Source organism: Lagopus leucura, unplaced genomic scaffold (assembly GCF_019238085.1).
Source record: "Lagopus leucura isolate 7727_CA_CO unplaced genomic scaffold, USGS_WTPT01 Super-Scaffold_73, whole genome shotgun sequence".
Lineage (NCBI taxonomy): Eukaryota > Metazoa > Chordata > Aves > Galliformes > Phasianidae > Lagopus > Lagopus leucura.
Genome location: NW_024962252.1, coordinates 65,785,754 through 65,904,215, shown reverse-complemented (window position 1 = coordinate 65,904,215; position 118,462 = coordinate 65,785,754). Strand labels below are relative to the sequence as shown.

The 118,462-nt window shown below is 39.9% G+C and overlaps 2 protein-coding genes across 5 annotated transcripts; both read left to right on the top strand.

Annotated features, from left to right (window-relative positions):
• The first annotated feature begins 23,773 nt into the window (after positions 1-23,773).
• On the top strand, positions 23,774-101,439 carry LYST (lysosomal trafficking regulator). Of its 2 annotated transcripts, XM_042880456.1 has the most exons (53): positions 23,774-23,830; positions 39,366-39,450; positions 40,667-40,865; positions 42,893-42,983; positions 45,700-47,779; positions 49,115-50,135; positions 51,691-51,852; positions 52,483-52,636; positions 53,794-54,020; positions 54,377-54,443; positions 55,149-55,258; positions 56,283-56,697; positions 57,859-58,003; positions 58,733-58,906; positions 60,557-60,717; positions 62,049-62,239; positions 63,726-63,971; positions 65,004-65,177; positions 66,154-66,303; positions 66,891-67,028; positions 67,772-67,970; positions 69,397-69,528; positions 70,925-71,549; positions 72,052-72,229; positions 73,041-73,210; positions 74,814-75,044; positions 75,967-76,133; positions 76,596-76,748; positions 78,147-78,338; positions 78,966-79,144; positions 80,257-80,463; positions 81,645-81,821; positions 82,305-82,381; positions 82,580-82,768; positions 83,430-83,575; positions 83,657-83,753; positions 84,498-84,559; positions 84,957-85,012; positions 85,952-86,104; positions 86,447-86,691; positions 87,390-87,456; positions 88,476-88,632; positions 89,030-89,170; positions 89,559-89,776; positions 91,059-91,289; positions 91,817-92,006; positions 92,837-92,973; positions 93,739-93,837; positions 95,994-96,133; positions 96,417-96,514; positions 97,633-97,789; positions 97,979-98,050; positions 99,366-101,439. In XM_042880456.1, the coding sequence occupies exons 3-53, from the start codon at positions 40,674-40,676 to the stop codon at positions 99,502-99,504; spliced, it is 11,379 nt and encodes a 3,792-aa protein (XP_042736390.1). In that variant the 5' UTR covers positions 23,774-23,830; positions 39,366-39,450; positions 40,667-40,673; the 3' UTR covers positions 99,505-101,439. The 2 variants fall into 2 exon arrangements, with proteins under 2 accessions (XP_042736390.1, XP_042736400.1); XM_042880466.1 differs by lacking the exons at positions 23,774-23,830; positions 39,366-39,450 and having other exon boundaries at positions 40,779-40,865; positions 42,893-42,979.
• Positions 101,440-104,430: 2,991 nt separating this feature from the next.
• Positions 104,431-116,153, top strand: GNG4 (G protein subunit gamma 4). Of its 3 annotated transcripts, none has more exons than XM_042892124.1 (3): positions 104,431-104,470; positions 110,213-110,317; positions 115,904-116,153. In XM_042892124.1, the coding sequence occupies exons 2-3, from the start codon at positions 110,222-110,224 to the stop codon at positions 116,030-116,032; spliced, it is 225 nt and encodes a 74-aa protein (XP_042748058.1). In that variant the 5' UTR covers positions 104,431-104,470; positions 110,213-110,221; the 3' UTR covers positions 116,033-116,153. The 3 variants fall into 3 exon arrangements, with proteins under 3 accessions (XP_042748058.1, XP_042748066.1, XP_042748048.1); XM_042892132.1 differs by lacking the exon at positions 104,431-104,470 and adding an exon at positions 104,587-104,621; XM_042892114.1 differs by lacking the exon at positions 104,431-104,470 and adding an exon at positions 104,745-104,787.
• The last annotated feature ends 2,309 nt before the right edge of the window (positions 116,154-118,462 follow it).

The window sequence follows — 118,462 nt, the reverse complement described above, 5'->3', positions numbered from 1 at the left end:
TGAGATGTGCCTGCATGTGTGTATTGACTTTGGTTGGAAAAGTTGCCAACATTTTCATCCCCTTGAAATCAATATTGTATCTCACCTTGTCTGCAGTGGGAACAGTGGCCAAAAATGCAAATCCCATCCAAAAATTATAAGAGAAACAAAGAATTGCAGCATGCAGTAAAACCTGACATGGCTGTGATTCAGAAAAGCACTCAGTGCCCTCCAGGGAAGTAAATCACATAAAAGCAAGGGACATTCTCAGTGTTTCAAACCCTCTCAGGAAGACCAATCACCATTTTAATGGTGTAGGATTATGTATTCTATACCATCATGGAATTTTTCCACCTTTGAGATTTTTTTTTTAATCACATACACACGCATACAAAAAAAAGCTACCTCTTTCTTTTCACATATGCCTTTGTCTCCACAGCTGATCACTGAGCCCCCCTCCCCCCCTCAGAAAGCAACAGCTGTTGTGAATGTCTAATCAGATTGCCCAGCTAATTGGTAATTTTAAATGGACTAGTGTGCTTTTTCTCCCTCTCTGCCTTGTGATTTCAGTGTCAGTGACTTACTGAAGTCCTAATGAGGAAAGATGTTACATAAATTTGGGATAAGAAGGGTGTTTATTTTCCCAGCAGAGCTCACAATTAACGTATGCCGTGCATAGAGGCATAGCTTCATTTAACTCATCTCGGTCTGCCCACTCTTTACTGAAATGAATAAATCTTGCTTCTCATTCAGTGTATCCTGTTGTGTTAAATGTGCCATAGCGATTTAAAACTGGTGGATTCTGTAGGCGTACAGAGTTGTTACCAGTCTTTGCGTGCTCAAGAGACATTCCTCCACACACTACCATTAGTTTGAAGCAACACATAAAATGGTCTCACTTGCCCTTTCAAAAGTGTTTTCCAAGCCATTTCCTTGCAAATAAGCCATTGAAAATGTAATTTTCCCTTGTTTCTTGTTGTTGTTTTTTTTTCTGTAGGGCACTGTTTTATTCATGGTGTGGTCACATCTAATAGGGGAATAACTGCCATCTGTAAGGGTTGTTTATAAATAGCCAGGAATCACTGCATTTTAAAACCATTTCTCAGGATAACTTCATGACGTTAATTTTGAAATGATTCATGACATTAATTTTGAAATGATTTTTTTTTCAAAGATTTTTCCCTTTGTTTGTTTGTTAAGAATGAGATTTTAAAAAGAAGAGCATTAAATTAAAAAGGCAGTTTTTAAGTGGAGGTTGACATCTCCAAGCTTTCCTCTGATCACCTCTGCCAGTCAGTGCTGGCATGTAGGAAAACAGATTCCAGAGGAAAAGGACTTGCATATTTTGAAAGCACAATCAAATGTTTAAGAAGGTTGAAACGTGTGAACCTAATGCGTTCAAGACTTAGCAGCTTTTAACAAATATATGTTTGTGGTTTTTACTTTTAGAAAATGGACAACATCATCAGCTATCTTTCTTGTGGAAAAGTCCTACTGTATTGCGTGTAATGCCAGCAGACCTTAGAATACAGAGGATGATTTAGCTCACAACTACTGGGGGGGATGAAGAGTGTTTAAGCTTCTCTGTATAAATAGTAGGGCCCTGTGAGCCATGAATCAGTCTCCCTGTAGAAAATAATGACATTTGCTTAAAAAACTCAGTGTTTCTGTAAATACTAAAAATTCCTTTATCTTTTAGCTTTCTGGTTTTTGAGACTTTAGGGCTTTCATTTTCCATGCTTTGATCTGTGACTCTGAGGATATGAGTAATTCTTAAAGGGAAGTGAATTTTCTTCATTGACCACATGAATGCAAGAGCTGAGCTTTTATGAAAGATAATTCAATATTATGAAATTAATGATGAACCCACCTGAACTGGCTTAACTGAGAGGACAGCTTTAGAGCATGCAAGGCACTCGAATGGATGGAGCAAAGGGAAGATGAATGATTCCAAGCTCTGGAGTCACACCACAACATTCACGTACTGCACTCAGAGTTCATCTTAATTGTTTCTTTTTCTCACAGACACAAAGCAAATGCTTTCCTAAATGCACCTTTTCAAGCATAATTTGTTTGGGTACACTGATAGGTTCACCCTATATAAATAAGCTAAATTTCTGTCTGTCTGATAATTTCTATCCACTTACTGTCCTCAAGACTTCTTTTTGTTGTCTTTTAGATAAAGATTTGGTACTCCTGTGTCCCTCACTTTATCATTAAATTACACTTGCTGGAAATGTGCTCTTGGTTTAGTAATGCTTAGTACAAAGGTACAGGCCCTTCTGACCTACATGCAGAGGTCAGAGTTGTGGTTCAGAGAGGGAAAGAGCTTTGTTTCCTTTTGTAAGAAATGTCCCCACTGTTGGCATTGCAAATGTTGGAACGGTTCCTCTGTGACTCAGTAGTTGAGACCTGCCAGTCTGTTAGCGAAGTTCTTCAGAATGGACTTTGGTTAATCTTTATTCAAATTTAACTTTCTCTTGGAAATTCTAGCTGTTTGTTTTCTGTTGCTGCTACGTTTGTGGTTAGTGTCTTAAGATCTACATCACAATAACAGGAAAATGAAGAATGACATTAGTATGGATTTTCGTTTGGCATCAGCTGGCTGTATCATAACTCCAGCAGCAGCTGAAACAGCCAGATATGTATGTATGTGTGTGGTTCCTCAACCATATCGGTTTTTGCACAATAAATCCATTAGCGCTGATTGCTTCCCTTTCTCTAAATGGCCTTGCTTTTTCAGTTCATTTTGCTACATCTAAATGTAATTCAACAAATGACCTTCAGTGAAAACCGAAAAGGAAGGGCATGAGTGTATTATATAATTTAATGCATTAGTCAGAAACTAGCAGATGAACTTGTTAAGGGTGAGTCATGACTTTATAGCCTGCATCATCTCGATGTAAAAAGGATCTCTGTAGTTTTTTTTGCCTCCAACCTTATTTATTCTGTCCTGCTCTGTATGCCACATACCTTCTCTGTGCATGGCTAGGAAGGCACACTGTATGGAAGAGGCACCTGCTTTCACTCTGGGTACAGCATGCATTTTTAATTATACCTGCTCATTTTCCTACCTTTGAAACCTCACATTTTTGTTGTTTTTCTTTCTGAGCAAATTGTAAACATGGCTCCAGCACAGGTTGTGCTTAAAGTCTACAGGGACATGCTTGATGCTTTATGGTAGGTTGCACCATGCTGCCTCGTGCTCTGCAAAGCTCAGGCCTGGCTGCCAGGGCAGGAAGCAAGCATGACACCTCATCTCAGGGCAGGTTGCCCACGTGCTGCGAATGCTCTCTCAAAGGGATAATTTCAGTTTCCAAATTATTCGTTGTTTTATGGTGGTGTCTTATCTTGGGCTTGATGTGGAGCCCACAGTGTAAAATCTGAGCTGCTCTCACAGCAGTTCACGCGCTGCCTTGTTGTGCAGCAGCTGAAGCCAGCTGGGGGAAGGCATGATTTTCCCCATGCCCCAGACTACTTTGTGCATTTTTTGAAGTGCTTGTGCACTTCTCAGCACCCAAAGTTGCACACTGTTCCTAAGCAGTTGCAACACCTCGCTGCCTCCGGAAGCAGAGGCCTTCCTTCCTCCTCACAGCCCTCTCAGTGCCCCCGCTACCTGCTGCCCTGTTCCCAGCCCCCTCCTGTTCAGCTGGAACTTTCTGGTGCCAGCGCAGCCCCATGGCTTGCCAGCACAGGGTCAAAAGTAGCAATAGGCTCCTTCTCAGGAAAGAGGTTGTCAGTTTCTTCTCAAGATTGCAGCCTTTATGCTGTCTCTTCAAATATCCCCTAAAGCAAGAGGCAAAGCAGCTGCTTAATAGAGTAGATCCAACAGACCCTTCAAGGTCAGATCTGTGAGTCAAGCTCTTTATTACCAGGGCCACGCCAAGGAGTCTGTTTTTTAAGGCACTTAACCCTCCAAGCGAGCAGTGCTATCAGAAATAATTGCAGTGATGCAGTTCCCTTTTCAAAACATCAGCATTTGTTAGCTCAATGAAGACAGTTGGCAGTGCCCTTTGATTAGAGGGCCTGGGCAAAATCCAAACCATGTCTAAGGGCATGTTTTGCTATTCCCAGTCATGTCCTGTTGCTTTCCCTCTGTGTCTCTCTCCTCTCTATGCTTCTTCTTACACATCTTTGTCTCCTATGCCCTGTCCTTTAAAACTTTAAGTTCCAAAATCACTCCTCAGCTCCTGGACCTTTCTGTTATCTCCACCACAGTGCTCTTCTCTCAGGAAAAGCCCAACCATTTCGCACCAGACTTCCCTGGGTATGTTTGCTCACATTTTAATTTCTGTAGCTGAGGGCAGTTGTTGACTGTTGACCCACCTCCCCCCTCACCAGCAGCACATGGGGCACAAGAGAAGAAGAAATGTAGATCAGAAAAGCAACACCCAAAGCCCCTCATTCCTCAAAGATCTTTTACTGTTACCAAAGGACTGCCAAAGGACCCCTGAAATTTTGTATACAGCGGTAAGTTAAATATTTCTAATTCATGTGTGCTAATAGAAAAACATTTTCATAGTCTGCAACCGATCACTTGCATGCTGGAAGTGTGCAGATCTGGCTTACCAAAATGAAGGATGTCACCTGTTGTGCCTAAATGCTCTTCATAGTCTTTGTGAGGGCTTTGTGAAAAAGATGGTCCTGTTCACAGCCAAGTCAGTAATAAGACTAGGAGAATTATTAATGATGTATCTCACTGAGAGAACATTTGGAGTACTTAGTAAAGTGATGCATGATACCCCCTGTGTACACAGACAGGTCCCAGACAGCAGTGGGCAGCATGCAGGGCCCCCTAGCATCATCCTAGTGATATGGGCAGGGGAGCATTGCTTGGGGAGATTTCTTCCTTCGGTGTCACTTAAGTATTTAATTCCTTCCAGTTTCGGCACATTTGATTTCTTTCTTTTCTGCCCATATCTGTTGTGACACCAACAGCATGTGCCAGAGAGTCCTTGATTCTGGGACATCTGGGTCCACATGTGGCTGTGTTGAGCAGAAACTTATGTTATGCAAACAGTAAATCCTATTGACTACAGGCAAAGAAGAGAACTGGTTTGCTCTGGGATGTGGCCTTATGGCATGTAGTCATTATTTCCATTTCAGCCCCACCTCTGAAGTAGATGGCTGCTTTCATTATACTCACAGCAGAAATACTGGTGGTTGCACATTAATGCCCTCTCTGCCTTTGCAGCAGCAAGACAGGTCAGCTCCTCTTAGTCCTTGCATGCATGCTGTGTTTGTGTCAGCCAGCAGCAGTATTTCTGCTAATGTGGGTCCCACCTTAGCCTGTTTGAGGGAGATAGAGCTTGAGAGACCTCTGAAGAAGCGCTGTGGACATCCTCTTCTAGGGCAGGGAAGGACAGTTGTGGGCTCCCATCCTGGTACAGGTCTGCAAGCTGCTGACGTTCTGGGCACAGGGACTCTTCGTATCTCTGAACAGCCTGTCCAGTGCTGTGGGCTGCCAGGAGCCAGAGATACAAACACATGAGCAACCGTCCTGTGGGGTCTTCTCCTTTTCCTGGAAAGATTTGCATGCTCTCCTTATAGAATAATTGTGGAGCATGGCAGCGTTATCAAAAGTAGTTCACACTCATTTTTTTGATTACTTGGCTTCCCAGGTATATTTTGAAAACATCTTCTGGGGCCATCCATAGGACTTATATAAATAGCTTCAGTAGAAAAAAAAAATTGTTTGAAAGGAGATTCCTAATAACGTTGAAATCATCATCTTAAAAGGTATTTTGTCTCTTCCTCTCTTTCTAGTTTTATAAACACTTGTATGCTAGGTAGCTACTTTTTGCATTAAGGTGACTCATTACTGCTGCGTGGCTCTCTGCAACTTTTCATTGCTTAACTCCTTTTGATCATTAGGAGCTCTTCTGTTTATTATGTCTGTATCTGTTTAATGAGGCAGCTCCACTGGGTGCTGTTAAATCTGCCTCTCTTCAGCAGTACTGCTTGGTGACTGGCTTCTCCTGTCTATGCATTTGCATTTAGGGGATGTGAAGAAAAATCACACACATCTCAGCCAGAGGTGTAGCCCACAGTTGGTATTACAGCTTGTGATAGTGCTGGGAAGATGAGTACCCTAACCAGAGGCTGAGCCCAGCCCACTTCTTCCATATGTGAGCTCGTGTGGTGGGACTCTGTGTGGGTAGGTGACCGTCCTAGGGACAGAATGTGCTGGAGGTTTGCACGGCCCTAGGAACCCATTGGCACCACTGAGAGCCTTGGCCTGAGGGATGTGCACAGTCAGAAGCTGTCTGAGAAGAACTGGCACAGGATTGCCAGCCTCTTTGGAAGATGCTGACATTTTAAGAGTATCAGAGCAACTAAAGGACACAACGGGAGTCCTGCTCTGCTAGGGCATCACAGCACGGAGAGCTATTTTTTTGTCTCTTGTGCTCCGTTTGGTCTGTTAGCCTGATTACATTCTGTCACGCACACAGCTGCTATGGAAGTGCGCATGTAAATATTCACAGAAATAAATACACCAGCTTTGATAAATGCACCTCTGCTCAATTAACCTAACTAGTGTAAATCACTATAGATATTAAGAGCAGGGATAATAAGCAAAACTTTTTCCATTTGTGTATATAGCAGATGTTAGAAGATTTATGTTCTTTGTTCTGATAGCAGTCTCTGTAGCATATGCTAATCAAGTGGATTAACACATTGACTCTGCTGTAGAGATGGAGGAAAGGAGGGGTTTTGTTAGGATGTTTACTCTTGAAAATGAGAATTTAATCCTTAAACAAAACAGAGAAGGCCTTGAACATAATCAGTAGTGCTTCTGAAGCTGGAGTGCCCAGGACCTCCATCTATCTACCACAGAAATGCCAAGGGCTATGTGAATCATGGCCAGATCCAAGCATGCCCAGCACATGCAGTCTTGAGGATCTCCCCTCTTCTTCTTTCTCTCCCCTCTCCTCCTTCCCAGGACTGTTACTATGGTGGAGCAATGCAGAAAGAGCTGAACTTCTGTGGACATTACTTGAAGTGAAAAGTACCAAATACTTTCCTAAAGGTACTAGACATATAGTGAATAGAAGCTTTTAACATGTTGTCATTTATTTATCTTCCATTTGCATGCTGGCCACACTGGTACATGGAGCCTCTCTGCTCCACATCAGCATTAAGGTTGGGGGATAAAATCTCAGTCTGGCTGAGGATGCTCCTGTGCAGTGTCTGATTACTCTGTGTCCCTCTGAGGCTCAAGCCAAACTAGCACATGCTGCTCCTTTGCTGGAGGCTGCCAGGTGAAGATACTGGCAGAAGTGCCCAGCAAGACCTTAGAAATAAAGCCTGATCGATGGAAGAAAGAGGCAAAAGGGAGCAAGCAAATCTAATTGTCTATGATACTGCAGTTAGTCCCTGGCAATCTTAGTTTCCTTTTAGACAACTGCATCCTTGCACAAGAATAGATGTAAGGCATATGATATTTGATGCTTGGCACAAGCTGGAAAGTTCAGAAACTGACTCCCAGGCCTTGTGTCCACTAGAACCTGGCTAACTCTTTGTGTTACGTTTACTTGATCCACAGCTCAGATTACAGCTTCAAAAGAGAGCACAGAATGTGATAAAATGGAAGTTTAACTATATCAAACAAATTTGCATCTTTTGTGCCTCATCTATCTCTGGATCAATTGTCGCAGCTTGGCTTAAACGAAAACTAAAAGAAACCTAAATCTTCTACCCGTTCAGGGTTTGTCTGCTCACACTGACCTTACTTCAGCTTTCCTTTCATTTTCTATCAACATTTGCAAAAGGGATTTCTTTTACTCACATTTCAGGACTTTTTTTTTCATAGATAGGCTTTAGATAAATTCACCAGCAGGCAAATGCATAGCAGAAGAAATGCATGATTTAACCTATGAGTCACATGTAACAAATAATGAATTATGGATGGCAGAACTCAAAAGAGAAGTCACAAGGCCTATGCAGCATTTAAATTCTGTTTACAACTCCAAATGAGGGTGCTTAGATTCAGATCTTTATATATTTGCCTACAAGCAGGCAATATTTCAGCTTCCCAGGAGCCAGAAAGGGATGCCACCAGTTTCCCTTCAGTAGTTCCTGCTCTGTGTACCTTCTTATCCAACCAATTAAAAAAAAAAAAAAAAGATATAGAGACAGAAAAACAGGAAGCCACAGGAGACACAAAATCAATAAACATCCTTTAGCTGAAATGTGGAGAAGATGGAGAAAAGCTGCCACTGGCCAACCCACGCTGCAAGGACGTCACCAGAGCTGCCAGGCTTTGCTGCAGCTGCTGACAGGCAGCACAGTGCTCCCTGGGCCCGGCGAAGCACTCCAGGGGCTCCACTTATACCGTGTGTCTTGTGGTTAAGTACTCGGATCTGCTTTCCTAAAGCCTCCATTTGGTATTTCTCGGGATCTTAACAAGTGTTACAATCATGCATCTGAAATTCATGTGTGGGCACAGGCAGACGAAACAAGAATCGTGCTTTGATTAGTTGTAGAAGAGTCTGGAGCTTGGAATAGAAGCATCACCACAGAATGAAGTCTGTCAGTCTCGGGAGCTGGGCTATACCTTGATATATTTTAGCAATCAGTTAAGATATCGCTTGCACCTTCTGGCACACAAATTGGTGTGATACTGATCTAACATTGTTGCTCTTCAGGGCTGTACTGACTGACATCTGCTCTGTGCAGAACAGCCTCTGTCCCCTTGTCAGCAGAAGCAGCACCAGCTGATGCAGGGGACTGCATTTAAGCAAGAGCGGTGTGAGGGGGTACAGATGAGGTGCTCACACTGGATGGTGTCCCTGGCTACCTCCTCAGCCAACCTCTTTGCCATCTGTCTGACACAGTACCTTCAATTCCAGGCAGCTTCACTGTCTTTTATTACGTTTGTTTTTTTTTTTTTTCTTTGCTATCTACAGTCTTTGTTTCTCACAGTCCTTCCTTTCTTCCTCTGGGTAAAATGGTGATGTTCAGTTGCCTCCTCTCTCTCCCTGCTTTTCACCAGTGGATCTGTTTGCAGTGCGGGCCCCTTGTGGCAAAGGCTTTCTTACATGGAATTTCTGCAGTGCCCACTACAGGGGTCCCAATCCAATGTGGACCCTCTTTGTGTTAGTTATATATTGCTGTACATGAATGGCAGTGCCCTTTCTCCCAGTGGATGCAGTAAGGTGATTTTGGCTGTTGCATACACTGTTTCTGAAGGCCCAGCTGAAATCAGATCTCCCATGTGAGAGATGGCAGGTGATGGGCACCTTCTTCACACTCAGCTCTGTCAGAGCTCACTTGAGCCTCCACCCCTCTCCTTCACCTCCTCCATGCCATGTCTCCTGCAACTTGTGGAGCAAAGCTGTGCTTGTCTCCTTGCCCAAGCAGAGTGAGAGCCCCAGGCACCACCTCCTCATGCTCCCAAGGCTGGTGAATCAGTAGTGGAAAGCCGTGCTGTTTCTCACTACGGGCAGCGCTGTCCCAGGCTGGTGGCCTCCTTCTGCTGGGGCTGACGAGCTGCTGCTCCCCTGCCTGGAGTGAGGAAACCTCCTGTCTCTTCCAGCAGCATAGGCTGGCCCTACCTGTTCGAGTAGTGCTTTTGGGGCACTACCTACAGGGCTTTGGGGCTTAGTGAAACTTGCCAAGCTTGCCTTGGGATTCTGGTGTCAGATAGTGCTGAGGCAGTTCGGTGACTCTCCCAGGACAAAGCAGGCACTGAGCAGCACGGAAAGGTGAAGGGAGGGGCCTTCATTTTACCTATTACTACTCTTGCTAATGTGCTGGGGTTGGGGGTCTAACAGCAGAGACAAATGCTGGCCATCAGGGTGCTGGCTTGCAAGATTGCAGGGGAAAATCAGTGTTCAGAAAGGCAGGCACTGCAAACCATGTTTGTCTTGTTAGCACATGACTTTATTTGCTTCTCCATGTCACCTAGCCTGTGGCCTTCTTAGGTAGTTCAGGAAAATTGATACTTTGGCCATTAGCAGCCAGCTGAACCTCTCTCATTTGGAAGCATATTTCTCACTGGAAAATGCACGTGTCCTTAGCTGACAGATAGGAAACAAAGGCAAAGTGTTCCTCTGCTATTCTGAATGATTTCTTGTTGAAAATAATGCAGTTATTGTGAGCTTGATTCATTACCTCTCTTTAGAAAATCATACACATTCAGAGATAATGATCTTCAAATTTCTATTTCACTTCTAAGTGAGTAGGTTTGGCCTGTTTTGCTAAAAACAGTAATCCTGCTCCTGAATACCATCTGCCCATTCAGACCACTCAAGTAGCAAATTCAAGGCTGAAGCTTACAGCTTTAACTATCACATGATACACAGTCCCATGCCTCTTAATCAGAGCATCAAATGATTTATTCAATGTGCTTTTTTATTTCCTGCCACAGCCTGCCCTCTCTGAAGTTTCCAGCAGCTCACAGCAGCCTGCACTCACTGTCAGGGCTGGCTCCTTCCTGATAAGCAGGGCTGGTGCACACTGCAGCCTTTCATGCCTTAGCTTGCTGTGTTCGTTTCTGTAACACATTTGAGAGCCAGCTGTTCTGTACCTACGTGACAGTGACCTGAAAATGGCATCTCATCGGTGAGTCACGGCCAGTGGCCATGCTGCTGGGTGCTTATCCCAAGCTCACTTGCAAGAAAAGTTATTTATGTATGTATATACTTATAACTAAGCAGTAGTTCTTTAGATGTATGCAGCCCACTCATTTGGTCAAATTTTCTGCTGGAAATGTAACTTGGCCTAGTTACTCAAAGCTTGACCCAATGACTAGATTTTAAATCTGGAATTTTTGACATCGCAGATATGGCCGAGATTTTGCAGGTCTATTGAAAGAACAATTCCAAGGCCTCGTCAAAGAACAATTTGGTCTAATGGAGAAGTATTATAGAAAGCAGGAAAAAAGATTATCCCTGTGTCCCTGATTTAAAATGTTTTATACAGGGCAGTGCATGATTCTTTATTTCATGGATTTCATATCTACTGCAATTAAGCCTTATGCACCAGACTCACCTTTTGCATGAAACTGTTTTTCGCTATCAGGAGGGAATCCTTCCTGACGGTGTGCATTCCTGTGCAGCTCTGTGAAACAAACTGTGGAGGGCAGGGGCTTTTAAGAAAATTGAACTAGGGACATAAAGGGAAGTCAGATCACTAACCTAAATTCAGTTGCCTTCACAGAATCACGGAGTCACAGAATGGCCAGGGTTGGAAGGGACCTCAAGGATTATAAATCTCCAACCCCCCCTGCCACAGGCAGGGCCACCAATCTCCCCATTTAATACTAGACCAGGCTGCCCAGGGCCCCATCCAGTCTGGCCTCCAGGACAGGGCATCCACAGTTTCTCTGGACAGCCTGTTCCTGTACCTTCTGGGCATGAAGGGTAAATAATGTCCTGAGAAGAGGGCACAATGCCATGTTTCCTTGGGAGAAGAAAGGCCTTGGTTTGACTTCTCAGATCAACAGGCAATGGCAGTGCATTGTACACACTCCAAAGGACTTCTGAATAGGTCCTGTGTGTAGTTGCTATGTCCCCAGCACTGATCACAACCTGGCCTTGTCACCCTGGACACCAATTTCAGTGCTAGAAGCACACAGATAGTTCCGCAGACCTGTTATATCTGGTCCACAGTCAAGGAATTACAGGCTTTTCATTTCTCTCCAATCACTAACATCACATTTCTGCCTTTCATTTCTACATTACAGACCTTCTTTCCCTGACCAAAGTGGTTTGTTTGTGAAAACTGTGCTTACGCACGGGGGTCTTGCCACATTCAAGATTTAACATTGTGGACAGAGAACTTGAAAGCATTTTTTTCATCTTAGAAGTTCTTAAAGCCTTAAAGAAGAACATCACACTGTCTTTCAGGGTGAACAGAGACTAAAGTTACTTTTGATAAACTGGAAAAGCTGATCTCCTGACTGTAGCTTGCAACAGTGATCACAAGACCATCCTCCTCCCATGTTAGTAATAAAAAGCAGCAATGAAAAAAAACAGAAAGAAACAAAGCAAAAAATCTCTCTTTAATTGTAGAATGCTTAGACTAAGTTTATAGATGTGGGTTGTTTGTTTTACTGTAGGTCAGGGTGCAAATAAAGAATCTCGTTTCAGAATGGATCTTACCCTGCAGGTGCACACTTTGATTCTGGCCATTTTGTCAAAATGACAGCCTCCATCTGTGTCCGAGTCACACTGTGTTTCTCTTTCAGCCCTACAAGCAGAAATAAGAGCTGTTACACCATAAATAGGCTCAAGAGAAGCTGTTGTGAGAGCAGCAGAGCGTGCAACAGAGGATACCCATCCCAGCCTATGTTGACTCTTCAATGATGCTCTGTACAGGTTATAAGCAGAGTACTGCAACAGCACTGGAAAAGCAGAGCCCCCCAGGATGAGTGATTTGTATATCCTGTGATTGTGGTTTTATATGCCAGGCTGCCAAGATAAAGATTAGCATCCTATGAAGGATGCTAAGAACTGTCATATGTTGCAGCTAAATCAGCACTGACTGTCTACACTGGTATCATCTTCTAATTTTTGTAACCTTCTTCATTCATCTCTTGTAGATTTTGTGTTACCAGGAACAGATATCTTGCTTTCTTAAAGGGCCTAGTATTGCTGTCACTGGCCAGGGGGGTATTGGTGGTGCAGAGGTGACATTTTGTCACACATGAAGCGTGAGTTTCTAAATGTGTTCAGCACGAGGAGAATGTGCTAAAGCAGCTGGCATGCAAAGTGCATTGCACAGGGTCGAGCCTCTGGTCTCCTGTGCTGCCTTGTGAAAACCTCTATTCATGAACTGTCTAATCAAGTCAGCACAAGAGGAAGCAAACCGGACCTCACTAGCACACAGCAAACACCTAGAGGTAAGTGTCCTCCTGTACCCACCATGTCCGTATCTTTTCTGTCTGTAGCCATGCTGACTTGGACACCATTCCCAGCTGCTGAAAGCAACAGCTTCTTCTTTCCAGATGGGACTCCTGTTGTACTGGGGAAGGTGATGAAGTACTGTGATGTCTGTTGGGCTACTCCACTCAGCCCCCAGTACCAGCACCAGTTTCAAGTCCTTTTCTCAGACAGGAAGTGAAGGCAAATGATCAATTTTCACTCCCTCCTGGTCACATAAGAGCTGAGAAACAGCTGAGGAACTTTGCAGGGAGAGACAGAGACATTAAGATCTCCCCCCAAATGCATGACGTTATTGTCAGATACCTTTAAACAGCAGTCTGGTGGGCTAAGTCCATGCTGTGCTAGAAACAGCTCTTTGCAACCTCTTATTGATCCATGCTCTGACCATAAATCAACTTCTAGTCCCTGAATGAAGAATGGAACCTGCAAAAATGCTGGGTGGGGAGAAGAGTGTATCTGTATGCGATGAGGAGCCGGACACTTTCACACCACAGCTCACCAGTGTGACAAGAAGCGTGGCAGTGGTCACCCTGCAACCCACTCCAGGTTCTACTGCAATGTGCTGAGGCAAGGTAAGTGATACACCACAGCAGCAAGATGAAGCCCCCAAGAAACCTCTTCAGGAACTTAAAGCTGTGGCTTAATCCTCTGAGTAAGCTCAGAGAATAGTGGCTGACAGCGATCCATGTTGAGGCAGACATTGCAGGGCTTTAGTGGAAAGGCTAGGACATGAATATCACATGACCAGGCACATTACATACCCTAATAGGCCATGTACTCTCTTTTCGCTGAACTACACTGGGATAATTGTTAATGTCTTATCTGAGAATCTTACTGAAAATACACGACAAACATTGTGGCCATTTGTATAACCAGGTATGATTGTAGCTGTGTTTTCAGCGAACTCTTACCAAGATGCACTGAAGAAAGTGGCTGAATAAATTTATGTTTACTAATAACTGATATCTGATATCAAGTGCTCCTTAAGAAAGGAGCTGGAGTGCATCATCTATGTAGTTATTTAGAGCCATAAACACAGTAGCACCAGAAATGAGCACAGAGAGAATGCAGAGATTTGCCAGGAAATGGTGACTGTATAATGTTATGTTTGCATTTAAAGGCAAGTGTTAACAGACTCCTCTGATGGACAATCAGCTTTATTTTTTAGTCAAAGCATAGACTTGCAAGCAGTGTAAACCAAAATTGTCTGGAAGTGTAATGAATATACTTGCAGGAAACCCAAGCACTTTTAGTGATAAAGATGGCCACTACAGTACCTAGTGCAACAACAACTGATGATCTGTGTGAGGTTTTGTATTTTCTTGATGTATTGGCAGATAGTCATAGCTTCATTCAAAAGCATCAATATGCACTTTTTTTTTTTTTTCCTATTTGTTGCTGACCTAAGATAGTTCAAAAGCAAATCATGAATACTCCAGCCTTTGAGGTATCACAACCCTAAACTGAGCTAACAAGAACATCCTGCAACCAAACAAAGAAAGAACGATCTTCTGTGCTCCGGGAATAACAAAAGGTATGGGAGTCGTGATGGTTACACTCAGCCATGCAGCCACGCACTGAGTGCTAATCAATAGAGACGGATTTAGAAACCCATGTAAGTCATTTCCAGCAACAGAGGTAAGCAGAGGGCCCAGAAATAGCATAGCAACGAGATTGTTCTGCCTGAAGAAAGCCATTGCCATCACTCCCACTCCATCGCCGTCAGCTGTGACACACACAGGCCATGTAAATGATATCATTTCAGTGCTGAGTGAGTGCAGCATTTAGGCTTTTCTACTCTGAAATTGCACATACTTGCAATCTGCTCTGAGTGCCTGTTTAAAATGATATTCATGTCAGGATTTGTATCCCATCTGGATGTGAGCGAATACGTGGCAAGCTGACTTTGTACCACACCCATATGGACCTGAAAGCCTGACACTCCTGCCCTCCCCCAGAAGAGCACTTACATCTTCAAGGTGCAGACTGCTGGGCCTTCATCAGGCGGCTGTGCTGTTGGGCATTGCAGCCTGAATCTCAGCACCGGACCACACTTGCTTCTGTATCATCTCCCTTTGTGCATGACTGTCTCATGTCATTTTTTGATACTGAACTTCCCACTGTTTAAATCTCTCAAGGTCACTCCGCAGTTTTGGCTCTTATGCTAAAACAAGAGGGAAAGGTTTTGAAAGCTCTGTCTCTGTGGCTGCAGGGACTCTGGCAGGGCACTGCTTAGGAGTATGACAGTGAAAGAGAAGTGGCATGTGTCCATGCAGATCAAGTTTATGTGAATCACAAAAATCATTAAGATAGTTACAGCTTTGAACCCATATTTCACACATTCTTGCAACAGTAAGTGTTTGTGAGCACAGCATGTGCTGATATGGGACACTGTCTTTGACTAGAAACTCCAGACGTGCAAAGCAGTACAAGCAGTTGCCACTCAACTTGGATATGTGCAACTTCACAGCACTGTTGCAGTTCACTAAAGAAGCAGTGAACCCTGAGGATGTTGTCAAAGCACAAACTCTTCACTGGTTATCCATAGATACTTCCTTCTCATGCCTGCATCCTTTCAGGGGCTCTTTTGGAAAAGAGGAGGCATGTGCTCAAGCAGTTGATGTGTACAATGCTTACACAGATGTGGTTTCAGTTGAGCATAGAAGAAGCAAGGATGGTTTGCATTCAACCCAACCTCACTTCAGACTGTTTAGGGCAATTGCCTAGGCTCATCCCATAGCCAGTGAGGATAGAGAGGAGCATTTTCAGGGGCCAGTTCATCCCACTTATGCTATAAGCATCTTTTAGGATACAGTGCTTTGTCTGCTGGTTCCTATCTCTCCCCAGTGGCCACAGAAGAATGTTGGTTTAGACTGTGTATCTAATTCATAGCAGAATTAAGTTAGATAAGAAAAACCTCATGCCTTGGGATTATTGTGGGTATTCAGTTTCCAAGCAAAACTCTGAAGAGCCATCAAAACTTTCATAAATGCCCAGGCAGATGTAAAAACAGATTTGTGAGTGATTTTATGATAGGAAGATACTACAGCAACAGTACAAGTGTTGTTTTAGATTTCTGTGTTGTCAGACTGCAATTTCTGCTATATTTCATTTCCTACCGTGCCAGGTTTTGCCTCCCTGAAACTGAGAAGCAGTTTTCTTTAGGTATAAGAATAGGAGCTATGTGTATGCCTGGACAATTTCCAAGAACTTTCCAAAACTGAGAAGTCATATTAAATAGTTGGGTTTTTTTGGTATTTTAGAACATAATTTTGTTGTTATGACTGGCAGAGGGGAATCCCGTCCTTGCTGTATATGTTGCATGAATGGAAGTTCAAAAAGAGACATCTAAAATAACAGTCTTGGAGGTATATCTGCAGATTTGAGTTGCATGCTTTGATGGCCCTAATGCTGTGATTAGAGAAATAGCATTGACTGGAGACCAGAGACTTTTATTTGAAAATCAGCTCAATTTGCTCATGCCTTTTGGCAATACTGGACAGAGTTCTGAGTTCTTCACACAGCCTTCTTAGTTCACAGATTTTGCCTTAAGGCTGAACTGTTCCCTTTTTCTATGCCTATACACAATGCTCCGGCAAACACAAAAGAAAGGCATATTGGAAAGCTTTCAGCCTCTTGCACCGCTTAACACAATCTTTGTAGCTGTCTGTGTTGTTTACTCAGCCACCAATAGTAAAAAGCATTCCTTCTCATCTTTCTTTGCTTTATTTTTTAACCCAATCCAAGCCAAAAGAAAGCAGCCTCCCAGTTACAGACCTCTGCAGGAAAGGCTGCTTGTGTGAAGCTGAAATGGAGCCAGAGCACACCAGCAAGGAAGCTGTGATTTCATCCAACAGAAACTCAGAGGCTTCACTGCAGCACTTTGTGCAGATGCAGCATCATTCAGGCCGGGTGCTCAGCCAGTGCTAGCAGAGGAGTCCCTGAGAGGATGCCCATGTGATTCTGTGCCACTGTCCCTTGCTTTGTAGCTCCAGCCCTCTGAGGAAACCAGGTATGCTCTGCAGGTTTTAAAATATTTTTTATTCCTTGGAATGATGCCTAATTTCCAAGGTAAGGATGAAGTGCATGGAAATGGGGAATATTGATAATAGAAGGAGATGTCACCAAGGATGTCACCGTTCCTCTTGTGGTGGAGCTGTGGCAGTCAGGTGTCCTGGGGGAGGAGATGCAAGAAAATGAGCCTGAGTGAGATGGCTGGGCACTGCTGTGGGAGGGTTCAGAGCAGTCTGCAGCCAAATAGTGGAAATCCTGAGAGGCTCTGCCATAAGGACCAAAGTGATCAGAGGTGAGTAGCAGCTATGGCATGAGCTGTGGTGCTTGTCTTGGGAATGCTCAGACGTGAGGAGTGCTGTTGGCTTGAGATTTGTGCTTCACCTCATGTCAGGCCAGCACTCAAGGAGCGCTGGTGGGCAGCTGGTGTGGAGGGCTCAGGGAGCTGTGAGCTGGGTTGGGGAAACACTGGAGATCAGAGCAAACACACTTGCACCAGTGAGACTCCAGGGTGACTGCTGAAAGCTGTAGAGTAACGCCAACAAAACTGCAAACAGGACTTGGCCTTACAATTAGAAAAGAAGGTTTGGCAGAGGGCCTGGAGGGGTGCTGTGTGCTAGCTTCTGGTTGTATAAATGTATGTTTCTCAAATATCTGAGCTAGTTTCTGAGTTTGTGTCTGAAGCATTCTGAGCCTGTATCATCTTTCACGTGGAACAAAGAAACTGTTGCATTTCAGACAGTCACCCCCTCAATTATTTAATGTAACTAAATACCTGTGCCCAGCTCCGCAGACTTATGTAAAGCTGCAAAACTGGCTCAGTTCCTTGCCTTGAATCAGTGCTATTTTCCTTTTCTGTAAGCTATGTTATGGCATAAAATGTGTCAATTGGAGCAGTGCAAGAGACGTTTGGACAAAGAACAGAAAACATGACCAGGCAAGTGTGGAGGGGAGGGGAAGTGATGCTCCCTGGACAGCCCGGGCTGCAACACGGTCTGCTGCTACTTGTGGGGAAGTGAGAGCATTTGAAGTACGGCACACTTTGTGTTTGACAATAAATCCAGAGCCTGCTCAAGAATGCTCATCTGGAGAAAGCGCCTCCTACAAAAAGGCAGGGAGCACAAAGGCTGAGTGTTATCACAGGGGCTGCTCCATGAGCCGTGTTTGTCCAAGGACAGACAACGAGTACCCTGTGAGCTGCCCTGATGCTGATTTTTGCACCCCTTTTCTTTCTCTGCATCGTCATTCCTCCTTCCAAATCTGTCTCCTGTGCCAGAGATGAAGCTGTAAGTACCAGGAGGGAATAGTGTCTGTAAACATTCTCACTAGAAGAGCCTTAGGAAAATGTCCCTTTTGCTCTGCCAACATGAGCACCTATTATCCACTGTGCTAGGTGGGGAGCAGGCTCTGAAGCACCTCAGGTCTCACAAATGCCTCCAGCACCTGCAGGGCATTTCTGAGCAGCCCCAAAGGCACTAAGGTGTTGCTGTACCAGCAGGTGAGGAGTTCCAGAGGAAGGTTGCCTCTCCCTGGTCCTGCTGCCCCACAGCTGGCAATTGTTGCCATGAGCACTTCTGGGTAGCACCTTGCATAGAGTCATAAACTCATAGACTCATAGAATGGCTTGGGTTGGAAGACACCTTAAAGATTGTCTAGATCCAACCATCCTGTGTAAATGGCTTTGTAGGGAGCACTGCTGCCACTGTTGTTTCAGTAATGCCAAGAGCCATTAGCAGGCTTTCTGTGACTAAATGTAGCATGCTCCACTGTTATTTATGGAGATGGATGGCTGCCTCTGGAGAGGGAGACATCCATTGTTCTAATCAGAGAAAAAGCCTGTTAAAATTGAGCATCTACCTCTGATGAATTTCCTTCCCCTTTCCAGCAGAGATAATTCACTCAGAAGTTTGTGTCTCTCTTTTATGCTTTTTGCCTCTCACACTGCAGGCCAGAACATTCTGATTACTGCACTGGGGACTGGAGATGAAGATGTTAGATTGCCAACCTCAAATCATGGGGGGAAATGCAGTCCGAGGGTTGTGCAGTAACAGAATTGTTTTGTTTATTGTTAAGTTAGCAAAAATTACAGACTTTTTGTGCCAGAAAATGATCTATGTTTATTAATTTGTTCACAGTGTTGTGATTAACATATTTCTGCTGACAGTCTGTCTGCTTATTTGTTTGCCTTAAACAAGCAAATGAGTAAATGAAAAACAGTTAAAATAGAGTACCATCATTTGTTTGTGAAAGACAGAAAGTTTTGCTGCTGAATCTTTCTAATGCTTCACTGATGGCAATAAAATGATGTTTAGAACAACCGAGCTGAAAGAAAGAGAAAAAGAAAGAAAGTGGAGGGGAGGAAGGAAGGGAAATACAGATTAGTACAACAGATGCTTTTTGTCTGTGTTTTGATATCTGACCTAAAGTGGTCATAAAGGCCTGTAGAAAGAAAGAGTTCCTCATGAAGTCTCACAGAAATCTGTGCTTGGCCTTGTGTTGAACATACAAGTTACCAGGAAAATGAAGAGCAGCTTGAGGTGCAAGTGCTTCTGGATGATCAGTTTCACTAGGTAGTAAAATGAAGGTCAGCTGGGAAGAAGATTTCAAGGTGTGGGTTTTCTGAAGAAAAGCCCCCCTGCTGAAACAGCCCAGATTTCCAAGGCAAAGAGAGAAGTGCCAGATTTCCAACCCCCAGTGCTCAGGCAGAAGAGGTGTTTGGATTATGGTGGGTTTTTATGAAGCTGTCAGCCCAGCACTCAGTGGTGGAGGGCGAGTGTAACGTTAGGAAAGCACAAAGAGGAAAACATAGCATAGTATGCTGGAAATTTGTTGGGGAAACAGCACATTGAATATTGTCTGCAGCTCCAGTTCTCTCATGCTAAAAAAGAACAACAAAAGGTAGAAAAAAGGACAAGATACCTGAAGCAACTTGTACACCATGAATGATTAAACAGCCTGGGACTGGTGAGGAGTGGAACAAAAGGAGGGGAGATTTGACAATGAATCCTAACACCACAGGCAGCACAGTGAGATGGACTAGAGAAAGACTTTCCTGTTTTACAACACAGAAGAACTAGAGAAAACCAACAGAAATAGGCGGGCAAGATCAGAAAAGATAAAGAGAGGCATAAAATCTTTGTTATTGTGAGTTGCAGATGAGCTTTTTGCAGTGGATTAGGAACATAAGGAGGTCTGTATTTTCCCATGGATAGGAGATCCAACTAGAGACACAGGTGGACTTAAAAAAGATGCATGGAAATGGCAGTCTGGTCTGCCTTTATTGAGGTCTCTCCCTGGCTTCACTGGCTCAGCTTGAGAGCTCTTTCCTTTTCATGTTTATTTACTGTAGAACAGGGTTTGGGCTGTGGACATGGTTACAGGCACATGACAGTGTGTAACTGTAAGAAATTACCATCTGGTGTAATCCATACATTTGGTACTCATGAGAAAGTGCAAACTACAGCTCAAAGTGCTGTATGTATACATTTATTATACTATTTGCATTCCTCATTATGCTTCTCTCATTTTTGTAGTGTGAATTGTTCCAACTTCAATTGTTTCTACAGAAATTGATTACAATCAAGCTTTCTCACATCATCAAAACTCAGGATGTACCGGGCATTTTAATTCCAATTCAGCCTACCTAGCAATTAGTGATTTACCTCAATGACTTTTAAGTTCACTTTAAACTGGGTGAATTCCTTCTAAATGGGAAGGCCGAGGTTGGTCAAACTATATGGGCTAATTCAAAACTGGTAATTCAAGTCATTTTGACTTCTTTCCCACCGATTACATGTAGGACAAATATAGGGTTCATACAACATGCTATAGCCAGGCTCTCTGGTTACCTGCTTATCTTTTCTGGAAACTGGAATTAGAACCACCATTCAGCTCTGTGCTGGCCAGGAGTTACTGCAGTGGAGTCAAGCGCTTCTGGTGATCCAGCCCCGCAAGCCTAGACAGCTAAAGGATGCTTCCTGAACTTTCAGCTCTGAAGCCATTTAACCTCACTTAATTTTGCCTTTGCAAACACATTAAATAATGTTTTCATTTTCTCCTTTCTGGTTTTTGTGTAACACACTAGTCAGCGAGTCAAACATGAAGAACTCAGGCATGAAACATAACCAGCCTGGCTTTGTGTGTTCTTGTATTTGTTCAGCAGCTGCCTCCTCCAGCATTCATCCAGAAGGGCATCAGCTCTTCCTTACTGCTTCCTCTTCAGACTGCTTCCTTACATGGTATATGTATTATATATTACCCACATCTAAACTAGCATGTTATTTTAATAGCACTCACAACATTCAGTGATTCCCTAAGTGCAAAGTTATATTACCATTTTTCTCACTCCTTCAGATATTTTACGGTACCATAAGAAAAAGTGGACTACGTGCTTCCTTGGGAAAACAGATTAATTCTCATCCTCTGCAAATCTGAGCTGTCTGAAGGTGCTCTTTCTAAAAGCCTTAAGTTGGTGGTTCCAAGGCAGCTCACATGTATCACTTCACAGTTTTAATCAGGCTTTGTTTTTAAAATAAAAATTAAAATACAGGTAGACCTTCTCAGAAAGATAAGGAAAGGAAGGACTGTAGAAATGGCCCACAAAATCTGGGCCTTACATTTTGTACTATTTTCAACTGAAGTCAGATAATGAGAATAGGTGGTGGCTTATGAAATGTGTGGTGGGTACTTACCAAGTTCTGAGATTGGACAGTGACCCACTGACCCCTACAATTTTGGAACCAATTATCTAAATCCACCATGTGTGAATGTTAACACTGCATACTAAAGAACATGAGTAATAATGCTCTTTATGTCTCAGTGGTGTGGACTTGGTCTATTGTTCAAGGAAACAAGTGGAAAATGCCATTCACAGTCTGTTATCTTGCTTGTTTTCCATGTCATTACCACCTGCTTGTAAGCAGAGGAGGGAGAATTAGAGCAGAATATTATAATTTAGGAAGAATTCTGCTGAAAAACTGTGGATTTAAGTGGGATTCAGATTTTGATTGCAGACTAGAGAGAGTTAGCAGTGAATTAATGTTGATACAAAGAACCAGACTTGATTTAAAAGTTATTCAGGCATGAACTGAGGTTGTGTTAGTCACTTTAATGGAGATGTTGCAAATTTATATTGACGCACATTTATTCAGAATCAATTCCCTCATGCATAGTATTTTATGGTAAAGCACTGATTTAAAACTGAGCAGCAGGCATGCTGTCATATCTGGAGCAGGAGTTTTAATTACTAGAATTAAAGAAACTCCATGCATCTGAAAGACAGGTTGCACTGATAAAATCTTTAATTTTATTTCTTCACCTTTCTTAGCAGTATTTTTTTTTTTTTTTTTTAGTTCAACTGGAATTTTTTAGTCTGGAGAAGAGATACCTAGGGGAGAACTTACCATTCCCTACCTATGATGACCTGAAAGGCAGTTGTAGTGAGGTGGGGGTCGATCAGCCTCTTCTCCAGATAACAGCAACAGGATGAAAAGGAATGGCCTCAAGTTGCACCAGGGGAGGTTCAGGCTGGGTGTTAGGAAACATTCCTTCACAGAAAGAGCAGTGAGGCAGTGGCACAGGCTGCCCAGGGAGGTGGTGCAGTCACCATCCCTAGAGGTGTTCAGGGAACGGGTGGATGTGGCACTGAGGGACACGGTTAGTGCGCACGGTGGCGATGGGCTGGACGTTGGACTAGGTGACCTTGGTGGTCTTTTCCGACTGTAATGATTCTGTTCTATACTATACCGTACTATACTATACATCTAAGCTAACTGCCTGGTGGGCCACAGCATCCTGGTGCCTGGAACTTTCCCAAGATCTGGCTCCTTGCATGCATGCAGTCCCCCACTAGGCCCTGAGACAGGGTGTGAAGTGCCAACAGAGCGGGGCCCAGGCCAACTCTGAGGCCAGGGAGCACGAGGCTGATGCTCCAGGAAGGCCTGAGGCAGCCAGGGGTGCGCTGTGCTGTGATGTGTGTGTGCCCAGTGAGCCTTGCTTGTTTTCAAGGGTCTGTCAGACTTCGGCACCCCTGGATAGGAGCACTGATGTGTGAATAATATAGAGGCTGTGCTTGCACTGCTGCCCCTTTTGGAACATTAACAGGTGCCCCGTCCTGGCTTGTTGGCTTCCCAGGGAGGGTGGCAGGGCACGTTGCTGATTTATGCGCAGACGTGATTTGTTTGCATCGGGTCAGAGCGGGGCTGAGGAAACAGCACTCAGGGCCTTTCCGCCAGCTCTCAGCCAGCTGCCCGCTAACCGCAGCCCATCTGCCTCAAGAATTCACTAGGGTTGAACACCGAAGCCACGGCTGCCTGCAAAGCGCTACGTATGTGACAACCGGCACCGCGCGGGCAGCGGGCGGGGCCCCGGCAGCGCTGACCCCGCCCAGCAGGGGTCTCCCCCCTCCCCAACACACACCGCTCCCATTGGCTGCGGCGCGCGCGTGACACCGCCTCCCCCACAGCCCGCTCCTTCCCTCCCTCCCTGCGGTGCTGGCGGAGCGGGAACGGCGGGGGCGCGAGCGGCGGCGTCAGCGTCAGGTGGGACGGGCGCGGGGCGGGCGCTGCGTTGCCCGGGCGACGGGGCCGGGTCCCGCCATGGGCCGCTGTCAGCGCGATAAGAGCGGGGCGGGCGGCCTCGCGCGGCGGCCGCGGCGAGGCGAGGAGCGGGTAAGGGGGCGGCGGATGACGGCGGCTGCGACCTCGCGGGGCCCGCGTCGCGTTCGGGCGGGGCGGATCGAGGTCCCGGTACGCGGGGCCGGGCGCGTCGTTAACCGGCGCCAGCTCGGCTGCGCGGCGGGAGACGGAAGAGGCGGCTGCGGGCGGAGCTCGCGCTGCCAGGGAAGGGGCCGGGCCGCGGTGGCTCTGCCGATTCTGAGTGCCGCTCCGCGCGGCCGTCCTGACGTGCGGCCTCCGGCTTTGCCGAAAGAAGACGCGGAGCGCTGCCCTGATGTGAGAGCCGCGCGTGCTGCCGTCGGCGTCGGGAAGGCAGTGGTCGCTCGGGTGCGGGCTGCGCGAGGCCGGGGCTCGGGGCCTCCGAGCCGGGCTGTCACCTGTGTGCCCGCTGTAAGCAGCAGGCAGGGGAGCAACGAGAGCTCCTGTGGGTATTCCGCAGTCATGTGAGCCGGCGTGGAGATGTGTGGAGATGCTTCTCTGGGAGGAAGTATTAGTTAACTTTTAGGTGCTACCTAGCGTTCCCAAATGAAACCCTGATCTGCCTCTTAGGTCTTCATAAGCTGAGAGTGGGTGCTGGAGGACAAAATGCTTTGTGTAAGAGAAGCAGGGAAGAAGTCAGGAAGGTGGATTGGCTGTGTGATCGAGTGTGGGAACTGGGAAAGCATCTGGTGTGGGTATAGACAGGAGCTAGGTGAAAGTTGGGACAGGAGGCACCATTGATTGTAGTGCTGCATGAGCCAGTCGGAGCTGTGTGAAAGTATCTGGAGCAAACTTGTCAGTGATGAACAAACCTGTGCTACTGCCAAGGTCGTATTGCTGCCTGTGGGGTGGTGTGATAACCTGTGGCAGAAGCTGTTATGAGATGGTTTTTACTCATGTGTATGCTGGGTAGCGAAGAAGAGATGCCTGCAACACTTAACTGCAGGAAGTATCTGTAGGAGAGGTGAATCTGTTGACATTGGCTGCATTTGCTTGCTTGGCCAGGGGGCAGTTCTGCATGGAGCTTTTATTGGAATGGATCCTTAGGGTGTGAGAAGCTATAAAAGTACGGTGGGTTTCCTCTTTTTTTAACTGTAAGTTGGCAGGCTGTTATCAGCCACGTGAAGATAAAAGTATCCCATTAATTTAGGAAATGTGCAGTATAACGACCCCAAGAGTTTCTGTTGGACACTTAAAATATTCAGTGAATGAAGGACAGGAATGCTTTCGTGCCTTGTCACAGATAAGGAGAAATCAGCCTTTTTGTGCGGTGTTCTGATTTCATTCCTGATCAGGTTTTGGAAAGAGAATCTTGAAAGTTAAAAGCAAATAGCTTTCCTTGCTGTGCTTCTCAAACCAGCATTTAGAAGTGAGAACTCAGGAAGGCACTTGGTTGTTACGTGCTGTATAGAACTTGCAAGGATTTCTTCAGTGGAATTTTTTGTCACCACCTTCCAGCTTTCCCTCTTTCCCCCCCATCAGTGTTTTTATAGTGTACTCAAAGTGCTTTTGTTTTTAAAATGTTGAATTGTAATATTTTCTGTTGGGTCAGTAACCATGTAGTTAGATTTCTTAAATGCTTCTTTTACGTCTTTGTATGGCAACTGCTGAGTCACGGCCTGAACCTCTGATTGATCACCTGAGGTGAGCCATGAGTCAGCCAGAGGAGCACAGGTGAAGGCAATTCACCTGTGCTACCAGAAGGGGTGGAGCCAGGCTCCACCCCTCCTGGACCTATTTAAGAGCTGGCTACCAGAGGGGAAGGATCTCTTCTGGAGATCCTCCTCTTTGATATCTTCTAGTGAGCTCAACCCAAGGGTAAGCTCTTCTACTTATTCTCTTTTGTGATCCTTGTTTGCCTTACTCTTTTGATTATATTGCAATTATAACATCTTGGTTATACAGCTTTGCCTTACTCTTTTGATTATATTGCAATTATAACATCTTGGTTATACAGTCTTCCTTTCTCAGTCCTCTGTAGCCTTTCAGTGCGCCTCGGTTTTGGTTTGTAGGGCAGCTCTAGACAGGGAGAAAAGAGACTGAGAGCACTTGAACAGTAGCAAAAGATCTGATGGGAAATAAAGCACTGAGTATCTAAACATTAGAGAAGAGAAACTGTATGTTCCTACCACTTATTGCAAGTATGTTGCTGCTTTTATTTCACTTTGGTAGTGCTGAGCTTAACTCTAAAAAAATATGAACAAGTGCTTCAGGAAGCTCTTGGTTCTGAGTTTTTTTACTCTCTGTAATTTCCTTAATGGTGCATCCTTATTAATATGCAATTGTACACTCTTTTAGCTTGTGCAGACACTTGAGTTTCCTTTGTATTTGAAGAATTTTGCTGTTATCATGCTGATATTTTTTTGAGATAAAAAACACTGAGATAATACAGCACTTAGAGAATTCTGAACCCAAAATTGGTTCTTACCTTTTGTGGGTAGAAAGGAGCAGAGGGGAAGGGAGGTGGAATGATTATATTGTAAGGGGAGCCTGTTGTGCCAGGAAGCACTTGCTGCCAAAAATGCTCTTACTTGTCCTCAGCAGATGAATTTAACTTGATTGGAGTAAACAGCCATCATGGACATGACCTCGCCAAGGTCTCTCCTGTCCCTCTCCGAGGAGGTTCAGGCTCTGTACACTTCTTAAATGGAGAGCTTCCCTAGCGGAGAGCTGTAGCAGCTGCTGCCCAAGATGTCATTGTTTAATATTGGTAATTGGTTTAGCTTCAATGTGCTCTTCTTTAGGATTTGGGAAGAGTAGTTTGTATTAGTTTATAAGCATTGTTATATGCAAGGAAGGGGAGACTGTATTTGTTTGGGGTCATTTTATACCATCTTTTTCAGCTCAAGAGGATTGTGAGCATCAGTGGTTCTGATGCATCATTGCTTGATGTTATCTAAAGGCCTATGAATCTTCATCAAGTAATTGGACTCATATCATCGGAGCTATCGGCTGCTGTGATACCACTGTTTTGGAGGTGGTGAATCTGTTTTCAAGACCATGTAGAAGAGATCTGGGCACTTGTATTCATTACCATGGCTCTGATTTGTCTGAGCCAGCTGAGCTGTCCCAGCAGCTCCAAAATGCTGCAGGGGAGAGCTGCCTGCTCCCCTTTACTGCCCTCAGCACGGTGATTCAACGCAAAGATAATCTGTCTGGAAAAAGAAATAGTTTTTCACAAACCTGTGGTAGTGAATGCATGCAGAAGAAAGGGAGTGAGCAGCCAGGAGGGGCTGAGCTGCCCTGCTTAGCATCACCCTTGCTGCCACTTTGGGGGGATGGGGGGGGGGAGGGGAGAGGGGCTTCTGCTTTGACTCAGCAGGGCATCTGTGTCAGCTGTTGGTGATTTGGGAGGAACTAATGAAGCAGTTTGGTATGTAGCAGATTTAGATTTTTTCCTTCTCCCTGTTCTGGTTCAGACATTGTGTTTCAGAATGTTTTTCTGTAATGTGTTGAAATCAGTGCATGGGAATGCCTCATCCCCAGATAAAAGTGTGCAGAAATGATACTGACTGCATGAAGGGGAGGGGAAAAAAGAAAGATGCCATGTGCAGTCTTTGTGGAAGAGGGGTTTCTTGCTATAAACTGTTAGCTCTGCATGGCTTATGGTTGCAGCCTGGGGCTGGTTAAAATCCCATTTCCTTAGAAAGTCAGGCTTTGTACTGCTATTAGAGTCTTGTGCGTGATCTTTAAGACAGTGTTTTGTGGATAGGCTGTGCAAATCTAATACTGTGGGTGAGAGCGAAGTAGAACAAGAACTAGCACAATACAGTAGCGTGTGTGTGTTGAAGAAGAGGGAGGTATGTAATGCTGTGCTCCGTGTGCTAGTTCTGTGGTAGTGTTATTTCTTGATCACCTTTCACTGTATCTGGGTACTGCTTCTCTGGCCCATTCTTAGCCCTCTTCCTCCCAGCACCTAACTCACAGCTGCCTGCTGCTGCTGTGGATGTTTTGTGCTGGCCTTGTAGTAGACAAGCACTGCGACAGTTGTCTTCTTTGTTTCTGAGCTTGTGTAGTTTACTGCAGTCTTGTGGGTTTATCTCCCACAGCTGTGTGTAGTACTTTGAGCCTCGTGGAGCAGAGGCTCTCTGGGTTGGTTCCTGGTACGCAGCAAAAGAGCTCATCTGTGCTTGCTGGGAACGTGAGAGGTGCAACAGTGGGGGAGCTGTGTCTGTGCCAGGTGCTTGGTCAACATCCTATAACAATCCCAGTTAATCCTCATGTTTATTCATTCCTTTCCCTCCCTGCACTCACAAGTCAGCTTCTCAACTTCAGTTCAGTGTCACTGCTGCAAGAGAAAGTGCATGCACACAGACACAGAGTACCGAATGCAGGTGGGAGGAGACATCCTGGTTCTTCAGACTTCTGACCGCAGAGGAAAAACCATCCTGCTTTCTGAAGAGAAAATTGGAAGTGGGATGTCAAAATGTAGAAGGGAATCATTTCTGGATAGTGCTGAATGCCAGGCTTTATTTGAAGCATTGAAACTGTTTATTTTGTACAGGCCTATTTCAGCAAATGACCGACTTTGTTAATCCCTCTCCAGTATTGTGGAGGAGATTTGTGTTCTTGAGGGAAATAAATGGCAAAACCACCTGACTAGATCTGTCAACCTTGTACTTAACTGGTTTGGTTCAGCCTTAATGAACTAACCAGGTCAGGAATGGCTAACAGAAATGGCAGTGTGAAGGGATGAACAGTTCTGTCTCTGTTCTGGAACAGAGAGAACTAGGAAGGAAGATATTTAGGATTTAAGGAAATATTCTTAAGTATTTATAACTGTATTGCAGAAATTGATACAAGTCTGACAGCATACTTTTATTGTAACGTTTCAGGAGTTGAAGTATGTATTTTTTGAGTCAGTATTTCAGACACTGAAATAGTCTTAATAAAGAAAAAATGCAAGTCTGTCAACTTCTCTTTTTTTTTTTTTTTTTTAATGAAAGGTGGGAGAGCAAAGCAATGTTAACCTCAAATAGAGGGGAAACTTGGAACTGGTTTTAGAAGCTTCCATTCCTTCAGTTAGGAAGTAATTTTCGTTATTGGAGTCATGTTAAATCCCCAGTTTCAGCAAACATTGCATCTGGTGCTTACCAAAAACACTATTTCACTGTATATGCAGTCTTCATCTGGCACAGTTTGTTTCCCAAACTATTTCATCCACTTAAAATCTTGTGTTCATATATGATAGATGTGTATAGTTTGAAGGGCATCTTGAAGTTGGACTATTTTGTGCTTTCTGGATGGATTTAGGGCTTCCTACAGCGTTTCAAAACTTTCTCCAATATCTGTCTACCTGTTAGTAGGAATAGAGGGAAATTTCACACTTAGGCATTATGTGAGGTTAAGTGTAAGCTGTTTGACTTGCATTTCTATTGGGGAGAAGCTGCCCGAAGTGAGGTTTGATGCAACTCCTTTTGGCTGTAGTTGTCCTGCTGGCTGCCTGCAGGAAGCTCAGTGCAAGAGGGGTCTGCACAGCTGGAACAGACATCTCTGCTGCAGAACCTGAGAGGTGCAGGGTCAGCTTCCCTAAGGCAAGTAAAGCTGCTTGCACTTGAAAAGGAAGCTGGCTTGCTGAGCTTAACTGGAACAAGTGTGTGAAACTCTGAAATACTGTGGGAAATGATGGTGTTTTTTTTTTTTTTTTTCATATCACTGTCAGAATTGCTACATGCTGCTTTGTCTCTTCTTGATTACTGCTAGAAAACATGGATTTCAAAGACCAATTTTTTAAAATCCCAAAAGCAGAATTAGTCTTCTGCATGTTAATGACCTTTAACTCTGATCACGGACCTTCTTGTCTTATTCAACTGCTCTGCATGAGTATCTCAGACATAATGGCCAAGTTTATCTTCTGCACCATACTTTCTAATTTTAATCCTCTACAATGTAGCTTTCAGTTTCAGGAATAGCATATTCTCACTCACACCTCTTCAGCAAGAGTGCCTCAGAACACTGCTAACTCTTTCCTGTTTTTTCTTCCCTCTTTGATCTCGCTGAGTATTGTTGCAATCAGAATGCATCATCTTGCAAATTAGAGAAGGATGTGCGCAGTCTTCCAGATCAAGTTTGAGTAGTATGTTAGATGCTTAAAGTCATTTCCAGGTAGATGCAGTGCGTTCTGCATCACATCCACACCATTTCTCCCAGCTGTGTTGGAGACCATTTGATCTGCCATCCTGCACAATAATGAAGAAGGATCTGTGCAAGGTCAGTTGCATGTTGCACGAGTTGGTCTTGGCTGGCTCTCTGCTGGAAAGGCCCTGAACTTCTGACTTACTTTCTGTGGTACTGGTTTCTTCCCTGCTGCTGTTTACATCTGTGGAATTTAGTCTTTGTCTTCCAAGTCAGTCATCGCCGTGCAACCATGACTGTCAGGACTTGCTCTCTGATCTCTTTTAGGGGTATGCATCATATCTAAAGCTTGGAAGAAGAGGTTGTGTATTACATGCCTTATTTTAAATCAGGTTAAGAATGTAGCAATCTGGGGAGTATTCTGAACGTGCGTTACTTGGGAGCTGTGCAATTTCAGTCTTTTCTGAATGCTTTACTGAAGTTCTTCCTCCTCTGGTTTTCTTTTGAAACAGTATCATGGTCTTCCATACTTTATTTTTCTACATAATTTCTGTCTTGTGTTGGAGTATTTTTCAGTTCTTTTCTTTGGGACCAAGTACTCCTTCCAGATGTTGTCCTTCAGATAAGATCTGGAACACATTCTTGTCTTCTCTACTTGTGCTAACCAGGCTTATCTCTAGCACTTTCATGGTATTACTAACAGCGTGGCGGGATTCCTCTTTGGAACACCTTACTTGCTATCACTGAGACTGTCTTGTTAGTTTTTAACACAGTTAATGTTGCAATGATTACATTTAAAGAGCTTTCACCATGCTTTTTTAAAGGCATGTTTATTCTATCTGCCTGCAGGCACTGGTCTGAAAGATGTAAAATTAAATAACCTGGAATGCACATAGCATGGCTGACAACTCTATTGTAGTTACTGTTTTGGTAATAGAAAACCACAAGCTTAGCATAACTTGTACACAGCATATACTACACATGGTGTTAATGTGTGATTTGTGTGTAGGTAGCTGCTTGGGAACTGGTCTTTCATCAGTGCTGTGTTTATCTTCTAGACGAGTCATGTTTCCTTTTAACTTGATTTCAGCCTTAACAAGAATGTGTGTCCAGGTGTTTCATTTTGGTTGATGACTCAATAAAATTGCACACTGAGTTGAGAAGCTGTCCCAGAACACTTGTGCAGTGTGCAGCTAAGCAGAGGGACGCTTTCCTATATACAGTTACAGTGACATTCTTTTCAAACTCAATAGAGGGAAACTGTGGGGAATCTGCTAGCTTGTAAAGGGGATACAGATCTTCATAGCTCAAGGTGGAGCCTGCTGAGTTGCTGAAAGTCAGCAAGAAAAGCCTTCCTAACACTGTGCACCAAATTTGACTCGGGTGCCTTTTTAGCACAAAGTCAGTATAGGATTGCTCTGCTTCATTATGACAGCTTGCATTGCCCATTATTACAAGAAAAACTACTTTAATCTTTAAGAACTCTTAATCTCATCCACTATTTCTTCGAAGTAATGGTTGTGTCTATCAAGTAGGTGTTTATATGTGGAAAGTTCAAGACTAAGATATTAAAACATGACAGTCTTCTGCCAACAGATTTCCCCTTTCTTACATGATGATCTACAAACAGAGTAGAGAGTTGGCACTTAATTTTAGTCCCCAGGATAATACTTCTGAAAAGGTAAATATTAAGTCCAGGAAGAATTTGCAGGTGCCACATGTCTCAAGTTTAACATTTGCTTATTAAACCTCTTGAAACTGCAGCAATATAATATACTTTTTTTGTACAATTTCTGTCCTGTGTTGATTGCTTCACAGTCAAATTGGAAAAGCTGTTGTAGTCTAAGTTAAACGTTGGAAAAGTTGTGTTTTTGCTGCTGTGGACACTTCTGTAGCCTGTGGTGCACCAAAAACCGCATCAGAATTCACTGGATTGGTGTTAATAAGGTGTTCTTAAAACGTCCTCCTTCCTGACAAAGTAGGATAGCTAACTTAAGGTACTGCATGAAATTATGCTAAGGATTTGATGGAAAACATGGGGAACCGTTGCCTGTGTCATTAATGAAGTACTTAGCATAAGGGTGGGCCAGAAGGCATTAGATGGCAGATATGATGCTGGAGAGAACAACTGACACTCAAGAGGAACTAGACAAGTCTTTGTTAGCCCTGCAAGGTTTGAATAACATGAAGCTTGTCCTCTACTGTACACTTGTACAGACTCTACTTTGTGTTCTCACCTTGAGCTACAGCCCTAGTGATTTAAGGCCATCACTGAAATCTTCAGTCTGTCCTGGAGTTTCATCATGATAGACAGAAATAATTCTTACTTTATGATGAGGGGCCTGAAGCATCTCCCACATGAGGAAAGGTTGAGAGACCTGGGACTGTTCAGCCTGGAAAAGAGAAGTCTGTGAAGGGATCTTATCAATGTGCTTAAATACCTAATGAGTGAGAGTCAAGTGGATGGAGCCAGGCTCTTCTCAGCTGTGCCCAAAGACTGGTCAAGGGGCAGTGGGCACAAAGCGCAACACAGGAAGTTCCATACAAACATGAAGAACAGTTCCTTTACTGTGAGGGTGACGGAGCACTGGAACAGATTGCCCAGAGAGGTTGTGGAGTCTCCTTTTCTGGAGATCCCATTTTCCTGTTTCAGAGTTTCTAATACGTAACAAAAGATATACATTAATATATGTTTATCTGTTATAGTACATCTTTGATTTGTCATTGGTTCAGAGATGCTGTTACTAACTATTATGCTGGAGATGAGAGATTCTGGAAGGAGTCTTGGGCAGAGCACAAAGTCGGAGTATATCACAGGAACTACATTATACTTTTCAAACATGGCCAGCTTTATTTTCAGAAGTAATTTTGCCGGAGTTTAATCTGGAACTTAGTGCTCAAAAGAATTACACTTCAGTGTCATTTCCCTTTCTGAATAAGCATGCCCAAAAAAACCACTGAATGATAAAAATACATAGCAAAAGATGACTTGGAGATGAGGAAAGATGTTCTTGGTTTGTTTTTCTTTAGTTCTTTACTTTGTGTGATGTGATGCAGGTCTGGATCTCCATCAGATGAATGACACTTCTGAAAATGAGAGGTTGAGTTGCCTGAATGTCTCATGTCATCTTGTGCATCTCTGGGTGCCTGTAGCCTTAGGTGTGTTTGCTAATGGAGGTCTGCTGGCTTGTTTATACCTATGTGATGGATATTTTGGAAAGTGCCTTTTTCCTTAATGTGACTGGATTTAGCACAGCATTTGTCTGACTTGGAACAGGAATTGCTAGCTTAGGAAGCACTGTGACATGGGTAGCTGGCTGTACACCATATTAAAGGAAGCATTTTTATTTAAGGTCTGTTTTTTTTGTTGTGGAGTGCTTTTTTTTGTTTGTTTGTTTTTAGGAAATACAGATGGTGCAATTCCCTGAACTGTAAGATAACATGCTTTCGTATCCACTTTGTGGTAGAAATCTCTTAATCCCAGGTTGTATAAATATTGAGCTTCACTGATTAAAGTTTTAATTGTTAGGCAGTGGGACATAAGCAGGCTGCATGTTTGCAGGAGACCTAAGGTGCTTATAGAAGCAGATACTTCTGTCTTGTGGTTTGTAAGACAAGCATCCCACTGATGTGAGAAAGGAGCTGAGTAATTTCTGATTTTGTGTGATTGTAGCATTAGTGAGATGGTATGTACACAAACAACTTGTATATGCAACAGTGCTATTGCTCTGAAGATCTCAACATATTTAATAGTGGTTATTAAAGTAATACTTGTTTACTGTAGTGGGAGCTTGGCATGTTTCCCTGGTGAGTGAAAAACACAGTGCATGCATTACTTTTCCAAAGGTAGTGAGCGTTCTTACTCATTTCTGTTAGTGACCTAGTGGATTGCCCAGGAGACTGGAAGCTGGTTAGTGAGGTCCTTAATGAAACAAGACTATGTCAGACATTGGAAAAAGTAAAATAAAACTCATGTCTCCCTGTAGTCTTAAGAAAAATTCTGTATCCTCATTTTAAACTAAGATGGGAGCTTTAGGTAAGATATTAGGAGGAAGTTTTTCACCCAGAGGGTGGTGACACACTGGAACAGGTTGCCCAAGGAGGCTGTGGATGCCCCAACCCTTGGAGGCATTCAAGGCCAGGCTGGATGGGGTTCTGGGCAGCCTGGTCTGCTGGTTGGTGACCCTGCACCATTGTGCACGGGGTTGAAACTCGATGATCACTGTGGTCCTTTTCAACCCAGACCATTCTGTGATTCTATCCTAAGAAGCAGCTTTTCATGTAAGGTTAATGGTTGATACAGCACTGTCTTCATAGGCTGTCTGCTCATGGGACCACAGGTAATTAATGAATGACAGCAAAGAATAGAGCAGAAAATGGTTAGAAATAAAGTAATTAAGAGGGCTTTTGCAGAGCGAGAGCGTTGTCTGATTTATCTGCTTTGAGAATGAACTGAAGTGTCTTGTTTTTACTTGTTTGCTCTTGTTTTTGAGTATCAGTACTGTTGGATGGTTAGCAAATGTTCGCTACCTGTTTTTAAGCTATGCTTTTGGCTGAATTCCTTGTGTTTTTTACAAACCAGGTATCAAAGCCTCTCAAGTTTTCTGTTGATGCTCTGCTTGAATTGCAGGTGCTGTTTTCTGAAAGTGTTGTGTTGTTCGTGCTGCTTAACACCTTGACAGGGTCAGCTGGTATTTGTTTCTAGTCTGCGTCAAGTTTTGAATGATGTCAAAAGGGCAGAAAAGGAAGAATGCTAATTTCTGCAGTGCATTTGCTTCGGGTTTTACTTGTTTCTTCACCAAGGAGTCAAATGTGATGTCTGGTGGTGTCTAGATAAACAATTTCTAGGGTGAACTTGGCAGTCTGTAAGAGTTGCAAAAGCCTATTGTGGAGTGACTGTCGGTGATGTGCTGCTGCTCTTCATCATGTCTGTTGTCCTTTGCTAACGGAAGCCAGAGCTTACACTGAGGGTGTAATGCCAAAGGAAATGAGATGAAAATCATTAATTAAGTTAATGTTATCGTATAAATGTCAGTCATTGATGAGGTCGTGAGCGTATTCCACAACCTGTAAATGTGAAGTATAAGCAGTGGGACTGGAACAAGCATTCACTACATGGAATGAATGCTCTATAATGTAAACGTAGCATTGACTAGCCAGTGATGGCTTTATTTCCATGTTCTTTATTACAAAGAATGAGAAAAACAGCTACAGATTGGCATCAGAAATAGCTGCTGTACAATAGCTTATCTAGATAATGTTTTTCCCGAGTGTTGATTTTAATTCCTTCTGACATGTAACCCCACTGTACTCTGTACTCAAAGAACTCACAGCCGTGCCTTTGTGTAAGGTTTGGGCAGCGTTGGTCTCTTATCTGGGACAGAGTGCTGAGGAGGGTAAAAAAATGGCTGGCTTCGTGTGCCAGACACTCTACTCTTGTTTGCGTGGTCGGTGTTATAACTTCTCCAAAGATTGTTCTTCTTCTTATAAACATGGCTAATGCTCCTTCAGTGCAGTATACAGCCGGGTTATACCACATATAAACTTGCATTTGAAGATAACAGTGATTGAAGATAACATATTTTATTGAAGATAACGATGGGCTACAGGAAAGTGGTTCCTGCCTGTCTTACACCTGCTACATCTGTCTACACCTGCTTGATGTGTACATCTTCTGTTTTACTCAGACACTGTAGCCTGACAGTGCAGCTATATGAGTAGCCCTTGGCATGGTCATTTTGGGCTGACCTTTACCAGCCTGTGATTGGGAAGAATTTGACATCTACCTCATAACATGTAGAGGAGATTTCAGTAGTTTATTACTTCTTGTTTTTTTGCTAGTTCTGTGGAATTAATAGTGAAAAAAGACCTGTTAGAGCTCTAATTTCATCTAGAGACCAGCACCAAACTTTGTGTCACTTCCAACTCCTTCTGTGGCTGTTGGACAGCAGTTAGGAAATGTAATTATTTGAAATAATATTATGGCATCTTGACCCAATTTGGCTTAGTGTATAATTTTATTATAATATTGCTATAATTCTTTGATAATTAGTGTTTTTATTACGTTACTGGTCTTCCCAGATCTTTCTGGGCAGTGTGTTGCTGAAAAGATAACCAAGTACAAGGCAAAATTCACACAGTAATAGCTCTGGCCACGAGTTCCTTCATTTTTTGTCATTCCCTCACATTGCATTGATGCCAGAGATAACACTATCTGATCTGTAGCACTGTATGAAATGTGTATGCTCATGACCCAGTATTCAACACTGAACAATTGGTCTCGAGTTCCACTGTGGTCTAAATTATTTAAGGAATGCTTTTGCTATTTTCTTTCAAAGATGTAAAGCCCACCAAAGTACAAAGCATTCCTATACTTAAAAATGCTCAAAGTGATGAGCAACTTCATGAAAATAGAATGAAGTCAGTAGAAACCACAAGTTTCAATTGCAGGTAAGTTGATCCGTACCATGACAGTAAATGGAAAATGCAGCCCTTGAGAGCTGGTACAGAAAGGCTCTTGAGGGCAGAAGTGATAGGGATTGAGTTGAGGATGGTGTGAAGATGGATGTGAGATTACGTGTGAATGTCGGGTCATTCACAGCATAAGCGATTTGTTTGCTTTGATGCTTGTGAATTTATTTTCTCAGAAGTGGATATTATTTTAGAGGTGGTTTTTATGAAATGCAATCTTCATATTGTAGGAGGTGAAATGGAATGTAGGGATGTGCTTTATTTCAGGACTAGCAATAGCAAGTCCTGACACATTGTGTCTTCTAGAACTGTAATATTCTCATTACATTTGTGCATGGCAGTGCTGAACTGAGATTCTGGTAGGCTTCTTGCTGGTCTCCTATGGCCTAGTTCCTGTCACTTATTTTGGGTTACGTTTTCCTCTGATGTGTGTTCTCTGAAGTTCAAATCCAGGTGAAGACACTTTACCTCAGTCCTGGTGTTTTGCACAGCATCTATTTCCATATTTCCAGGCATCATAGCAATTAAGGATATGTCATTTTAAGCAAACAAAAAATACTGTAGCACAGTAGTCCCTACCTAAAGCAAATTAGGTGACATGCTTTCTGAGTAAGAGGAAATGCCATGCCACGTGGGTGCAGTGTCAGTGTGCCGCTGTCTGCAGAAGAAGGGGAAGGTGACAAGCAGGCTGGAACAATGAGCATCCTTTAAGACAGGATGAGCAATGAGGTTAAGTCTGAAGCTGCATTTCCAAAGATGTGTGTGCAGTGAGTCTGTTTAGGCAGTGACATGACAAGGAGGAATGGTTTGAAACTAAAGGAGGAGTGCTCTAGGTTAGATGTTGGGGGAATGTTTTTTGGAGAGAGTGGGACAGGCTGCCCAGAGAGCCCGTGGTTGCCCCTTTCCTGGAAGTGTTCAAGGCCAGGTTGGATGTGGCCCTGGGCAGCCTCATCTAGTATTAAATGTAGAGGTTGGTGGCCCTGCCTGTGGCAGAGACTTAGAGTTCTGTAATCCTTCAGGTCCTTTCAACCCAAGGCATTCTGTGATTCTTAACTGAAGGGAGAGAAATAGGTACAAGTGAGAAGCAGCTAGCACTTGTTCCAACAAATCCATCTAAACAATAGTACTTTGTTATCTGGCCTGGTAGCCATAAATTTTCTGTGACGTAGAATGAAGGTATCTTATTTCCTTACCAATTACATATGAACTTTGCGCATTAAGAAAGCATACTTGACATCTTTTTGCAATTAGAATTAATAAAATAGTGCTTTTTCTTACTAGTGGTGTTGAGAATGCACCCTTGTGGTAGAGCATTGCCAATTTGTTAATCCTTGGAACAGTGCACACAGTGTGGGAAGTCTGGAGACTGAGGTTTCTGAAACACAGTGAACAGTATAGCCTTCACATCTTTCAGTAAAGTCTACTGCAAGTGTAAAATCTGTGAGTTGCTCATGGCATTCAGTTGGGATGAGTTGTGGATGTTGGCTGTAAGGATAAGCTGATGTTCTGCAAGGCTCTAGTTGAAATGTGTTGCTCCAAGCACTCAAAGGGGAGCCCATTACAAAGAAACCCATAGAAGTCTTTCACCCAGTGTTCATACTCTGCTGCAGTTGTAAGACCAATCTGACCAAGTTTTTCCTTTAATTCCTCTGAGTGCTGCACTCATAAATTTATCCTTTTCCTTTTTTGGTTTACTATCCTCATCTCTTTTTTTTTTTTTTTCTACCCACAATTCTGAACGTGTCTTTTGAACGCTGACCTAGAGACCTTTGTAGCTGAATGATTTGGTTAGAACCTTCACATTTCTACTGCTAACAAATGCCTTTCTGACTCTTAACCCCTCCAGATAACAGGATTTTGATGTTTATATCAGCTTGCAGCTGGAGTGCCTCAGTTTGTGAAGACTGGAATAAGTGCATGTTTGGGCAGTTTGTATGCGTACGTGTGTGTGCTAGCAGGTGCTACTTCTGAGAAGTGTAAAGCTTTGCTAAAAACTGGATTCAGTTATGTATATGTATGAAAAGGTTAACTATGAAGGAGGCAGATAAGAAGTTCAGGTACCATAGAATGGCAAAATAATTAGCCCTTGAACAAGACTTGGGAACAGTAGCAGCACATGTTGAGAGACTTTAGTAATAAACACTGCCTCTGTAGTTACTGGTATCTCTTTTAGAAGACAGCAGAGAAAATATTTGACCAGTCAGAGGAAACCATACTCTAATGAGCTTTAAGTATATTCAAGGAGCTTTTCAGTCTTGCTGAAGTAAAACTATTTAAGAAAGATTATTTTTTTTTCCATAGGCTGAATCCACTCTGAAGATGTGTGGAGGAAGCCTACTAACCAGAAACTCCAAGTTCTCAAATAGAAAAAATTAAGTCCTTTGACAGCTTAGCTTACAGCTAGGAATGCTGCATGTTGGGGCTGTACAAATGCTTGTTCTCTGTAACAGTAATTTTCCCTGCATCGTTGTGGAGATGATATTTGCCCTTCACACAGAGTTCACAGAAACAAGGCTGCTGTACTTGTTGTGTTGACACATTTACTTGTTCCATTTGCTTGGGGTAATGGACTTGGTATTTTTAGTCCTTCCGGAGTGAATTAGGAGATTCTCCCTCTTGGTCTTTTCTTCACTACTAATTAGAGCTCAAAACTTGGGAAGTGTAAGGGATGCCATGGAACACTGATTTGTTGCATGTTTGGATCCTCTGTTAGTACTGGAGTGGGTTAGAGGCATGAGAGGGAGAAGAGAACTCAGTACTGCTTCAGTGTGCTCTCTGGAGGCAGAGCAAAGCAGGCATGATACTGTTCCTTTCCAATTTTATTAATTACAGCTTCCCAAGTGCTTAAAGTGATAAAGGTTGGTTGTTTGCCAGGGTAAAACAAAGGGACAGGACTGAAGCGCAGTCAGGTGCTGATGCAAATGTGTAATTTAGTTTCTCCTAATATCCTTTGCTTGTCCCAGACCTGCAGGTGCATGAAGCATTATATATGCAGGTAGTCAGCGCTGAAGAACTTGTGTTTTTTCTAAAAGGAAATGTTGAAACTTGCATACCTCATTCATCTTACATTTTAAAAACTAGTTAACTCTATTATGTTGACTTACCATGTATGCACCAGGTACTTCCTCTGTAATAGGATTTTGTGGGCAGAGTCATAAAAAAAAAAAAAAAAAAAAAGATAACTTGAAAGGTCAAAATACCTCAAGGAGCTTCAGATAGCTATCACAGAATGAATTGTTTTAAAAACTGCATATTAAACATCATGCATTTTCACTTTTTTAAACAGGTGAACTGGGAGTGACGTTTCCTAGGTGTATCTCCTTTTCCTTCCAGTTAGAAGCTAAATGTATTAAGCTGGCAAAGTAATTCTGGTAAGAGTCTTTCTGATACTTCAGAGAATGTCATTATATGTGAAGTAGTCAGCCTTGCCACTAAAAGGAGCTTTTTCACCATCAGCACTAACAAACTTGTTCTTTCCTACAGCTGTTTTTTTCAACCTAAAGCCTGTATGTAGATGCTATCTGATCATGCTGTACTAATCCATTTGTTATTTCTATGACCTCAGGCCATTTGGCTCTCATCTTGGATGCTCTGGGCTTGGACACAATGAAAGTGTTTTGAGTTTCAAAGATTTCAGATGAGTTGCTTATTCAGGAATAAAAGAAGTTAAACGTGCTGTAGTATTCATTAATGAGTTTTCTGTGGATTAAATATTGGTTCTGTTCTGCCTTTACCAGTGACTCCCTTGATCAGTTTTCTTACAGCTGCCTCTCGCATTTCTTTTGGCTTCATGTTTTTTGAACTTCTCAGCATGTGCTAGTGTTGACTGATGAGAACATTTGTCATATAAGAGAACCTTAAACATTACTTAGTAATAGTGAATATACAAAGTGTATGAGTGCCTTGTGTGTATTATCTAAAATAAAATTAGTTTGGGGTCAGTAGCAATGCTTTCAATGTTTTTTCCTGGACATGTGCATCAGAATAAATGTCTCGAATTAAGTACATGATAGTGACTGCCACCCATTCAGTTAATCTTATTTTGAAGGGAAGTGCTTGGGGGGAGAGGAGGGAGAATAAATTAAAAGTATTATATTTACAGAAATCCAATTTTATCTCCATTCCTTGTGTTTTTTTTATCCCTTGAAATAATCAGTATAATGTTGGAATACTCAACACTGAATGCATTCAGCTGAAATATTTGACTGCATTTCCTGCGCAGTGCTGTTTAATTACTACCTTTGCTGTCTTTCAGCAGATAAAGATTGAAGATCACATCTAGATTTAAGAATGAAATCATTAACTTTCATGTTTGCAATGTGAAGGACTGCTGTGTGTCCTAGACTTACCTAATAGGTTTATAAAATGAACGTTTGGGATCACTGGCTGAAAGTCTCACTGTAATAAGCTTATCTTTCCTGTTCCCTTCCATCATATGTTAGTATGTTGATTCCTCAGTCCTACACATCCTCCATGTTTCAGAGAGGAGGTAGTTGGAAGGAATGACTTTCTTTCCCTCTCTTTTTTTTTTTTCCCTTAAGAAATGTATTTTCTGGTGAATTTACTTTCCATGCTTTCTGCTTACAGCTCAGACATGAGCAGTGCCAGTAACTCACTGGCACGGGAGTTCTTGACAGATGTCAACAGACTGTGCAATGCAGTGGTCCAGAGGGCAGAAGCCAAGGAAGATGAAGAGGAAGAAACTCATATGGCTGCCCTGGGACAGTACTTAGTTCAAGGCCGTGGGTTTATTTTGCTTACCACACTCAACTCTAATATTGATCAGGTAATAGTTTTTCTTACCTGGATATAAGCTTTTCTTTTTTGTGCTGAGCCTTGACTGTTGTGTTCTGTCCTTCTGCTAGCACAAAAAAAGAAAAAAATAGCTAACTATATACCTGTTTGCCAGCTGATGCTGTTAGCTATTAAACTTCCGTCTGGTTAAGCTGTGTGAATCTTGAATTCGGCAGCTGGGTAGAAAGGCAGTAGGGTAGAATTTTTGAGAGAAATTAGTCTGCTTGCTTAAGCTGTTAAACTAGCATTTGTTACTTTAAAGCAATAAAGTCAAAATGTACACCTTTCCAATTTGTTGAAAAAGCATACATCTGTCAACAAAACACACTTCACAGGAAGATAAATTCTGTGAGTGGCTTTTTCTCACTAGTTGTGATGTGAATGGGAGATGGATATTTGAGTTTGTTCTATGTCGTGGTGGAGCTGTAGTGTTTAAGAAAAAGTACATATTTCAGTTCTTCTAATTACCATCATACATGGAATCCCATCCATTTTTGGCAGTGTTATTTCTAGAAAAGGTTCCAAAACTTTAAGACCTTTCAGTAAACTGGGGTTGAAATGTATTTACTTTGTTCTTTCAATTTTTATTTTAATTTGTTGTGCAATTTACTAGAGCTCTCCATCCCATAATGGAAAAGATAAAAGAAATACAAGTCAACTTGTGAAACCACATGTAATTGAAATTTCATTATCAGCCTAATAATTTGTAGTGAGGTTCTTGATGGTTATGATGCATTTCTGGTTCAATCTTTTGAATGTGCAGACCTAATTTTTATATGCTGGTTTTATTCAAAGGCTGAGAGGAAGTAGGGTGTTTTTTTTTTTTTTTTTTAAATGAATGAGCAGGTGACATATCAGTGATATAAGTAATGATAAGGTGATCTTTGAACCAAGCCAGGTGGAATAACTGGCATGAAGAAATGTGTTCATGTGTACAAAAGTAGAGTCATTATTCAATGGTTCTTGCTTGAGTTGGAAGAGACCCTTAATGATGTTCTAGTCCAACTCCCCCCCAATGAACAGGGTCGCGTACAGCGAGGTCAGGTTGCTCAGAGCCTGGTCCAGTCTGATCTTGAATGTCTCCAGGGACAGGGCTTCTGCCACCTCTCTGCACAAAAAGAAGCTGATGCTGCTTTGTCATCCATAATCAGTTTTGCTTACTTTCACTGAGTCATTTGGCTCAGTATCTTAATTTCTTAAAAGTTTAGTAAGAAACATGCACAGAATACTTAAATATTTCAAGTGTATTATCTCTAAGTAGGTGGCTTGTGGAGTTAACAGTAGGTTTTTCACTTTATTCTACCTCTTAACATTTGCAAATGCCTTTTTAAGGAATCTGAATCTCAAATCTCAGTAGATAAGAGTCTGTGCAAACATTTCAAGGCACTCTAAATTCTGATCTTCAGTTAAAAGCAAGTTGTGTAAGCTTCTTAACATAATGTTGCAGCTTCTTACCAAAATTGTTGCTTATCTTCACACACCTTAATTTATTTGCTATCTTGAATTTTTGGGAAAAGTTGTTGCTTCAGCTGCATGTCACTGAATGATGTCAGCTACAAAAATGCTCAGGTCAGGTTTTTGTGGTTCTGGATTGGGGGTTGGTGATAGAATTTCTTGGTTGTTTTTTTTGTTTGTTTTTAGCACTGAAACCATACTGACAGTGATGTATAGCAACCAGTAAATTGTTGGGATTTTCCACCTTCTTATATTATTTGCTTTCAACTTCCTGGTTTTCTTATGTGGTGGGTGAGGAATTTGTTCAACAAAAAGGATTTGAAGAGATTTTTATATGAAGAGTTGAAAAAGTTTAATAAATACTTCAAAAACTTTCTGATTGGCTCCAGTTAATGATTATAGCATTCTTTGCAATTAGGTTGTCTTTCCAGTTCTGCATAGAACAGCAAGAAGACACAGGAAACTGAATGTTTATAGCTTATTAAAACAAGTTGGAGAATTCATCTATTTGAGGGGGGGGGGGGAAAGCTACAAAAGATTGTTTATTTTTTCTTCTGAACACAGGAGCTGACATGTCGGGAGGAGCTTCTGACCCTCCTTCTGTCACTTCTGCCACTGGTCTGGAAAATCCCTGTCCAAGAAGAAAAAGCAGTGGGTAAGATTTATTATTTACAGTATTAAGGATCTAGAAAATGCCATGCATTGTATTTGTATTCTAGTATTGCCAGCTAAAGAACAGAAATCCATTATGTCTGTGTCCGTTGTCCATGGCCTCTTTGTAGAATTACCACTTTCATTCTATACTAAGAAACTAAACTTAAAAACACCAGTGCTCTAAAACATACAAGGAAAATTGTCCAGAGAAGGCTAAGGCTCTTGGTTTATGTACAAGATGATGCTCACATTACTGTGTATCTGGACTGTGTGATGAGATCAATTTTTGTTGTTAGTGGGTTGGTTTTTTGCTTTTCGGGTGATACAGGAAAGACTGGAAAGGAGTTTGAAAGTGCATGATTTTGTAATATGAAGTGTTTCATGGTGGGTAGGAGGAGGAAAGACTTATGGTTAATTAAAAAAAAAATCCACAACAGGATGCTTTAGACTGGTCAGAGATGGAGTGAGACTTTTTCTTCTGAAATGAAAGAAATGATAGAAGAGAGACTTAAAAGCTAAACAGGTAACAGTGTGTGAAAGTGGAATGAATATCACAGATGTAGGCCTTGAAAATGAAATGATACTGGATGAATATGAACAGGATCAGAGTGCATCTTGGATGTTCTGTGCAAGGAAAAACTGATGTATGAACAGAAAAACTAAATCACAAGGATTCAATTGCCGAAAAAGTTGTTTAAATCAAAGGAGTGGAAGGTATGATAGAAAATCAAGAGATTAAAGAGGTGATACAAGATAAACTGTGCAAGAAGTGAACTATGAAGTGATGACAGCTTTTTTGGGGGAGGGGGAGCTTCTGTGTTTTTCTTTATTAGAAGATAAAACAGAGGATGAAACAAGTTACTTGTATGTTTGAAAGAATTCTGAAGGATTTCCACTTGAAGCTTTCCCAGTGTTCTTTGCCATTTTAAAGCCCTGTAAATGTTGTTAATGTTTGGAGTTGTGTGGCCTTTAGAATGCCAGTTTCATAATACTTTATGTAAACAACTACCCTGCTTGCATCTTTCTTCCATGCTCCCTGGAAGCATGATTGAATTAAATATTTTGGCCCTATGATAGCCTAGTGACTTTTCCAATGTTAGTTTAAAATGCTGCTGTTTAGACAGGTTTTAAGATGTGCTGGTTTTACACTTTGCATAATGTGGTTTGCACCTATTACAAATTTCTAGCTTGCGGTACTGAAGCAGTAAACATGATATAATCAATTTTGCACAGAGAGCTTGTTTTCCTTGATCGGAAATAAAATATCTTAACCCATCTGCATTAGCTAGCTTGCTTTCTTCCTGTTCAGGAAATACCCTTTATTTGGTAAGATACTCATAGTTATCTTCCTTCCAAAGCAACTGTTCCACAGGCACTGTGACTATGAGACAGCAAGGTGTGTCGTGCTTGCTCACAGAAGTATCTTTTCTTTCAATTTAGTGTTTATATCTGTATTGTGTGCTTTGGGATTTTTTCTTTTTAGGGTTTATTTCTTTTTGGGGTGCGTTACTGTTGACTATCACTGCTTTCTCTGAGTACTGAATAGTGGATGGTGAATACTTGCCATTGTTTGCTGAGTCATTCTTATGCACAAAGCATACAGGTACTTTTCTGCTACTGATTAAAAGTCATGGTGGACTTCATCCAAAAGCATGTAAACTTTTTTCCATCTGCTTTTTTGACTGTTTATAGTCTGAGATGACCAATGTATGTCAAGTGGAAATTATTGTGTAGTATTCTTCAAAAAATTTCTTGCCCACTGAATAAGATTTAATTTCATATTCCATACTTTATGCTGCATAACTGAAAGGTGTTTCATCTTGGCTTTCCTGGGAGCGTTCCACATCTTAAACTTAAGGGTTCCTCATTTCAGTCTCCCTCTTGGCCCTGATTATTGCTGGAAGTCCACAACATATGTCTGCTTCTTGGATTTGGAACAATTAAAGCTGGAATGATTAAGACCTGTGTACATAATGATCTACTCTGTACTTAAAGGTTTTTCCCATTAGTACCGATAGTCTGTAATCATATCTTTATGCTGTGTGTTAAGGCACTCAGCTCCTATAGCATATGAGTTGCGTAAAGCAATGTTGAATCATCAAGCTGAGGACATTTTCTCACTCTGCTTAGAGTTCAGTTTTTCTTATTGTGGGTTGGAGTTGTTTGGCAGTGCTTACTGTGGATATTTCGAATGAAGGGCAGAAAATAATTAATGTTTTTGTTGCTGCCTAGAACTGCTTCCACAACTAGATAATAGAGTAGATCCTGGAGTTGGAGTGCTGCTGACTGATATTTTACTGCTACTATATTGGTGTATCTAACTTCACCAAAGTAGATTATAACCAGTGGCTGTAACAGGCCAAAAGATTTTTTTCAAACTAAACTTTCCTTTGCTTCAAGATATCCTTTCATCTACCTTGATGTTATTTTTTAAGGGGATGGAATAGCTGTGCCTACAAGTAAGTTCTACAAAACGCAAGGACAGTTTATGTATCCATAATACCTCATAATAGCTAGGATTTAAAGGAAAGCCACTGTGGTTCCTGAACATGAATTGTTACCAACTTTTTATATTATAAATGTCAAATGTGCAAAAACATGGCATGTTATGATACTACTCACACTTGAAGCTAAAAGTATTTTTCCTATTTTTGTTTTTTTAAATATATTGTTTCTAAGTGTTCTTTTAATGTTCCTTTGTCTTTCTTTTGCAACAGGTTTCGATATACCATTTACAGTAGATGTTTGCCTGACCAAAGACAGCAATTCAAGTGTGAAATCCACTCAGGAAAAAGTGGGATTAGATCGAAGTGCTCGTTCATCTCTTCAGGCTTCTGCACAGCTCCATCCTCGGTCTCGAAAAAGTGGGCGCATGCGCAAAACCACCCATCGTTACTCTGTGCGAGATGCAAGAAGATCTCAGCTGTCCACTTCAGATTCAGAGGGCAATTCTGATGACAAGAATACTGTAACAATGAAACACAGACGTTCCCAGTTCCTGCAGCCTTTTTTAACGTACCCAGCTAGGGACAGCTACCTTGTAGGTAGAAGTGATTTCTTGCCTACTGATGTGGTACCAAATCCTAATTCTGATGTCCCTAGTCTAGAAAATTCCAGCCAAATTATTCCAGTGCATGAGCTAAATCCAGAGATTTTGAATGAGCCAGTTGCAGGAACTGCTGAGAGCAGCATGGATAACTCTCCTTTTGACTTATGCCATGTGTTATTGTCACTACTGGAGAAGGTGTGTGGATTTGATATTACTTTGAATCACAGTTCTGCTCTTTCAGCTACTGTGGTGCCCACATTAACTGAGTTCTTATCAGCATTTGGAGACTGTAATTTAAGTAGTAACACAGAAAATGAAGTGGTTTCTGCAGGGTGGACAGAAGAACCTGTGGCTCTGGTCCAAAGGATGCTGTTTCGAACAGTTCTGCATCTTATGTCTTTAGATATTAGCAGTACAGAAACAATGCCTGACAACTTGAGAAGAAATGTGACAGACTTGCTTAAAGCAGCATTAAAAATCAGAATTTGCTTGGAAAAGCAGCCTCATCCTTTTGCTCCAGAGTATAAGAAAACACTACAGCAGCTTGTTCAGGATGACTTTGAATTATCTAGATACCGTCACAGAGCCTTGCTTCTACCTGAAGTTATAGGAGGAGTCTTGCAGATCTTGATCCGCTGCCTGCAGAGTGCAGCCTCTAATCCATTCTACTTTAGCCAAGCAATAGATCTTGTTCATGAGTTCATACAGCATCAAGGTTTTAAGCTGTTTGAAGTAACAGTACTTCAAATGGAATGGCTGTGTATGAAGAATGAGGGAGTAACTGGGGAAGCTCCAGAGCATCTGAAATCCCTTATAAACAGCATCATGAAAATAATCAGCACTGTCAAAAAAGTGAAATCAGAGCAACTCCATCAGTCAGTGTGTACAAGAAAGCGGCATAGACGATGTGAGTACTCTTACTTCATGCATCACCACAGAGATCTCTCTGGGCTCTCTGTATCTGCTTTTAAAAACCAAGCTTCCAGAAATCCCTTTGAGACAACTGATGGAGAAGTTAATTATCCTGACAGATGCTGTTGCATTGCTGTTTGTGCACACCAGTGTTTGCACTTGTTGCAGCAAGTTTCTATGAGCAGTACTTGTGTTCAAATTCTCTCAGGTATACATAATGTAGGAATATGCTGTTGTATGGACCCAAAATCTGTGATTGTCCCATTGCTCCGTGCTTCCAAGTTACCAATATTAAAAAACTTTCAACAGCACATACTGAACATCCTTAACAAGTTTATACTGGATCAACTGGGTGGAGCAGAAGCTTCTCCAAGAATTATACAGGCATCGTGCAATATATGTACTATTGACTGTGATCAGCTTTTGCAGTTGGAAGATGCCTTGCAGGGCAACTCTAATGATGTTGGTTTTGCATCTAGTTCCTCCTGCAGAGTTCAGGGAATTCTGCCTAGCAGTGGATCTGAAGATGTGTTGCTGAGATGGGATGCGTTGGAGGCTTATCAGAACGTTGTTTTTGAAGAAGACAAATTACAAGGCATGCAGATTGCAAGCCATATTTGCCACTTAATTCAAAAGGGAAATGCAGTGGTCCAGTGGAAACTATATAATTGTATTTATAATCCAGTGCTTCAGAAGGGGGTTGAGCTAGCTTGCCATGCTCAACAACTGGGACTAACTACAGCTGATAAACACACAAGCGGTTACCACAGCCAGTGTTTGCCTTATGAAGTACTTCAAATTTACTTGCAGATACTTCCTGCATTGCTTAAATCCAGGTTGGTAGAATTTCTGCTTATTAATGGAAAACCCAGTAATTATGTAGTACAAAGTTCTATCTGTTTGTCACTGATTAGAACGTAAATGTTTGGACTATTTTGCACTTGGATATCTCAGAGAGGATGTCAAGATAAATAAATAACAGAAGACTTTGTTAGATTCATAAGCTGCAGAAAGTATGGGGCCTTGAACAGGTCAAAACAAAGCATGTAAGAACAATCTGGCTAATGTGGTATGTTCTTTGCCTCTTAATTCTTCATGCTAAAGTGAGTCAGTGTTGAACAGATTCTCATTTCACTTGATGAGAATTTCTCCTAAATTGTCCAGTCTGTTTCCCTTCTCCTAGTTCCTACAGAATTTGTGAATCATTTAATTTTTTTTAGAAAAGAAAAAACAAGCTTCTAAGACATGAAGTAGAAAACTTTCTACTTGCTCTGCACTCATAGCTTCTGAATAAAATTCCATATATTTTATTAAGAATATGAATGTGTCCTTTCTTCTATGAAGGATTCTGATCTTTTCTGTTGGAGTCCTGATGAAGTGAATTTAGTAGATATGAGAATGAAGTTGGAAGGTAGGGAAAGTGAATGTCTGTAAGCCAACATACATTAAGAAACTTACAGATCCTTACCCCCAGTTCTATGTGAACTCAATGTAATACATGGGCAGTAGAAAGAATGGAGAAAATATCATTGGAAGTATGCCAATATTAAAAAAAAAAACAACACCTTTGGCAATAACAGTTGCATAAAGTTGTGCTTGAAATGTGTTTTAGATACTGTTCAGCAGTTTTTTCTTAAAACTGTTGAAGACATAGCAAGTAAAAGTCTTAAGACTTCATGTTTATTTGAGAAGCAGTCTATTTCCTACCAGAGTCATGGACTTGAAGTCTGACTAGCTCCAACTGTTAATAAAAAGTTGCCTGGAAGTACTGTTGCAGAGCAGATATACAGCTGAACACTTTAATGCTTTGAACATCATATACATTGCTGTGGTCTGTATTAGTGATTAGTCAACCCTATATAAGGTTGTATGTCCCTACATCATAGCTTAACTAAAAGTTAAATTTTCTTCTACTAGATGAATGATGCTTGGAGATTCTGAAGTATTGCAGATGATTCCCACCTCTAGCCCACCTTGCATACCTGAAGTGCAATTCTTGCACTTTGAGATATGTTTACTTCATATAAACATGATTTGGTCTTGGTGTCACTCGGGTGTGTGGAGCAGGATTATTTTTAGATGTCACATCTTATGAATGTCTCATAAAATCTTACGAGATAATGAATTCATTGTTGATTTGTAAGGAGACTCTGTTATGCTTTCTCTTACAGGGTGATTAGAGACTTATTTCTGAGTTGTAATGGAGTGAATCAAATGACTGAGTTAAACTACTTAGATACTTTAAGAAGCTATTCTTTGAAAGTGTTGGAGACTTTGATACTCTGCCTCGGTGAGCAGCAGAAAGATCAAGCAGTGCCAGAGCTAGAAGACTTCAATTATGAGCACAAGGAGTCTGCATCTGATTTGCCTGCTTCTCTTTGTAGCCAGCACACTGCTTCAGAAATTCCTCAAAGCCTGAGCAAGTTTTATGCAGGCCTTAAAGAGGCTTACCCGAAAAAGAAAAAGTTTGAGAGTCAAGACGTTCATGTTAACACGATAAACCTATTTCTCTGTGTTGCATTTTTATGTGTAAGTAAAGAAGCAGACGGTGATCTGGATTCAGCTAATGACTCTGAAGATACATCGGGATATGATAGTACAGCTAGTGAGCCATTAGGCCATAAATTACCATGTCTGTCACTGGAAAGCCTTACTTTGCCCTCTCTGGAGCATATTCACAGAGCTGCTGATATTTGGTCCATGTGTCGTTGCATCTATTTGCATAGTCCAGTTTTCCAGAGACAGTTCCATAGACTTGGAGGTTTTGAAGCATGCCATAGACTGCTAATCCTCATAATTCAGAAGCTTGTGGAAAATAAGGAGAAAGAACAAGAAAAAAGGGAGAGAACATTGAGTGAAAGCAAAAGTTCACATGGGAGTGCTCGTGCTGAACGTCTCAGCAAAGATGCCTCTGTTCATTTCCCTGAAAGCAGGGAAGTGGTGCAATCAGAGCTCAGTAGTTCTGACAGTCTTGCTGTTCCAGAACAGCTGGTGTCTGAATGTGTCTCCTGTGACAATTCTGCAAGTAGGGAACATGCTTCAGCTGCAGATCTGGAAGAGAGAAAGTCTTCTGTAAGAGAAGAAACTGAATGGGCACTTCAGGGCATCAGACTTCTAGAAGCTTTGCTGATGATATGTTTACACAGTGCAAGCACCACACAGCAGAAGATGGAAGTAGAGATGTTTAATCAGGTAATGTGCAACTTCCCTTAGCTTACCTTAATTGTATCTGTTATGTACAACATTATTTTAACAGTAATCCATCTGAGGGAGTTTTGTTGTTGATTTTTTTGGAGTTTAAAGAAAGTTTGTTGTTATGATGCATATTTAAATGCATGCCTTAAGCATGACAGAAAGCAATGTATCTAGATGATGGTGGTAGTGGTCAGCAGACATGAAGGAATAGGATAAGAGAAGGACAGGCTGTAGTTCCTTTTTTTAAGGAGGCAACTTTCCACCTTTCCACGTGTCTGCTCTTTGCCTGTACTGGTTAGGATCCTGTAATACCTTGTTTGTCCTCTAACATATTTCTTCCATCCCTTTTGGACTGGATCCCTGTTCATGCCGATTCTCTGCTTTTCAGTGGCTGGAGGAGCCTTGTGGAATGCAGAGTAATCCACCTTGAATGAGATGTTTACCCTGTTTGGTTTTTTAATTGTTTCCAATTTATTCATCTCTCTGTTACCATTTGAGTTAGCGTGGTTGATATGGATAAGGCAAAAACATCATATGCTCTTTTCTGTTTTAATGCGTCTTGGGTTAGTGTATCTTCAGTCCAAGAACTGTGCTAGGACTATGATCCTAACAGATAAAGACTTTTTTTCTCTTTGGCCTAAAATAGTCCTGACTTGTGGGAGGGCATGTTTTCCTCTGCCCACAAATGCAGTGGTGGATGCTGACTACTATTTATTTCAAGCTGGCCATGACTGTTTTTTTTCTCTAGTTGAGTACCTTTTCTTTCCTGTGTAGTTTCTTTGTCCAGTCACATGCTCTGTGTTTGAACTGATGAGTGTTGAATGGTGGTAGATACTTCTGCAAGGGTGCTCACTGGAGAATGTGAGACAGAACTGAGAGTCGTGTAGGCAAGACACAAGTTGTACACAGTGACTTGCATGTTAAGCAAAACTGTGTGAAAATGGTGAGCAGAGGATTGTGCTTGAGGAGAGAGGGGTATTAAAAGACAGCAGTATTTAAGGAGCACCTGAAAAAAACTATTAGCTTTAGAGGTGAACTAATTCAGGATTCCATCAAAAGTTATTGATTCATAGACTCCTTCACTATGGTTTATTATTTTAATTATTATCTTGAGGTTTTTTTAGCCCCTTACCTATCTCTTTCTGCTGTCATAATATGTATGAGACCTGCGATTTAGAGCCGCTTGCTATTTTTGAGAAGTTGGACTTACCACCCTCTATCCTTTTAACCTCTTGAGTAACACGGTGTCATCTGAATGCACTCTACTTCCAACTGTTTCAGAAGCATGTTTGTTTTTTGAAAGAGTGCCTTCATGTAATTTTACAAAAGCAGTAAGTTGCTTAGATTGTTCAGTGTGAGGATTGTTTAACCCACGAAGTGTTTGTCATGGCAGGCTGTAAGTCTTTGTTACTGTAGGAGACTCGGTGAAGTCTAGCAGTTCTAGCTGGGAAGACTGATTAGTGTAGGTGGAAGAGGCAGTTGTTAAATTGCAGTACTGGTCTATTCTAGCCAAAACAATAATAAATCAAAATGTTTATCTTACAAACTCTAGAATATTTGTGTGGATGATATCTTACTACAAATACGAGAACAACTTGCTCAGTCAAAACTGCTAGAAACTGACTTGGCGAAGCCTCTCTTTGATTCACTGCTTCGTGTTGCATTGGGCACTTTTTCTACTGACCTGGATCATTCTGAAGAGAAAATAAAGAAGGTATGAAACACTGCCTAAACAAATCTAATTCCGTGAGGTTTGCTGGGTCAAGGTTTTGTTCGTATTTGTTTTTTTAAACTAAATAAGGTTTATATCTGTTGCATTCTTACAGCTGTTGAAAACGAATTCTGATTCTCACATGCAAGTGTCAAGGTGAATGATGTATATTCATATGCTCCCTAATTTGCTGCTCTGAAATGAGTCACTCTAAAAAAGAGCAAGCCCTATTATGCTTTATGGAAATATCTGAAGTTGGAAGTTCTTGCTCTTCTGTTTTACTGTAGGCAGTGGAAGAACTCAAAGTGGATATTCACAGACCTTAGAGACTGCAGATATATCTCGACATAAGAGCAGATGTTAAAATGATTACAATGAGAATTTTTGGAGACAGTTTTTCTTAATGTGTTGGTCACCTGTTTCCCAAAACTGTATTTGGGTAGTTAGTAACAAAAATCCATCTTTGCAGAGTCAATTCTCTGTGTAGAAGTGCGACATCCTTAAAAAGAGTCTCGAGTTTCCTGGAAATATGTGATGAGTTTGTTTCTTTCCCCAGTGGGCATGGAAAAAGGTTCTGGAAGGTTCACAACTATTTGTTTTTCTGAACCAAGGTGGTGAATTTGCGTTTTACAGACCCACTACATTGAAAAGGAGTCAATGCCACAGCCTGGAGATATACCTGAGGAAGCTGACGAGTCACAGTGTGATAGCCTTAAACTTTTTGCTGAAGAAGAAGGATATGAAGCAGACAGTGAAAGTAACCCTGACAGTGAAACGAAGGATGGAGGTAAATGTGAACTTCTGAATATACAAAGCAATCTCTGATATAGCCAAGCTTGGTTGTCTTTTTAAGATGTACAAAAGCAGGATGATGATCAGAGACTTTTTACAGCTGCAGATAGGTTAGATTTTTCACAGCAAGTGTAATTGGATTCCCCCAGAAGTGAAGCTGACTATTATTACGCTGAGTGTTACAGGAACTGTTCTGTATTGGTTACACTAGTTTACATGATTCTTGCTCTTAAATTATGTTGGATTGTCTTTTGACATTTATTATTGTGATCTGGAAGCAATTATCTCCAGAGATATTTATCAGTAGCTTGTCTGTAAGTCAGTGCTTGAAATTTTATGTAGTACTAAAAAAAATTGATTGAAGTTGTGTAGTCTGGTTGTATCTATTGATATTCAACAACTGATACGTGTTTTATTCTTTTGATGTGATTTTGAACATAGATTTGTTTTGATTTTTGCCTTTGTGCTGTAAACTTACATTCCACTACTGCTGTTTATCTGTATGACTAGACTTCCAATAGTGTATCAGAATTGTATACAAATGCATGTTTTAGAAGTTTCTAAATTATAAATTCAACCTGAAACTATTTCCATGAAACATTTGCAGATAGCATATTGTCTCTATCACCTCATTTTAGTTTTAAATGACATGTCCTGAAGAGGTGGGTATGTAACAAGTAGAACTTAAATGCTTGGGTTTTGTTTTTAATGAAGATCTCATGTGTCCTGTCAAACATCTTGTGAGTTAAATGACTGAACTACTGCTTCACCCTGCCTTTTAAGATAACGATCATTTACATTCATTGTTCCTTGGCAGGGTCAGAGTTCTGCATAGAAGATGAAGTTCTGTTACAAAGATTCATATTTGAATTGCATCTTTATCATTGCTGTGTGTCCAGTTCCCAGGAAATAACAGCATGTAGTTCAAGATCATGTAATGGGGGAAACTGCATCCCTGCCCATGTGTTGGCAGGAAAATGTGGGAACGTAAAGCAGAATAGAAGGTGTTACAAACTTCTGAAAACTGCTGATATACTAGTGACTATTTTTGTGTTTGAGAAGATTGGAGAAACTACAACCTTGGATATGCTACTTAAGTAATGCAAACTTTTCATCTGAGTACGTTTGAGTAAGACAAATGTTCTCTTTCAGGAGCAGACACAAAGGCAGAGCCAGAATGTACCGGTCCTTCAGGTTATCGTAATGACCTAACTGAAAACATCAATCAAGGAGAATTAATATATCCTGAAATCTGCATGTTAGAATTAAATTTGCTGTCAGCTGGTAATGCAAGTTTAGATGTGCTTGCTCATGTATTCCAGAGCTGCCTGAAAATCATCGACCAGAAGGAGAGAAATGCCACTGTACTTATAGAACAGGTAAAAATGTTATTGAACAAATGCAGCACTTCAGCAGTTGCTTATTCTCTTCAGTTTTGTAGCAATAGTATTAAAAAAAAATAGCTGAACTCTGAAGTACTCGTTATGGTGTTTGGTAAGACCTGAAATAACGCAAAGGATTTGGATTTCAAAGCCTTTCTCGTCATGCAGTTGAACTGTACAAAACATGAAAGCATGCTCATTAGCAAACATCAAATTATGGAAGTGTTTTATAACTGGATTTATTTTCACTTAAATCAACAGTAGGTTGAATTGTTTGAAGTAAATTACTTGTTAGTTCTTTGGGCTGCTGTATCCTCCTGATTGTTTACCTGTATTTTTTTTTTTTCTAACAGGGAGCTGTTAAACATATTTTGGGAGGATTTATGAATATACTGACACAAACAGAGTCTAGTTTTCATGGTGAGTTTGAGTTTGAATTCAAAGAACATGTTTTTATAATTTAATGTGTACACCCTCAATTTTTTAGTCCTTAATGCAAACAAAATTTACCAAGCGAATTAATTGGCAAGCATGAATCAATGCACCTGTGTCTCTAGCTTCTGACAGGTCTCTAACATGTAAATAACCCTGCTTTTAAAGGGTTATTTCTGAGTCAGTGGAGATTACATTATTTAAACTGCATTTGTGATGCAGTTACATTGATTTAGTGTAACAGCATGGGTTGTTTCAGATTCTTAGTAACAGAGGACTAAGTGATATCTTGACTGGGTTTTATTGCTACTCAGAAAAAATCTAGCTAATCAAAAAATCTGGAAGCAAATTATATACTTGCCCTAAGGTAGCTCACACAACATTTGTAAACCATCCCAGGACTTGAAACCATGGCTTTTTGGGGGGATTATTTGCAAACTAGATGCTGCGTTCGCAAACCTGGAAGCCAAACTTGCTGTAGCAGTCTTGATTTGGTCAAGTGAATTGTGAATGGTAATACTATCAGAAAGCAGATGGATCTCATAATTCATTTTGTAATCATTGTAACTTCCTGAGTTTTAAACGTATCCGTGAAACTCTAAATTCCACGTTAATTCTTTTTCCTGACATTATCAAATACAATTTTTTAAAGATTTTCACACATTCTCCTGAAGAATATTCTCTTATTTTTAGCGTGTCAGATGGTGCTGGTAGACCTGCTCGTTTCTTTGATGAGCTCACAGACATGTTCAGAAGAACTAACTCTTCTCCTACGGGTATTTTTGGAGAAGACTCCTTGTACGGTATGTCTTCAGTAATAAATAATACAATTCAGAAGCATGAAGAGAATCTTTGTGCTCAACTATTTTGGGAGATAAGGATATAATAATGTCTAATAACAGCAATTCTGTAACTGACCAGTTTCAGTTGCTGGAACAACTCCCTTTTGTGTTTTGAAAGTGAGCGGAGGAGAAAAAGTATTTAGAAACCTGTGTTCTTGAACATACTGGGGACTCTTCAGCACAAGAGAGCAAGATTTGTCTTGAGTAGACTGACATAATGGTTATTGATGACAATATTGTACACTGTTAAACTTGAAGTAATTTCCTTAGTTGTAAAGCATTTCCTTTTCAGCAATGGGTGCTGCTTTACCTGCAGGAATTGCTTTTAAAACTGTCATGGGTTGGCTTGTCTAACACTGGAATCTACTGCTTGTGTGGGAAATACTGCTAAAGTATGTATTGGCTTGTGTGGGAATCTGTAGGAAAAAACAAGGTGAAGGAAATGAAAAGTTACTGCAAAGCATGTAATAATACCAAATTACAGTATGTAAATCAGTTTTTCAAAGATGGCTTGCAGTAATTGCTTATGTGACTGGACACATTTTTGCTTAAGGACACTTCAGCACTTGCTCAGGCACTTCTTTAATAATTATGCAGTAAAAGATGATAGCCTGTATTTATGTTCTTAGTCTTCCTCAAAGTAAAGTAAAAGATCAGCCTTGTGTTGAGGTGTAAATGAATCTGCTAGCACATAACAAATCTGAGGTGAGACTGCCAAATAAACATCTACTGTGATTTGGCTAATTCCTAAACATAGTAACTTAAAGATGTCACTAAATCCCCAAAACTGTTGGACTTATACTTAGCTTGTTGAAGTGGTAACTTAAGGCTGTTGTAAATGTCTCAGTTTAGATGTGAAAGCCCACCTATGCAGTGAAACTATGGACCTTAGTTTAAATGAAGAGTGGGGTTCTGTTTAGTTAGGAAATGACGTCTGGCTATGTGGTATTGAACAGTTTGATTCTTGCTTGTTTATTTCTTCTAGGAGATACTGCTTAAGGGTGTATTGAAGATTATAGAAACTAATATGGACATGAACCCATTACAGTACCTTGCCTTCCCTTTGCTACATGGCACGAATTTTAGTAGTTCTTCACAAAAATCCACTGGCACTTCCAACAGCAAAACTGCCGGACTGTTAAAAAAAGCAAAACTTTCACAGAATAAGAAAGAGGCAGATGGTGAAAACTTGAGTCATCAACTGCTTTCTTCTTGGCACGTGGCCCCAATTCACTTGCCTTTAGTTGGACAGAACTGTTGGCCACACATGTCTGATGGTTTCAGTGTTTCCTTGTGGTTTCATCTGGAGTGTGTTCATGAAATGGAAAACTCAACAGAGAAGGGGAAGAAAGTCAAGAGAAGACTTTTATCTGTAAGAGAGAACAGCTTTGATAGCACAGGTGAGAATATAGCTCTTGTTCCTATTTTAGGTAGCACTGAAGGATTCTGGTTACAATTATTACTAATTGATGTGTCTTACACAAAAAGGTTGCACTTTTTTCTTTTAACGAATGTTGAACACTAATGATAAGCCTTTCTCATTGTTCTTTCCATTCTTTGAGTACTGTGAGTTATACTTGAAGGTAAAATGTTTCCAGTTTGTTCATAAACCAGGTTCGTGCCTGGTTCCTCTAGGAATTCAGCCTTCTCATTGAATTTTTAACTTCAGTAAAATGTCGTGCTGCTTCGTGTTGTGTTGAAGAGAATATTCAGAGCTGCAGCTGAAAGGTCATAGGAAATTACTACTGTCAGACTTAATAGATCTCATGTGTATTGATGAAGCAAGTGGTTTTTGTGTTTTTTCTTTTTAATATAGAGCTACTAAAACTTCTTGATTTAAGATTTAATTATTGGAATTCTTACCTAGAAAGTAAGGTAATAATCATGAGCTAATCATGAGGCTAACTTCGTATAAATCCTTTAACTTTCCCCATGTGTGCTATCACAGATATCAATGGCTATAAAAACATTTACCTGTTTATATTGCTGTAGCATGTTGCCAGGTCCCAAAATGTTTGAAGCAGAGTCTCTTGGATTATAATTTATGAAACAGGAAATTTCTTGAGGTACTTAAAATGTCTCCCAATGGGCACTTGGAATACCTCTATTTTACAACTTAAAAAATTTAAAAAAAATGAGAGGGGGCTGAATCTTAGAAATTTTTGAGCTGCTTTTGCAAGAAGGCCTATGCTTTTGCTTCATAACGTAAAGTGGAAAATATTGGATGTAAAATCTTGCTAATGGGGTTCAAGGGCAGCATGACTTGTAAAAAATAAATAAAAATAAAAAAATCTAGACTTCGGGTGCACAATGAGACTTTCAGTTCTACATGGGAATAAAATATGACATGTTAACAATATCATTGAATTAGATGAAATATGCATGCTTAGTGTGTTTACTTAATTACAAACAAGAACAAAGTGCTTAATTAACGTCTGTTTCAATACACAAGAGACCTTAGGTTTCTGAAGAGGATTGTACATTCTAGCTCATTTAATTCTAAAAAAAAAAAAAAGGCATTGATGTTGTAGTTGTTTTTATAAACATGCTTGTATTTCTAGAAGAGACCAAGTCTGTAGGAATGGAATACCTAAGCCTGGGAGATAAACTTGTTGAAGATGGCTGTGTCCATATAATTTCGTTGGGTTCCAAAGCATTGATGATGCAGATCTGGGCAGACATGAACACTGGAGCTTTCATATTTCGGTATGGTACATTAGTCCAAAACCTGTCCTGTGAGCATGCGTATTGCCCTAATCTAACTTCTACTAACAGCTTGCAGAGAATGCTGCTGTAGAATAAAAATCTGATGTCTATAGTAGAGCCATTTTGCACACTGCCAGCATCAAGCTAAGTTTACTGTACACAAATCTACAGGCTCATTACATCCTGGGTCTCCTGTTTCATGTAGACAAACATAAGTAATTGGCCAAAGTGAAATATAAGATCAGTCATAAACACTGTGCAATTTAGATATTAATGAAGTGATGCAATAAATATATGGATGCAGGCAAAAAGGTTTTGTTACATTTTCACACCTCAGATGTGAAAATTCTTAATGCTTGTCATGGCAATCCTTGACTTTTGAAACACTTTAGCGTTTTTATTTCCAATAAGAAATGGATCCTTAAAATGGATTTTTTTTTTAGAGCATTTATTTTATGAAGTTCAATTTATTATAAAAGAATCAGTTACTTTGACTTTGTGAAAAACAGACACCATCTTGAATCTATATGTATGTATCAATGTTTATGCAAGTTAAATACCTCAGTTGAAAACGTGTTTGCCTAGATTATGTTGAGCATTCTGAATAGATTACTGATTTTTTTTTTTTTTAAATGAAGAAAAATGTCACCTCAAAGTAACTGATAAAATTAAGATATGGGGCTGAGAAGCAAGTTTAAACAAAAAAAGCATACTTTTCTGTTTTCATAGTATGTGCATGGATCCAAATGATGAGATGAAAGCAGGCCTGCTGGCACAGGCTGAATCTCCAGAGAATATTTTCCTTGTGGGCAGGTGGCAACACTTAGCAATACAGTATAAGCAGAAGCAAGAAAGCAAGAAAAATATCCATGGAGAGCTGTCCCTGTGGATTTCTGGTCAGAGGTAAACTACACATTAGTTAAACTTCTTAAAAAGATGTTTTCTGACAAGAGAGTCTACACTACTTTAGTACAGGTTGAAGTTCTGTTTGTGAAGTCAATTTAGGGGGATGAAAGAGGGAAATCTTGCCCTGGATTTGCCTTAGCTCCAGAGTTGTCTTCATTACTTTCAGAATCATTAGTCCAAACCATAAACCAATGCTGACATCACTGTTCTTCATCAGTCATGGATAAATGAAAAAAATAAATACTACGAAGTTGTGAGAGTAAGGTCCAAAACCAGCTGTGACAAGAGGTTAGCAATAGGTTTAATCTTGCTAGTTAAGTTAAGAATCTGAGTTAAGAGGGTGTAGTTCAAGTGCTAGAAATGTGATTGAAAGGAGATGAAAAGAATGTAGTCACTTGTCTTTGTCAAGAGAAATAGGGTAGAAATGCAATGTGTACCTCAGGCAAGGTCTGAATTGGCATTAAGAAGTACTACTGCCAATGAATACCTGAGGTCCTTAATGCTAGGTTGAGTGTCCCTGGGCCTGTGTGAAATACACCTTGGTTAGAAGAGGAGGAATTGATTAAATTATCAGATAGCTTCACTATCTGGACTTCAAGAAAAAAGTTGCCTTTTGTATTCCAGATACAAAATAAGTAGTTAAAAATTCCATTTTAAAGTAATCAGATGCATCATGAGTTCTTTGCTATTTCTTTCTTGTAATTCCTTTACAGTTTGATCCATGGATAAGTAATTGCAGGAATGTTGTTCTTAAAGCTGTTGTTAAAGCTGCTGCGTGTTGTCCTACGAATGATTAACCAGGAATTGAAATTGTGATTTAGTTTGCTCTTGAAACTTATGTGAAATTGATTTTTATAGAGGTTAATATTAATTTTATCCCTCTTCCTGTTCAGTCTTTGTTCTGGTACACCGTGAAATCCAAATATGGAGATGTGGGGGAAATAAAAAATGCACATTAACTGCATGTAGTTAATGAGGCCACTCTGCATAGAGAGAGTTACCTATTTTCTAAGAGTTAGATTCTTCCAGGGGAGCTTCTGATGACCTTTACAGTCCAATTAGTCTGCCTTTGTAATTGACTGTAAGGTTCACTGGGCATTTTCTCAAAGCATCAGGCTTATTGCCCATGGCTGTACAGCACATCAGTTCTGACAGAGTTCCTTGGGAACAGCAAATACTTGGTGTAATTTCCAGCATATGTGAGCTCCAGTCCTCAATATGGTTCATTAATGTGGTCAGAGACTCCCATTTTTGGCTGTGTTTTTTCTAAGACTAATAAAAATTCTTGAAAAATGGGGGTGTTTTAGAGGAAGAGATGGTCACCCAAGTGCCAGTGTAGTGTATATGCAGTTATTTTTCACTGAAGTCACAGGAGAATTTTTCAGTTTAGGAAATTTTGACTTTAAGGCAAACATGGCTGTCACCTTCATTCCTTTTTCCTCTTGTGCAGTATTTAAATATATACACCACTATGAAAATGGGGTTTTTAAGGTACCTAGAAGTTGAAGATGGGTTTAGTAACTTAATGTCAATAACAAGATGGCTTTTCATCTGCTGAATATTAAAACTACTTTAAGTCTAAGCTGAATAGTTGAGGTGGTAAATCTGATCACTTACTGTTATTCATACTTCTTTGTGTGTTTTTAGGAAATGTGAAATCAACTTAGATTATGCTCTACCGAGGAAATCAAGCTTGTCATCTGACAGTAATAAAACATTTTGTATGATTGGCCACTTTACGTCATCTCAGGAAGAATTGCTTCGATTGTCGGGCAGATGGAATCTTGGGAATCTACTTCTCTTCAATGGTACTTCTCTGTGCTTTGTTTTGCCTGCATAGATCTTCATTTCTTCTTTCTTTCCCCCGTCCTGTTCAAAGGAGTAACTTGATTATTTTTTTGTACATGCCAACTGATTATAGTCGAAACAGTACATTCTTTATTGGAGTGATATATCAGAGAAGAAGCAAACATTTCTGTATTGGGTACTTCCTAATTTGTCCTTTTGCCACTGTTGTCTTGCCTTTTCTGTGCTGTAGCTGGCAATTCCAGTTACTTCAGCCATTTGTTTATATTTCTTTAAATAATACCTTGGTGTAGGACATGGAGATGGCAGCATTCACTCTGTTTTTTTCTTAAAGCACTCAGTCTTTGTCTTCTAGAAAATGGGGTTCACTTATCTGCTTCTGAACTACTAATTTCAAATTACACAAAGAATATTAAAAAGTGACCAAAATTTAAATTACTGAATGTTCCTTGCCATATCTGCTAATTGCTGAAACTACTGAAGTTATTTCCGAATCTTCTTAGGTTTTAATTCCCCTCCCTTTTCAGAATCTTTTGTCCAGGACTTCCAAATGTTTGTTTAGCCCCAAAAGCTGAGACTCTGCTGATCATAATTTTGGTGTTTTCTCATGTGCACTGGCCTAGGCTGCTGGGTTGTATGGGTGTGCTGTGTGTATGGACACTTCATGTTTGTGCAGGCAGTAGGTGAGATGCTTGTTCTAAGTATCAGCTCTACATGGTGAATCTATATGGTCTGATATTACTACAGCCACTACAATTAATGTTTCCAGAGAGGTACTCTAATCCAGCTGTCTTGTATTCAGATATCATAGAGTTGTGTCATTCTGTTACCTAAGATAAGCTGTCTGGAAAGGGGTTGGGAGATTAATTTGATTTCCTTTTACAGTGTTATTTTTTTCCTCCTCTTGTTAGTTGCAGTGAGCTGTTTATTGTTGATGGATCCTTCTGAATCACTTTGCAATATCATGGAAAGTTGAATAGCATGTTTGTACTGCCTGTAATCTTGATACGCTTTGAAAGTTGAAGAGGTTTGGAGAGATTATTCTTTGCAGTTTGAAAACAACACAACCAGTGTAATTGAATATTCGGATATGTTGCATTCAGCTCATAAGTATTACTTTCCTGATATGGTTTCAGTTTCCTTTAGCAATGGCCTGTGATATTTGGCAGAAGTTGCTGATCTGCAGTAGTTAGCGCTGGACTTTACTGGTTGCTTCAGGTTACAACAAGTGCTGTAAAAACTAGCTGGTAATTTTCCTTGTGAAGTCTAATAGTCCAGGTATAAATTCTGCTTTATTGTGTAATTAGAAGCTAATGTCATTTCTGGATTTTAGGTGCAAAGATTGGACCAGAGGAAGCATTTTACTTATACACATGTGGACCAGACTTCACGTCTGTAATGCCTTGTAAATATGGCAAAACACTGACTGAATGCTCTAAGTACATAAGTAAAGATATTCTGCAGTGTGAACAAATTAAGGAGCTCTTCATGGCAAAGAAGGAAGTGGATGTTGGACCTCTGATTGTAAGTGTCTGCTTATAAAGTTGTTTCTGGTCTCTCAGAACTGATGAAACTGGGAAAGCGTTTCCTGCTGTCTCTTGAAACGTTTCACTTTCTCAATCCAGACAAAAGCAGATCCGATTCTCATTAAAATTACTGCAGAGTTCTTCCCATTTATTTCAGTGGGATTTGAAATAGACACCTTGTGTGGAGTTTCTGTTGACCTGGTTTAGATTCTGACAACTCTTACATATGTGTTCCAAAGTCTATAACATTGTATCCAATGTATCTTCCATCTTCCATCTGAGAAGCAGGCACCTCTGGAATTAAGTATCTGTGCTAGAATGAATGGGCAGCTCTCCTCCCTGTTGTCTTAAAGATGACAAAGAGCAGCTTAGCTTAGTTGAGCTTACTGTATGAAAACTGGGAAGGTAGGAGGACTTAACTGACTTCATCCCAATTTTTCAGTATTTGAGAGCTGAAAGCTTTGCTGAGCAGTTGTCTTTCAGCTGGCAGATCGTAGCTTTTCTCATCTTTCTTGGCTGATACAGCTGTGCCAAATACAGATGTAAATACTAGTTAAATTAGAAAAAGAATTATTTTTTTTAAGTGCAACTTTTTTCATTTGGAGTCTTATCTTCATGCAGGTAACACCTGCTGTATGAATTGTTCCCACTAGAGGGAATTCTCTGATCTTGTTATATAGCAGCTCTGTAGCTGTAAGTAGTGGATCTTTCTTTATGGACCTAATCCTTGTAAACATCAGTACTAACTGGTGAAGTGACTGGTATGACACCAAGTAGCCAGAGTAGAGCTATATATGTTCAAGTGAAGGATTTGTCTCAATTTGTGCACAGCAAGCAAATTTCTTGATTGTAATTAGTGCTCTGACCTCCCAGGTATGGTCCATTTGATGTTTTCTCTGAGAATTAGTTGGCTACTCTTTATAGTGTTGATCTAAGTCTTTTCATCTGTGAAAGAAACTTCTTTAGCCTTATCATGTTATACCTTCTACTGAGATCCTTATTCTTGTAGTAAAGCTGACTGAAGAACAGATTAAAAAGTACCAGAATTAGAGATTTTTCTATACTTTCTATTTTGGACTTCCTTGCTCTTCCAGTTTTAGAAAGGGGAAAAAATGCTTAATAGCTGTGTATATTTCTTTTAATCTTGTTAGTAACTGTTCTTATGGAAAATAGTTGTTATCCTTCAATGATAAGTGGAGGATCTTTGGATGTAATTCTTTTTACAGAACTGAAGTTGATAAAATGCAATTGCACAGATCTGCAAAAACTTAAGGAATTCTGTTGCATTATAGGACTTATGCATCCAGAGATTAGAGCATGCGAATGGTAAAGCAGGAAAGAACTACTCAAGTTGCTACTACTTGTTAGGTGACTTTTGTGTGCTTTTCTGTTTTTTTTTGTTGTTTTTTTTTTTTTTTAATCAAATTAAAAAAAATCAGTTCAAATGTCATAAATTTCTGGCTGATAAATTTCTCTTGTTTCAGGAAAGCCTTGCTGTTGTTTATGCCTCGTGCTGCCCCAGTCACTACACCATATATGAACCTGTTATTAGATTAAAAGGTCAAGTGAAGACTGTACCTTCTCAGAGGCCCTTCAGTTCAAAAGAAGTTCAGAGCAATATACTGGATTCTCATCATCTGAAAGCACTTCAGCCTGTTGAATATAAAAATCTTCAGGGTATACTACATGAAATTGGAGGAACTGGTGCATTTGTTTTTCTCTTTGCTAGGGTAAGAGAGATGGAAGATGGAGAGTGCATGTGTAGCTTCTTGTATAAAATAGTCCTTTTATCTCAGGCAGCAAGTCTTGTATTCCAACTGCCAAATGCATCTTACTTAGAAGTCTGTATGTGATTCTTTTTTTAAAGAAAATTCGTGGAAGGGATCTGTGGCAGAAGAGTGTACCATAAGGGTTCTTAGCAGTTACGGTTGAACTGTGTAATGCTTTTTGTAATACAGATAGCATGTAACAGGTATACTGGGGCTTCTGGATGTCAAAATTATTTTTTTGGAGAATTGCAAACTGGTCCTAATAGCACTCTAAGTACAGGATATTCAAAATGCAAATATGAGTACGTGTAAAATTACAGAGTGTGCAGAGCTTGAGCTTTATCTAGCAGTGAGAGCTTTTCTGAAAGGAGGCTGTTGAGCCGTGTTCAAAGGTTTGTCTTGTCTAAGACATTGTGCTGATACACAGCACAGCAAGAGCTCCTGAAGAGGACTTGGAATTCCATGGATGTGGGATTTTGTCCTGAGTTTCCCATTAAAGAATATATACATATATATTTGATCCTTCTTGGGCTTGAAGAATTGTAAGAATAGAACAGGGAACAATGGTCCACTGTCTTCATTTGTCAGATTGTTTTATTTAGTCCATGAAAACATTGTTTGGATGTATCTGTGTGGAAGTGCTCCATCTCCAGGAACTTTGAGATAAAACTTGCCTTAAAGATTTAAGAAACCTCTTCATAACTTCACTGTATAACAAGAATTGACATCTACTTAAATTTTATTTAGAATAATCTTTTTCTTACAAAGGAATTCTTGTAATGACTCCTTATTTTCTTAGTTTATCACAGTATGAATCAGTACTTCAGATATCAAAATCTGAATGTAGCGCTGTGACTTCCATTTGCTGCCTCTGTATGTAATCTGAAAAATCTTAAAGTAGCTTAATCCGGAATTCATTAGTTAAGCACTTTTTTGGATTTTGTCTAAATGTTTCTCATATAAACTCTTTCACTAGACTTACCTTTTCTTTAGGTGGTAGAGATCAGCAGCTGTGAAGACACTCAAGCTCTAGCACTGCAGCTTATACTATCTTTAACAAAACACAATCAACAGAGAATACAAGAAATGAAAAACTGTAATGGTTATTCCATGATTCACCGAGTGTTGATCAAACCAAAGTGCATTGTTGGATTTCGCATGCTCAAGGTACTCTTTAAACTTGATGCTGTGTTGAATGTTAGCACAAATTTAGAAACCTCTGATTTTAATCATGTATTTGCAAACAAACTCTTTGAAGACAGAACAGTGATTTGGAACCAGTTCTGTCTGAATGTTGTACCTTGAGCTAGAAACTTCTGGTGGGAGAGATGTGAGAAGTGGCAATAGATCCATGTTTCAAGGAGGAATTGGGGGGAAGTCAACTTTTCTTTGAGAACAAATACCTTAGAGTAAACTTAAACTCCTAAGCGTTTGCAAACAATGACAGATTGGATTCTGTTCTTGTTTTTCTAGCCTAAGTTGCCAGCTAGAAAAACTTGCATGTAATGAATGAACCCTGACCTTTTTGTGTGTTTTTATTGCAAGACAGATAAACAGCAAGGCCTTTGTTAGTACATCTTGAAAAGAATTAAATAAACTGCTGGTTATCTGAAGCATCTTTGCAATAACTCTTGTAAAAGTTTACAGGGAATTCTTTGTACGTTGATTGTGAAAATACATAGTAGCAATATCTTGCACTGTAAATATATATGGAAAACAGTCAATCAAACTCTCTCTTTTGGTAGACAGAACTGTTACAGAATCCCTTACCTGAACAAAATGAAGGCTGAGCTTTCTGTAATTTCAAAGCTTTGGTGTGAATGTAATTCTCAAGCCACAGAGCTTCACAGGAAGAGGCCAGGTTTAAGATTGCCTAATAGTTGAGGGCCTATCTTGGCACTCAAACCACCTAACGCTTGAAAATGTATGTACTGCTGTTGTACTGGTGTTATAAGATTTGAGTCTCTACAATTCCTACAGTGGAGTTAGTAAACTCAAATTATTTTCCAAGCTGACCAGTAAGTAGATATGTGCCTTTCCTGTCAAGAGATCAATGTCTTCATAAATATTTTTTTATAAAGCTGATAGGACAACAGATCTGTTTTGTACTTAAAATATTCCATGTGTCCACCCCCTCTTTAAGACTCTTCTTGAAGGATGCTGCAGTGGTGAGATTCTCTATATACATGAGAATGGGCAATTCGTGCTTGACACAGAGTCTACAGCAGTTATCCAAGATGTTCAATTGTTAGAAAAGCTACTTCTTGACTGGAAGATTTGGTCTAAAGCAAAGGTAATTAGTTTCTATTGTAAGACTTTTTTTTAAGTCTGAAAGTCAATTAAAAAAATGCTTAGAAGTCTGAAATGCTTTTCTTCAGTTAGAAAATCTGAATAATTACAGACATCTAAAAATAAATGGTTCTTGTTTTATTTTGAATAGCTGGTAGCAGTGTCAAGCTCCTACTGTCAGTTTTGAATGTTGCTGTAGTGCATTAAATTCTATGAGTGTAACATGTGCAAATGTCTTGTTGGTTGAACAGATAAGTTTTTTTTAATCAACTCTGGCAATTTTGTAAGGGGAAAAGTCAGTCTGAAATTAACCATCTGGTGTTAACAAAACGAAGAGTAGATGATGCATGGTTCAGATAAAATGCAATCTTTTGTAGCTTTAATCAATAAGAACATGCATTAATCCCTTGCAATGAGCATTACTTTGGTTTCTAGTTTGGACTTGACCGTTTGCAGTCACTTAATCTTATTTCACTCTGGCAAAGAAGTGCTCTTGATTTGACTAGTTCATAATCTGTTAATTATTTTTTATGCTCAGTATGGACTCAGTATTATATTTTAAACTACATTCCTGTTTTATTTGCTTTTCAGCAAGGTGTTTGGGAAACTCTGTTAGCAGCTCTAGAAATCCTTATCAGAGCTAACCATCACCAACAGATGTTTAATGTTAAACAGCTATTGAAAGCTCAAGTGGTGCACCACTTCCTGTTAACCTGCCAGGTTCTGCAGGTACTTCCCGTCTTACCCTGTTTTGTGCTTGGCAAGTACTAGGTTTGATTTTGCTTAATGGAGAAAATATGGAGCTACATGCTATGAGGGAAAAATGTTGTAAACATTTCTTTGTATGTTCAGGTCCCTTTCATCCTCTTCAGCAGGCATTGTTGATGTACCCTAGAGTACCTGAAGTACTCTTATCACTGACAGAGTGAGCAGAAGGGGCAACAATTCTTAACCATCTGTGACTACTTGAAGGTTTAGACACTGGTTTGCTTGAAAAATCCATGTATGAGAACCTAAAAAAACCTGAACCTTTGATACAGAACAAAGTCCTCGTTACTGAGAATCACAGATGAGTTATATGAGAATCTTTTAGTATCTGCCTCTCACTAATAACTCTCTGCGTTAGCAGTACTCTAATTTGTTATTGCTAAACAAATGTGACACCAACTATATTAGTATATTTTCAGAAACATCATTAGTTAGTGATGAGCCTCTGCAGGCTTTCTAATGAGTTCAGATTTGTGCCAGTCTACTGGAAGTGAACTTACATAACATCAGCAGTATTTTGTTCTGAATTTTGACATTGTTCCCCTTAGGTAATGTTGAGTAGGTACAGTAGCTTTTTCAAATTTTTCAAATGGTACCATTTTTATTGCTTTTTTTCCTTGCCTGTTTTCTCATTATAGCATGATAATTAAAAGGTTCTGTTGGATAAAAATATAAATAACGGTTGTACTGCTCTTCCCTTCTAGGAGCATAAAGAAGGGCACCTCGCCTCTCTGCCTCGGGAAGTTTGTAGGTCATTTGTGAAAATAATTGAAGAAGTACTTGGATCTCCCCCAGACCTGGAACTGCTGACACTGGTCTTCAATTTCCTTTTAGCTGTTCACCCTCCCACTAATACATATGTTTGTCACAATCCTACCAACTTCTACTTCTCCCTGCACATAGGTAGATACGTCATGTTTAACTATAAATACACAATAGTAGTAAAATATATTCTAATCTCTGAGTAGAGGCTTTATTCAGTCTACAGATAATAGCTTTGGTCGTGTCCTGAACTTTTTTAAAAGTTTGCTGCTGCTAAGTGCAATGCATGACATTTGGTGCCTGTATGGACACAATGCTTATGACTACATACAAATCTGATGACTGAGATACATATGGTTTTACAGCACCTTTTACAGAAGCTTAGGCTCAGACAACTATACATATCAATAACAGATGTTCATTTTGAGTACTCTCTCTCTCTCCAGCAAGGCAAACATCCTAGTTTAGGCAATTGTGGTTCTAGTGAAAGTAGATTCAGGTTCAGCTGGGGGCTTCAGGTACATCTGCTTAAAAAATTTTCAGTCTGGCATAACAATAAAAGTAATTCTACTTTACCCATTAAAAAAAAAATTGTCCAATTCCATTTATTAGTGTATCTCGCAGGATTTCAATTTCAGTTGTGACTGCTATATGTGAAGTTTTGAAGCTGGAACCTGTACTTAGACATCTGATCTGGAGAAATTGTTAGTTGTCCTGTTATACAAATTTGCCACAAAAGACTGTTTCAAATAAACTTTAACTGGTTATTTCTGAGTATCAATCTACCAGGATTTTTCATATAAATAATAATGACAGAAGCTTAGTTCAGGAAGTTTATCAACCAGAGGAGCTCACACTGCATCATACCATCAAAGATATCTGTAGTGTTTCCATAATGTCCTGTGAAAATTATAAATGTAAGTCAATGAAAAAACTGCAATCAAGCGTGGTGTCAGATCTAAATCCCATTTGGGAAGCATTTTCTTGCCACTTTACTTAAATGGTTGCTGCTTATTAAATGTTTGTAATTTAACAGCGTAATAGTTTTGATATTCAAATCGTACAACCTTAGCTGTAATCTATGTAAAAACTGAAAACTTGATCAGTTAAAAATGTTTTCTCCTGTTGCAGATGCTTGTGCCTCTTGTTTTAGTAACTGACTTCTATTCAAAAGCATTGTGGCTGTGTCATATCTGTCATCTGAAAGTAATAGATGTAAAATTCTAAATAAGAGTGGAACTCATTTTTGGTATTTTGAGCTTTATTAGTGGAAATTAAACAGTCACTGTTTTGGCACAGCAGAAGTCAAATGTTTCTAGCAGTATGCCTGTGAGGACTGTCTCTAAGTATAATTACTGCAGAATAGTTTAGTATTTTGTATTCTGGAGTAAAATATGGAGATGGGAACAGGTTTTTCATTGTTTCAGTGACTTAAGTGATTTTTCTCAGATGCTAGTGAATTGAGCACTTGTTGTTAGCTTAAACTGTAACCTGAACACTGTGAATCTTAATACATCAAGAAGAAACTTATAAAGCTTTTGTGTTAACTTTCCCCTTCTGTTTCTAGATGGTAAAATTTTTCAGGAGAAAGTTGAATCCCTTATGTACCTGAGAAATTCCAGCAGTGGTGGGAAGTCTGCAGATGGTTCTGCCTTTGTAGTTACAACTCCAACTGGATTTGCAGCTTTACCACTGGAAGGTAAAACAATGAACACCTAAGGACATTAAGACACTGTCCTTTGAGTCTTGGAGTATTGCTTTCCCATGGATTTTTTTGCCTAAATCCCCTATCAGTACCCCTTGGAATTAGATGTTGGGCAGCAGAGTGAAAAAGAATGAATTGAGCTGACTGCCTCAGCTGCTCTTCTTTTTATTAAATATAGGAAAAATTACTGTGTTGATAGCTCAGGCAGAGAAGTGGACCAGATGGCTGAACAACTCCTATTAAACTTGTAGAGATATATGAGAATACCTGAACTAGACAGCAGCTAAAATAGTGAGCTGTTTGCAGCTATCCTATGATGCATCTGAATGCTTTTTGTGAATTAAGTATATAATGTTCTGATGCATCATCACTGCATTGGTACTAACTTGTGTGTAGTTCTTGAAATACTTCCAGCTCCTTTTCCTAGACTAAGAGAACTTTTTCTACCAGGCTGTTATCCCTCTTGAAAATGTTAAGGGAGATACCTGTAATGTGCTCTAAATTAGGACTGCTTTGAGCTTAAATGTCCCCCTAAAAAGCAAACTGTTGCATAGAATATGTAGTAATTTGTTACAAATCTAAAGTACATGTAATGCCTTAGTGTAAAAAAAAAGTTACAAAACTCATTGGTGAGCAGCTTGCCAGCGTCCCCTGAAAGATGTTGGTAGATTAAACCTAGACCTCTTAGAGGGAAGAGTAGCCTGCTCTTTGATTTTTGCTTTGAACAGAGACGTTGAATTGGATGGTTTCCATAGATATCTTCGTAGAATGGCAAGGGTTGGAAGGGATCTTAGGGGTCATCCAGTTTCAACTTGCTGTGAGTGAAGTTGCCAGCCATTATATCAGACAGCCCACGAACCCATCAAGCCTGGCCTTGGATGCCTCTAGGGATGGAGCATCCACAGCTTGTCTGGGCAGCCTGTGCCAGTGTCTTACCACTGTCTCAGTGACAAATTTCTTGCTAACATCTAACCTAAACCTCCCCCTTTCAGTTTAAGTCTATTCCCCCTTGTTCTGTCACGATCTACCTGCATAAAAAGTTGGTCTTTGCAGCAGCTTCCCACCTGCAGTGATTCTGAATAAATTCCTTCTGAGGTTTAGTTAAGAGGATCCAGAAGGTAAATCTAAAAACGTGAGTTGCTGAACAGTTTTTCCAAATGAACTCATGCATTGTCCTGACTTGATCACGGCTTGCCAAATGTGTGGCTCCACAGTAATCTGCTATCTCTACTTGATTGTTTGTCAGAATCTGATCTATGCCAGGTGTGGAATCAGTTTTGCTGTATAGGATTAGTTTGGGCATCAGTGTTACATTCCATATACAAATAAAGCAATTAAGGAAAAGCTGAAGAGGGCAAAAGCAGTACTAAAGATATCCTTATTTCTCTAGGAGATGCTTCTGAGATTAGCATACAGCAGAAGACAAGTTCTCAAGTACCTAAAAGGCTTTGCAAAAGCTTACCAGCATCTCCCACTTCATCACCTCAAGTACATAGAAGAAGAGTAATGGAAAGATCGCAAAGGAGTATTGATGACCTGCAGAATATTGGCAAGTATGATTATGCTGATCTCGAGGGTAGAGTTGTTTTTGAAGGACATTCTGAAACCATTAAAAGGGTGCAGGAAGATTTTCTTAGCAGTTGTGAGTCTGCAAAAACAGTTTGTGATGCAGAGTTAACATCTGCTGAAATGTTTGAAGACATTCCAAAAGAAGAGCTATCTGAAAACACATTTGAGAATAAAGAAGCAGATGCAGACCTGAAATGTAAAGGTGATGCTGCACCTCAGCTGCTGCTGCGTCGTCCAGACAATCTGAAAGGATTACCTTCCCTTCAGAAGAGCCAGAGTACTTTTGCAGGGTTGGGCTTAGCATTTTCTGTTCACGGAGGATCCTCAGCCATTGCTCGCTGGCCAAGCTTTGCTGACAAGAATGCACTTCCTGAGGAGTGGGAGAATCTTGCTTTTTCCTCAGCAAATGAGAATCCCCGAAAAACATATGAAAGCTCTGATGAGAGGTAAGCAGATAAAAACAGTAAATAAATGGTAGCTCACTGTATTGGGGAGGGCTTTATTTAGCCATTTCTTCATCTTGGCTACTGTTCTACAATATTAAGAAATCTGAAAGAGTAAGGAAATATTTTCAATGGCTGTAATAAACCAATTTATTAAGCTCTTGGTAGTCTCCAGAATTGTTTAATTTTTAATTCTCAAATTTATATTTTCAGTTGGGAGTTAATGATGCTATGTATAGGTAGTAGCAGGGACTTGTTCTGCTGTCTCCTCAGAAAACTCATAGTAGTATTTCTGATCACATTACTCTTTTTTTTACCCAAAATCAAAAGTAAATATTAGACATAAAAAGTAAGTACTAGGAAAGAGGGATTCACTGAGGAAATGTTTGTCAAATCTCCTCTATTCCACCCCCTCAATCTCAGCAGTAACTAGCAATTACATGCTTGTAATGTTTCCTATTGTTGGCAATGAACTGTGGTAAAACACACATTCTTTTGTCTTCAGGTATACAGAAGACTGTCTTGTGCTTATCTGTTGTGGATTGTATGACCTCTTGCGTGGAGTTCTCCTAATATTACCAGATGTCATGCTAGAAGATGTGATGGACAAGCTTATCCAACCTGATTATCTTATAGTTCTTGTGAACCACCCATCTCCTCTCATACAACAAGGCGTTATTAAAGTAGGCCGATAGAAAATGTGAAATTGTCTACTAGCTTAGCATCGGAAACATGAAAAAGCCTTCATTTTTGTAGGCTTGCTTCTCAGTTTTAAGATCTGTTTCTACTGTCACAGATTATAAAAACAAAAACAGACCAAAAGACCAAAAAAAAAAAAAAAAAAAAAAAAAACAGAACAAAGCAAGCAAACTAAAAACAAAACAAACAAACAAACAAAAAAAAAACAACCACCAAACCCCAAAACACCAAGGCTAAGGAATCTTTAAGAGATTAATATGATCTTTGTGCTGAGCCCAATCGTTCATACACCCAGGTGGAGGGATTAACAAATAGAACAGTTCTAAATCTAAATCTGATGCATTCAGTCTCCATGTATAAGGAAGAAATCCTTTTATGTTGAGGCTGCCCACGGAAGATTTGGATGCCTTACTGTTGGAAATCTTCAGTCAGAGTAGAACAGGCTTTGAACAACCTGAACTAGTGGAATGTGTTTCTGCCTGCCTGTGGTGGGTGGCTTGGAACTAGGTGATCTTTGAAGGTCCCTTCCAACCCAAACCACTCTGTGATTCTGTGCTTGTCATGAATGTGACTTGATTTCCCTTGAACCTGACTAAAAAAAAAACAGAAGTAGTCTTCATATTAAAAAGATAAATTCAAATGTTGTGTGAAATAAAGGCAGTTTAGACTGCAGTTGAAATCATTATTTTTTTTTAAACTTTGAAATCAATTGTTTAAATTACAGGTAAAAACTAAGCTTTCATGAGGGTTTGTAAATACTGAAGTCTTATGTCACAATTATGTATCTATTTCTAGTTGTTGGATGCATATTTCAACCGAGCAAGGAGAGAGCAGAAAGAAAAATTCCTAAAGACTCGTGGCTTCTCCTTGCTTGCCAACCAGCTCTACCTTCACCAGGGGACTCAGGAAGTTGTAGAGTGCTTTTTGGAAATGCTCTTTGGCCGCTCTGTTGGCCTGGATGAAGAGTAAGTAAAACTTTGTGTTTTTTTTGTATCCTGTAACTTAATATTTGAACTAAAAACTGCACTTTCTTGCTGAAAGCAAGAATGTGATAGGTTTCTGATTCTTGTTTTTCTTCCTTCCTTCCTTAAAAAATCATTTAAAAACTTCAAATGTTGTGTTGTTGCTTTAGCATATTTTTAAGTGTTTTAAAGTACTTAGGACTTTAGTACTTTGCCCAGAGAGGTTGTGGATGCCCCATCCCTGGAGGTGTTCAAGGCCAGACTGGATGGGGCCCTGGGCAGCCTGGTCTAGTACTGAATGGGGAGGTTGGTGACCCTGCATGTGGCAGAGGGGCTGGAGATTCATGATCCTTGAGGTCCCTTCCAACCCTGGCCATTCTGTGACTTTTGTATGATTCTTAAGCTGCTGATTAACAACTTCATCTGGTGGTGCTATCAGCTGGGATGTTCCAAACTCTCAGGATTTATGAGGATCTCAGAGGCCTTCACACTTTCAATTTACTGTAGTCAGCTTAACTTCTTTCATCTCTGTGATCTTACTAGACTGTTGCTACTGGATTTTGTTAAGTAATTGAGGAAAAAGCTTGCTGCTGCTTGTTCTCCTGATTTGTCCTGATTGTAAATCCCCACTTCCTTTAGGGTATATCCCACAGATGTGCCATTTACTTGAACCAAAGAAACTCCCCATACTGGCAGAACAGAGAAATGCTTTAAGCAGACAACTAACTTTCTAAGCAAGGGGTGTATTTTAGAATTAGTTTGACAGTGTCGATGATTGTGCAGGGAGAATATGCATCTCAGCATAGTCAACAGCACATAAATCTTGGAAAAAAGCTCATTTCCAGTTGCTTTCCTTGCAGTATTTTTAACCAGTAACTTCTACGTGTTGCCTTGATCTTCACTCAGTACAAATATTCCTGTTTAATTGCAAGACTTGAAACTTCTGGCTGCTTAATTAGCCCAAAGCAGAGAACTGTTATTTTCTCAGGACTCATTATGGGACTGGACTGTTAATTCTTATGACTCACATTCTTTTAGGATTGTACCTTAATATGTGTGATGGGATGATAACCTTAGAATAATCCAGTTTGTTAATGCAAGGCCTGAAGCTCTTTGAAGCTCTCTGAAGCTTTTAAGTTCTGCAGTTGAAGTAAGTTAGAAAGTGATCTAAGCCTCTCCAATAATGGATATAAGATATCAGACCTGCTGCTAGGTTGGTGTGACTTAAGTGAAGTCAGGCTTTAGTTGGTTTCTTGGTATTGTCTGTGCCAGTTGTAATATCTATTACTGGAAATAAGTCAGTTGTGTTTACTGATTTAAAAAAAAAAAAAAATAAAAATACAAACACCTGTTTTCATGAAATCTATACTGCAGACCATTGATAGCTGAAGTACCAGGTTTGTTCTTAGGAACTTCATTTCCTTACAGCATCTCCAAATGATTTATTTTACTCTTATTTCACTGGTACTGTGTTACTGTAACGTAAGAATTTGCCATCTACACCTTTGCCAAAATGCTATTATAGACTGATATTGTAGCATCTAAAAATACTGTGTATACCATGTTGCTATTTTAAGACATTAGACCGACTTCTTTATTTTGATAGATTTGATCTGGAAGACGTCAAGAACGTTGGACTTTTTCAAAAATGGTGTGTCATTCCTGTTCTGGGTCTTATAGAGAACTCTTTATATGATAATGTTCTGCTGCATAACTGCTTCTGTCTCCTACTACAAATTATAAATTCCTGCTCAAAAGTTGCAGACCTTCTGCTTGATAATGGCTTGCTGTATGTGCTGTGTAATACCCTGGCTGCTCTCAATGGACTGGAAACCAAGTGAGTATTTTATTCATTGCTGTAAGATAGCACAGACACAATGTTAAGAGTAGCAGAAATTGAAGCATATTATGTTCTTCGTACTTTATAAAATGTTCGGAGACCATGTATAAAATGCTGTATTTATGGCTTACAGCTTCTAACTGTACTTCCAAGTCAAAGCTAATGTTTAGATATTTGGCTTAAACAACAGAATACAGTGTTTATAAAATATCCTTTGAATGCCTTAAATTTTCAAGTGAAGGGGCCTTTTGAAATGCAGGATTCAGTGTGTGTTCTGGATGCTTCTCTTAGTAAAACTTGAAAAGTAAGATAAAGGTACAGGAGTTAGTAGCATTCTGCCATATCTGTGCCAGATGTTGAAAGTGCACAAAGAATCTCTCCTGTGCTGCCTGTGGTTTAGCATTTGAGATGTTGAGTAATTTAAGTTACTTCGTTTGTGAACATTCTGAACTTCTTTAGGGAAGGTTATACAATGAAGGCAGAAGTGTGGTGTCTTGCATATTTATTTCTTGATATACTGAAGAGCTAAGTTGATTTTCTTTTTAATCTGATAGTTTAAATTCAGGGTGCTTATAGAATGAGATATTATCCTGAATTCCTTGAGATACTATTTGAGAAATTTAGATTTCAGAACTGTTGTTAAACTTATAAATCTGATAATAAAAATGATTGTTTTTTCTGATGGAACTTTGTTACAGTCTTAATTTTACTGTCATAAAGATTTTTCAGGCATCCAGTCTGTAAAAGTTAAGCTCTTTGATTACAACTTCCTCGCTTTCAGCAGCAATGTTTTTATATGAGATAGAACATAATATTAGGTATGTCTGGCAGAAGTAGTGGGGAAAATAGTAATAGGTCTCGTTACAGCTTATGGTCTCCTGCATTGTAATGTTTTTGGTAACTACAACTTTCTCTGCAGCATTCCCCTAAACGACTACAAGCTACTCGCATGTGATATACAGCAGCTCCTGGTAGCAGTTACAATTCATGCCTGCAGCTCTTCAGGTTCACAGTATTTTCGTGTTATTGAAGACCTCATTGTGCTGCTGGGTCATCTTCAAAACAGTAAAAATACAAGGATGCAAAGTAAGATATCTGCTTATTGTTGGGGGTCTCAGGACTGGAAAAGTATATCCACTCCCAGCCAGTTGGTTTAATATTCCATTTGAGCGAGAAGGGGGGATTTTCTGTTTATGAGATCATCTTTCTTCTCAAAGTAGTACTCTTCCTTGGAAGCCTTCCTTGTCTTGTGGTTGTGTACTGCTAATCTGAAGAAACAATAGCTTTAAGTTCATACGGGATGTTTGAATAGAAACGTTCTGTGAAGTTGTTTTTAGCTTATTTTGTAATTCACCAACTTTTCTGGTGAGTACCATGTGCCTCTGTGTAATAGTGAGCTGGCTTTCTATATGGCTTCCTCAAAATCAAGCATTTTAGTTCTCACACTTAATGTTCTTTTACTTTTTTGTACAAATATCTGGTGAAAATTCTTGAATACTTGTGAAGGTAAGAATCTGTCACACATCCTATCTGTGTTTCTTCCTGTAGATATGGCGGTTGCTCTTCAGTTAAGAGTTCTTCAAGCAGCTATAGAGTTAATAAGAACTACAGCAAACAGAGATGCTCAGGAGCAGGCTGGTGTGGCCCCATCACTATCTGCAGCACATTGTGCAATGTTTCAAAAGCGTAAAGGCATTGCTGGTGAGCAGCAGAAGTCTATACTTGTACTCTTGCCTTTGTTTATTACTAGTGAAATGTCTATTTTGAACTCTAATTTTGATAATAGAACAAGTGAATCTTGTTCTAAAATATATATTGATTTATTGGCTTTATTTATCAATATATGTTTTGGGACAGAAAAGCCTGTACCTATTTTGAGCTTGTTTTTGTATTACAAGGGGAGAATGGGATACTGAATTGACACTTCAGTCAATTTTTTCCTCACTTGAGTCTCTAAATCCAGATGCTGCCTTCCTTTGAAGTGAATCCCAATTCATGAGCTGTTTAGTGAAAACATTTTTCAAATAATTTGCAGTAGTTTTATACCTAACTTCACAATGAAATACCAAAATAAAGTTAGTTCTTCTAACTTCAGTGTATCTACAATGTGGGTATTGCATTATTACACAGCTTTAAATAGGTGATTATCCTGAAGTAATACCTTGCATGGCAAATTTAATTGGGAACACGAGAGTGCTCGATTCCACCATGGCACTTTCTGTAAAAACATTTGTGCAATTCAAGGGTGATACTGTCTGTGTATATAATGGCTTGTGAATTCTATAAAGCTTTTGGAATCTTCTGACTGGAAACTGTGTGTAAATGAAGCTGTCTTTAAGACGTGGTAGGGTGTATAATTTAAAACCTAATATATATTTCAGTTGTTTAAAGAAAATGTATATTTTTCCTTATTTACTATGGAACCTCTTTCTTGATATGATTATCTTTCAAGGCTTTTCAGCCTAGTAAATATAGTGAAAATATTTTTGCTAGCGAATCTAGGAAGGCACTAAAGATAATATAATGATATAGGTAGAGCTAAAACTAGGACTGTAACGTTTTGCTGAAAGAATCAAATGCAGTCAAGGCTTGGCAGTTCAAGATGTTTTTCCTCCAATGGATATTTTGATGACACACAACTATTTTTAACTGTATTACCATTGGTGGCAATGGATATGATATAAAATGTTTGTCTGTATGCTGTAACTCTAAGTGACTCTTCATTTGCATTGATAAGTCTATCTTCTTACGGTAAAAATATGCCAGAGTTCTTCATGTGTTTCCTTTATCATAATTGCACAACAGAAAAGGAATAAATGTGCCTTAAAATCTGCTCTGCACAAAAATACCTGGGTTGCTCAGTGAATCTCATCCTGACACTAACTTATTTTATGGTGCCATTTCTTCATGTTGATTTTCAAATATGAGATATCTTGAAAGAAGCAAGCACCCAAATGACACTTACTCCATTTAACATTAATGTATTTTGAGTGTTTGATTTCATCCTAAGATTTTTGGATCATTTGATGAGGACAGTAACTGAGTGATTAACTTGGTGTGCTTTTAGTAGGACGCTTCTAAATGTTTCTTTACTTGAAGGTTCCAGAAAATTTTCACCTGCTCTATCTGATGCTCTGCTGATGAAAATGCGTTCAGTTGCAAGTGAGGAGTTTCATATGATGATGCAACGGAGAATGAGTCAAGAAAATCCTATCCAAGCCACCGAGACTGAGTTTGTACAAAGGTTACAGAGGCTAACTGTCCTTGCTGTAAACAGACTCATTTATTTAGGTAGGATTTTCAGTTCATTTGTTTTGACAGTGCCGGATTAGCGTTCTGTGACAAATGGATACTTGATTTCAGAGAGTTTGAAAGGAAAGCAATGCTATTGATACTGGCTTAATGGAATTAATTATAATCAGCAGTCTCTCAGAAGTTTGTCTCGCTGTATTATATTACTGACAGTCGAATCTGGATGAATAAATTGAATAAGCTATTCAACGATTCAATGACTACATTCAATGATGTAGTTCTACATCGATCTGTCCAAGCTGCTTGAATTATGACCTGAAGTCAAAAAGCAAAAATGCAAAAGGGAACTTTTGCATTCTCTTAAAATGCATCAGTTTGTGTGCTCTATGGAATGCCTACACTTGTTAGCAAGACTTGACTTTAGGAGCTAGTTCCAATTCCACAGAAACAAGAGAGCAATCAAAGAATTGAGGTGCTCCGTGGTTAGCCGTAAATGCTGAATGAACTGGTTTGTGAGACTTGACGTAAGGAGTACATATTGACACTTAAAATAATGTTGTGTCGTAAGTGTGGTGGTAAAAGCCATGTTTGATTTGATGCCAGCTAAAGGAATGTAGGATTAGCTTGGCTGAGATGGTACTGATCAATTTGTCTTTAAATTTTAAGCATCTACTGAAGAGTGCTTTGACGTACTGGGTATAACAGAAACGGCAAGTCGAAGCAGGCTTGCAGCATCCCAGCTGGAAGTTCCTGAAGAAGAGATCCAGCAAGAGCTGCCCAACAGAACAAATCCTTTTCTGAAAGAAATGTTCAAAATGTTAGTGGAAGGAGTGAGACTGTCCCCTGTAAGTAACTAACTATATGTTTTCCACGTAAACACATTTCATAAGGTTCACTTTTTAAGAATTTCTTATACCTAAAGATAAAAAAAAAAAATCCATAGATGTTTTTCTTGCTGTCTCTCTCAGTTCAGCTGTGGTATTATTAAAACCTGTTCAGCTTCCCAGTTATTCTTTAGTTGTGAAATACTAAATGTATCTGTTCAGATTCAGCCACAATATTTAGCAAAACTCAGTTTCTGTAATGCGCACACAAAGGATGAATAGATTTGTTTTTCCCCTATTGGTTTGTTGTTGGACCCTATAAAAGGAGGCTTGCTGTACATCCACGGATGATGCGTAAAAAGAAAACAAAACAAAATAAAAGATTATCTGAACAATTTGTCTATAATATATTTAATAGTTGATGATGTTTGAGTGTATCAGGAAGTGGAACTTTTCTTCAGTTGTTGCTGAATTTTGTTTTCTATCATAGAGTTGTTAACCTGTCCACCTGTGCAAGGTAACTGTATTTCACTTGGGTAATTTGAAATGTTATGCTGGGAAAAATTAACTTACTGCTTTTTGTGTCTGTATTTCTCTTCAGCCATCTCTATAAAAATTAGCACAATCTGATTTTCTTTCTAGCTCTGGAAAATCTAATTTGTTAGGTCAGTTATCTTCCCATCATGCCTTACCTGTAGTACTTCTCAAGGCCTGCACGTCTGTTTGAGCCATAGCACTTCAATCAAATGCCTGGTTTCTAATCTTTTGAGAAAATCCATTGTGGATGAGCTGCATATCAAAACAAACCCTTCAATATTTAAACCTCTGGTTCTGATATCTACTTCTTGAATTGTTGCACAGTCCTTCAGTTGCTAAAGTCAGTTTAGCAAAGAGCTGCATTTGTGTCATTAGCGTATCAGGGGAAAATGCTCATCTTGTTAGAAAAAGGAAACCTTTGTTTCAGACATACAATAAAACAGTATATAAAACACATTATTTTTGTAGAGAAATCCTTATTGCTTTTATACTTGGATTATTTTAACTCTAAGTTTCTTTTTGCGATGTAAGTCACTCTTGTAAAAGGAAGCCTTATCACTCTCTGAAGTCTAAAAAGAAATGTCCCTTTACCTTAGGGCACCAGCAGAACAAGCGCACCCAAGCAGCAGTGGAAGAGAATCCTCTTGTCGTGTAAGGACACTTTCCGTACGCAACTTGGAAGACTTCTTGTGCACATCTTGTCTCCAGCAAGGCCACTGCAAGAAAGAAAGCAGGCTTTGGAGATGGTCCGTGAAGTGAACCATCAAGAGATTCTGTGTGACTGTCTTAGCCCAACTTTGCAAGTAAGCTGTAGGGTATTAGAGAAGTCTGTAGAGCTTGGATTCAAATTTCTGGCTTAAATTGTACAGTTAACGAGGGCAGGGTTTGTGCCTGGAATTCTTCAGTGTTTTTTTAGCCTGCGTGCGTATCTGCAGTTACTCTGTTATCCTGAGGGTAGACAGCTTTGTAATGGACAAAGATGGGATTCATTCTGGTGGTTGTGACTATGTAGCACATCTTTGTCATATAGAACCAAAGGGTAGTACTAGTTCTAACAGGAGGAACTGGAAGATGTTTGAAGGAGACTAATGAAGGCATTATGCTTGCCCTGGACTCTAACTGCAGACTTTCTGAAACTTGTTAGAACTGAGTGCTACAATATCTTGATAAGTTGGCCATCAATTAAAGCAGTGCTCTATTTTTCCTCATTTGGTCTTAATTCTCTAAGTGAAATTGTGTGTTCTATGTTTCTGAAAACTCAAATACCTGAATGACTTCATTTCTGGATTTGAAAAGGAGGAGTAAAAAACACATTTTTGATTTTTACTCTGCTTGTGTACTGCAGACTTGTGAGAAAGCATTCCTTAGTTGTGACCTGTTATGGAATAGAAACGTTGCTGTTTGTGGTCTTCTGCAAGAATGAAGTAATATCAGTACACGATACACTAAGGAGAGAAAGCACTCACTGAATGGACCTATGACACTTAAATATTTCTGATCACACGTACGGTAGTAAAAGAGCTGATATGCTAGAGGGACTTCTCTGAAAATGTCACGTGGAGAGCATTTACTGCCTGCGTCTGCTTAACTTCCTTATTTGTCTGTTCTAGTTTGTTAATCAAGCAAGGTAAAATTAGGAACTTCTGAGACATGCTTGTTGAAGTATAACCAATTTAACTAGAGGATCAGAGTATTCGCACAAGAAAGCTGTCTTTTCCGTAAGCCATTTAAAAAAGCCACAAGTTGCTGGGAGAAGGTCAAAAATGAAGAGGATTACATTCAGCATGTTCTTTCTAGTGCTTTAAGTTTGCCTTTGGACATCAAAGCAGCCATTTTCTTTAATCATGGAAAAAGTAGAAGTCCTGGCTGACTGGGAAAGGGAAAATAAGATTAGAGGAAGCAAAAAGTTCAGTGCTGTACGTGTTTTAGAATCGAGAATGACCATGTCTCTTTTCTTCCTGCCTTCCTCCTTCTTGTCTTTTAGCATGGACCTAAATTAGTACTATATCTATATGAGTTAACGTGCAACCACATTGATGATCTGACCAAAGAAGAACAAACGGCAGTGGGAGACTTTGTGAATACGTTAAAATGTTGTGGCTATAAATGTATTCCTCTGAGCCCAAGACCAAAACCAGATGTAATAAAAGCTTTAAAAGAGGTTTGTGAACAAACAACCTTCTGAAGTAAAGCAGATTTACTTAAGACAACTGTTTATTATATGGGAATTGAGCTCTAATGAAGAGAGTTTGGTTTGCTTTGAGCATGGCTTATGTTTTTTTTTTTTTATTAATTGAGATTCTCTTTGAGTTCTGAATAATTCTTATGCGTGCTCAACACTTCGCAGCAATCTCATGTGTTACTGCTCCCTGGTTAAGTATATTACTTAAAGCAAAAATATGAGCTTGCAGTAAGCTTCTAGTATCAAATGGTCTGGAAAAAATGAATTTTTCTGGCTCTTTGCAAAAAAAAATAAGATTACTTCTAAACATATTACAGTGACATTAATTGAAATGAAGATGTGGTTTTAAATGCTGGCAAGGTGTCAGCGTTTTCTGACAGTCTTCCTTTTAAACTGGAATATCCTTTAGCTTCTGCTTAATTGTTTCTGAGATGGGAGAAATAACATAAAATTTCTGCTCAGGATCAGAAGAAGTATGAGGTGGAAGAAGGTGTGAACAAAGCTGCCTGGGAGAAAACAATGGCAAATAATCGACAAAAGTAAGTGCTTTCTTAAAAGAATGTGAAAACTCCCTTGGAATGCTGCATGCTTAGCACGTTCCATCGCAGTTACCTGTGTCATTATTATAAACGTGTGGGACTTCTGAACTTAACAACACTGACTGCATTTTGTAGGAGTTTTTGCTTCCGTTTTCAATGTGATTTGACATGTTAAAGCATGATTCTTTTTTTCCTCAGTCTCTTTCAACGCCTGGATACAAAATCTAAAGATATTTCCAAAATAGCTGGAGACATCACGCAGGCTGTATCTCTCTCACAAGGAATGGAAAGAAAGAAAGTTATCCAGCACATCAGGGGGATGTATAAGGCAGAGCTGAGTGCCAGCAGACATTGGCAGGAGCTTGTTCAGCAGCTCACGCATGATCGGTAGGTGGAGAGGGGGGAGACACTTTGCCTGATGTGCACTTCATTCTACTTAGATGACTGAAATGTAGATTACATAAAATTAGAATGACTACTATGTTAATCATTTGATGGTTAAAGACCTGTGAAATACTTCTGATTTATTCTCTTAATTTTTTAGAGCAGGTAAGCCAAGTAGTATTTCTGTCACTGAGATAGTTTTATTTTTTCTCAGATGACATTTTGCTTAGTCAAATGAAGAACTTTGTGGAGATTTAACATCTTGCATTATAGTGATGGAATAACAAAGTACTTTTTGTTAATATCATTCATACTAACATCCAGCTACTGTACTTCCTAATGTGCTAATCTGATGTTGAGCTTTGACATGAAACTAAACAATGATACTTTTGCCAGTGTTGAACTAATATGTTTGCAATAGCTGAGTTTTCAAAACTCTCAGACACGTTGTTGACTTTATCAGAATTAGTAACTTAAAGAGCAGTCTTACAGTACTTGTTCATAAACAGTGAGTCAGTGGGGGTAGCTCATGAGAATAAACAACATAATTGCCTCTTTAATTATTTTGCAGATAAAGCTGCCCAGTGCTGTGTAACTACTGCATCTCTACCTTTGAAACAGAACCTGAGTGAATAACACTACAACCTACTTTGATTTTTTTCAGAGCACTCTGGTATGACCCAGTCTATTACCCGACTTCTTGGCAACTGGATCCAACAGAGGGCCCAAACAGAGAGAGGAGGCGCTTGCAGAGGTGCTACCTAACTATTCCAAATAAATACCTTCTTCCAGACAGGCAGAAGCAGGAAGGTAATTATAATATATTGCAACAATGGATCTCAATAACAGTGAATGCTTGTGCTTTATTGCTCTTTGTTTTTTTTTTAATAGGCATAATAAAACCTCCCTTATCTTACCTATTTGAAGATAAAACACATTCTTCTCACTCTTCAACAGTAAAGGATAAAGCTGCAAGTGAACATATAAGGTAACATTTTAAGATCTGCCTTCCTTTTCCACCTTCTCTCATGCCAACAAAGCTCGTCCTCACTGTTAGTGTGAACATTAAGAAACTGAGTGAAGTAAGAGACAAAGTCAGAACATCGTGAGTTTTCTTGCTATACTTGCCAAGTAGAAGAGATACCAACATGTCTGTTTTCTGATTCTTAAAATAGTTTGTCTCCATGAGTTCAAAAGTCTGTAAAAGGAAATACTGCGTGGTGTGGTGTGGGTATGGGTCTTCTGTGGGACAGCCCGATGGGATTTTTTTTGTTACTTCTCTATCCAGTGCAGGTAGTACAACTAGATCTGTAGGTCTTTCCATCAGTAAACTGGTCTTTCATCTTCCCTGCTTTAGGATTGCATTATAAAACACTATTTAGCTAGTAAGCATTAAGTTGGTTGGACTGGATGATCTTTTAGGTCTTTTCCAACCTTGCTGATTCTATGATTCTATGATTCTAAGTTAATTTACCACATGTTACAGGCACTAATTCTGTCTAAAATACTGAAAAGAACATACAATGCAATAAATTAAATACATTTGTATGTAAGTCCAGAACATCAGTGTTCTAATTTCTTTATCTCCTTGGAATTAGAACTTTACAGTCATGGTGTTGAGAGCTCTGTTTTCAGCTGTACCTTCTTAACTGTTTTTTACAGTTTTAACTGTACCTTAGAACAGTTTGTTACTTCTGGCATGTACTTACAACTAACTTTTGAATGATTTCAGAGTTAATCGAAGATGTATCAGTGTAGCACCTTCTAGAGAGACTGCTGGTGAGCTGCTGCTAGGTAAATTCCATTTTCAGTTCTCATAAATATTCTGTTTTGTCTAAGATTTTGAAGTATGTGTAAAGTTAGCTGTTTATTCTGAAGAAATTCCTTGTTATGAATATGTTAGGAAGAGCAGTATATAATTGAATGGTTTCTTGACTTCTCATGGATAAATGCATGCTATAGATCGATGTTATATTCAAGCATTTGCTTGAATATTGTTTGGATTGTAGTTATTTTTAAAGTTGCAGAACACTTTCCAAAGGTTATGGAATATTGAATTCTGTTTATCAACTACTGCTTCTCCAGATACTATTCTTAGTTCTCTTAACACCTAAACACTGAATGTTTATGTTGAAATGAAGTTGCGGTGTACAAAGAGTAGTATCATTTTGGCAACTGGTTCTCCCTGCAGGAAAATGTGGCATGTATTTTGTTGAGGACAACGCATCAGACACAATTGAAAATTCTGTAAGTATTAGATCACGTTGTCCAGTCTTTATTTTTCAAAGCTGCATTGTGAATTGCTTTTGTCTGCTGTCACTGACATTACCTGGAGTGCTAGAGTTAGATCTGCAGGCAAGGTGAATGAAAGTATTTTGTTTGGGTTCCTATTGCAGCCTGCTGGGGGATCAGAAATCCATCTTCCTTAAGGCTGGGAAGGGAATGAGAAGAGGGAGGTGTTGGGAGTCTTTGGTTCCTTCTGTCTGTTACTCTGAGTTAATTAGCAGAGCTGCATAGAGTTTGTGCTGGCCTGCACCTGAAAAATAACTTGCTGGAAGCTGGAACACTAGGAAGTACAGAGATTCATAAATGTATAAACTGTGCTGTGCTTTACAGCACCTCTGCTACTTGAATTTTTCATTATGTAGGGTGTTCTAAATCACCTTCCTTATCCTCTTCAAGGAAAGGCTTTTATGCAGGAAATTGGAACTGACTTAATCCTTCTGATGAAAATAATCAAGCTATGAGTTGTGCTGCCAAAAGTCCTGATATACTGTCACGAAGCTCCACTGTGCACATGTCACACAGCCCTGTTTAAGACGTTATCGGCTATTTTGCTGTTTTATCCTTTGCAGAATCGGCAGAATTAGGTTATATGGCCAAGCTTTGCTTTTTCTTGTTATCCAGTATTTCAGTTTAAGTGCCAGTGAAAGCTTTCTTGTGCTGGAGTGTTGGATGTGGTACCAAAGGGGCTGAGGAGTACGCATGATGTTCTGCCTTCTGCCCTGGGGAGAGAGGAACGTGGGAAATTTCTATGAAGAAAGTCCCAGTGTCTTAAAGCATCACAGCACAATCGTCTGTTTCACTTAAGATGTGCTGTATGGTTATAAACTGTTTCAACTAAAATAGTTTCCTGTTTGGAAAACCTGATACATAGAATAACTTTTTCAATCGCGTGTTCCTTAGAGTTTCCATGGAGAAACTGAACCAGCATCATTTTCTTGGACCTATGAGGAAATCAAGGAAGTCCATAAGCGTTGGTGGCAGCTAAGAGACAATGCTGTGGAAATATTTCTGACAAATGGCAGAACTTTACTCTTGGCTTTTGATAATACAAAGGTGATGTGGCACTAATGTGTAATATATCAAAGTACTTTGCCGTATCTTTGTAACATACAGGAATGTGTTAGTTTTTAAAATGAGCTGTTGGATGGACTAGTAATAAATTCTGCTTCATATCTGCAAAAAAGCCTTTGCTCAGCTGGGCTTCTAGACAGTCTGACAAAATCGTGGTGTAAAACATCTCTGATGTATGAAGATATGAAAGAATCTTAGTCGTACTGGTTGTCCATCCATTACAACATAGCTCTGGAAATTTGTGAGTGAGACTAAGTTACTAAGTCTTTTTATTTTGAAGATTTTTTTAAGCTATATGAATAAATCTCTGGTATTTTCTTGTAGGTCCGTAATGATGTGTACCACAACATCTTAACTAACAATTTGCCTAACCTTTTGGAGTATGGAAATATCACTGCTTTGACCCACCTGTGGTGCACGGGACAGATTACTAACTTTGAATACCTGACTCATTTAAACAAACATGCGGGCCGTTCCTTCAATGATCTCATGCAGTATCCAGTATTTCCCTTTATTCTTTCTGACTACATAAATGAGACACTGGACCTAAATGACCCTTCAGTATATAGGTAATATGAGATGTTTGGAACTGGTTATTTCCAAATACTTCAACTAACTGGTACAGCTATTTAATTTCACTTTACTAAACTGCGCACGTACATGAGCACAGCTGTTCAGAAATAAGGCCCATAATAACTTGAATTTCTTACATTAGGTAGCTGTTTCACCTAAGATATTTAAATGAAATATCTGATGTTGTGGGTGTATAGCTTGTTAGGGACCACGCTTAGCTGCTGTCATAGTGTGATACTGATAGTCTGTTATTTAAATTAATCCTATGTTTAAGTTTGTGAGTGAAGATTTCCATGTCATTTGCTGTTCAGAAAAATAAAAGCCATGAAAAAATGTGGCCAGTTACAAAATCATATTGCCTTAATTAAGTAAATCCATGTGAGTTGTCCCACCGTAAGTTTCTGCTAAGCTGATTTTAACGCTGCACAAAATATTCACTTTTAAATGATGCTTTTGATTTGACAGAGGCACTTTGAGTGCACTTACTTGCCTGTTAGCGTGCCTATGGGTCTGAGTTTGCCTTTAGTATTATCTGAAAGTGGCCACTGTATTTCCTGAATTCTTCTGTAAAAAGCTGTTAAGTTTTGCTCATCCTTCTTGTGACATTGAAGGCCTTATTCTTAATGCATTATTAAATGGTGTGAATCAAGATCTTTATAAAAATGACAAGATATTGGTACTACTTCTGTTACAGAAATCTGGTCAAACCAATAGCTGTGCAGTCTAAAGAAAAAGAGGATCGCTATGTGGATACTTACAAGGTAATTCAGATAACTTTGTTCTTTGCTGTTCTGTGTATAAGTTATTATATGGAGACTTTATTTTTTTAATATGAATCAAGGGTGGGGGAGTGGAGGATGATGGTGATGGGACACAAGTCCAGTGTTTTGTTGATGAAATTCTCGTTTCCAGTATGTTATTTTCTTAGAGTTGTTTTATGACATTTGGAATCTGAGATTGTTTCTGTCACTGAAATCATAAATCAGTTTAATCTTTCCATGTGATACTGGAGGTTGAGTCAGTATGCTCTTACATCTGAACATATCTTCAGGGATCTTTAAATATATAATGTACGCTGCTCTATTGACGTGATTTCAGTGGAACTTGTGACTAATTTTTTGGGTAACTGAAAAGTTGCTTTCCCTCCTGTATTCTGTCTTAACGTGCACTGCTGTAACTGTTGGGCTCTTGGTTTTTTGCTCTTTAGAGAATTTTCAAAGGCTTTAGAAAATAACATTGAAGCTGGAAAGCATTTGCTGCTGGACCTTCTGACTTACCTGTACTGTCATTTTCTAAATGTGTTATTCCTAAAAGTCTTAGGCAAATGCTTATTTTTGTTACTGGAATGCAGGGAATAGGATTGTCCTTTACCTTTCTAGTACTAGCGTGGCATTTTCGTGGCTTCTATAAAGCACCAAACTGCCTGATTTGTTTGGTATGAGTTAACAGTCCAGTTAAATGCCTGAAAATATAGTTTAGAATGTTCTTCTCTTTTGAGAGGTGACTACTATTTTGAATGGACATTCAGAACAATTGGTAGGATGCTACTTGAATGGTAGGTGATCAAAAATGACTGGTTACTTCAGAAAAGTGTATATTGTACCAGGTGCTGAGGGTGGAATTGTTCAATAAAAAAAGTTATAGTCTTGGACATATCTGAAGTGTCTGAGGAACTGAAGTATTGAAACACTCTGTAGGAGATCTCAGCAATTGCCTTTATTATCAAGCACAAGTTGTTGAATATCTAAGTTTGTGATATGTTTTCCTCCAACTTGCCTAGTATTTGGAAGAAGAGTATCGTAAAGGAGCACGGGAGGACGATCCGATGCCCCCTGTACAACCGTACCACTATGGATCTCATTATTCTAACAGTGGAACTGTGCTTCATTTCCTAGTTCGGCTGCCACCTTTCACTAAAATGTTTTTGGCCTATCAAGGTAGGATTACCTTTAACTTTTACTTAGGACAAAACCCAGACATGAAAGCTAACAACCCAGGAAAACTGCATGTTATCAATTCCAAATACCTGAGTTTAGTAAAAATTAAATCTGGTGTACTTATGCAATAAATAGACCCATTCTGAAATTATCAAGCCAGGTGCCAAAATTGTACATCTTGTTTATACCTTGGTAGATGTTTAGAATAAAAAGCTGAGCTGTATTTAATTTCTAGTCCATGTTTAGCACACTAAAATTGGGATAGAATTCAAAATGTTCTCAGCTAACTGGAGAGAATGACTTTTGAACTGACTTTTGAAGCTGCTGATGTGCAACTGATTTTTGTCAAAAATGCAACAAATTCTGTTCTGTTTTTTTTTTTTTTTTTTTTTAACAGATCAAAGTTTTGACATTCCAGACAGAACTTTTCATTCTACCAACACAACCTGGCGTCTCTCTTCATATGAATCAATGACTGACGTAAAGGAGCTCATCCCAGAGTTTTTCTACCTTCCAGACTTTCTGGTTAACAGAGAAGGTATACTAAGAGGATACCAAAATTAGATACTTTAAACAGCCATGGGGTTGGAACTAGTTTAAAATTGAGAACATTTATATCTCACAGTTGAACGTGTTGTGCGATAGATGTATTAAATAAACAAGTAAATAAATCTGCCATGAATATACAGGATATGCTACAGAAGCTGCGTGAGACTTAAGGAATAGTTCTTAAATTCTGTCCTAGATGCAAAGGAGCATTTCCTATTTATCTGATTCTCCATTTATGTGTGTGAAGGGATTTGCTAAAGGTACTGCTTTGGTGATGGGCAATAACAGTGCTTAATTTCTAGTTTTATAAAACCTTATTAAGATTTTTATGAAGTCACTAACCTAAGGTGTTGGAACACTTACTCCTGTGCTTCTAGGTTTTGATTTTGGAGTACGTCAAAATGGTGACAGAGTTAACCATGTCAATCTTCCACCTTGGGCTCGTAATGATCCTCGTCTGTTCATCTTGATTCACCGTCAAGCTTTGGAGTCTGACCACGTTTCCCAGACAATCTGTCACTGGATAGACTTAGTGTTTGGCTATAAACAGAAGGGCAAGGCCTCTGTTCAGGCTATTAATGTCTTTCATCCCGCAGTAAGTATTTTTGTCAAGCTTCATGCTTGTTCATTGTACTTACACTGAACCTTCCCCATTAAGTTACTGACTTGCTTGGAAAATGTCCAGCATGTAAGAAGCTCCTTTGCTTATGAGGTGTTGAAGAATAAGAAAAGGCTTTAAGAATTTTGGTGCAGAACTGACAAGACCCCATCATCTGATGTGTATGAATTTGTTCATCTTTTTTTGTCTAGAAGTAAGTGTAGGCGATGATCAGTTATGGAGCTTGCGCTTCCTGGTTAGTTGTTTGTGATGGCATACGAACTTGGTGTTTGTATCTGCTGCTTTGTCATTCAGAGGAAGCCTTAAATTTAGGTGAACTCTACTGCAGGTTTTAATAAGATGAAAATAGCTTGGTTTGTTCGTGGTCAGTATTTATATTCTTCTATGTATATGTATCTTGTTTCTAGTAAGCATTTTCTTTTCCATTGAATTAAATTTTGGATAAGTCAAATAAGTTTTCATTGATGTAAAAGCTTCCAGTGTGTCATTACTGACTTACTGTAACATTAAAATCAGTGAATTTCTTTAGGTTTTTTGAAGCTTCTATCCTTGCTATTGCAAGGCTTGCTCAGCTAGCAGCCCTTCTTTTAAATTTGAGATGGATGTGCTTCCACTGTTTAGCATGTGTTCTGTAGTTGTCAGAGGAGCTAATAGCAGTCATTTTCAGTAGCAGTGGCTTTTTTCTTTTCAAGCAGCCATCCAAATGCCTTCCTTGCCTTTTTTGAGCTTAAGTATTGATTTAGTTATTACTTTCAACTTAAATGACCTGCAACAAACTGTGTGTGAATACATTCATTTTTCTTCAAAGTGAAGGCATTGTCAGTGTGACTGATGAGAAGAGTGTGGCACACAAGTAGAGACATGGTCAATTTTAAGGAAGAAAAGTCAAAGAAAACTGACTTTCCTGAAATATGGAGCTTCCTACTCCCCATTTTTTGATGTCGTTTATCATCAGCAACCCTTCCATTTTCAGACAGATCAGTAAAGGTCTATTAAGAAAACCTTTGACTGAAATTAATAATGGAATACATGCAGGATCAACTCGGATCTCAAGGCTTTAGTTACTTCAATAAGAAGTGATGAAAACAATGTTCTCAGTGATTGCTTTCTCAGTACAACCTTTGTGGGATAGCTTCTGTCCTAGCCAAAGAGCTGATGGGTACAACTCTAGAATTTGATGTGTATGTTTAGAAATCTTTTCCCATGACAAATTGGACAAGGTCATTCTTGCCTCTCCCCACTTTTTTTTCCTCTGCAGACTTACTTTGGGATGGATGTTTCTGCTGTTGAGGATCCTGTTCAGAGAAGAGCTCTGGAAACAATGATAAAAACATACGGGCAAACACCTCGCCAACTGTTCCATACAGCACATGTTAGCAGGCCTGGATCCAGGCTCATCATGGAAGGAGAACTTCCTGCTGCCATGGGATTATTAGTGCAGTTTGCTTTCAGAGAGACCAGAGAGCACACCAAAGAAGTAATATATCCAGTACGTCATTTTGATTGTGAAATGGTTCAATTAACTTTCATAGTCTGATAGTTAATGTACCTCTGATATTTACAGTTGAATAATGAAGGTTTGTCAGTCCTTTAGGGAAAGGTACAGGCATTGCATCCACTTCTACATGTAAACCTAGAGTAGGCGAATGCATGCTGCACTTCTGTCTCTTACTTCCTCATTGTCTGTAGGACAGGTCAACTGTCTTCACTTCAGACATTTGCCTTCTCTAGAGTCCTGTGAGAAACTGAATCCTTGTGTTTAAAGAAATTGGAATATTTTTCTGCACTATTTGAACTGTCAGCTTACCGTCTCAACTCTTAAAGCTAATAGTTCAGCTGATGATACTACAGTGCTTCATACCTGTCTTTCTGTTACTTCTGGGATACTTCAGTGGTCCTTACTATGTGTTTAGTTATGGGAATGGGATATGAATGATTCTTCTTCCTCCCTCACAAAGTAAGAATTTTCAGAAAAGTTTCTACCACCTTTTAATCTGCACCTTATTTGTGTTTTAGAGTCCATTGCCATGGATAAAAGGCTTGAAGTGGGGAGAGTATGTTGGTTCTCCAAGTGCCCCAGATCCTGTTGTCTGTTTTAGCCAACCACATGGGGAAAGGTTTGGCTCTCTGCAGGCTTTGCCAACTAAAGCTATATGTGGTTTGTCCCGCAAGTTTTGCCTTTTGATGATATATAGCAAGGAGCAAGGTATGAGTTTGTGATTATTCTCTATATGCACAACCCATGCAAAACAGAGCCAAAAAACTTTTAAATCTAGTGCTACTACTATTCTCCAGTAAACTTTCCACATTTAATCTCTTGCCAAAGACTGATCTATAAATCCAAGGACAGATTCCATGACTGATACCTTTTCTGATGGTTACATTTGGCTTGTGATTTTGAAAAGTATAGGTGTCCAGTAATTTGGTTTTTCATTAAAGCCTTATGCTGCAATCACTTGAACTTCAGAACTTGCTGGCAGGACCAAAAGGAACAAAGGGAAGGAGAATATGTGGTGCTGGGAGGGATAATTAAAGAGTGTTTTAGCACCATGGGAAAATGTAGAAATGAAGGATCTGCTCTCAGGCAAACTTGGAAGGATTCTTATTGATAATGTGCAAACAGGTTCTCATACTACCCCCCTTCTCCCACTATGGAACGTGTTAGTGAAAGTTTTATAAATGAATGATCCATTGAAGGCTTCATGTTTAGTCATTTAAAATGACATATACAGTTCTGAGCAATCATTTCTCTGGCTCAGAAGCACTGGCACATCTTCCCTTTCTGTCCATTCCCACTAAATGTAATGCTACTTTGAAAAGCTTTGTCCAGGTTGCAAACTGTTCTTGGGGAATACTAAATATTTACATCATCTCTGAAAATTGTTTTAAAAAGCATCTTGTTTTGAAATGTTGCTTTCCATTTTTCTATTTTATACAGTTGGTAATAAAGCATGGATCTTAAGTTTTTATTGACTATCAAAGTGATCAACCCTTTGATTTTGTATCTGACGCAGAATCTTCTGTACCTTCCTTCAGGTGTGAGAAGTATGCACAGCACTGATATTCAGTGGTCAGCTATCCTAAGCTGGGGATACGCCGATAACATTTTACGACTAAAAAGCAAGCAGAGTGAGCCTCCAGTAAATTTTATACAGAGTTCTCAGTTCCATCAGGTAAAAATCCTGGTCTTTTGGTCTTTAATCTAATATTGCTTGTTTAATCATGTGGTGGCTTGATGTGGCAGTAATTGCACTTGATTTCATTTTTTGCAAAGCCTATAGTGAATAACAAATCTTATTCTGAGAGAATGAGTATTTAAGCATAACGTTATGCAGTTGTCCAATGTTTTAATTCTAACCTGCTAGATTCTCCTTTGGCTCTAGCCCTCAGTATTCCTAGCCTAGGAGCCAGTGTATTCCTGTGCTAGACAAAGTTCCCTTTTAAATGCATTTGGCTTTTGTAGATTTCCCTCCTATGGATTGTTGGAGGGAATTTATAGTGAAGTCCTGGACCAAGAAAAATGAAAACTGAAAGAATTAGCTCATGTTAGAAATGTAACTTCACTGTAGTTTGATTTCTCTGGAAAGATGATGTCTTAACTGTGTTAACAAACTCTTCATAATCTCTATTACAGTTCAGTGGTGTTTGAGATTTTACTGAAATGATTCTGACTAATGTGGCTGTAGTCCTGAAAGTCAGAAGTTCACTGCTCTTTCACTGTGAACTCTGAGCTACACAGAATTTCCCTCTTTATTTTGTTACTGAAGTAATGATACATGTGATCTACAATAGGATCCGTCTTTAACTTGATAAGTATTCTGCATGGCTTTTCTTAGGAGAAGCAGGCGATAAAAATCAATGTGACCATATCCTGTGGTATGATGACAATAGCAGTTAGTAGCTGTTCTCATTGGTTTTTTTTCCTTTGTCTTTCCAAGGTAACAAGTTGTGCTTGGGTCCCAGACAGCTGTCAGCTTTTCACAGGTAGCAAATCTGGTGTTATCACAGCATACATGAACAGATTCACTAGCAGTACGGTAAGTTCTGTTGTGCAGAACTGATATTTAAGGATCACCTTTGACATTGTTAAATAGATCTATCTCAGCATATTTGTGCTTTTCTTATGCTTTTTTGTTCATGTATTGCTGCTAGCTGTTTAGTTGGCCCTCATCATCTGGATGATAATTGATTTGCACAGATCACTGAATAGAGGTTGTCTGGCATGGTAAAGCTTGCTAAATTAGAGAGTAATTTTTTGCTGTATAAAAGATAAAGCTTTTGAAAGCCTTAAAAGAAACCGGAATGTTTTTTCCCCAAAGCAGAAAACATTTAAATGCAGTAGAGAGTGGCAATGAATTCTCAAATGCTGTGTTTACTAACTACTCAGACTCTTCACTTTGTCATATTCCCAAAGGGGGGAAAGCAGTGTGGAAAGAAGTGAGAAATGTAATTAATGCACTTACTGTATTAGGGGCAGGTGCTGAGGAGATGCTAGCAGAAATCTTCTTGATGCTATGTAACAATAAGCATGGTATGAAAACTCATCTGTTCAGGCTGACTTTTGGAGCTCGTCTCATTTTCTTCAGCCATAACTTCTGCTTTTCATAGTTTCAGCAAAGAGTGTTTAACTTCCTTTGACGAGTCATTTTAGATATGGCTGTGTGAGTACCCATAATAAACTTATCTGTCCAATTAGTTTGATACAGGTATTGGCAAACACTAGTAATATTGTGCCACTGCTTTTGAATCATTGCATTAGTCTGGGCTAGCAGGAGCTTTGGTAAGATCTGCTATGTCTACCCAGTTTCCTGCCACTTTCAACAGTGGCAAACAGCAGATGCTCAGACTGGGGAAAACATAAACACACTGTGATTCCTGCCTTGGCTTTCTTTCAGTTTTGGTGATCTGCATCTCAGTCTTCCTGAGTTCAGCAGCTTTGAGTTTGAAAGTTGGAGGAGGTCTTGAAGCCTTGCAAGCTTAAATCAGTTGGGTCTCAAGTCAGACAGTGTTCCTGCTCACCAGAATTAGTGAGCTCACAAATAACTGAGACTTGAGTTCCAGTTTAATATAGTGGGCTTATGATTCTTGAGTTCTCTGCATTGCCTAGGAGCAAGTGTTTTTGTTTTTGCTGCACAGATGTTATCTTTGAGACCATCTTTGAATTCCCCAGCACTGACAGTTTTACATGCCCCAGGCAGATGGACCTTGCTGCCAATTTTATAGCTTCTGTTGAGTCAGTTGCTCAAGCCAGGGCTGCAGGGAATGCAAATATGCTTCCTAGCATCTGTTCTGGATGCATCTTGTCAGCTGTTCGGTGATGAACACTATATAAAATGCACTACCTGAAACATGACTATTTTGCCCTGATTGATGCATAAGCATAAAATGGGAATCGTGTCATTAATTGTCCTTCATGCTGTCGGTATGAGAACCCGAAGAGCCATGTTGTCAGAATTCTAAAATAGCTCCATGTTGTATTTTAGATATCTTCTTTTTCCTAGCCTTTAAAAGGTGGTCAAAAAAATGAAGTACTGCTTTAAACTACCTTGACAGTAAGGCATACAAACGTTGAAAATGTGTTAACTCTTGAAGCATTACAGATTATACTCTTTCAGCAAGAGAAATTTAAATTCTCTGCAGATGAAGTATATGCGTGTTTTGTCTGTTACTACTTTGAAGGCTTCTCTAGACATGCTATGCACGCCCTTTACCCTTCTACATGCATGCAGACGATGCACTCTAAGCGAGTTTTCAAGGAGCCTGAGTTGTTTCAGGTGTCATAACTTGAAGTGTTACCGGTGTTCAACTTACTGTTGTAATTTGTATTTTGTTCAGCGATGTTAACTACTGAGCATGGTTATGTCTAAGTATTTCCTCTAGATACTCCAATAGTGAGGCTGCCGTTTCTCTATCATGTGAAAATAGTGCTGTCTTGCAGAAAGTAGCTAATTTCAAATGCTTAGTTGACAGTAAAATAGTTTCTCTTCAATTCATTGCATTGCCAAAATGTTTGTTTAGAATAAAGCACTGGAAATAGTTGAATATTAATGACTAGTTTGGCATACTGCATTATAAAACATTAGTCATAATAAAGCAATAACAATGTTAATCTAAGAAAAATCTTATTCTTTGCCTTATCTCTTTCAGAAAAGAGACATTAAAATTTTAATGATTTCATGTTGCTGTTTTTCAGCCTTCAGAGATAGAAATGGAATCACAAGTCCATCTGTATGGTCACACAGCAGAGATAACGAGCTTGTTTGTGTGCAAGCCATACAGTATAATGATAAGCGTCAGCAAAGATGGCACCTGCATTATATGGGATTTGAACAGGTATCTGTATTACATCTAGCTTTGCCCACCATTTTTTTCAGTACTTGTTTTCAACTTCCTGGTGTCTTTGCATTGTAAAGTTAACTGAATTTATTCTGGGTATATGTCTAATGTGAAGTGAAACTCTTACTGTGTAGGAATTCTGGAGTTAATATAAAAATACCACCGTTAAGGAAAGTGTTGGTTGAGATTAATGTGTCTTTAAAAATAAATAAATAAATAAATAACCTTTTCTATGTTTTAGTCTGACATCAGGCTTGTTTGTTCTCTTACTGTCTTCTAGGCTGTGCTATGTCCAGAGTCTGGCTGGACACAAAAGTCCCGTGACTGCAGTTTCAGCTAGCGAAACAACTGGTGATATTGCAACAGTCTGTGATTCAGGTATATCTGTCAGCCAAAGCTGCAAGTCAGAAAACCAGATAAATCACTAGATTTGTTATTGTATGGGTTAATAATCTGAGGATGCCTTTGGTCAAAGAGCACTTCTAAAAAATATGTTAATATTTGAATTTGTTGAGAAACTTTGGGTAGGTGTTGGAACAAAGAGGAGTAACAGCTGTAGTAAAGAAGAATGTAGATATTTGCATTGGCTCCTACAGAGGGAAATAATTCTGTTCCTGCCTCACCCCCTCACTTTCCACCCAATCTTATTTTAAAGCAGGCTTTTAGTACAGCCATCTTTTCTGTATGGGACTGTTTCTGGACTGAGGCATTAAGATCTATTTGAGTAGTGGACTTTGGAGTGCAATTCAGGGTCCTCAGTGACTCAAACTACCTGTATGCTGCAGCACTGTATGTATCTAAAGCAGGGTGAATTCAGACCTCACACATTTTGCTGTGTGTATTTTATATGTTAACTTGACTTGGAGACTGGGTAATAGGCTCTATCTAAATGATAGTTTTCTTCCATGGATCCAAGGATTTCAAACTGAAGTGAAGACTTTGCTCTTCTGACTTCATGCAACTGAAGTCAGCTGTACAAATAAGCCAACTTCTACTGGAAAAGGTTGTATTCTTGTGTTGGTAGGGGACAACATGAGTTTCAATTGCCCTAAAGACAAAGCAGTAGTAGTTGGTTATTAGAACTTTAATAAATGCAAATGATGCCAGATAACCAGGTAAGCTACTTGCGATTTGTAATTCAGGTATCTTACTTAAATGCAATCCAGGGTGTGAGAATGAGCTGTTTGAAGAAAGGTTTGAATTCTTTTAGTTCTTCTCTCTTAGTATGTGACAATTGGTCATTAAATGATAGGGTATTGTAATTATCACGTTCCATGAATATAAAGCAATGTCTTCTGAATCACTTTGCTGTGGCTTGGTGGTTTGCATGAGAAAAAAGCAGGGAAGTAATTGTTTTCTGCAGCACGAATCACTCTGGGCCATTTAAAACCTTTTTATCTTTCAAGAAATTCTTGAAGCTTTAAAGGTTCTGTTACATAGACATAGCTGTGATGTGGATTTGCTTTTTAATACTGCCACGCTCTGTTCTGTTACAGTTGGAGGGGGCAGTGATTTGAGGCTTTGGACTGTTAACGGTGATCTCGTGGGACACGTGCACTGCAGGGAAAGTATTTGCTCTGTTGCTTTCTCTAACCAGCCTGAAGGAGTATCTGTCAATGTGATTGCAGGAGGGCTTGAAAATGGAGTTGTAAGGTAAGCATTTCTGTGACTAAAATGTGTTAAAACTTAAGCTCACAGATGAACCTATATAACTGATGGCATTTAAAGAAGGTGGACAAACTGCCATCCATTTTCCAATCTTAGTAGCTGCTAAAATAGGTTGTGTTTATCACTGAAATATTTGTAAAGACTAATGTAAAGAAAAATTAATCTGTCTTTCAGACTGTGGAGTACATGGGACTTGAAGCCAGTACGAGAAATAACATTTTCTAAGTCAGCCAAACCTATTGTAAGGTAAAGATTTCAAGTATGTAATAAATGGATTTTTCTTTGAAAATAAAACCAAGAATAGCTATGAGTATTGAACATGGATTTGAAATGAAGAAAAGAGGTAAACACCCATGTTTGAAAAGAGCCATGCAATCCCTCTAATTATTCATGAGAGCAAAGTGGGCACAAGTGTACCATATTTGTAATGACAGTAATAACTGGGTTCTGCTGCTAGCAGAAGGAAATTGGCAGGGTTCCCTTGAGAACTGAACAATAGCTACCCTTCTTATTAAGTTGAATATTTTTCCACAGAATCTGTTTAAAAATCAGGAGATAATAACTTCAGCAGCCTCAAATAGAAGAGGTTTTTTTTCTCTCTCAAATAATTGAAAGGACTGCATTTTCCCTGACCTTTTTTTTTTTTTTTAATATATATATACTGGAAGGAAATGGGAGAGAGTAAAGGAGCCTCGGAAGCATGGAAGCTGCCATTTTAGAGTGCTTATGTAATTTTGCCTATTAGAGTCCCCTTGATTAATGAAAAACAGAATTACTGTGCCAAAGTGCTTTCAGAGCACAGCTGAAGGATAGAGCGATATCCTCAGGAGTGCTGTACCCTGCACAGGAGTCTTGTGGAGTTCTGCCAAATACAATGTTAGCGTGGTACAGATTACTCTGAAGAATGTTGTTGTGACCATTGCTGAAATATCATTTACAATTCAAACCGCTAATCACTATTTCCTAAAAATGAAAAATCATCATCTGATAGGCACTGGGATGGCAGTAATTCCAAGGAAGCATATTTCACAACATCTTGTTGATTTAAAAAAAAATATATAATAATAATTTAAAAAAAAATATATATATATATTAGTGAAAAGGTTTTCTGCTTAAAAGTGACAGAAAATGGATGCTGGCCTTCACGTTCTCTAACTGTGGCATGATGGAAGGGTTTTCAGTAGTAACAGCTCAGGAAATGCTCAGTGCTGTGCTGTGAGATCTGACAGATTTGTTTATCATCAAGTAAGTTCAGAGGGCCTTGTTCTGTGCTGAAAAGCCTCCTTTCAGAGGTAACAGGGCAGGGCAGACTACTCTTTCTTCATTGCTGCAAATAAATACTGAACTGCATGGCATGTTGAAGAGCTGGACAGAGCTGCGGCTGAGCCTGTTTGGCTACAAAGCTGAGTAGCCAGATGTTTACACACTGCACGTTGATGCACTCACCGGATTGCTTCTAACCCCAAACTGATTTTTGTCAGCTACACTCATGTGGCTTTTTAATGTCTTCTAGCATTTTAAATAGCCAAATCTGATACCAAAATATTTTCTTGTTTTTCAGCCTTACCTTTTCCTGTGATGGTCATCACTTGTTCACAGCAAATAGTGATGGAAATGTAATAGCTTGGTGTCGCAAGGACCAGCAGCGCTTGAAGTTGCCCATGTTCTACTCATTCCTTAGCAGCTATGCAGCTGGGTGATGACTACTTCTGCTGCTTATTCAAGTCTCCGTGCACTTTAAATCCACAATAAATTATAGAATCTCTTCATTAACTGGATTTTGAAATAGTTTGAATGTGTCTAGAATGACTGCGTAGGTGAAAAACAGAAGGCAGTCTAGGACAGTTATAAATTGTATGCGCATGCACAAACCTGAAGTGTATGGAGTCACCAGGAAGCTCTGGTTGCATACTCCAGTACCAGCAAAGTGGCGTATAAATGCTCTCACCTACAAGTCAAAATGCTGCAATACAAAACGTCATAGTATTTTTTTAAATCACTTCTTGGAAGCAACTATTTCAAAGATTGAATCAGTAGTGTTTGTCCCTCCTGTGCTGTAAAATGTCAGCAGTATGAAGCTCTGTAAATATTTATGAAAATGTCAGCATATGTATATCTGATTAGTCGAGGATGGTGGTGTTAGCTCTGGGGTAAGTGACCCAAAATTTGAAAAAATCCAAGATGATTCAAAATTGCTTTTTTTGAGAAGCAAAGAACTTAGTAGGTGCTTTTTGCACCATTTAATGGTATTGTAATACTAAAAAATTAGATCCATCTTCATTTGCAACTTCTGCTGTCTTCTCTGTTCGGATGGTGTGAAAGTCTTTGGACAAAAACAAGGATGGGCAGACACCTCATAGCTTCACAAAGCAATAGTTAAATCGTGTTTTGGTTCTGTGTTCCACGTAGTGTTAACTCAGTTTGTAATAACTAGCTGTTGTGGTCCTGTGGCAGACTACACACACATCATACACACAGCCTGCCATCCCGAGCTCTAAAAACGGTACTAAAGAATGCACTGATGTGCTCGTATTCTCAGTGTCATTGAACTTCAGTGCACTGTAAAATGTTTGAATCCAAATGTTTAAATCGATGTTGATAGGCACTGAGTGATTCAGAACAGTTTATGTAGGTACACTGTGCAAATATGCTATTTATTCCTAGGTGCTACTTTTGAGAGGGGGGAAAAAAAAATAAGGTGCCGTTGTTAATAGCTTACATCTGAGTTCTTAGGCCAGATAGAAAAACTAATGCTTAAGCTGATGGATTTCAAGACCCGACTGACACTGAGTGAGTGCCTGCTAGTCATGCAAATGGTACAAGAATGCGACACAACTCTGATGCAGTTACATTTTTCTTCTTCATACCTTCGCTTTTTCATCATTGACATATTCCACTACTGCCATACACACAAACTGCTCTATCTTAGTTTTAAGGCTCGTTTGCCTTCCGAGTACTGTGTTATGAAATCGTAATAAGATGTGCATACAGGAAGACTGTACACTTCAGAAAATTCCAAATGGTCTTTACAGAAATTTTTGCGACTTTCTGATTTTGGGGGTTTTCAAACTGGAAGAACTGCAGTCTTCTCAGTCCGTGACACAGGTCAATTTACCTTTTTTAGTTCAATTAAGCAAGCAGCTGTATGAACTGAATTTTAAACTGCATATATTGTAGCAACGTTGTATGGGGTGGCTGTAGTCATGTTTTTCACTGTCTAAATGTTAATGCGAGGTCCAATACAGACTGAAAAGCTTCTTGGCTCATGTTGAAGTGATGCGCTTTACTTAAGCGACAGAATACAAACGTGATGGTTTGGGGATGCTTCCGTCCTCCTGCAATTGGGATGTTGCTCACAAAGGCTTATTTTTATAAGGTAGAATTCCACTTGTTACAAATCAATATGCAAAATTGCTGGCCTTGTAAAAAGTGCAATATTATATATTTTTATGTATAAGTCAAAGATTTTTTTGAACTGAGGAATATTTATTCAGCTTAACATTCTGGAACTATTGAAATACCATTGCAATAGTATATGTGCATGATGTACTGAAACCTCCTGTAAATTTCACATTCCACACTGTCTTTGTATACACTGTCACACTGTTGGGTAATAAACAGACCTTTGTATCAAATGGAGATGGCTAGAACCATGTTTTTGGCTTAATTTTACCTCTTTTTGAGAGATTATCTGCTCACTTCTTTCTAGTTCCTGTTCTGCTTGTTCTCAGGTCTTTAACATTTTAAGGTTCTTGAAGGAGGAAAGTTCTGTTTGTGGGCTACATCATGTTGCTGTGAAACTGCACAAGGTGGGGTGTAAGTTTGGAAGTGAGAAACTCAGTTGTACGTATGTGCATGTGCCCCCCCCTTCTCATAGGATGTGGGGCTAGAAGTGGAAGTGATGTATCTCTAAGCAGAGACGCTTCCCGCTCCCACCAGCCGCCTCCTCTCAGAAAACCTAGCTGAGCTGGGGAAAAATGGCAAAGCAGCTCCTTTAGAGGTTCAGGAGGAAAGGAAGGAAGGGAATGGTGTTGGTGGCAGTTGGAGACAGATCTCCTGGCTTCTCTGTGGCAAGGCCTATCTGATAGCCTCACAGGGTTTTTTTGGTGAACTTCTGTCACTGATTGCACTGATGCGTGTAATGAGAAAGGGAAGGCCATGCACTAGTTAGTTATATTTCCATTTGTAGTGGTGAAAGGGAACCTAGATATTGTCCCAAACGTTTGTCCCAAACCCACTATAACAAATAGAAGGAATGAAAGAAGTCCTGTAGAAAACAACGGGCTGCTCCAAAAGTAGTGCATCCTATTTTATTATTTTGGTCTGAGGCTGATGTTGTGGGTATGGCACAGTGGAGGTTGAACCTTCCCACCAACATTCTGTCACTTGTTTGTCTGTGACAGACAGCAGCAGAGGGGCAATCTGACAAAATGATGTCTGACATAGAGTATGAAGCAAAGGTATGGCATGTAATTTCTCCATGTGGTATTAATGGCACCCACTGCACTTGTTGAATGTCTATGGAGACCAAAGAGTGGATGTTAGTACAGGGAGGCAGTGGGTGGTGTGTTTCATCAGTGGGGGCAGTGACTTGTGTGGTAAACCACATTCTGGATGGCCACACCACAAAATGAAGCACTCTTGTTTGTTGCTGGTGAAAATGCATAGCTATCAGTGGTAACTATTTTGAAAAAGTGTTTTGCAGGTGAGAATTTGTTCTATTAAATAGTGTTACTTTGCTCTTTGTCTTTTCCTTGGAAATAAATAGGAAGCATTATTTTTGGAGCAACCTACAAGCACATATGAAGTAAATCAAACAGTATAAAATATCCTGCAGGGGAAAAAGAGGGATTCTGTAAGTAAATAAAATGGTAATTTAAAGAAAATGGAAAAACTTTTAACTTGAAGCCTGAAATACATGGTTAAGGATCTTCTTTGCACTGAAACCCTGAAACCCTATCTATTTCTGAAGAAAGACCCAATGAAGTGTATGTCCCTGAATACTGAGCAAGAGTCTGTGAAAGTCTGCAGAGAGCAGAGTAGGGGGGTAAGAAACCACATGGTTTCAACTTGCAAATTTAGTTCACCTTCATGTGGCAATTGTAGGGTTAATCCGTAAAACTACAGACAACCCGACCTCTGCTGCCAAGAAATGCCCAGATAATGTAAGCTAATGCTCCCTAAAAGCTCATTATGGAGTCCCAAAAGTACTAGTTTTCTTTACGCTTTTTGTGTTGGCGTTTTCTTTTTCTCACATATGAAAACAAGTTGCAACATCCCGTTACTCTACCACAATAACACAAGACTATTTTAAAGTTGTTGCTTGCCTTAAAAAAAAAAATCTTGTAAAATCCACTGTGTGTTTTTGAGCTTCTAGATGTACTGAGAGCATCTTCTTTGACACTGTAGTGAGATAAAACTGCTGACAAACGCCCTCTGTGCTAATGAGATGTGGCAGTTACTTACCAGGTGCTAGCTCTGGGTGGGATCAGAAAGCCACTGGCTTTACACCTGCGTTCCACAACGGGCTGTGCTGTGTATTTCACAACTCGGGTGGGTCGCTGCTGAAAGAGGATCAAGAACTGTGGCTGCTTGGTCTGACTGCACTCTTGCACTTTGCTGGGCTACCTAGCAGAGAGCCAGGCGAAACTAAGCTTGCTCACTTTTCCCCATGAAATTCTAAAATCCTGTTTTTAACACACCTGAATAATGCCTGCAGTGAACATATTGCATACGTTAGTGACGACTCTGATTATCTGAACCGCCTAGTAATTGCTTTGTTTCAGAGCATGTAAATCATTGATATGGTAAACAGAACCTTCGGTAGACTGATGGTGATGCTATTGCATCTGAAAGGAGCAACTCTTCCATAAGCTACCCAATTTTCTGGGACCTCAGTGAAGGTAGGGCCCTGTTTGTACATACATACGTCCAGTAAGGCATTTTGCCCTGCTTGCCTTTCTCCTGCCGCGTTTCCTTTTCCTGAATAACCATCCTAAAAGCCACGGACTCAGTCGTTGCGAGGGGACGTCTCTGCTTCGAAGCACCTTTAAAAGCAGAACTTTGTCCTGCACTGTGTAGAAAACAGAAGTGCCTTGGAAATATTCGTGTCTGATGAGGGGGAGAAGGAGAGGCAGTGGTGGCAGAGGGATGACACACGTGCCTGTTCCTCAACGGGAGCTTGCTATAGCGGATCTCCCATCAGCACGCGTGCTTTTAGGGCCGATTTTTAGTTAACGGCGTTAACTGCCACTGAGCCTTACGGCTGATTCTCCCATTTGATTTGTGTATACTTTTCCCACTACGGCGCTGACTCATTTTGCCGTGCCCCATTAGCCGTGACAGCACAACTCGCGGAGGTCCCAGCACGGGTTTTTTCCACAGCGGAATCTTCTTTCTCTTCACCCTCCCGTCGCAGGGCCGGCGCGAGCTCCTGTGCCAGAGCTGCTCTGCCAGCTCCGCGCTCCAGAAACGCGCAGACGCTCGCTCCGCGCCATTCGCTGGAAGCGTCCCAGCGGCTGACCGACTGCGGGGTGCCGCGGGCGGGTGCCGCCGCCTGCGGGGGAGGAGGCGAGGGCAGGGCGGCTGCAGAGCGGTGCCCGGGGAGCGCCCGCGCGGCCCCTGCCACTGGCGGCCGCGGACGGCTCCCGCCTCGCCGCGCTCAGGGTGGGTACCGGCGGCGCGCGCCGCTCCTCAGGGCCTAACGGCTCCGCGGCGGCTGACGGGCGCGCGGGCAGAGCGGCCGCCGGTGAGCGCCGCGCTCCTCGGGCGCGGGAGCCTCGCCTCGCCGTGTGCCTGGAGCCGCGCGCCGCGGGAGGTACGGGCGGCCGAGTGCCGGAACCGGGCCGAATCTGCCGTCCCGGGGCGGGGCCGGGCGCAGGGAAGCAGCTTCTGCACTTTCCCACTGGCGGGGCTGAGCGCGGGACGGGTGCGCGGCGCTGCTGCCCGGCCGCCGCGTGCGGTGCTGCCGCACAGGGATGCGGGTAACGGGCGGGGACGCCGCCGTCCGGCCGGGGCGGGTGCTGCGCCGTCTCTGTGCCTTACTTCTAGTTGGAACGGTCGCTTTTACCTGTGTATTTCTTTAGAAGTTCGCGAGTACCTTAAACTTCGTCAAGGAAGCGAAATAGCGGAGGGGAGAGTGGGGGTGGACTCTGTGCTGCAGACCTTCTGCTGCCCCGCTGGTGGTGCATGGACAGCATCAGAGGGTTGTCCATGCGAGGTTGGCTGCTGCCTTGGCTGCTGGAGCGCTGAGAAGCGAGTTGGTACTCGCGTACAGAACGCAGCGTGCCGATGTCGGAGCTCGGCAGCTGAGTGTCGTGCAGCGCCGTGTTAGATGGAAACAGAGCCGCTGAAATTGAGCAGGTCTGCAGTTACTGGTGAAGTCACCGCACGCACAGAACAAGAGTTATGTTGTCCCTTTCTTGCTAAGAGCAGCCTTCCCGGTAACCATTTCTGTTGGTGCTACCAGGTGTCTTTGAAGGAGGTGGACTTCCCCTCAACCTCTTCAGTATCTGTCAGCTTGGCACAGAACAGCTGTGAGGCTGTGAATGTTCTGTTTGTATACCCGGTGCGTTTGCATGTGGGTAAACACATACGGGCTCTTTCTGCCATTTTGAGTTTGGTTTGCCATCATGTCTGACTCAGAGGCTGTTCCCAGGTATGTCTGTGCCTGGATTACCTTTGGATAGGGAAGATTACGTTCTGCTGAGGTGGAAGTCCTACAAGATCTGGAGAGGGCCATAACATTCAGTAGTTTTGAGTCCACCATTTTTGATTGCTGAAAGAAAAGAGAATGCAACAGTTTGAGTTGGGGTTTGTCAGATTTAGTTCTGCAGTATACACCTTTAGCTTTACTTTAACTGTACTTGGAGGTGCTAGGGCCGACAACAGCAGGACTAGGGGAAATGGATCCAAGTTGAAGGAGGGAAGATTTAGGTTGGATGTTAGGGGGAAATTCTTTACAAGGAGAGTGGTTAGGCCCTGGAACAGGCTGCCCAGGGAGGTTGTGGATGCCCCGTCCTTGGACGTGTTCAAGGCCAGGTTGGATGGGGTCCTGGGCAACCTGATCTGAATGTGTATGTTTGGTGGCCCTGCTAGGCAGGGGGGTTGGAACTACGTGATCCTTGGGGTCCCTTCCAACCCGGGTGATTCTGTGATTCTGTGTGATTCTGAGGTGTAAGAAAATAAGCTTGCTGTACAGCCTTTCATCCCACTGTAGAAAACTGTACCGTAGAGCTTGAAACTGGGTGTTGCTTCTGTGTTATGCAGTATTTCAGATTCTTTCTGCATTCTTTTTCTTTAATAAGTGTTTAGAGGCTTTGGTAAATGTACATTGCACCTCTTACCTACACGAGGTCAACCTTTACCTGCAAATATTGATGTAACTTCCTGGGTTATCAGGAGACAACTTGGCCTTTGAAGTGCTATAAGGTACAGTCTAATCTACTCTATAAACAATGCAGAAAAGTTGTTCTTTACAAACATTTTATGAGCCCTGAGAGGAAAATCTTTGGCAATCAGTGAACTGCATCCAGGAAAAAAAAAAAAAAAAAAAAAAAAAGAGAGAGAGAGAATGAAGATTACGTGGGGTCAAAAAATCTAACAAGAAAAAAGCCCTCAGCTGAGCAGGATGGGAAAATGCCACTGTGCAGCCTGAGGATATGGCTGACCAGCATGGTGTCAGCCCACAGTAACTGCTCGGCTGGAAAAGGCCATGTAGCTGCTGACCCTGTTCTTTTTAACGTGGTCAGCATTCCCCTTAAAGAGCCATCGAGAACGGATGGATGAACTCAGCACATTACGTAACCATATTCCGGATAGATGAGATCCTGTATGATGTAGGACTACTGGCACACGCCAGTAACATGCAGACTGCACGTAGTCCGTTCACTAACATAGTTACTGTAACTACGGTGACTAGCAGAGCCTGTGTACCTTCGTATCGATCTAACTTAATAGGAGACTGCTGGAAAAACAAGCAGAAATGAACACAGTGAGCACAGCTGAGCACTTTCTGGTTTGAGGATTGTAAGTAACTGAAAAGGTGGGGAGAAGTTATTCCCTGTGGGCATCCTGCCACCACGTAGGATACAAATGTTAGTGTGCCATCCCGGGAGCATGTAGGCCTGGAGAACACCTGAGTGTCTGCAGGGAGTGCTGCAGAGAGTGCTCAGGGCTGTCTGTCAGGCTGTGGGCTGGAGCTGAACACTGAGACAGAGATCCCATGGCAGCACAGCTGGAGGAGTTCTCATCTGACCCCCGGGAATGAGAGTTCACAGAAGGGATATGTAACAGATAGTCTATTACAATTTCTTTTCTCTCCAGAGCTTTATTTCTGAGCAACAAAGTTGTTTCATTAAAGAATATTGAGTATAAGGTTATTAGAGGATATCATAGGATCTGAGGATTCGCAGCCAAAGCTTTATCTGCTAAGACATCATAGTTTGATTTGAGAATGGGAATTACTCTCATAGTCGACGTCACTTAATGTGTGATAGTGTCGTAGCTGATATGCTAGTGCTCTATTTGTGCATGAGGGAAGCCAGAGGTATATTTAGCTTGTGAAGTGTGAAGTAGGAGTAACCTGCCTTATAAATTCTAAAACGCAAACTGGCTATATGGAAAAACAGACTAGACACTTAAATGGATGCTAAGCGCTTCCAGAAATACAGTGGTTAAATATTTAAGTGTGTGTAAAGGTCAGGAGAGGAGCAGGATTTGGAACACAGTACAGCTATGTGCCTCAGGGCATAAACAAAACTCTTACTAGGGATAAACACAAATTTTCTACAGTGGCTGAAATACCTTTGGCCAGATTTTTTTCCTTTTTGAAGTTTATTTATGAAGCCTTCCACTCTGATTGTTTCCTGAAATAGTTTACCAGAGTAATGCGGATTTTCTTCTTATTTTTGCCTCATTTGTTGTATCAGCATGCACTATGCTTGTGGCATCATTTGAGAAAACGGGGTTTGGATTTTTAAAAGCATTTCAGTGACATTTTGACCATCCCTGAATCCCCTTTTCACTTCAAAGTGCTTAAAAACCAGGTGGAATTACTGGAAACACTGTTCTCTTCAGCTTCAGTGCAACCAGTAACATTTCACATATTCTCATTCTAGTGCATAACTTTCAGAGGTTGATTAAATTTATCAGAAAAGCTAAGCAGATCTGGAATTCTCTGTACTGTTCATGGAGTTTCAGTCTCTTAATTCAGTTTAGCTGAAATGCATTATCGAAAATCAGATTTCTTGTTTGCCTCTCAACTCGTGCTGCAGCAAATGGAGACTTGCCTCTGTACTTAGCTTAGATTTTTCATCTCTGTGGTCATTATTAGTCCAGCCATGAAGATGATAACATTTGGTGATTCATATTTGTGGGAGTATCATTTTGTAAACAAAGATAAATGTGTTTGTTCTCATCTTTATAAATGGGTCAAACCTTAAAAGCTAGGAAGTTAGGTCAAAGAGGAAGCCCAGAGATGAGCTTTAATTCAGAACTTTGCACTCTTCTGGCTGCCTGAAAGCCTTTTGTCCTTGCCCACTGCAAGTCAGAACATACCTGAGCTGTTTGAAGACTGGCTGGTGGATTGGCTCTGGGGTTTCTTTTGTACTGTATGTTGCATTTTATCCAAAGCCATTTCTTCCACATGCATTTAATCCTGTGCTCTGTGAGGAGCATGAGTTAGCTGATTGTAGACAAAGACTGAGAGAAGAAGTAACATTTCTGTGTTCTAGCACAGTTTTAGTTAGGGTGCATTTCAGGGAGAAACTCGTGTTCCATCTAAATAGCATTTGCATGCACAGAAAGTGTTCTTTGTTTTGGCATACATTATTTTGGCACACAGTATAATTTAAAAAGTAGCATTTCTTCTTCCTAGGTTTATACAAGTACTGTACAGACTACCTAGGGCACATGGGTTGGAAGTCTAAGGTTCCAGAGTGGTTATTCATCTCATTTGATCTAGCAACAACACTGAGAACTGCATGGTAATGAGTTGACTTACTCTCATGCCCTTAGGAAGGAGCAATTCAAGAAAGCCACTCAAATACTGACCTACCTTAATTAGGTGTCTCTTTGACCAGATCATGCTGTTTGAGCTTGGGTGTAGACCAGGCAGTAATTACATTCTTTTGTCTGAGTATCTGCAGACCAAGATGACTTCTGAAATGCTGCTACTTGAGTACTCCTAAGGGCAGAAAAAAAACAACTTACTTAAAGATAGCTATGAGCTGCAGGGTCTTTGGCACAGACCACTGCCTTTGTCACTCATTTCCCAGCCACGGCCTCACTATTCCCAAAGCTTTCTCAGTAGTACTTCACTTCCTTCAGATTAATCTACTAACAGCTCTTAAGAATGGTAAGCACAGCTATCAGATGCTTAATTGAAATCCCTATGGATATCACTCCTTACTGTACCGGTTCCTTGAACCAGGCATGGACCATCTGCCTTGCCCTCATGGGCAGCAGTTACATCCACATACAGGAATGCTTTCTTGAGCACGCTTTGCAGCTGCTCCCTAAGAGAAGCAGTAAGAGTATATTAGAAATGCCTGGAGTAAATGGCAACTTGATGTGAAACAGAAAAGTAGGAGGCTGAGGATGGGAAGAGGTGCAGAACTAGGGTTCCTGCCCCTTCATCAGAGCAGATGTGTATGCTTGCCCATATTAATCCCTTGTGTGTCCTATTTGTTTCTGTTCAGACAAATGGTAGTGATTTCCCAGATTTGTAAATGATCAGGCTGACAATGAAAAAAATACCAGCTAACAATTATACAAACAATCTCTTTGCTTTTGGTCAATTCTTTTTACAACTCCAAGTGCATTTAAGGTCAAGCTTTTTTCTGTACCAGCCCATTAGACTACTTTTCTGAATGAGTTCATTTAAGGAAATTACAGTGGCTCTGAGAAGTAGTACTCATAAATTGAAATAAAGAGCTGCATCAAAAGCCTATATCAGTAACCATGAGGTGGTGAGCAGAATGTGCTTGTGTGATACAGTTTTATAGTAATTTAGTTGCATTTTTCTGATCTTTTTCTCATGTTAGTAGGTGTAATCAGGGTGTGGAGCCAAACTGCATAGTGACTGAAAAGTCACTTTGTGAACAGCTGTTCTGTGCTGGCACTCTGAACCAGGGTAACAATTTCTGCACTGGAACACTGGCAGTGTAATCTCATATTGTTTGCAGAATTCAGACAGTGCTTGCAGTTGAAGGTGCAAATACGTGATGCAAACAGGTACTATTGAGTAAGGGAACAGGTATAAATGATATGTGACTTGTATTTGTAACCCACAGCCTGGCATGGTCAGTATGGTGGGGTGGGGTTGGTTAGATTTTGATAACTGTCTTCTTCCTAATTGGTGCATTTGCTAGCTATACTTCTAAACTGTCTCAACTTTGCCTCCTCCAGGGAAACAAAATGAAGGAACTAACGTCAAACAGTACAACCAATATATCTCAAGCTAGGAAAGCTGTGGAGCAATTAAAAATGGAAGCATACATGGATAGGATGAAGGTAAACTGAGGCTTATTTTTCATATCTTGAGTCCGTTTCATTTGAATTCATTTGTGGTATAACCTCCCTCCAAAAAGACCTGATCACCTGAAATCAAAATCCTTATTGAGGAATAACACAGTATCAGGTCATAAACTCACTAATTAGAAAGACAGTATTTATGACTCAGAAATATTAGTACAACTGACACAAATAATCAGTCACAAATAAATTTCAGTTGTTTCGCCTACTAGTGCTGTCTTGTCAGAGACAGCTGAATTTGCATAGCTATAGTTTCTATTTTGTATAGTATCTTGACAAACTCATTTCAGATAGAAGTACACTCATAGAGATGGGTATTTCTGCTTCCTTCAGTATGGCTCTGCCTTTTCAGCATAACCGTGCAGGTTAATTTTCATTTGAATCAGTCCCTGATTCAGGTCATGTTGCAGCTGTGTGAACAACAGAACTGACAAGGAGGAAAGTTAATGAGTGGAAGAGGGAAGGGCTGGAAAAATGTGGGCTAGTTTCTTGTAATTTGAATTGTTGATCCTTAGTAGATTATTTAGAACTTGCTTTTATATAATCAAACTATAACTTTCAAGTATGAAATCATTAGCTCAGTTATGCAGATAGCTTCATTTGTTAGATGTATAATGACATTCTTAATTACATATGTAAGAATTACATAGGTTACTTTTTGCAGTTAGTTTAATTAAAAAGAACACAGGCACTAGCAGGACCTAACAATCATCTGGCTTGCAAGTGTAATTATTTTACCTTTCAGCTTGGGACCAAAAAAGACACCAGAGACGTTGACATGTTTCAGTATTCTGAAATACATGATAACATAATGTATAGCTAAAATATAACTAATGCTTATATTATACTAATACAAACTAAATGTGATCCACAAAAGGCTGATGTCTTGATTTCTAGAACGCCTTTGAATAAGTATATGAGGGATTATGAAAAGAGGTTGGTTTCCTTATTTCAATATCTGTTTTCCTTTTCATCTTTGAAATGATTAAGTGTGCACTTGGCAAATTTTGCCAAGAGGCTTCAAATGGTTCCAGTAGGAGATTTGAGTTTTCAGATCATAGCTGCAAAATTAGAGAAATGTTATTTTTCCTGGCTTCTTGCAACTACTTAAACTAGCTAGGCATTTAACAAAAGATCAGCCCCTTCAAAATAACTTAATCAGACTCTCTTTTGCAAGTTATTAGCCAAGTAGTTATTCCCATAGTAGACAAGACCACATTGTTAACGTTAAAAAGATACTTTTCAAAGTACCTATGTTGTTGACCAGGGAAAACAAATGTTCCAGCTCATTTTTCTGCATCAGAGGCACTTTGTTTTCTGTGGACAGCAGTTGCAACAATTAGGTCTGCTCAATAAAAGTTCTGTAGTTAAGATACATTTATAGTTACCCATTCCCTACTGTATTCCAGGTGTGGGTTTTTTTTGTTTTTTGTTTTTTTTTTTGTTTTTTTTTTTTTTTGTTATGAGTTTATAATCAAGTCCTGCAACCATTCAGAGCAGCAAGCAATGCAGCGTTTTGGGGTTCAACAAAAACAACTCAGTGTGGAAGTGTGAAAGGAGCAGGGCAGCTATAAAAGAGAAGATGAAGTTATTGGCACGTGGATTGGTTGCAGTAAGGTGTATTACTGTGGTGGGTTTCTGTAGACCTTAAAAATCCCTGAAGGATTGTAAATCAAACCTGTCTTACTTCTCTGCAGAAGGAATGGCTGGGATTATAACAAAGTAAATAGAAAGCAGGAGGTGCAGATTCAGAGATAGAAAACATGAAATGAAATCAGATGAACAGTGGCCTCGTGACTTGTAGAGTAATGCATCTGCCAACGCTGTAAAGTTGAGAAAGCAAAGATAATATTGGTGCTTTATCACTGCTGTCCCAAGTATAAAGCACTATTTAATCTTCCCTTCAAAAGCAGAAAAGCAAGGAGGAGTGGTCTGACATTAAGCATCATAGTGTATCAGCTATTACTACATTTTCTTTTTTCTTTAAGAAGATAGAAAATATTCCTAGCAGATCCTGAATAGTGTTGGGAGATAAATGTGGTGGGATTGGCAATATATGTGTGTGAATCTCTTTGTTTTAGATGTAGAGGATAAGCAGAGTGGGTGTCTAAGCAAAGGTGGTAATTAGTCACAACCTATGACAAGACAGATGACATAGTAATTGCAGCATTTTGCCCTGTCACTGAAGCTTGTAATTATTAGTGCAGCTAACAGGATTATGTTCTAGCTTTGGCTGTTTTTATCACCTCTGTTATTCTAAAATGTAATGTAAAATTCCACAATCCTCCTAAGACTGATTCTTCAAAACATCAGAAGCATCAGAGTTGAGTGTTTTCGTCTTGTTTTGTTTGACTTTTTCTTTTGGTAATTTGACAACCAGACGTATTTATCATTAAAAAATATATATATACTTTTATAAAATGTGAGATTGATGTGATACTGATGTATTCCATCCCCTCCACATAAACAGCTTTAGATGTTTTTAAAAAATGAAATGCTGACTTTTTGCTAGAATTCATCAATCAAGCTGGAGTCCTATATTTTTTTTAGCCACTTCTGCAGTATGTAAAAATTACTTTTCATCTGCAGAGCGAACTATTGCACAGGTGAACTGAAATGATAAATGTGTGCCAGTTTTGTTTGAATATTCAAATTAGATGCTTTTACTTTAAGTCTTGCTAAAAGCTGACCAGAAACTGCCTGGCAGTATTCCCCTAAAGGTGAGTAGAAGCCATGGTAGACTGGCCTTGCCTTCATTTAACTTCCTCTATGACAGAAATAGGGCGAGTAGCACACTATTTTGTGTGGTAACAAACCAGAGTGTTAGCCAGTAGGCCACCTCTGCATGCTGACACATGCTAAAAAAAGCTATCTATCTATGCTGTAGCTTTAATATAATGCGTAATGCAGAGGTCTTCTGCCACCGTTGGTCTGAATAATCACACTGAGCAGGAAGTGTACTGGAGGCAAAACTATATTTCGCTTTATTTTTTTGGCCACCGCTCTGAATTTGGTTCCTGTGGCTGTGAGCACTGTTGGCAATGTGTTCGCTGCTGCTGCAGTGTGATCATCTAATTTAACTCTCCATACTAAGTGGTCATTTTTCCACTGCACAAGCATGAGCTATTTCAGTTCTTCAGTGAAGAAATTGCTATAATTCAGTTTCATAACCAATGTAATCCTCATGGGAGGATTTCTCCTCCTCACACCTTTTCTTGCTTAAAGGATGAAAATATACAGCCTAGTGCAGGCTAGGAGGCTGAGTTTGTGATAACGTACAGAAATCTGATGATGTTCCTCAGTACCATCCTTTTCATTGCTGTATGATGACTAAGCACAGTAATATGTAGAGAAACAATTAGAAAATTATATCCCTGGATTTATACCTTCAAAAAAACAAAGCAACATACTTGGGCTGCTGCAGCTTATCCATATGTGGAACAATCATGACAATTATGGGTCATCTTATATCAATCTGCTTAAGAAGTTGTTGGCTTTGTGAGTAAAATATTTCCTAGTAAACTTTCTCAGTACCCTGTTGAAGACGAGCATGCTGAGCATCTTTAATAAATCCATTATCCAGGACCTAGAGAACTAGAGTAGGTCTCCATTAGATTTTATGGTAATAAAATTTATTATGATATAGAACTGTAAATGCTATTGAACCTTTTTGTAGGCACCTATGGCTCAGAATTTAACTTGCTCTGTTTGTGTGAAAGACAGTTCAGGACCAAATAAATCAACAAAAGCATAAAACTGCCTTAATTGGATAAATGCAGCTGAGCTCGAAAGAAATAGAAAAGTGGAAATAAATATACCTGTGATTGTCATTACCTGAAGATACTTCTCCAAGATGCTGTGGTGTACATTCCTCCTGCAGTTACTGGAAACTTGTTAAGTTCTTTGGTGAATGAATTTTCTGCTCATTTATATTTTCTTGAGGTCCGCGCAAGTCATTAGCACAGAAAAACATCTTTGCTGTTTTTTGAGGCTCTATACGAATTTAATAATCAGTCTACATTGTGCTTCTCTTTGGAAAACCTGCTGTTCAAAAATTCACACGTAAATTTAAAATTGTGAATATAACATGCCCGCACTTTTGGCTATTATAGCTCTACCTCTGCCCAGCTTTTTGTCTTGCAGACTAATTCATAGCAAACTAATTTTAAGTAACCTGAACACACCTGCTTCTTCAGCTGGGAAGCCAACCATAGAAAATCTGTGGGTTTCAGCATTCTGTAAAGGCATATTTAGTAGATATTTTAAAGATAGAAAGTCACTTCTTATCTTCTGGCAGTTAATTTAATTGTTGTGTGAATCATGATTTGATATCCATTGACTTTGTAGAGCTAATCTAAAGCCTACCACAAGATGGACTTTTGCCAAAGCAAGCAGAGTGTGGGGAAGCTAAAGCCAACAGTGATGACACACCTGTCATAAACATATCTGAAATCAGATTTATTTTTCCTCTTTGCTATATTTGTGCAAAGATGCTAACTTCAGTGTTTGACAAAGGAAAATCTGTCCTGGTGATCAGGGGAAAGACTTTGTAAACTGTCTCATTCTCTTTATCATAATACTGAAAATGCAGTAATTCAACAAAGCGAAGAAATGCAGATAATTGTCAATATCTTGTGAACTGAACAGAAGTAATTCATGTCTGTATGAATGTCCTAAGTTCTTGAGGGGAAAAAATCTCCCGAACAATTGAACGACAGTATTCTCAAGTCACAAAGTTGGAAAAGTTTGAAGATTTTAGCTAAACCTCAAATAGTTTCATCTTTCTTTCTTGCAAAACTTCTTGAATATCAAAACACTGTTACATTCCTATAAGGAATGTATAGCTTATTTATAGTAAGGATAAGCCAGATTTTAGAATTTGGAGATGTTACAGTTTTTTATTTTAGAAGAATATTTAAGTGACGATCAAATTTAATGTGATGACTGAAACATTACTTAGAATAGTTTACTAAACAGAAGATAATAGTCTGAATTATCTCATTTAACTTAAATGAGAACTATTATTCAAATTATTATTTTTACTCCCCATTTAATATTTCATTTCTTAGTTCCATTTCCATGCTCACATGCCTCAAGATCTTTTTTTCCACATCCAGATGTGGAAAGGATAGAGAGAGTCCGTAGAAAACTTTGCAATTTTGCTGCTTTGATGCCTGGGAATAAGAACTGAGGCAGAAGGCCTCAGAAGGCACGTGTCTACAAAGACATTTGTCATGAAGGATCCCTTTTGCTTACAACCAATCAGCAGATGGATATTTCAGTGCGTATATTCTCCTGACCTCCCTACTGATGGAGATGAAAAGCTGAATATAAATCATATAAGTCAATACCATGCCCTGTCACTGGGTTAGGTAAAGTGTATATGAGGCTTACTAGGAATAATAAGAGCAAATTCAGAGCTATGGAGTCTGATAACATGAAGAGTAAAGCAGTTTACTGTTTGAAGACAGTTTCCAATTCTGCACGTTACATGAAGAATATTTACGCACTGCCAATTGGTTTGGATTTAAGTGTTACAGTGGTTCTTCTTTTTTCTTCTGGTAGGTATCCAAGGCTGCAGCAGACTTACTGGCATACTGTGATGCTCATATTGGAGAAGATCCCCTTATTATCCCAGTGCCTGCATCTGAAAATCCCTTCAGGGAGAAGAAACTCTTTTGCACAATCCTTTGAGTCGGTTTTCAAGTAAAAATATTGTATGTTAAAATTTGGTATCAGTGATGCATGTTTTTGGATTTAGCATATCTTCCTCGGATATCAATATTTAACCTAGGATGACAGTGTTTTTAGAAGGTAGTGCATTTCCTCTTAATAAATAAATAAAATAAAAATAAAAATCTTAAAAAAAATCAAAGTAATCCTTATTTTTCAGACCAGTGCATAAATTTCATTTCAGTTTTCATAAACGTTCCGTGGTTCTTAATGAAAGTATCTAGAACAGTATCGAGTTGTAGATATCTTTGGCAGTCATAGATTTTTCTGAGACCTAAATGAGTCATACCAGCTATGAAGCTATTTTTAACATTCTTATTTTCTTCAGAAGGTGAATTTAATTCATCTGCCTTTACAAATTTTTATCTAAAAAGAGTAGTGTGACCTTTCCACGAGAGGCACTATTAAGGAAAAAATGCCAGTGATCTACGATGTTTGGAACGGTCAGTCTTTATACAATAAGTGATGTTTATAAATGTGTTTTGTGAAAGCTGTAATAAACTGGACTACAAAAACGATCTGAATAAGGAAGTACTGTAACTACAGGTAAAATGAAGATGCATGGTTATATACTATGACTGCATCAATAAAACTTTGGGGAAACATGGCTGGTTGCATCCTATTTTGAATGATGATGATTTAAATTATTTTAGAACGTGAAATGATGTGTAATGTATCATGTCTTCCTATGGGGCTCAGGGGAGGGTGTAAATTCTGCCCTGATCAGTACTGGAAGGTGGATTACATTTTCTAAGCAGCTCTCTACATGCTTTCACCATTTATGGGTATGGAGGGCAATAGTAAAAAAAGGTTATGCCAGAATACTCATCAAGACCACCATGACATCAACAGGCACTATGCTTGTATGTTTTGAAGCCACAGACTTCAGGCACCGTGAGAAAAGTTATCAGCAAGTTATTTGCTGAGGTTCTGAGAGGTTTTTTCTTACGGCTTTGTCTAAAGTGCAACTCAAGAAAAAGAATGAGGTATGGAGGAATATGAATTAAGCTCAACTGAGGTGCCTACTTCTACATGTATAGTGGAAATTTCCCTCCATGAGTGCATATGAAGTCAGCCCCACAAGTGAGGCAGAAAACAATTTTGTTAGAAAATTCTGTTACTCAATAAGTCAGTGCTTCAAACAGCCATCCATAATGGAACAGAAACTTGGATTCCTTCTGTGCCCTAAATACCTGCAAGATGAGGTGCTGAGTCTTGTGAGGTACTTGCATGTTCAGTTTAGATGCTAAAAATTTGGTGGTTTGATGAATGAAGTTTGCATTTAGCCCAAAGTGCACGTTCTTGCCTCTCAGTGTATTTTTAGCATTTTCTGTCAATGTCTGTTGTACTGTTTTGTGCAGGAGAAATATAACATGTCTTCATTGGTCAGGTTTAGCTTTCTTTGCCAATAACTTGAGTAATATGATGCAGCCACCTGCATTATCTACCAGAGTGCACACAGATGGGTTTGGAGGGGGTTCCACTGCAGGCTAGCTCCTTCACCAGATCAAACACCACACCTACATATTTATTCATGAAATATTCTTGAAAAATAACATTTTAGCATATTATAGTAGCATTATCATAAAAAATCATATTCCTTGTAACCAACAGAGTTTCATGATGCCTTTCATTTAAAGGTTTGTTTATTCATTTGCCAACTGAGGACATGGACAGTCTAGTTAGCACAAAGCTTTTTCACAGTGATTATTCTGAAAAACATTCAAACATCACGAGTAGGTCTTTTTATTTAGGCTCTGTCTTGGCTCCCATTCCTAACTTTTAACAATATTTATTGATGCTTGTCATGCTCTGCTTTATTTTGGAGGGTAGAGAAACAGGCTTTGGCTTACTTCAGCAGTGAAATAAAAATAGCTTTCTGAAAACATTTGTTAAAAAGGAGCAACAAAATGCTTAATAAGGTTCTTTAGGGAATCCTTCCTACACAGTAAATGGCTCGGTATCTGCTCTGATCACCATGACAACATTTTCATTTGTTCTTCCACATGTATGGTTTTCACTGGAACAGCAAGGAAGAGGAATATAGGACATACTGCTTAATTCTCAGAGGCTTTGTAAAAACTTGCATTTGTGTCTCATCATTAACACTCCCGTCTAACATAACAAAATCGCTGCAGCTTATTACAGTAGTGCAAATAGCTTGCTTTCCTCTTCCAATTAACATCTGGAGTCTTGAGATTGAAACATTTTGTGATAGCTTTGAACATCACTCATTTTAAGAGCTGTATCTGCAAAAACTCAATGTTACCCAGAAAAGGTGATGGATTGGTTTGTACGCAAGATTTTTCTGCAAAAAGAAAAGAAAGAAAGCTTTTCTTGAGTGGTTGTGAACATACTGAATCTCTTACAAGCTTAATAGCTGGCTTCCTA

Excerpts from the sequence above, each read along its gene's own strand:
- LYST (XM_042880456.1), top strand. The coding sequence starts at position 40,674 with ATGAGCAGTGCCAGTAACTCACTGGCACGGGAGTTCTTGACAGATGTC. Across the intron at positions 51,853-52,482 it reads CTGAAGAGAAAATAAAGAAG|ACCCACTACATTGAAAAGGA; the intron begins GTATGAAACACT and ends TGCGTTTTACAG. Across the intron at positions 87,457-88,475 it reads GCTATGTGGATACTTACAAG|TATTTGGAAGAAGAGTATCG; the intron begins GTAATTCAGATA and ends CAACTTGCCTAG.
- GNG4 (XM_042892114.1), top strand. Across the intron at positions 110,318-115,903 it reads CATACATGGATAGGATGAAG|GTATCCAAGGCTGCAGCAGA; the intron begins GTAAACTGAGGC and ends TTCTTCTGGTAG.